The sequence below is a fragment of the Peromyscus leucopus genome, chromosome 3, assembly GCF_004664715.2.
Source record: "Peromyscus leucopus breed LL Stock chromosome 3, UCI_PerLeu_2.1, whole genome shotgun sequence".
In the NCBI taxonomy this organism is placed as follows: Eukaryota; Metazoa; Chordata; class Mammalia; order Rodentia; family Cricetidae; genus Peromyscus; species Peromyscus leucopus.
The window spans coordinates 22981695-23116000 of NC_051065.1; the positions used below are offsets into that span (position 1 = coordinate 22981695).

At 42.4% G+C, this 134306-nt stretch overlaps 1 pseudogene; it reads left to right on the forward strand.

Annotated features, from left to right (window-relative positions):
• The first annotated feature begins 32723 nt into the window (after positions 1–32723).
• On the forward strand, positions 32724–110347 carry LOC114693481 (annotated as a pseudogene).
• Positions 110348–134306: the final 23959 nt, after the last annotated feature.

The following is a 134306-nucleotide window of genomic DNA, read 5'->3' on the forward strand; positions in this document are numbered from 1 at the left end:
ACTCTGATCAACCATTCAAAAGGAGGTTTCTTATGCCTGGCACTGGGGACTGTTAAACTCTCATTCTTGTGGGGAGTACTTTCAGCCCAAGTAGCTTAACTTCCTTTTATATATGTTATATTATATCAATAATATTGTATATTAATTAATGATATGTTAATATAATATATTCATGTGTAAATGTGTGTACATATATGTGTGTGTTGTGTATAATTTTAGATAAATATAAAATAGTAAGATTCCTTGAGGCTTCATAAAACAACCTTGATGTTGCCTGTCCCTCATCAGTCTATCCTCATCTGTACTGACTGCCTTCCCTCTCTCCTCCCCAGTTTTAACTGTATTTTTTAAATGAAAGCATCTTTTAAACTCTTTGCCCTTAGTCATAGTATAGAAATAGTTTAAAAGAGAGAGGGAAATGATCCTTGATGGCATGAGGAAACACTTTATATATAAACTTTGTTGGATGCATTAAGGTATGGGTGATCACTTGGAAACCTGGACCATTAGAAATGACTTCTAACAGTGAAAGGAAAGAGAAAAAGCCCATTGACTGTTCTAGGTTCCTCACTCTGTCTTTCACTCCAGGTTTACAATGCCATGGAGAGTCAGGAGGAGCTTACTCCAAGTGCCAAATTCTTCCACATGTGCCATCCTGCTGCACTCAAAGGGCCAGAGATGTCTTCAGCAAATCAAGATGCAAAAAGGCTGATGGAAGGGCCGGGCGTGGTGGCGCACGCCTTTAATCCCAGCACTCGGGAGGCAGAGCCAGGCGGATCTCTGTGAGTTTGAGGCCAGCCGGGGCTACCAAGTGAGCGCCAGGAAAGGCGCAAAGCTACACAGAGAAACCCTGTCTCGAAAAAAAAACCAAAAAAAAAAAAAAAAAAAGGCTGATGGAACAGTTTAGAGAAATGAGCAACACAAGCCTCAAAGATGAGCCTGTTTCTTGCACCACCCACACCCGCTCCACCACCGGAAACATTTTGCAGTTCTTACAAACCTCCTCACCCTAACTTCATTCTTAATTCCAGTCTACCCACCCTTACACACACACACACACACACACACACACACACACACACACACACACACACACACATTTGCACAACTACTCATTCACAGAACCACAAGTGTTCTGGATTGCAATCTGTTCTGCGATGTCTCATGAATAGAATGTACAGCTAAATTCCCTAAATCCTTTATCTGAGAGACAAATAAATCTCTTCCTGGAGATTTGATCTCTGAAGTCTGTTTCAAGTGGTTACTTCCCACCAACCCCAGCGTTCCCTTGCCCACACAGAAAAAAAACATCATCTCTTACCATGAGATTATTGTTAGAAAGCATTCAATCTATACACACCCTTAAACTTTCTAGCCTAAATTACAGAAGAAATTGTTTCTCCTCGAGCTCATGAACAAGGCATATGTTATATTAGTAAGTTCACTGATATTCATTGAAGGGTTATTTGTGCTCTAACAACAAACATGTACCAGATACTATGTGTGAATGGTCTACAAGGAATATCACATTTCACCCACACTACAGGCCCAGATTGTGCTAGTACCCCCAACTTAGCATATCCTCACTTAACTAGCCACGGACTTTAGTGGTTAAGTAAATCGCTCAGGCTCCCAAGGTCGACACTGGCAAAGCTGGAACTCAGTCCCAGATATCTGACTAGAATGCATGATCAAACCACATATTCAGTTACTCTCTGGCATGCTTGCATCCCTACTATCACAAAAATATTTCTCTCACCCTCAAAGATCACCTCAACAAAGCAGAGGAAAAAGTAGACTCGTTGTAGAAAAGCAGTCACCTTCACATTCCGCATCCCAGACCTGAAACACATATCAAGGTAAGAAGGATATGCTCCTTTGGTTTCTGCCTAAGATGGAAAATAGAAATGAACAGATTATTGTCCATGTGCATTCACAAAGCAGATGCCCATATCCTGCTATCATCCAAACTATGGCATCATGTAGCTGTTCCAGTCTGTGTATGAGTCTAAAATCAAAGCACTAAATGTCAGCATCTGTTGTGGTGACCCTAACTTCCACGCCCACTCTCACCAGTATAAACGGTCCTGATGTTTACTGTCCAACGTGGTGCCCAGCCTAGAAACATGCGGGCCCTTCGGGAGCCCTCGTAAGGGAACACAAGTCTTGCTGGGCTTACAGGACCTTCCTTTCACTCATCTGGGAACTTCTCATTCCCTCCTTCCTTCAAGACCCTTGACCCTTGCCCTTTGCTTACCTTACCATTCTTTTTAACCCTTGCAACCCAGGAAAAGGTTATGTGATTCAAAATGTAGTTTCATCTCACAAAGGTGATCCAAAGTCCCTTCAAGCCCCCAAGGCCAGGCCAATGGCCTCTGAGGAATGATTTAATCCCCATCCTTTTTTTAGAATCTGAGACAGAGTAAACCAAAAGCCATTTTCTAGAAAAGAGAAATCCAAGCCTCCAGTATGTCATTCATGGAGATCCATGTGCCATCATTTGGTCTAGTCCAGAAAGCTCTAGTCTAGAAGCTCAACTTCTGGCTATTCCCAATTAGCAGAGGACTTTGAGCCCTCCTCTTAAACTCTAATCCCTAGTATCCTGTTAATAAAATGAGTGGGAACCCACTTCACAGACTGCATTGAGTCGTTCTTAGAAATGCCCCTTCCATGATGCCACCTTGTCATCATAGGGACTGGGCTGTTAGTGTTTATGACTTCTGACTCTGAAACCATGACCAGCTTTGGAGAATAAATTGCAAATTACATAAGATTTAGTAGCCATTCAAAAGTTTTGAAAATATCTTTTTCAGCATACTTCTTTTCAGGTGATGTGGGTGGGTGGTGTAGTTGAAAGTTTTTCTGTGTCCCACCTGGCCCATGGTCAGGACAAATTTCTCTCACCTACTGGTCCTACAGCCACTCAGGCCCAAGTAAACACACAGAGGCTTATTTTAGTTAAAACTGCTCTGCCATTAGCTCAGGCTTACTACTGACTAGCTCTTACACTTAAACTCAGCCTTTCTGTTAATCTATATGTTGCCACATACTCCATGGCTTTACCTGTGTGCCACCACATGCTACTCCCTGGATGGTGGGCTGGTGTCGCCTCATTCAGCCTTCCTCTTCCCAGAATTCTCCTTGTCCGCTTATCCTGCCAATACTTCCTGCCTGGCTACTGGCCAATCAGCATTTTATTAAACCAGTGTACAAAAGCATTATTCCACAGCATTTCCCCTTTTCTTTCTATTTAAAAGAAAGGTTTTTAACTTCAACATAGTAAAATTACATATAACAAAACTGTTAGCAAGCAAGAAATACAGTTATAATATCTAGTCTATTGGTATTTGGCAAAATTAAAGAAAATATTTTGTCATCTATCCCATATTTGTGCGTCTAAAGCTTTATATCTATCTTTTCTCTTATCATAACCAAGGAAAACCATAATTATAACTATCTAATCTTCAGCTACATCGAAGACCTCAGAAGAATATAGTATTACCTAAGTAAACAGGAAGAGCATTGTAAGCAGCTTCCAAAAATCTAGAATGACAGAGATAGCTGCCTGCCTGGACAGTTATCCAAAGTTCCTCTGTAATGGTGGGGCATCCATCTTCAGCCCATAGGCCTAGTCTCTTAGCCATTTTTTCTCAGTGTCCTGTAGAATATCTGGCAATTTCTTTTGTGAAACAGGAACCTAAAGGACCATCTCACCTTGCAAAGTTCAGTGGTCATCTTCCTATGGGTCTTGCATGTCCAGTTTATATAACATTTTGTCAAGCAGTCCAGGCAAGAACAGTTTCTTGCCCAATGGCTATTTTTGCCAAGAAGATAAACTCCATATGGAGTATCTTTGATGTTCATCTTTCTCTCTGAAGTAAATCAATGCTGTCAGGAGCAGACATATCTCATTGTCCAGAAAGTCTAAGTTTTTAAAACATTTTAAATGCCTTATTTTGTAGGTCTTTGAAGTGTTTGAAGATACCTACCTAATTGAATTATATCTATGTACACCTAATTGAATTATAACTATGTGTATCTAGAAAACTCAACATGGCTATAAGTTTGACTATCATAGAAGACTAATTATTGATCTGTATTTCTTAATTATCCATTACAATTTAAATGAGTTACATAAACATGATACCTTAAATAATAGAAATATACATATAGTATAGCAAAATTAACTTTACCTTTGTATCAATAAACTAAAATCTATACCAATGTAAAACATTTTAAACAAGTTGCTCTTTAAAAGTAGATTCAACAATCCATCCTTTTATCCTATCATATCTACATCCTATATTTCCATATCATATCCCCTTTCTTCTTTTAGAAAGATACTGACTATGACCAATAACAATTTGTAACCAACAACCTAAACAAAGGCAAACATCCATAATGCATTTTTTTGGAATGTGGGCATAGTGTTCTAGGCTACTTCTTGCTGATAAAGGGTGGTGTATTATTATGGGGATCCTGAGAAAATTAAGAATTTTGGTCAAGTCCAGACTGAAATAGTTTGTGAGGCTGCATTGTCTGAGCCAGTTGCCTTGAAACTGTTCTGGATGTTGGATTATCTGGGCCATGGTGTCATCAGAGACCTTTCAGGGGGTCTTGGCTGGTCAAACCATATTAGCCTGAAAGTAATCCACAGGTTCTCATCTTTTGTGGAAACAAAAGCAGAACCTCTTTCCCAAAGCAACACATTCTTAGACATAGATTTTGAAATCAAGATATCTTTAAAACATATATATTGATTTAATTCAGCAGCCTTTGCAATCAAATGTCTTTCTGTGTAGTTAAAAATCCCAAAGACAACACAAACCAGATTCTCTGTGTAATATCCATCTTTATGTGGCTTATTTTTTATATTACCTTTACTGTCTCTTTAAAGACTTTATTTTTTAAAACTATTCCTTTATATAACTGTCTATATTCTTTTTCCTCTTTCTTCCAAGCCTATGTACATTTTTACACATACCATAAACCATTTCATCTGAATCTGACTTATTATGAATTTATTGCTTTAAACTGTAGAATGACTAGGACTGAAATGGCAGCTTTGGCTGCTGGCTCTGCCCACCTCAGCTTCCCAACATGGCAGAACTACATTTACCACCAGCTCTGGAAACCATGCTCACCACCAACTCTGGGAAGCAGTGGGTCTATGTTTCCATCTAGCAGCATACAGCCCAGAAACCTCTTTTTTTTTTTTTTTTTAGCAGCAGCAAAAGCTATATCTACCACACACCATGGTGCATGGCTTGCAGAAACCTCTATGTAACTCAGCGGGAATCCACCATGCTGTAGCTCCAACAGACATGCCGTGAACCTGCCACAGTCAGGGGATACATCATTGTAATTAGGCCTGCCATGAGCAACATGAATTAGAAAGGTGCTCTTAGCTACATTTATAATTTCTTCTTAAGTTCTCTCAGGTTTTAGGTGGAAACTCTTGCCCCACATTAGGCACCATTTGTAGCTGAAAGTTTTTCCTGTGTCCTGCCTGGCCCGCGATCAGGACAAATCTCTCTTACCTACCAGTCCCGCAGCCACTGGGACCCAAATAAACACACACACAGGCTAATATTATTTTTAAACTATGGCCATGACAAGCTTCTTGTTATCTAGCTCCTATATCTTAAATTAACCCTTTTCTATAAATCTATACTTTGCCACGTGACCGTGGCTTACAGTCTGCTGGCATGTTGCTCCTTTGGTGGTGGCTGGCATCTCCTGACTCAGCCCTTCCTCTTCCCAGAATTCTCCTCATCTGCTTGCTCTGCCTGTACTTCCTGCCTGGCTACTGGTCAATCAGCATTTTATTAAACCAGTGTACAAGGGCATTATCCCACAGCAGGGTGGTTTCATGAAAAGTAACTATTGAAGGACAATTGTGCAACTTTTTAGTAATTATATTGTTTTGTGTATTTCAGTTTATTAACAGAATAAATATGAAGCATCTTGTTTTGGTTACTAAAAGAAATTCTTAAAATTGCCAATTTCCATTTTTCCAAGATATCCGTTTTTATAGATTAATTCCAAGCCATGCCATAAACATAGGTTTTGCTGAATTTGGGTCCCAGCTCCTTCAGAGAACTGTAGTATTGAACCTCAGGCAAAAGATCATGTGAAAGTAGGGCTGCTTGACCACTCACTGCAGCCTCCCCCATCCTATCTCCAGTAGATCACATGGATCTTCCCTTCCAAATTCTCTTCCCCCAACTCATCCCATTATCCCAGCCCTCAACTACAGCAGCCCTTCCCTGGGAACCCACAGGGCTCTCCTGCCAAGGAAACAAGTAACCTAACTGCAGATCTTCACCTCTGCCTCTGACCCTCCGAATCCAAGCCCACCCCCACCCTCCCCACCTGGTCATGTGCCCAGCTCTGTAGCAGACCACCTGCCTCGTCCTCTCCTTCCTTGCCTGCCTGCATCTCCAAAGGATCACACAGAACTTCCCCTCCAGCCTTTCTGAACCCTACTCATCAATTTACCCCAGTCCCCAACTAAACAGGCATTATCTAGGACTCTCCAGGCCACTTGGGCCAGGGAAACAAGCAGCATAACTGCTGAGCTACACTTCTCCTCCAGATCCCAACCCCCAGTCTCACCCCCATCTCGGTAGCAGATCACCTGCTGTAGCTGCCCCTTCTCACTGCCCCACGTCCAGCAGCTCACTCAGATCCTCTTTCTCCCCACTGCCATCATCTCAGCCCCTGACTGCAGCAGGCTGTCTCTGGTAACTCGGAGAAGAAAGTAGGACAGGGAAGCAGGCAGGCAAGCTTCAGGTCTTCATTCTCCCTCTTCTCCTCCAGATCCAATGGCCCAGTCTTTTCCTATCTGCAGCAGACTACCTGTTGGGACCTCTCCTCACTCTCTGCCCCCATTCCCAGGGAACTAAGCAGATCCAGGAAGAACGCCCTACTTTCCTCCCTCCTGTGGACACCCGAAGGACCCTGTCCCAAGTCTACCCCTGTTCCTAATACTCCAATACCTGGAAACACATTTTACCAAGAACCCTCAATCTCCAATGACCACACTTATCAAGATCCCAGAAGAATTTCTTACCAGGCAACTCACAGCCACCACACTCTTCTAGGAACAGAGAGGGCAACAGACACTAAGGAACAAAACATCCACCCAACAAAGACAAGACCAGATACCAGCACCTAGAATTACAACCTTCCCAAATCCAGGTGCCTAGATACCAGCTTAAAAACACAGTCAGTAACAACGAGAACAATATGCCTTCACTAGAGCCAGCAACCCTACCACAGTAATCCCTGAGGATTACAACACAGCTAAATCACAAGACAAAGACCTTAAAGTGGCCTTTATGAATATGATGGAGGAGAAAGTGAATAACCCCCTTAAAGAAATCTATGAAAACACAACAAACCAGTTGCAGGAAATGAATAAAATCGTTTAAGACCTGAAAATGGGAATAGAACCAATAAAGAAAACCCAAACCAAGGGAAATTTGGAAATGAAAATTTTAGAAACTGAAGCAAGAACCTCCGAGGTTAGCCTCACAAACAGAATATCAGAGATGAAAGAGAGAATTTTGGACATGGAAGGCACGATAGAAGAAAGGAATACCTTGGTCAAAGAAAATGTTAAATCTTGAAAAAAAAATCCTGGCACAAAACATCCAAGAAATCTGGGACACTATAAAAAGATCAAACCTAAGAATAATAGGAACAGAGAAAGGAGAAAAATACCAGCTCAAATGACCGGAAAATATTTTCTTTTTCTTTTTTTTTTTGGTTTTTTGAGACAGGGTTTCTCTGTGTAGCTTTGCGCCTTTCCTGGAACTCACTTGGTAGCCCAGGCTGGCCTCGAACTCACAGAGATCCGCCTGCCTCTGCCTCCCGAGTGCTGGGATTAAAGGCATGCGCCACCACTGCCCGGCTTCCGGAAAATATTTTCAACAAAGTCATAGAAGAAAATTTCCCTAACCATGAGAAGAAGATGTCTATAAAGTTGCAAGAAGCATACAGAAGACCAAATAGATTGGACTAGAAAAGAAATTCTCCTTAGGATATAATAATATAATAATCAAAACACTGGATGTACAGAACAAAGAAAGAATATTAAAAAGTTACAAGGGAAAAAGACCAAGTAACATATAAAGGCAAACCTATTAGAATTTGTGGTGGTTTGAAGACAATGCCCCCATAAAGGGAGTGGCATATTAGGAGGTATGGTTTTGTTGAACTATGTATGGCCTTGTTGAAGGAAGTGGGTCACAAAGAGGCAAACTGTGAGGTCTCATATATGCTCAAGATACCACCTAGCATCACAGTTCACTTCTTGTTGCTTGCAAGATGTAGAGTTCTCAGTCTACTTCCTGTTGCCTGCGTATCAACATGTAGCAGCTCCTTCTCCAGCACCATGTCTACCTGCACACTTCTATGCTCTCTGCCATGATAATAATGGACCAAACCTCTGAAACCATAAGCCGTCACCTCAATTAAATGTTTTCCTTTATAGGAGTTGCCATGGTCATGGTCTCTTCACAGCAACAAAAACCCTAACGGAGACAGAATTACATACGACTGCTCAATGAAGACTCTAAAAGCTAGAAGGGCCTGGACAGACTCTAAGGAACCATGGGTGCCAGGCCAGACTTCTATGTCCAGCAAAAATTACAATAAAAAAGATGGAAAACATAAGACATTCCATGACAAAACCAAATTTAATCAGTATCTATCTAAAAATCCAGAAACCCTACAGAAAGCACTAGAAGGAAAACTCTAACCTAAAAAGATTAATTATGCCCAAGAAAACATAGGGAATAAATAATCCCAGACTAGCAAACCAAAGGAGGGGAAATACACACCACCACCAACAACAACAACAACAACAACATAACAGGAATTAATAAACACTGCTCATTGACATATCTCAACATTAGTGAACTCAGTTCCCAATAAAAAGATACAAACTAATAGAATAAATTCAAAATAGGATTCATCATTCTGCTGCATCCAAGAAACACACCTTAACATCAAAGATAGACATCATCTCAGGATAAAGGATGGAAAAAGATATTCCAAGCAAATGGACATAAGAAGCAAGTTGGTGTAACCCTTTTAATATCTGACAAAATAGACTTCAAACCAAATCTAACTGGAAAAGATTGTGAAAGATACTACATGCCAAAGTAAAGTCCACCAAGAGGACACTGAAATTCTTAATGTCTATGACCCAAATACAAGGGCAGCTAAGTTCATAACAGAAACACAGCTAAAATCACATATTGACCCTCACACACTGATAGTGGATAACTGTAATATCCCATTCTCACCAATAGGCAGGTCATCCAGACAAAAACTAAACTTAGAAATGCTGGATGTAACAGACATCATAAACCAAATGTACATAATAGATGTTTACCGAAAATTTCACCCAACAAAAGATTACATCTTCTTCTCAGCAGCCCATGGAAATTTCTCCAAAATTCACCACATATTCAGACACAAACAAGTCTCAAAAAATACAGGAAAATTGAAATAATTCCCTACCTCCTATCTGACCACCACATTTTAAAGCTGGATATCAACAACAGAAAGCTTAAAAAGTCATGAAAACCGAACAACTCTCTACTGAACAAAAAATGGTAAAGAAAGAAATTAAAGACTTTCTAAAATTGGATGAATGTGAATATGTATCCTATCCAAACTTATGAACACAATGAAGGCAGTTCTAAGAGGGAATTCATAGCAAGCACTAAGTGCCTACATAAAAGAATTGGAGAGATCTCATACTAGCAACTTAACAACACACCTGAACTCTCTAGAACAAAAGAAGAAATCACACACAAAAAAAGAGTAGATGGCAAGAAATAATCAAGTTCAGGGCTGAAATCAATAAAAAAAGAAACAACCAAATAAACCAACAATTCCCTCCCCCATCAAAAAAAAAAAAAAAAAACCAAAGACTCACAGAAACAACAAGGAGTTGGTTCTTAGAGAAAATCAATAAGATTGACAAACTCTTATCCAAACTACCTAAAGACAGAGACGATCTAAACTAACAAAATTAGAATTGAAAACTGGGACATAACAACAGACACCAAGGAAATCCAGAGAATCATAAGGACATGCTTTAAAGACCTGTTCTCCACCAAATTGGAAAATCTAAAAGAAATGGATCATGTTCTTGAGACATATCACTTACTAAAGCTAAGTCAAAATCAAATAAGCAATTTAAACAGAGCTATAACTTCTAGTGAAATAGAAGCCTAATTTAAAATTAAATTAAACTTAATAAAAATTTTAACAAAAGAAATTAAAGCCTGTCCCCCCCCACACAAAAAAAAAAGCCCAGGGACAGATGGTTTTAGCACAGAATTCCACTGGACTTTCAAAGAAGAGTTAATACTCCTTAAATTATTCCCACACAATGGAAACAAACGGAACATGGCCCAATTTGTTTTATGAGGCCACAGTTATCCTGATATCCAAACCACACAAAGACCTAACAAAGAAAGAGAATTAAATACCTATTTCCCTTATGAACAGAGATGCAAAAAATACTCAATAAAATGCTTGCAAGACAAATCCAAGAACACATAAAAATATCATCCACCATGATCAAGTAGGCTTCATACCAGAAATGTAGGGATGGTACAATATACATAAATCAATAAATGTAGTTTACCATATAAACAAACTGAAAAAAATCTAATCTAAATAGATGCAGAAAAGGGCCTTGGCAAAATCCAATACTACTTCATGATAAAAGTCCTGGAGAGATTAGGGTTAAAAGAGACATATCTCAACATAAAGGCAGTGTAGAGCAAGCCTATAACTAACATCAAGTTAAATAGAGAGAAACTAAAAGCAATTCCACTGAAATCATGAAGATTGTCTAATCTCTTCTTATCTATTCAATATAGTACTTGAAGTCTTAAGAAGAGCAATAAGACAACTATAGGCGGTCAAGGGGATAACAATTGAAAAGGAAGAAGTCAGAGTATTGTCATTTGCAGGTGATATGATAGTATACATAAGTGAACCTAAAACTTCCACCCAAGAACTCCTACAGCTCATAAACACTTTTAGCAAAATAGCTGGATACAATATTACCTCAGAAAAATCAGGAGCACTCCTATAAACAGATGACAGACTGAGAAATAAATCACAGAAACAATACATTTCATAATATCTTCAAGTAATATAAAATATCTTGTAGTAACTACCAAGCAAGTGAAAAGACTGAAGAAGGTATCAGAAGATGAAAGACATCCCACACTCATAGGTCAGTAGGATTAACAGTAAAAAAAGGCCATCCTACCAAATGCAATCTACAGATGCAATGCAATCCTCACCAAAATTCCAACACAATTCTTTTCAGATCTTGAAAGAACAATTTTTTAGCTTCATATGGAAAAACAAAAAAAACCTAGTTTAGTTAAAATAATTCTGAATAATAAAAGAATTGCGTGAGGTGTCACTATCCCTGATTTCAAGTTGTATCATTCTGTAGAATGATAATTTAAAAAAGAGAAAGAATGGTATTGGCACACAGACATGTTGATCAACAGACTCAAACTAAAGTCACAGACATAAATCCACATGCTTATGAACACCTGATTTTTTTTTTATAAACAAGCCAGAAATACACACTGGAAAAAAGACAGCATCTTCGTTAAATGGTGCTGGTCAAACTGGATGACTCCTAATGACATTCGGCTATAATTATAGATTAGGGTCTTGCTCAGCCGTCATCAGAGAAGCTTCTTCCTGCAGCAGATGGGAACAAACACAGAGACCTACAGCCAGACTTTAGAGTGAGAGACCTTGGAACACACAGCTCTAAATGGGATGTCTCCTTCAAATCTCTCCCCTCAGGGCTCAGGGAACCCTATGGAAAAGGAGGCAGAAAGAGTGTAAGAGCCAGAGGGGATGGAGGACACAAAGAGAACAAATCCTTCTAAATTAACATGACCAAAGCACACATGAACTCACAGAGACCGAGGCAGCACACACAGAGCCTGCTCAGGTCTGTACCAGATGGGGTCCTAGAGCTGAAAGAAGTGGACACATCCCTAACCTAGAGTAATCTCCAGTTGACAACCATCTGCAAATGAAAATTTACATTCCTTCATGGGAGTCTCACTGGGGAAGCAAACTGCATGCCGTGCAGTAGATGGCCAACAGAAGACAAACTCAGTGTCTTTGGACATTCCTTGTCTCATAATGTCATGGCAGGGCTTTTCCTTTTTCTTTTAAATTTTATCTTATTACTTTTTATTTTATTAATGTAGTCTTCTCTCTTTTTACCCTATAGGTCCTTTACATATTTATTATGGCTTCTAGTTTAGTGATTTTATGGGATTGCTGTGTGTGCCTTTTATAGGGCTCCTTTTTCTCTGTTGGTTTTGTCTAATTCCAATGTGTTAGTTTTAGTTTTATCTTATTTTAATGTGTTATTTTCCCTTAGAAGCCGGTTTGTTTCCTAATGAAAAACAGAAAGGGAATAGATCCAGATGGGAGGAGAGCTGGGGAGGTGCTGGGAGAATTAGAGGGAAGGGGAAACATAATCAGGATATATTATGTGGGGGGAAAATCTATTTCCAGAAAAAAAAAAAAAAGGAAATAAGAGAGAAAAGAAATTGGAGCTGCTTGGATGTGCAGATTTTCGATCCTTCGGGGTGAATTTTGACCTGGAAACTAAACCCTTTCATTACTTCCTCTTGTCACTATCATCGTTTCTCATCTCTTCACCCCCTGAAGTCCTCTTCCCTATGAATCACTATGACAGGGCACGAATGCGTGAGCCAAGTTGCCTGACGCAGGCCGTCTGTCTTCTACAGTATGTCGACGTCCACCACTACCAGTGCAGGTTGGTCAGATGCAAAGTCACTCGAAGTTCACTCAAGTCTATAAGCCTCAGTTTCCTTGTTTGTCAAATGGAAATAAGCAGAGTGCTGATATGAAGGCCGTCTTAGATATAAGACATCTAGTTAGAACTCAGCAGTGATAGTTGTTATTATCATTTCTGGTTTTCTTTTCTTTGAAGACTTCCTGAGTGTGCACACATTCCTTGTCCTCCCCCTATCAGAAAAGCATAAGAAAGACAAATTCCAGCATTGCTGCTACCAGTGCCATGGAGAGAGGTCTAACATTCTGTCAATGAACAAACCCATTTAAAGTCTTGGAGTCAGTTGAAGAGTTGGAGCTGGGAAACTGCTACTGAAGGTATTTGCTTTATTAAACCATAGTCCGAATGCTAAAGGGTTCTGGTTTATTTATCAGATTTTTGTTTCATAACAACTATGTCAGGCACTGTGGTTAACATTCCCTATAAACTCAGTAGAGTTAGATGCTGACCTTGTCTCGGCTTTCCCGTGACTTTGCATCTCACCAACCTCCACCAGTAATGGTGGTCCTAGCACTTCACTGCCGCTATGTGGAGAAAGAAAGGAAGTGAAGAAACCAAACAACCTTTCTGTGGTAATATATTGTGCACCCCAGTAAAACTTATCTGGAGAGCAGAGGACAGAGCCAGTCACTAGATTAGACATAGAGGCCAGGCAGTGGTGGCGCACACCTTTAATCCCAGCATTTGAGATCTCCTGTCTTTACTTGGAAAGCATACACACCTTTAATCCCAGGAAGTGACATGGCTGGGTGGAGAATGGAATATAAGGCGCGAGGAGACAGGAACTAAGCAGCAGTTCAACTGAGACCCTCAGGGGTAAGAACTCAGAGGCTTTCAGTCTGAGGATTCTTGGAAACAAGATTTATTGAGGAGTTGGCGAGGTGAGGTAGCTGTGGCTTGTTCTGTTTCTCTGTTCTTTCAGCTTTCACCCCAGTATCTGGCTTCGGTTTTGTTTTGTTTTCTTTTCTTTTCTTTTCTTTTTATTAATAAGACAGTTTAGGAATTCATGTTACACCTTTCCAGGGGAGATTTGTGAGCCAGATGGGCCATACTGCTTGGCACTGTGAGACTAAGCCAACGTCAGCTAGGTAGAAGAATTTCCCAATGGCAGTGGAATACACACAGCAGCATTCTTACCTTCAAAGCTCTGGCTGATGCTCTCTATCCTGGCACTCTGAGTTCAAGCAGGTTGAAGGGTATCAGGGGATCACCTTCCTGGGCAAAGTGATTCCTTCAGTGCTTTCAGGCATCTGAAGTTGATGGAGAGGCTGGAGCAAGATTGTTCAAGGATATTGAGATGTGTAGCCATTAGGTCTCCCCAAGGACTTCTAGGAATATGCAAACAACATCCCCAAGTTGCAATAGATCTTTATTGGATAGTTAAAAGAACTATATGCCTTGAACAACTGCTCAAAATGTGACCCACAAGGGCTTGTATTGTCAGGGATATAGGCTTTGTGTTACCAAATGAATTTGAAGAATCCCAGGTATGTTCATAGCAAGTGACTTAGACACTGATGCATCTCACATGTTTCTGTTTTCATCAGGCCCTGCCGCTTCCTACCACCCCAGCCTTTCTCTTTCTCCCAAGCCCCGACTGCTGTGGGATGGTCTGTATGTCAAATTGCTGTGATTGGTCAATAAATAAACACTGATTGGCCAGTGGCCAGGCAGGAAGTAGGTGGGACAAGGAGAGAGGAGAATTCTGGGAAGTGGAAGGCTGAGGCGGAGAGATACTGCCAGGCGACACCATGACCAGCAGCATGTGAAGACACCGGTAAGCTACCAGCCACGTGGCAAGGTATAGATTTATGGAAATGGATTAATTTAAGCTATAAGAACAGTTAGCAAGAAGCCTGCCACAGCCATACAGTTTGTAAGCAATATAAGTCTCTGTGTTTACCTGGTTGGGTCTGAGCGGCTGTGGGAATGGCGGGTGAGAGAGATTTGTCCTGACTGTGGTCAAGGCAGGAAAACTCTAGCTACACCCGACTCTCCAAATCCTGATGATGATGTGTTGGGCTTTTCAGGCTTGGCCTTCCTAATCATTGAACATTTATTACTATAGGTTTGTCCACTCACTCTCCACCCAGCTTTGTCCCGTTTCTCAAAAATGGAGTCCAACATAGAGAAAACAGCACATAGGCTTAGTGAGAGCAGAGGGTTAAAAAATCTGTTGTTTACACGATACATGTTTCTAGGTGAAAAGACAGTATATTACAAACATAAATGTCACTTTTAGAGCATACCATTGTATATATTATCATTCCATACATTGTCAAACAATGTTGGAAAGTCCCCTAAAGAGGGAATAGACCATCTGTGGGATGTGACGTAAAACAGCTGTGAGCACATAAGAGGAGCCACAAGGGTTCCTTCCCCAGCATGAGTTCAGTCATCAGTGAGTCATCCCAGCAGTGAAGAGCATGTCCCATGCTTAGGTGACAGAGTCAGCTACCACAGACATGGTGGGGTCCATCAGAACGGCTGCACACCACTAAGGCCCTCCGAAGCAGGCAAGCACTGTGGCTGTAAGAACCAGCTACACCTTCCTAGTTGGGTTTATATGATGTTGTTCACACTATTTCCGTGTGGAACTGTTTTAAAATGTTTGTGTAGTCTTCGAGTTGAAATAATTAAATAAAGGAAGCAGATAATCTCACTCATTCATCAGAAAGAGACTTTATTTCTAACTACCGGCTAGGGCATGAGTGCCCAGAATGATATCCTGGAAGGGCTGGCCTGTCTTTGAACACACTTCACAGTGGTTATTGTGCATAATGAAACTTGAGGATTGACCAGGAATATTGCAGTTTCCTATAAAAATAGGAGGAAATGCTCTATGAACAGTATGTATTTTGTTCCTCGCAGTAATCTAGAAGATTGAAATTAATAACTAGGGATATTTCTTGTTTTGCTTGTGGAGTTTTGATCTCTTACTTTGCTTTCTGAAAAGGAGGGTAAAGTGGGCAAATAATTTAAGAGGAAATCATATATGATAAAGATCTAAAGAAGCCAGTTACACATTTCCTCTAGGGGGATGTTACCATGGTAGGATTTACACATATTTATTTGCAACCTGGTTAAGCCTGTTGTGTGGTACCATCCAATCGAAATCTTAGAGGGAAGGATTACTTTGTTGGGAAATTAAAGCGAAATGGCTTCCAAAATATCGTATGTCCTTTCCCACACACACACAATGCACAAAAAACTGTTTAGGTAAGTTCACTTGATGGACACCGTGTTCCCCAACCTGTTTTCCTGAAAGCTTCTTCAGACTCAATTAACTCCTAATAGCGTTGGCTGCAATACCAAACACTGAGACAGCGGCAGTCCAATAGAATACATGTTGAACGGTCATTTATTCAGACTGTTTTATCACACTGCCATGCAAATGTACCAAGTCCAGTAAATTCTTGAGACTTCATGAAACCTCAAAACCAGGAATACACACACTGTTCTGAAAACATTAGACATTTGATAACAAATCACTTCCCAATGCTTCTGCTCAAGTCTGCAAACTAACAACTCATTTTTATTCTTTCTTTTCTAAGGTTGGGTTATATTAACAATTTGAAGCTCCTGTGAAGGCCTGTCCTGACCTTGACGATTTTGGATCCTACCAATGGTGGACCTCTGATGTCTCCTATGGTCACACCAAGGCCAAATCCAAAGGAGTTGGCGTCTTCTAGAAGTCAGTGAGTCCCTTGGGAAAAAGATCCCAAAGGTAAAGACTACTACTAGCCAAGCTAGATATAGTCCCTTCTTTTCTGTCTTTTAGGGTAACTATAACCCAGTACAGCTCAACTTCACTGAGACTGGGTGAAGCCACCAAATGTGGGCACACATGCATAGCTCCCTAAAGAGATGGCCCTTCCTCAAAAGACATGTATGTGCTATTAAAATTGCTATGGTCTCAGGTTAAGGATGTAGCTCAATGCTAAATAACTTACTTACCATGTGCAAAGCCTTGGGTTTGATGGGGGATGAATCTCAAAGCTCAAAGGCATCCTCTTATGAAAGGTGGATGTGGCTATGCAGACTGACAGTTCCCATCAACCCTGGTACTTATTGGCTTGTTTTGTACTCTGAGGATTCATGTTTGTGTGCTACCTATAGAATAGTTTCTGTATCAGTCAGGGACTGGCTTCACCTGCTAATAACAGACATTGTCACCATGGCTTAACCAAGTTAGGGGTTATTCTTTCTTGGGGAAAAAACAACTGGGAAAAGGCCCTCAAGACTTTGCCAACAAGATGCCATTGGAGACATAGGCTTCTGCTGTCTGCCCACACTGCCGTCCCTGGCACCTTGCTTTATAGCTTATGGTGGAGAGCTGCCATTCACTTGTCCTTTAAGAACTTGCCTAAATGCTTCACCATAATTTTATTTTCCATCCTATTAGTAAGAACTCAGCAGTAAGGGAAAAATCAGACATAAAAATTTTATATAAACAGTTTATTTTCCCCTGTTCTATTAAGGAGGAGGAGACGAAGGAGGAGGAGGAGGAGGAGGAGAAGAAGAAAAGAAGAAGAAGGAGAAGAAGAAGAAGAAGAAGAAGAAGAAGAAGAAGAAGAAGAAGAAGAAGAAGAAGAAGAAGAAAAGGAAAGGAAGAAAGAAAGGGAGGGAGAGAGAGAGAGAGAGAGAGAGAGAGAGAGAGAGAGAGAGAAGGAAGGAAGGAAGGAAGGAAGGAAGGAAGGAAGGAAAGAAGGAAGGAAGGAAAGAAAGAAGGAAAGAAAAGGAGGAAAAGAAAAAGCCTGCCTTTGATTATGAAGGAAGAAATAAAACATATTTGGTCAGCAACCGGACATCTCCTTAGTCTTTTTCTGAAAGCGTGTGCTGGTTCAGTTATCTCCTGCTTCGAGTTCCTGGGACACTCCACCTGCCTCTCTGCACCCCCATTTCCCTCTACTCCTTCTCTGGGTTCTTGAAGAATTCCTTAGTGTCTCCTCCACTGCCATGGCGACGCCGGTCAGCCCCTGCTAGGATCCCCCAGAGCTGAGTTCACTTTATGAGTTCGGGTCAGCCTCAGCGTGTGGCTGGGGCAGGAATCCGGCCCTCTGCCTTTCTGCCTCACTTACTGTGATTTACAGCGCAGACCAGATGGGCTGTTTTCCTGTCCTTTGTATGAAAAACGCCCAGAACCCCATTTGCCTTTCTTCCCCTGGACGGAGTCTGATTTATGACCCAGAATGAGTTCTCAAGATGACATCAGTCCATCCATGAGAGGAATACATGCGTCCACCGGCGGTCTGAGGCCACACACTGCTGTGCTCTTACGCAAAGCCCTTCTGTTCACTCAGCCTCTATTTTCCCATAAGCGAAACAGCGGTGATCGAATCTGCTTCACACAGGAGAAAGCAAAGTTCTTACTTTGATGTGTTTTTCTCCTCCTAGCTGCGTCTTTCTGACTCCTGTGGCAAGAAGGGAGCATCTCCCCTGCCCGACAGGCAGCTCACTGCAAAGAGAGCTTGGAGTGCAATTTCTGCAATAAAGAAAGGCTTTGGGTCTCAGGACAAGGGACTAGGCCCCAACCTACTAGATAGAGGACAGACAGCAGCATTCGCATCTCCGCGCAGCTGGGGGTCCTCTCAGACAAGAGTTCGGTGGCTTCGGGATGGTCCCTGAGCTTCACTGAGAGGTGTAGTCAGGGGAGGAACAAGTATCCCTGGGGGCGGACTGGTCTGGACAGACTGGGAACATCCTGCCTCCTGAGCCGTTTCTCTGCCTTCAGTAATCTATGCACCACAAGACTGCTTGGAAAGGGGTCTCCCTAAAAACAGACTGAAAATCCCAGGGCTGCAGGCTGAGCACACCCTCTCTCTCCTTGGCCTGCCAGCGAATCCCAGCCCGTGGACTTCCTCTGAAGCTAGACAGAGCAGAACATCTCTCTCCTCTGGGTCCTCTTCTCAGCAAAGTCGCTGCAGTCAGTCTTCAGAGAGGGCTCATTAGGCAAGCTCCATTCTGAACTCCCTCCACCCTGCAGATCTTCCGCAGCCGCTTCTGCCTTCTACTGAGTCGCTATTTTCCCCTCCTAGACTGCATTTTCCTCAGACCCAGGCAGGCCTCCCTAGCCTGCTCCCACTTTCCTTAGCGGACTCTTTATCTGGACCCACTCCAAAGGGTGTGTTCGTGCAATCAAAAACGTCCTTTTTGTTTTATCACAACTCCAACAGGCCAGATGAGAGCAGGTGGAGGGAGGGGACAGGCGGAGGGGGCAGAGGAAGAGGTCCTCTGGGTTCAGCTGCTGTGGGAACAGGTAAAGGGAGCGCAGGGAGGAAGCTGGAGCGATCTTCCCACAGCATTTGGGACCACTTATGCGCAGGGGGCACAGACCACGGGGCCGTCATCCCTCTTAGCCCCTTCTTAGGAAACTTCTGGACACTTATCCCGGTGGAAATGACTGTGGTTGACTTGAAAAGAGTGGGTAGACTTAATCAGACACAAAATCCAGTAGGACACAGACACTGAGACATTAAATAGTTAATTTTTAGCAAACCCAAATTGCATTTCCATCATGTGCGAGCAGTCGGCTGCTATTGTAGGTCACCGAGACACAAGGCATTATTTCTACAGTTTGTGGAAAACATTAGGCAGCTGTAATAAAGTCAGTGGCATTTCCTTCCTTACTGAAACATGACTTCACTAAATCCCCGCTGAAAGTTTTACCCCTTCCTAAACATTTCTCTCCATCTGCATAGTAAGTCGATAAAAGAAATTAAAAGTAAAATGCCTAGTGAAACTTTATCAGGCATGAAACGATATTTAAACCAGAGCTGCCACCATGACTTAGATGGGTGAAAACTGACCCAAACTTGGTGAGGAGAGGGACAGCAGATTTCAGTGGCCTTTCTATCTTGCAGCTACTGAGGGTTCCCGTCATTCTAAAGAGGCATTCCATGAAACCCAGGCTCTGTGAGCAGTTGGGATTCTTGGAGGAGGCAGATCATTTCAGGAAACCTCCACATTCCTGGAGGCCACTATCCCATTCTCTTTCTACTCTGGCATGTTGCCCTGAAGCCAGCCTTCATTTGTGCAGTGTGCCTCAAGCCTGTGAGACGCTGCAGAGAGCTACCCGAGAACTCTGTGAGCAACGTTGCAGATGGAGAAAGCAAAGAGACTTGGTTCTCATCTGTCCTAGAAAAGGGCTGTGGGTATTACACGTAGGCCCAGAAAGGCCTTTGTAAATGTTTTGAGACAGTTTTGCTACATAGCCCAAGTTGATCTCCAACTCAAGATCCTCCAGCCTCAGCCTTCTGAATACTAGGATTACAGGCATGCACCAGCCTGCTAGGGCTCCAGAAAAACTTAAATAAGTGTGTATGGGGTGGTTCTGTGTGTCACTATGACACAGCTAGAGTCATCAGAAGAAGGAGCCTCAGTTGAGGAAATGCCTTCATGAGATCCAGCTATAAGGCATTTTCTCATTTAGTGATCAATGGAGGAGGGCCCAGCCCATGGTGGGTGGCGCCATCCCTGGGCTGGTGGTCCTGGGTTCTGTAAGAAAGCAGGCTGAGCAAGCTGTGGGAAACAAGCCAGCAAGCAGCACTACTCCATGGCCTGTACATCAGCTCCTGCCTCCGGGATGATCCCGCCCTGTTTGAGTTCCTGTCCTGACTTCCTTCAGTGACGAACAGCAATGCTGAAGCGTAAGCCAAATAAACCCTTTTCTCCCCATAAAACTTGCTCTGTGGTCATGGTGTTTCGATGCAGCAATAGAAACTAACTAAGACAGAATGAATGCAAATGGAAAAAGCTCATTCTTCTTCAAATAGTTTTAACAAATTACTAACTGCACCCTCCTTGGGTCACTGACATCTTGTTTTCATAGGAACTAGAATAGAAAGGAAGCCATTCAATGTTTGTGGATATTTCCTTAATGATGTAAAATATTGCACTTCTTAAAAAAAAAAAAAAAAAGGCTGCTGACAATACCCTTACTCAGGGCATCACTGTAATCAGAGCACACACAAAAGGCAGACACTGGCTGCAAAGCATGTTCACGACTTCCAAGACATTTTCTCCAGTTTACTGATTAGAGCAGGACATGTCAGCCCTCAGCCTGCCTCACTGAGCAGAAAGCAGCCACCCAGCCTGCAGAGCGGGAAGTGGGACTTGGCTGTATAAAGTATTCACCCCGTATCCACATCTTTGTTTCCTGTGCTCTTCATTACCCACAGTCATCCATGGTCAGAAAATATTAAATGGAAAATTCCAGAAACAAATAATTCATGAATTTTAAATAAGTTTTATGATAACAGAGTGCTACATTTGTTTAGTTTATTCTTAGTCACCGTGGCTAGTATCTAGTGCCTAATTTATATATATATATATATATATATATATATATATATATATATATATATACATATATATATATATATATATATAATTTTATCATAGGTATGTATGCAGAGGACACACATAATGTAGTTCGTAGCTGGATAAGCCATGGCTTCAGAACTCCAGAACTGGGAAAGAGGCATTGGAGGTCTAGAAATACATGGGGGTCTCGACGTTGATCAGTCTGTCCACCAGACCCAAATCAAGAAACAGTCAGATAATGCTGGCATTGGGGAAGTCAGAAATATGGGAGGAAAAGCCCTTTGGATAGATTGATTCATCATTGAAACGGTGAGGCCACACGGTAAAGACAGGAACCGAGCTGGTTAAGCTGTGACAGCAAAGGATAACAGTTAGTGGCTTGTCTCTTGGAAGACTATTGCTACTCCCTGTGGTGGTTTGAACAGGTATGGCCCCCACAGACTCTTATGTTTGAATGCTTGGCCCATGGGGAGTGGCACTAACAGGAGGTGTGGCCTTGTTGGAGGAAGTGTGTCATGGTGGGGCCTCAGAAGGACTCAGACGCTCAGGTCAGTTCTCTGCCTGCGGATCCAGATGTAGAACTCTCAGCTCCTTCTCCAGCACCATGTCGGCCTGCACGCTGCCATGCTTCTCACCATGACCTAGTGACTCAGGGACTGGAGCGTTGATCTCATGTCTAACACAACTGTTCAATAATCCTTTTATCTCACTGAGAAACAAAAGGCATTCCTACCACAGGGGAGGTGTTGAACGTAAAACACTGAACACGCGAGACCTAGGCACAAACAGCACCACAGTCGCTGAGTCACTAGAGGAGACTGCATTATGTCCCGCATGTTCTGTTAGGAAGACAAGGAAGTGTACAATTCAGTGGAGAAAAAAGCTTACTTTTCAAGTTGGCATTTTGTGACCTTCCTTCAATAATACTGGTAACAATGAGTTATTATTATGAAAAGATACACGTTACCTACCACTAAACTCCTCCTTATCAAATTCTATGATTCCCTAGTTTTGAAAGAAGACTGTGAATAAGAGCTGGAGAGAGGGCTCAGTGGGTAAGAGAGCTTGCTGCACAAGCGTGGGGACTCAGTTCAGATCCCCGTCACCTCAATAAAAGCCACTCACAATGACACATGTCTGTCAACTGCTAAGGAGCAGAAACAAGTGGGCCCCAGGGTCCTGCAGGCCAGAAAGTCCCTCAGAACAGTGAGCTCTTGGTTCAGTAAGAGTCCTCGTGGAGCCTGACAGAGGAAGACCCCCATCATCCACCTCTGACCTCTTGACACATACACACAGGTGTGGAAACTAGCACACAGGCATGCATATACCACACATTCACACACACAAAGAAAGTTATAAATTAGATGGTAATGGTAGAATAAAGTGTAATATAATACATATTTAATCTGATGTAAAAATACCCTAGCAAATAAAGTGGGTTTTGTTCTAGAAACAATCCCTCTGGTGACAGAGGAGAGGGCCCTTCATTCAGAAACAAAGGGTGGGTTCTGTTTTCTGCACAGATTTCTGAGTTGTAATACAAATATCCATATGGCCTTTTAATTCTTCATCTCCGACAACAATGTTGATGGAGTAACTGCTTTTCATGAAGTTCTGAAGACTTAAAAGTAGCTTGTTGCCATTTGAAATGCTACCTGCTCACCCCACGTATAAAGTAACCAAAGTGAGGAGACTCCCAAGAATCAAGAAACCACAGGAAAACCAGACACTCTCAAAAGCAGAGCTGTCCTGTAATTCCACCGGCTCACCTCCATGGTGCTGGGGACTCCGGATGATGATCACTCGGAGAGATTGCACACATCATAGACACAGAACAATACATTTCATGGGTTCATTTCCAAGACAATGTTGAAAGGGAGAATTTATAATGAGATTCTTAGACTCCTTCAGACTTGGTAGCAACTCTTGTAAGTTACTGTAGGAAGCAAAGGGAGGTTTTGAGAATATGTACACGTGTTCAAAGTAGCTACGGGTAAAAAACACAAACCCTTCCCAACATTTCCACATTTAGATGATCTATCGACAGTGAAGTGGAAGATGGTGTCTCCCATTGTCTGACTTCCAGCATTACTATAAAGTTATAGTAATTAACTCAATGTGGAATTCACATAAACACAAACACGAAGACTGAGAAGTAGATCTCCAATCAATGGAGAGCATTGTCATTATAAATGGTGCTAGTGGGTTAAAGAAATAGATATTGGTTAAAAAAAAAAATACCTGCCACGCAAGCGTGACAACATCAAGTTCAACTCTCTGAATTGTAGCTGGATAAATCTTCTCCACCCAGCCGTACCTGAATAACCAGTCAGAGGTTTAATATTAATTACAAACTGTGTGGTCTATGGCTCAGGTTCTCGCTAACTAGCTTTTTCATCCTAAATTAACCCATTTCTATTAATCTATGTATTGCCACATGGCCATGGTGTTACCAGTCTGCTGGCATGTTGCCTTGGGTGGCAGGCTGGCGTCTGCTCTGACTCCACCCTTCTTCATCTCTGTCTTCAGTTTGAATGTACTGCCTAACCTTATTCTGCCTCCCCATTGGCCAAACAGCTTTATTTATCAACCAATGAGAACAACACATATTCACAGTGTACAGAAAGACCATCCCACAGCACTGAACCAACAGGAGAAAGAGAAAACTCAAAAATTGTCCTCTGACGTCTACATGCATACTGTGATGCATGTGGGCATCATCATCATCACCACCCTCAATTAAATAAATTCAGTGGCACATGGAAAATGGGATTTTATATGCAAAAAGAACTAATCTGAGTCCACAATGCATGCTCACCGAATCCTAATTGAGAAAGTCTCTTTTTTTGTACAAAGAGTTACTTGTAGAAGCAGAAAGACTTCAAGCTAGACCTTCCAATATTTTAACTTTATAAATGAGAAACCCGGGTTCGAAAGAGGAAGTGGGGTCTGAAGCTCACTGCATCAGACATCTGACTTATAGTCTACACAAATCTTTTTCCTAGAGCACCTGCTTCCAAAGGAGATATCTCTAGCAACTGAGCACGAGGGTGAACTTAGGTATCTTAGACTCTTGCTTCTGGCCCCGTGACTACTTTAGCTCCTTTCAAGCTACCAGTTGGCAGTAGCTCTAAGGGCTTAGGGGCGGGACTCTGTGCCTACCTCCACTCTCCGCGCTGGTTTGGCGTGAGCCTTCTCAAGACTTGTGCCTTCTATCACAACTGCTGTGATTTCTCGATTCAGTTGCCCTGCTGTGTAAGGGCTGCCAGATGCAGTCATCATGGAGTATAAGCCTAAGTCATTAAGCAACAGTTTAATAGGAAGGAAATCACAGGTCTGCCTGATGCCACAGGGTTCAGGCGGGAAAAAGACACCCACAGGGCTGGCTGAAGGCATCCACAGGACCACCTGGCACCTTGCCTGACCAGGTGTGTGAGTGCCATCATGATGAGCAAGTATATGGTGGAGAAATGGGAGAGAGGGAGAGGCCGAGCAGTTCATTTGCTGTGGTAGAAGGTGGAACTGAAGAGGCAAGGGCGGCGAGGAATGGGTTAATGCTGGCAGCCTGCTTGCCACCTGGGACCATGGTGGCATCCAGGCCTGGGCTGTTGCCTAGGACCATATCAGGGTCCAAGGTCCTACCACAGCCAGAGTCTGTGCTAATGTCCATGGCCTGCACTGTTGCCACCAAGACCACGGAGATGCCTGGGGTCTGGGCCACCTCCTGTGGCCATTTTGGTATCTGAGGGCAGTACAGGCACAAGGGCCATATAGATATTGGTGAACTGTGCTGCCACCTGGGGACATGATAGAATCCAAGTCCAAGCTGCTGCCAGGGGCTATGTCTGGGTCTGTGGCCCTGCAGCAGCCAGGGTTGGTGTTGATGTCCATGGCCTCATTAACCACCGAAGGCCATGCAGATGACTGAGTTCATGTTGATGTCCAAGGGCCACACCACTGCTCAGGCCATGCTAATCTAGATGGCATGTACTGCTACCAGGAGCCATGGTGACATCAGAGCCTGGACTGTGGTCTAGGGCCATGTCTGGGTCATTGGCCCTCCCACAACCAGGGTCTGGGTTAATATCAGTGGCTCCTGATACCACCAAAGGCTGTGCAAATACCCATCACCTGGAGATCTGAGTAGCCTACAACTGCCACCTGAGGCCATTGTGACATCCCAGTCCAGCCACTGATGAGGACAATGTCTGGGTCTGTAGTCCTACCACAGCTTGGATCTGTGTTGCTGTTCATGGCCCGTGGTGCCACCAAAGACCACATGGATGCCCAGGGTCTAGGCCACAACTTGTAGCCATGTTGGCACCCAAAAGCCATGCCACTGCCAGGACCACTCCAATCTCAGTGGTCTGTGTTGTCATCTGGGACCATGGTGTCATCCAGACCAGGGCTGCTGCCTAAGGTCATGTCTGAATCTGTGGCACAGTAGCAGCCAAGGTCTGAGTTGATGTTCGTGGTTCCTGTTAACACTGGAGGCTGTGGGAATGCCCAGGGTCTGGATGGCCACCTGAGACCTTGCTGTCGCTGGGGCCATACTGATCTGGATGGCCTGTGCTGCCACCAGGGCTGTGGTGACATCCAGGCCCTAGCTGATGCTGAGAGCCATGTCTGGGTCTGTGTTCCTGCTGCAGCCGGGGTCTGTGATGATATCCTTGGCCTGTGTTACCGCGGGGGGTCATAGGAAGCATGCATGTTGAAATCTGAGGGCTGTGCCTGTCACTGGCCCTGGGATGGCTGGCCCTGCCCCTTGCTGAACACTACAGCAGAAGACCTGGTCGTCACTCCACCCCACCATGGGAGAGCTGGCCTGGCACTTGGGAGGGATGGCCCCAACTCTCACAGTGGGCCTAGAAGAGCTGGCTCTGTCCCTTATCTGAGAGGGGCAGTCCCAGTGGTCCAGACCAACCAGGTCAATACCACCCAGACCCACATCCTGGGTCTTGGCTTGGCCCACCCTAACATCTACCACAACTATGACCTCCCGAACTTCATGTAGGGACTAGAACAATAGCCCCAGGATCTCTATGACTCGGGGCAACAGCAGGATATCAAAGAGGAGGTCAGGTAAGTGTCCAGTGATGATAGTGTGCCAGAGGCCTTGACCCAGACCAACGACTCACTGCAATGGACATTTTATGAGCAGGGCTGATTGGACAAAACAGTATACTGTGTGACACATCACAGCTCCCAATGCCACTAGAATGAATGAAGAGGTGTTGGAAAGACAGAGGAGTGAGGTGGGTTTGTTTGTTTTGTTTTACATTAATTTGTTTTGGGCAATGCTGCAGGGGTGAGGGGTAGATACAGAGAGACTGGGAGGTGAATGGGATTCAGGTGGATGATGTGAAATTCCCAAAGAATCAATAAAGAATTATGTTATATATAAAAAAGAATTAGTTTAATAGATGTCCATTTAGCTAAGTAATAGTAATAGGTTCTCCAGTAGAGCCCATAATCTGTTTAGCCACAAGCTCTTGGTCCCCCAAAATGGTGCCAGATATGAGTTTCAACTTTTAGAATGAGTCTAAATCCAATCAGAAAATGATCGGTTACTCCTATGGTATTCATGCCACTACTACACCAATGGACATGTCTTGCCAGGCATGTAGCTTGCAGGGGTCATAGCTGAGTAAGACTAGTGATTCCTTGTAGCCTCTGGTAGCATGCATAGCTCCTTTTAGCACTATGAAATCTAGCCAGAATAAAGCTCCCAGCTTGATTTCTCTGTGTCTTATGATTCAAGTGTGGTGTCTTCAGTGATAGGGCCTTACCACAATGTTCTGGAGAGTAACCAAGAGCAATGGCAACAGCCTGTAGTGTTTGGGGGTCTGTGGGACCTTACTGGGCAATTACATTTTAATTTTAGATCAACAGAACATGATTTTTTAGTCTCATGAAATATTTGGAACATAATTAGAATAGCAAATCCTCTGTGAACCCTATTATATACCAAATACATACATATTTCTCACCTATGACAGTCAACCCCCTGCAAGTAATCAATGAACAAAATGATCACCTCTGCCATAAATCAACATTAACTTGTTGGCCATTTGTCCACTGACACCATTGTTCCCCACCTGGGATCTGAGGAACTGTGATCAATGGCTTTCTGATCAACATGGTGTCGATAAGCCTGGTGATGATCAGGAGGAATTTGATCACATTCTAAAGAGTTGTAGAAAAATACACTTTCCAGAAAGGAAGTGCACAGTCCCATGTCAGAGGGCCAGAAATTAATATCCTTCTCCTACCAGCCTGTCACTTGAAACACATTGTCTAAATCCCTTCCTTCAGGTTCTTATGTTACCTCCATAAAATAAGGGTATGTTAAGTTTTGTGAATATCAAACGCAATAAGGAAGAAAACCATGATCACTTCCTAGAATGTAGTGAACGTTTTACAGATTTTAAATGTTTTTTCTACATTTGCTGTAATTCCAAATACAGATTGCTTAAATATGTGAGCAAGGGGAGACTGATGAGGGTCGTGAATGCCGAAATGAAGAGACTATTATGCCATCTACACAATGTTTAAGGCCAAGTCAGGCAACCTCCTCCTGAGTTCTCACTAACTTTCTGAGAAACTGTATGGCATGTCATTTCCTGTAAGGTCAAGCACGCACTCACCACTGCAGGTCAAATTACCTCCTTTCTATACACTTCTTCTTCAGATCAACCTTGATGAAGTGGACAATGAGCAGGGAAGCCCTTGCCATAGATTTGTGGAGTATGAGAAATGGACAAACCCCGGAAGTGACCAAATCAAAATCCTGGCTCAAGCACAAACCCTTCTCCAAAAGAACCTAAACAATAGACATGATGGCAAGCAGATGCCTAGAAACGAACAAGTCCACCATGATGCCTGCGTGGAGGAACTACTCCTTATCTATGTTTTTTTTCTTCTTTAGAGCACTTCCCTGAAGTTCTATGACTCACAGGTCCTTGGCATGCTTGCTCTCATGCCAATCAGAGAAGTCCTGAGTCAATAGTCAGTTGTTCAGAACAACCATGTTTAGAAAATGTTTGGGTTTTGTTTGGTTGACACCTGTGACTCAGTCCTTCCTCCGCCTTCACACTGCAGGCTGCGAGGTCAGTCCACCAGCCCCCAGCTCACACCTTTGGAACCTGCAGATGGGTGTTATCTGCTCTTACCGTTTGGTGAGCTTCAAATGCTTCTAATCTTTTTATAGCCAGTTCTGGCTGTTATCTGGGTTTCTTCTAGTCCTTGTCTATTGTACAGGCAGAACAAGTTTCACTTTCTTCCCTGGTGATTAGAAGGGCAATATAATTATTCAACAATGGCTTAGATTCTCCTGCCAGAGAAGCTTCTTAATTAGACCTTTTCACACTTGGTGGTGGTGGTGGTGGTGGTGGTGGTGTGGTGGTGTGTGTGTGTGTGTGTGTGTGATTGTGTATTGTGTATGTATGTGACTGTGTATGTGAATGCAATTGTGTGTATGAGTGCGTTAGTATATGACCATGCACGAGTGTGTGTGTGTGAGTGTGTGTGTGAATGTGATTGTGTGTATAAGTGTGTGTGTGAGTGTGTATGTGAATGTAATTGTGCATATGAGTGTGTGTATGAGTGTGTGAGTGTTGCATTATGTGAGTGTGTATGTGTGTATAAATGTGATTGTGATTGTGATTGTGTGTGTGTGTGTGTGTGTGTGTGTGTGTGTGTGTGTGTGTGTGTAGGTCAGAGAACAACTTGCAGGAGCTGGTTTTCTTCTTTCTTTGCATGGATCATGTTGCCAGGCTTGGAAACAAGGCCCTTAGCCCCGAGCCATCAGACCAACCCCTAAAGCTTTTTCTTAAAACCACATTTTTTTTCAATACTGGAAATTGAACACTGGGCCCATGCATGCTGGTCAAACACTCGAACACTAAGCTACATCCCTAGCCTCTCTTCTTTCCTTCTTATTTTTAGACGGAGTCCTGCAAGTTTCCCAAGCTAGCCTTGAACTCTTTCTGTAGCCCAGGAAGGCCTTGAATTTGCAAGCCTCTTGTTTTAGCCTCCTGAGCAACTGGGATTACAGGTCAGGATACCAGACCTAAATTAAAGCTGAATTCTTATCCCATGACCTGATACTTAATCCCACTTAGGACCTGAAGAAAATGATACTATTGCCTTCAGAACTAATATTTTAGTTGTTTTTGTCTTTTCAACATTCTCTCTTATAATTTTGCCACCCTTATTATTCTGGCCCTAATTGGTGTAGCTCTTGAGTACCTGAAGTCACCAAGCCCATATTTAATTACAGGAGACCATGGAATGTAAACAGACATTTCCTGTCCCAACTGCCTATTCCCAAATAACCACTCTGAGGCTTATATTAATTGTAAATGTTCTGACAATAGCTCAGGCTTATTAATAATCAGCTCTTATATTTTAAGCTAACCCATATTCGTTATGTACACTCTGCCACACGGCAGTACCTCTATTAGCATGGCACGTTCATGTCCTGCTCCCTCTGCATCTGCTGGCAACTCCTGACTCTGCTCTTCTCCTTCCCATCATCTTTAGTTTGGTCACCCTGCCTATACTTCCTGCCTGGCTACTGGCAAATCAGTGTTTTATTAAACCAATTTGAGTGACAAATCTTTACAGTGTACAAGAGGATTATTCCACAGCATTTCCCCTTTTTGTCTAATTAAAAAGGAAGATTTTAACTTTAACATAATAAGATTATATACAACAAAAATAGTTATCAAGAAAGAATTACAGTTACAATATCCAGTCTATTTGTATTTGGCAAAATTGGAGAAAATACTCTATTATCTATGTTATCTTTGTGAGTTCAAAGTTTTGCACTTAATTTATCTTTTATCATAACTAAAGAACACTATAACTATCTAGTCTTCAGCTCCATCAAAGACTCCAGAAGGGTGAAATGTTACCTAATGACAGGGACATCAGGCTGCCTGGACAGTCCCCCAAAGTTCCTCTGCAACACTGTAGCATCTAACTCTGGCCTACAGGTCTAGTATATCTGACACACTTTCCTGTGAAGCAGGGAATTCTGAAGGACTGTCCGACCTTGTCTTGGCAAAGTTCAGCAGTCACCTTTCTTGTGTCCTGCTGGTTCAGTTTGGACAGTAACTGTCAGCGATTGAGGCAAGGTCAGTTTCTTTGCCCACATTGTTACCTTTTACCATAAAGAAAATAAACCCCATATGGAGTTTCTTTGATGCCCATAACACTCTTTGAAGTAATTGATGCTTCCAGGAACAGGTGTATCTTGCTGTCTAGAAAAGGCTAAGTTCTTAAAATATTTTAAATGCCATATTCTTCAGGTCTTTAATATGTTTGAAGATTGCCTATCTATCTGAAATATATCTCTGTATGACCTTAAAAACTTAACTAACATGACTATAAATTTGCTATTATAGATGACTATTAATCTGTATTTCTTAATTATGCATTACATTTTTAAATGAGTAGCATAAACATAATACCCTAAACAAGAGTAGAAATATACATACAATATAACAAAATTAACTTTAAATTTGTATCAATAAACCAAAATCCATTCAAATATAAAATATGTAAGATTAATAGTTGTTTTTTGGATTAAAGTAGATTCAATAATCTACCCTTTTATCCTGTCATTTCTATATCATATCCCCCTTTCTTCTTTTAGAAAGAGATCTCTGAATTTAACTCTTTTGTTTAGCCTTTTTTTGCTATGATCAATAACAATTTTTAACCAACTCCACCTAAATGATAATAAATATCCATAACTCATCTTTTTGGAATATGGGTGTAATTCTATAGACTACTTCCTGTTGATTGGGTTGCTTGTAATTTTTAGACCTTGAGAAAATTTAAGATAATTGTTAAGATGGGTGTAATATTCTGTGATGTTGGATCATCTCAGTCAGCAGTCTGGAAGTTGTTCTGGATGTTGGATCACGTGGGTCATCATTTTCATTGGTGTCTGCCCTCCTTGTTCTGAAAATATATAAACTTTAAAGATAATATACATATTTGTATTAGTATAAGTATAGATTGTGCATTGTACACAAGTCAACCAAAGATAATTTTTTTTGTTTTATGTTTGAGCAGGTAAAATATGCATCATGTGTCATATAGTTCTTTTAGGTTTGTTTATGTTTAGCCAGATTTTTCAGGGGATCTTCCTTGATCAAACCTGATTTTTCTTAACCCAGAAGGAATCTAGAGCCACTCATTTTCTGTGGAAATAAGAGCATAACCTCTCCCCCAAAGGAACATGTATTTTGACTTAAATTTTGAGGTGAAGATAATTTTAAAATATATAAGTTGGTTTAATATAGCAGTTTTCATAATACAAGGTCTCTTAGCAGCCAAAGATTTTAAAGACAACACAATAATATACATAATCCAAGCTCTCTGTGTATTTTCCATCTTTATGTGGCTATTATATTTTTTTATTACTCTATTCCTTTTTGAAAGGCTTTCTCTACCCTTTTTCTTCTCTCTCCCAAGCCTACATATATTTTTAAATACACTGTAATCTGTTTAGAGGTTTTTTTGTTTCTGTTTTTGTTTTTTGTCTGAATCTGTCCTTACTGCACACCTGTAACCTTTTCTGTCTGCATGAACAAAATAACTACTGGGTAACCTAGGTCATGGTGTGCTGGTGCTGGCTCCTCCCGCTTGGTTCCCTGAAGTCTAGTCTCATGGTGAAGACACGTTTATGGCCAGCTTTAAAAGCCATGTTTACTGCCCCAAGTCTGAGCAGTTTCTAGGTCCACACTGCCTCCACGTAGCCTGCCACTGCTGCTCATAAACTCCATGTACATGTTTGGCAGCAGGGCCTCTGAAAAGAGCTGTCCAATTTTTGACACTAGCATTGATCCAGAAAGCCATCTCTTAAAGGAGCCACACCTCTGCTCACCAGCTAACAGAGCCCACTGGAGAAAAGGCAGCTACCAAGAATCTGTGCTTGACTCTGTTTTTGTGTGTTAGAATCCTTTTTTAAGCTTTTTCAGGTTTTATGTGGAAATTCTGGTCACATGTTAGAATGCCATATGTAAAAGGACGTTTCATGTCCTTGACCACCTGTTCCCAAATGACCCCTCTGAGACTTATATTAATTATAAATGCTCTGACAATAGTTCAGGTTTATTACTAGCTAGCTCTTACATTTTAAGTTAGCCCATGTTCCTGTGGTGATATTTTATTTGTATGTTAATAAATAAAGTTTGCCTGGAGATCAGAGGACATAGCCAGCCATAAACAGAAGTCAGGCAGTGGCAGCACACGCCCTTATTCTGATCACATGGCAGGCAGAGTCTCTGTGTGTTCAAGGACACAACCAAGCATGGTGACACACGCCTTTAATCCCAGTACCAACCATAGAGACCTGGAGGTCTGTACAGACAAGCAGTGATGAGAAAGTGAGGTGGCTGGGCTAAGAGCCAATGAGAAGGCAGAACAGCAAGGCAATAAAGGCTCAGGTTAGAAAGGAAGAAGTTGGTTCTTTTGGAAAGCTACAATGGCGTGGTCAGCTAAGGTTAGTTGGTGGCTATTCATATTTCTCTGATCTCTAAGGCTTTCACCCTTGTATTTGGCTCTGTGTTTCTTATTTAATAAGACTATTTGGAAATTCGTCTACATGTTTCTTATGTATGCCCTGCCACATGGTGATACCTTTATTAGCATGACACATTCATTACCTTCTCCCTCTGCATCTGCTGGCAACTCCTGACTCTGCCCTTCTCTTTCCCATCATCCTTAGTTTGGTCACCCCACCTATATTTCCTGCCTGGCTACCAACCAGTGTTTTATTAAACCAATTCAAGTGACAAATCTTTGCAGTGTACAAGAGAATTATTCCACAACAATGTATTACTATATGAAAGCAATGCACTTTGAGACAAGTGAAGTAGTTTCCATCCAGTATTTGCAATTAACTGGCTGTGTGATCTTGATAAGTCATTGAACTGCTCTAAACTTAAGAGTCCTCTGGGGAACATTAGAAAATGCAAGCTCTCCATCACTTTATGAAGTTAACACCTCCACTTCAGTAATGTCCATCCTCATATCTATGCCTTCCTGGACATTCCTGCCCACCTAGGGGAGAACAGCTTTCACCTTGTTTCAACATTTCTTAGTTTTCGCCAAATGACTACTTAAACCCTTTCTTACCAGCTCCATGTAACTCAGCTTAAATACAGAGAAAGGATTTCTAAACATAACTATAATTAGAACTTCTTTCTATGTACTTAAAACATTATTTACGTAAATTTTCCCTAAGTCATACAAATATAACATATGACATAAAAGTTAAATTGTATAGTTTTTGGATACCTTATAAAATTATCTAGTGGGGCTGGACGTAGCAACACGTGACGTTAATCCCAGCACTCAGGAGGGCAGAGGCAGGAGGATCTCTGTGAGTTTGAGGCCAGTCAGAGTTCCAGAGCAAGCAAGAGCTACATAGAAAGACCCTGTCACAATAGAAATAAAATAATAATAATAATCTAGAATGGTTTTGTTTTCTTAGAAAGCAAGGACAAGGGATGACAGACAGTATTAACTGTAAGCCACATTTTTATCCTCATTCTCTGCAGAGCGACTTCCTGGTTTTGTGTATGTGTGTGTTTATGTATGTGCACATATACAGGCAATATACACACTATTTGCATATATGCACACTATATACTTTAGATCAACAACCTGATGTATTATGCTTGTGAAAAGGCAAAAATAATTTCCAAATGAGACTTTGAGGAGCCACTTAGTGACCCCTAAGACTGTAAGGTTCTTTTCTCCACTGAGCTGGAGTCTCTTCCTCCTGGCCATTTAGAGCAGAGCTGGTTCCCTATAACAACAGGGTTCACCATTTCCAGACAACTCCCGAGGGTCTGGGCAGGAGCTGTAAGATACAAGTTATCTTCAGTTTGGGTCCAAATCCTTGCATTATCAGATGCCTACAGCCAGGGTGAGAGCCAGCTAATAGCCATAACAAGCAGAAAAGATTATAATTGTTAGTGACCACAAGCCACGCCCAGCTGTGGACCAACAGCCTCTTCCCAGCCCACCACCATACGGGTGAAAATAGAAGATGAACTTCTTTCAACAAGGAGGAGGCTGTCCATGGCTTTGGTCCTACTAATATGAATATGTCACAAGCTAAACTGCTGCTGACGAGGAGTGACACTTGTATGTTTTCTCCAGCGCCACTTACTACACTATGTCCCAGCTCCCTGTCGCACTGGACCACTCTGCAGCGCTCAGGCAGTCATCCCATCCCCAGCCTCATTCTGAGGCAGCCGCCTTCCCCATCACTCTTTATGGAGAGTTCCCTACCCATCCCTGATCACCCCCAGGAAAAGGTCCAGGCTTCAGTGTTATCTGTCCAATATTCTCATCATCTTGCCTCATTTCACTCTTGTGTTAGGAACTGAACCGGGACTTAGCTTTTCACAATTCTCTGCACAGGAAGTGCCCTGCAAGCTGTCAGACTACTCCCAGTTCTTCACCTACTTGTCCACTCGGTTAGTTCAAATTCAACCTAGTTAGTAGATGGACAGATAAAACCTTACTAAATCTTCAAAATACAATTCATAAAATGTTAGGGGAAAAAAATAATGTTTGATCATCTGCAACATTTTTACTATAATAACATCTAACTTTTTAACACTGGAGTAATTTAATCTTTAACTTTTACCTGTTTTTCATCTTTATAGTTTTTGAAATAATGCACATTTGATTTAAGAAGAAGGATTTATTTGTTATATATGGGTTAATACTTTTCTTTCTTTTACATTGCCTCCTTTTTGTTTTTTGTTTGTTTGTTTGTTTATTATGAAAGAGGGACTTTCAGCATAGACCAGGCCAACCTTGAACTCTCAGAGATCCACCTGCCTCTGCCTCTGCCTCTGGAGTGCTGAGATTAAAAGTATGTGCTACCCTACTCAGCTTCTTAAGACACGGTGTCAGTAGATAGAGCTTTAATTTACTGTAAAGAGCCTGCCACTAGTTAAATTTTACAGAAACCTTATTATGATAGGGAGTATATTCAATTACTAGGTTGTACTGGTCATTAGGAATTATTTGCTAATTTTCCTATTCATAAGAGCTGAGATACAGAGTCACCTGGGTATCCATCAATATTTAAATGAATAAGGAAAACATTGTCTATATGCATAGTTGAAAATTATTCATCCACAAAAAGAAATGATATATCTATAACAGAATAGAGGGCACTGGGGACATTGTTTAAAATGAAATAAAACAGACACAGAGAGACAAATACCACAGGTGCTCTCTGATAAGTAGAAGAAGAAGAAGAAGAGATCTCAAAGTAGAAGAAACTGGAACAGGCATAACTAGGCTAGGAAGGAAAGGGAGGGGAGATCTAGAAGGAGGTAGATATAGCACACCACACAGTTGGATGGAAGGAAGGAACTGCAAAAAAAAACTCTCCTGCAAAAGCTCCCAACAACCTAGTCTATATTTATGGAGAGCCAGATAGGTGTAATTTAAAGACTTGCTTTAAATATCAGCTTGCTTCCTCCATGCCCTGTGTCCAAAGTGTATGTTCCCTTCAAGATATTCCCATGAGTGCAACAGTGGTACTTAAGTCTTGGAGTAAACCAACAGCTGCCTAAATAGATTTCAGGCGCTGAATAAGAGGGAATTTGTGCCTGGTACTGTAAACCAGTTGTGCTGGTTAATTTGTTGGCTACTTGACACAAACTGGGTCATCAGTAAAGAAACAACTTTAATTAAGAAAATACCCTCAGAAGATTGACCTGATAGCATTCCTATGTAGCATTTTCTTGGTTAATGATTGATGTGGGAAGACCTAGCCACAGGAGCAGTGCCACTCCTGGGCTGCATAAAAAAGCAGGCTGAGAAACCAGGGTGAGCAAGCCATTAAGCAGCATTCTTCCACAGTCTCTGTGTTCCTGCTTCAAATTCCTGCCCAGACTTCTCTTCATAATGGACTGATGGTGACTGAGATGTGTAAGCCAAATAAACCCTCTTATCCTCAAGTTGCTTTTGGTCATGTTGCTTATTACATCAATAAAAAGAAATTAATCCACCAGCTAGCTATCATTGTAGCCAGTGAGGTCATGGACTCTAGAGTAGAACCTACTCCCACTTCCTTAAGCTAACATGATTTCTAGCTGAATTTTAAATTCTCATCCTTACATCGGAAGATAAGTGTAGCTCTCACCCCTCATCAAAGAAGCCAATCTTTTTCAACATATGGAGATGACTATAGAGATCCATAACTAACTGGTCAAAATGATGAGGACAGCCAACAGTGGGTGTCCAACCCACACTGATACATCTACAACATAATGTTATCACCTCAGGCTCAGAGAACATCACTGACCAGGAGGCAGCAGTATTTTAACAGCTAGAGGGCCGAGACATCTGTTATGAGACAGTGTCTTCTGTATATGACAGGGAAACACAAAATTATAATAGCAACAGTGGTTTGAGAGAAAATGGCCCCCAAAGGGAGTGGCACTATTAGGAGGTGTGGTTTGTTGGTATAGGTGTTGTTTTGTTGGAGGAAGTGTGTCACTGTGGGTGTGGGCTTTGAGGTCTCTTTTCTCAAGCTTCACTCAGTGTGGCAGTCAGTCCACTTCCTGTCGCCTGCAAGTTGTAGCACTCTCAGCTCCAGCACCATGTCTGCCTGCTTCTCATCAGGATGATAATGGACTAAACTGCTGAAACAGTAATCAAGCCACCTCAATTAAATGTTTCCTTTATATAAGTTACCATGGTATGGAATCTCTTTGTGGGAGTCCAGCTCCAACCTGCTCCCATGTTTCGAAGGGTTCTTAGGTTGAGGAGAGAGGAATGAGAGACTACTAGGTAGAAAGATAGAAAGAGATGACAAGGAAGATAGAGACACAGGATAGCTTTGGGAAGGCCCTGAATCAATACCCAGCCACCCAGAGGTTTATTCAAAGGGGCTTTTTATAATATGCCAAGGGAGGAGCAAAAGATCTCCCCATTGCTAGATCAAAGCACACCATACAGCCAAGCTTCAGCCCTGCAGACATATCGGGGTTCATCCTGGAACTTACTGGACTTCACGGAAGGGAAAATCACCTTTGGAGAGTTCAAAAGACAAAGAGAAGAGAGAAAAGTCCAGAAGAAAAAAAAGTCTTCAGGAAAAAGGAAAATCATCACACAAAGAAAACCCAGATATTTCCAAAGTTCCATCATCAACAGGAAGTGACCCAGCAAATTCCAGGACAAAGATGCCAGTGAAGGAGAAACATCAGATGGAGTAAGTCAGTTCACAAAGTCTTGGCGTCCATGCTCAGAGAGACTGACGATGATGAAGAGAAAGAAGAGGAGGAAACATCTGAGCAACCCACTGCAGAGGTCATATTTGTGTTGGAGATGGTTCTCAACCTTAAAACAAAAAAACAAAAGATGACAGAGTAAACTTCCTAGAGTCCTGAGAGGTCTTGTGGGTGTAGCCAATAGTCGCTTTGCTCAAGGAGAACATGAAGAAGCAATATTGATGTACATGGAAATCATAAGACAAGCTCATTGACTTTTGAACCATTTTCTGCACTTGCTGTGGTATATGAGAATGAAGGTGACATGGAAAAATCATTGCAGTTCGAGGTGATTGCTGCATATTTAAACCCTAGTGATACAGAAGAATAGGTTAGGCTGGCAGAAATGTCTCTGGAACAAGCTAATACTATGCTGGATATTTTTTGCTATACAAAAGGTCTTAAATATGAACCTACTGACACCTGTGGGGGAGATCAAGCCTTTATGAGAAGATGGATGATCAAAAAATGGCCATGGAAAGTTATAGGTACATTTTAGATCTGTTGTCTCCACCTGATGGAGAACGTTTCATGCAGTTGCCTAGAGATACAGCAAAGTGTTACTATAAAGCCAATGGCAGTACTTCAGCTATAAACATAATTGAAGAAGCTTTCTCAAGACACAAGGGCGTAGTTTCCAAGGAAGATGTTAGCATAGCCCCTGAAATATATATTTCCAACAAACAGGTAATAACAGATTTTTTTGAAATTATCCTAGAAAGAGAAACTTTTGAAGAACGCACCTCAGAATTGAATAAAGATTGTATTTAACTTTTAAAAAAAGAAGTCAGGGAGAGAGACTGCAAGCTTTCTTCTCTTTAGCTGCACAGGTGCAGAGGAGAAAGAGAAACAGAAGAAGAAACTGGACCAATTAGCAACGTCTTATTTCTATATAATTTTATTGCTTATTTTACAGTTGATTTTATTGCTTCTTTTTATGCTTTGTGTGGTTACCTGGCATCTGTTGAAAGGGTCTACAGATTAGGGAAACTACGGCATAGTTGACAACACCAAACACAAGTGTTAACTACAGTTAGCAGTTAGTCTTTTCATGCTTTTGTTAGAAAGGTAAAGCAAAAATATGAATCAATGTCGTTTTAATCCCCAGAGACTCTGACGCTCATGTCTTCTCTTTTCCCATTTAGTGCATCGAGACATGCACGTGTTTTCAGAGAAAGCATCAGGAGAAAATTTTCCCACTGCAAGGAAGAAAGCCTATTCTTCAGTTCAGAAATTCAAAAGGCATTTGGAATCTAAGAGGAAATAAATTTTTGGGAGGAAAACTCAGAGTTGAGGTTTTCAGGACCCCACCACGTTAGTGGGACGGCATGTTTTTTTTTTTTACTGTAGGAGGCTGGGTAAGTCCAGATATGGGACAGAGGATCAGCACTTCGGCAAGTCGGTGGCTTCGTGGGATGGGGGACAAATGGTGGGGGAGCCTGTTTCCTGCGGGAGGAGTTTGGAGAGGTCTGTGGATGTGGCAAAGCGGATCAAAAGCAGAAGCAGGAATGACTAAGCTAGTAACCGATCCTCTCACAGCAGGACCCTTAGCTATCCTGCACTGAGCTACATAAAAGACACAGGATAGCAGAGGCCAATCGTACGCGCACACACACACTCACTCAGACACACACATTATCACATGCATACACATAAACAATCACTATAACACACACATATACACGCTAACACCTATCAATATGCTCTCACAAATACACTCTCACACGTTCACACACACATTAGCACATGTTCACACTCAAATACTCTCACACTCACTGTCACTCACATGCTGGCACACACTTGCACTCAAACACAATCATAAGCACCCATACTCACATTCAAACAGTCTCACATCCACACATACTACAGGCACACACTCATACACACTATACACTATACATACTCACTTTCAACAAACACACTCACACATTCTCACTTATACAACCTCTCACACACACACTTAGACACACGCATGCACTTAGAGAACTCATAAAACACTTGCACATACATTTACATAGGACACACATGCACCTTCACCCATACACATTTTTACACATGCCCACATACTCACACAAACTTAGACATTGCACACATGTGTATGCATTCTATTCCCAATCTATTTGGTCTTTGCTGCCATTCACCTTCCACATAAGCTGCTACCTCGGCCCCCCTTCCCTCACTCCACTCACTGGACCCCCTTCTCCCACCCGTCTGGGTTCTCTCTCTTTCCTTCCCCCTTCAGGTCTCCGCTCCAACAACAGCTCATCAGAGTCAGTCTTCCTTACCATCTTTGACTAACATCCCAGGCTTCCCTTGCCCTCACCCTCCTTGTCCCCTCCTCTCGTTTCCAAACATTTGCCCGATACTGTTATTTAGAACTGACTGAATTCACAGAGTCGAGGACAGACTGCTCCACATAGCAAGGTCCCAGCCAGCCAGGGCTACCCGGCATATTGTTTAACACACACACACACACACACACACACACACACACTCACCCCTCACTAGCTGAGAAATTCTGTTTTTGTGTGAGCCAAGATGTTTGCTGAGATATTTTTGGGCATAGTTAATAAACAAACAGAAATAATCTAAACTCAATTGGTGTTTGATTCATACAAACAAAATGTTATAGATCTAGTACAAATAGAAGATTAATGTCTACATATTGTCCTGGATATATACAAAGATATACTGTTTAGAAAAAAGAAGCTGGTTGATTACACACACACACACACACACACACACACACACACACACACACACATATACATACATATATGCTATGGGATGGTCTGTATGTCTGTATGTCAAATGTGTTGCTCTGATTGGTCAATAAATAAAACACTGATTGGCCGGTAGCCAGGCAGGAAGTATAGTCAGGACTAACAGAGAGGAGAATTGAGAGAACAGGAAGGCAGAGGGAGACACTGCCAGCCACCACCATGACAAGCAGCATGTGAAGATGCTGGTAAGCCACGAGCCACGTGGCAAGGTATAGATTTATGGAAATGGATTAATTTAAGATGTAAGAAATAGATAGCTAGAAGCCTGAGCCATTAGGCCAAACAGTTTAAATAATATAAGCGTCTGTGTGTTTATTTTATAAGCGGGCTGTTGGACCGCTGGGGCTTGGTGGGACCCGGAGAGAAAACTCTTCAACTCTCCAGCCATATATATATATCATGAGGGAAAACATGATAAAAATATTTTGTGGCCGGGCGGTGGTGGCGCACGCCTTTAATCCCAGCACTCGGGAGGCAGAGCCAGGCGGATCTCTGTGAGTTCGAGGCCAGCCTGGGCTACGAAGTGAGTCCCAGGAAAGGCACAAAGCTACATTGAGAAACCCTGTCTCGAAAAACCAAAAAAAAAAAAAAAAAAAAAATATTTTGTACAAAAACTTTTAAAAAATTATGAAAGTAATTTAAATATATATATTAAATGTTAAATAAATAACTGATAGTGGGTAGATCTCTAATGTCCCCCAACTTAGGTATAGTAATTTTTAAAATTATTTTTGTGGTCAAACTTAATTTCTCCAGTCTCTTTTCTGCAAACTGGTGCAGGCTAGTTCGGACTCAAATCAGAGTGAAGGCAACAGGTGCTGTTCTCATTTACCTCGGTGTTCTTTCTCTTCTTTGCTCTCTCTGCAAGAGAAGGACTGTTTCCACATAGGCTTACAGAGCTGCCGAGAAGGAGACTTCAGGACCTACCCACCCAAGCACCCATTCACCTACTCACATTTCAGCCACCTCCTCATTTGTTGTAGGTCGGAGTCCAGCTCCAGCTCTGACTCTAGGGGTACAGCAGTGAAGAAGCCACTAGAAAAGACTCAAAATGCACAAAACAGACAAATCCCCTGACGGCTTCTTTTCTCTTGGGAGATGTGTCCAGGCTGTGATTTCAATGATGACTTTTGAAAACTTTTCTCACTATTGGGGTGTGTACTGGCTGGTTTTGTGTGTCAACTTGACACAAACTAGAGTCATCAGAGGAAGGAGCCTCAGCTGAGGAATTGTCTCCATGAGATTCATGATCAATGTGAGAGGGCCCAGAACATGGTGGGTGGTGCCATCCCTGGGCTGGTGGTCCTGGGTTTTATAAGAAAGCAGGCTGAGCAAGCCAGGGGAAGCAAGCCAGTAAGCAGCACTCCTCCCTGATCTCTGCATCAGCTCCCGCCTCCAGGACCCTGCCCTGTTTGAGTTCCTATCCTGACTCCCTTGAGTAATGAACAGCAATGTCGCTGAATAAACCCTTTCATCCCCAACTTGCTTTTTTGGTCACAGTATTCCATCACAGCAGTAGTACCATAACTAAGTCTCTCTCTCTCTCTCTCTCTCTCTCTCTCTCTCTCTCTCTCTCTCTCTCTCTCTCTCTGTGTGTGTGTGTGTGTGTGTGTGTGTGTGTGTGTGTGTGTGTAAGCCTGTGAGTGTGGCTGTACACGTACATGTCACAGCCTGTGTGTGGAGGTCAGAGAAGAACGTTTTGGAGATGCTTCTTCTCCTTCTCATGTCAGGCATTGAACTCAGGTGAAGTGCCTTCAGACCTAAAGAAAGAGTTTCTGTTGTGTTTCTTGCAGAAGCATTTATGTGAGTGGATAGAAAGGAGTGGCCAGTTGGTTGGATTTCTGGGAGGCTGAGTACTAACAAGCAGCCAGAGCAAACCACCATGAGAATGAAGTCAACAAGCAGGATGAGACTGGGCTGAATTATGCTGCCTTGAAAGGCACACAGGATCTCAGAGCAGCAAAGCAGTGGGAGCATAACCTGGTGGGACATGTCTCGGTTCAGCACTTGGGAGGCTAAGGAAGGAAGGCCACAAGTCTGAGGCCAGAGCAAGCTTGAGCGAGACCCTGTTGGAAAGGAGGTTAGGGCCTAGAAGAGAGAGCTCAGTCTGCAAAAGAAAAAAAGAGAAAGTGAGTCTGGAGAGATAGGTCAGTGATTGCTTTGGATGCATGAAGACCTAAGTTCAAATACCCAGAATCCATGGGTTTAAAAAAAAAAAAAAAGCCAAGCCTGTGTGTGTGTGTGTGTGTGTGTGTGTGTGTGTGTGTGTGTGTGTGTGTCAGAGAGAGAAAGAGGAGAGGGGAGACCCCAGCACTGTGGAAGGCAAGGCGAGGAGGCTCTCTGGAGTTTGTTGGCTGCCTGTATAGACCTAGGTTTAGCGAGAGACCCTGTCTTAAAGGAATATAGTAGAGTGTGATAAAGAAGGACACCTAGTGTCATCCACTGGCCTCTGCTCTAGGTCTCTCTCCCTCTCTGTGTCTCTCTGTCTGTGCCTCTCTCTGTCTGTCTATCTCTCTCTCTCTCTCTCAATGAAGAAAATACTGGATGGAGAAAGTGGGAGAGCTGGGCAAAAGGAGTGTTGTAGCTTTCCAATGAACAATGGCCTCAAGACAAGGTCGTTTTCAGCGTGGGCATTGCTGTACCTAGTGTGCAGGCTCCTCCTACTTTCTAGAAACCTCTGAGCCCTCTCTCACACTGGAGTTGAAGTCTTCTTTGGATAATGCTGAGCAAGAAGATCCATCCCTTCCAATAGATGTCAGATAGTATAGGGAAGCTGGCCCTCTGTCTCTAAAACAAAACCAGAAATGCCAGTCCAACATTGCTGTGTTCCTCAGGCTCCACGCAGGGAGGATTGAAATGCACACTGCTCCCACAGCTTTATGGAACTGTGAAGTTCCGGCAGACCTCCTCTGCCCAAATGGACTCCTAAAGGCCTTTCCACCATCGTGCCCTCAAAGCAGAACCTCTGTTTTATATGCTCTTCTTTCTGCATTTTCATTCCCCAGCTTCAATAAACAATGGTTTAAAGGTTGGCTGGCACATGCCCATTAAAGTACACACACACTCACACACACACACACACACACACACACACACACACACACACACGAGAGAGGGGGGGGCAAACTTTCTGTAAAGGATGAGAGTCTAATCCATGGGCCATATATGTCCCTTGTGAAAGGCTTGTCTCTGCTATGAGAGTGCAAAGCCACCTCAGGCAACACACAATGAGTGAGCAGGACTAGATACCACCGAACTTTAGCTGGGGACACTAAATTAGAATTTCATGTAGTTTTCATTGTCACAAAATAACCTCCTTTGATTCTTTTTAAAGTATTCAATGTTCTGCCTGCATGTATGCTTACACTCCTTTTGATTTTTTTTAACCCATTAAAAACTGTAATGTTTGGCTAGCTTGCAGGTTGTCCAAAGATAGGTATTAGGCCAAGTGATGTCACCCACACTGTTTCCAATCCCTGGTTTAAATTTACACCCAGAAAGCAAAAGCATTTCAGCCTAAGGAAACGTTTTCTGTAGAGACACAACTCTTCCCACCATAGAGAACATTTTCACATGGGGCCTTGTTCCAATTCCCTGAGCCAAGCCCAACTGTATTAAACTCCATCTTTAAAGATGGCCTTTGCTCTAGTCAAGAGTGGTTCTTCCAGAATAAAGTGGCTCTGTGCTTAAAGATAAACCCGAGACTTGAGATACATCTTAAGGCAGGAACACTGTTTGTAACTTATATAACGGACACTCCCCACCTCACATACCTCTTCTCACAAGGACTTTAAAAATATTGGCATCTGGTCTTAGTCAAGGCCACTAAACTTCGTATTATGGGAGCATCAGAGGCATGGGCTAGCCCTTGAGAAACTGAGACTTCATTATGTGTTCTCTCTGGGAGAGCTGTTTAGCCCTTCTTAGGCAAGAAGTCAGGCTTAGATGGGGAGAATCTAGAGCAGTGATTCTCAACCTTCCTAATGCTGTGACCCTTTAATATAGCTCCTCATGCTGTGGTAACCCCCAACCATAAAATTATTTTGTTGCTACTTAACTGTAGTTTTGCTGGTGTTATGAACTGTAATCTAAATATATGATATGCAAGGTATCTGATATGCAACCCCAATAGGTCTTGACCCACAGATTGAGAACCACTGATCTAGAGGCTCTTATGGTGCCATAGTGGACAGGGCTTCTACTTTCAAAACCCAGCAAGTTTACATAGTTCATGCCACTGACTTCCTTTATTAATAATGCATTGATTCTAAGGAATAATTAAATCTTTTTTTTTTTTTTTTTTTTTTTGGTTTTTTTTTCGAGACAGGGTTTCTCTTGTGTAGCTTTGCGCCTTTCCTGGAACTCACTTGGTAGCCCAGGCTGGCCTCGAACTCACGGAGATCCACCTGGCTCTGCCTCCCGAGTGCTGGGATTAAAGGCGTGCGCCACCACCGCCCGGCTGGAATAATTAAATCTTTACAATCAAAGAGAATTCATAGATTACTTTGTCTAATGGACATGCATCAATGTTCTAGAATACTGTAGATCCCTGGGCCCAATCCAAAACTCAGGGATTTTTGTTCTAGGGAACTTCTATTACCTGGTATCTTAATCCATCCTGGCTCCTGAACCAAATAAGCATAGATTGGGTGACTTAAAAAGAACATCAAATTACTAGCACAGCCTGTTTTCTCAAACAAGATACCGTCTCACTCTGTCCTGTAATGATGGAAGGGAAGGCCCTTAGATCTACTTGATAAAGGCACTAATTCCATTCATGAGGGCCCCCACCCTCATGACCTATTCACCTACCAAAGCTCCCACTTCCTTATATCATCACCTTGAAGATTAGGATTTCGTCATAATAATTTGGAGATGAGAACAAAGGTTTAAATCACAGTGGCTTAAATTTCCAATCAGAAACCTGGAAAACACATCAAGCATTTCATCAGAGAAAATGTACCACTGGGAACCGGTGATGTAGGTGTTGGAGGACAGAAAGATGGTGAGAACATGAAGGAACCTAGAGATGACACTTGCAGGGAGCAGCTATGTCCCCCATAATGAAGAACAAAGTGGGAAGGAAGGGCTGGGATTCCGGGACCGGAGAGCTCAGAGGAGGGGTGCAGAGAGTCCCTGCTCAGCCCTCTGAGAAAGAGGTGCTGTCTAGCAGCTGCAGAGAAAGTGCAATGGGACTTGTTCTAGAGGTCCCTGAGAAAGGCAGAGACCAAAATCAGCATTGTTGCCGGGGTGACCCCAACAGGAAGAGGCAAAAGGAAGGCTATTTCTGTGGTGGAGTCTAATGGGAAGTCAACTGAGGAAGAAGCCTGAGAAACTGTCTGCAGGACAAGTCTGAAGCTGAGGGGCTGATAGGGTTCTGAAACAGCTGGGATTTCTGTTTGGGTCATTTTCACATCATCCAGCTCCCCAGAATCTACGTCTTAAAAAACCAGGTGCAGTAGCATGTGCTTGTAATCCCAGTAGCAGGAAGCGCTCTGGGACTTGCTTACTGGACAGCAGTCCTGCAGAATCAGTAAGCCCAGGTCATTGAGAAACTCTGCCTCAAAGAAAACATGGTGAGGAGAAACTGAGGAAGACACAGAAAGTTAAGTGTACATGTGCACATATACCCTCAACATTTACATTCCCCCGTGTAAACATGCACACACACATACACACACGCGCGCGTATGCCTTAAGCTTCAGAAAAATTCTCATGGACAAGTGTATCACTCAGATGAAATAAGGTACTCATCCCAGGTTCCCAGGATCACCTTTCCCTCAGTTCTTATCAGAGAGCATGGATTAAGCTATTTACATCACAGCTCATCTCCTAAACTAACATAGATCTTTCCAAAGGTGGGGAGGAAAATACATCCCCCACACAAAAGAGTGTAAACTTCACCAAGTATTCCATTTTTTTTTTTTTTTTTTTTTTTTTTGGTTTTTTCGAGACAGGGTTTCTCTGTGTAGCTTTGCCTTTCCTGGAGCTCACTTGGTAGCCCAGGCTGGCCTCGAACTCACAGAGATCCGCCTGCCTCTGCCTCCCAAGTGCTGGGATTAAAGGCGTGCGCCACCAACGCCCGGCCAAGTATTCCATTTTTTAAAGTACTTACCAAAATTATGTTCCTACACCTAGAGACAACCTCAGGTTCCACTTTCCTGTTCTTTGTGTTCTGGGGAATAACTAGCCCTTGCTCTGTAATTTCAGGTCTGAGGCTGCTGGAGAATTTTGTTTTCCTTTCTTTCCATTACCTCCACCTTGCCCCCTTCCTTCTCTTTCTCCTTCTTATCCATTTGTTTATGTTTCTCTCCTTGTTTTTAATCAAAATCAAAGTACATATGTGTTAAGAAAGGGGGGTGCCATTGGGGGGAATGGTGTTCCAATATTTAGTTTATGAAAAAAGTCTTTATCTTTTAGTAAAAGCCAAATGTTGGAATTATAATTAAAATGCTTACATTGAAGTGGGTTGCTGGATCTGCAGTGTAGCCAAGCTTGGCAGCTTTGGATAAATCAGAATGAGCCACACGACTAATTCATTTTCTCTTGGGGAAATGCTACAGTGTCCAGAATGCAAATCCACTCCACATACCACTTTTACTTTAGATCAGACAGGCAAATAAACTGAGAGTGCCCAACACAACCAAATGCCCACAGTACCACAGAAGAATGGAGGAGAACGTAAAAGTCAGTGTTTCTATTCATCATTCTGGTCCTTCACTTGGAGAAGGGTCCCTCTATGTCATGCAGGCGACCATCATCACACCTTGATCAATCCCAGGCATCAACCAAAGCATTTCAGATGATTAAACTGGAAGAAGCCTGTGTGGCTCATTCTCTCTAAGTGGCCTTGTATATAAAGTCTTTTGAACCTCCCCACCAAAATCACTTGTTCATATTGTTCTGAGTGAATCAATCTTCTCTCATGAGGAAGGGTATCATTGTCGAAAGTTTTCATAGCCTTTGGTGCCAAAATTGGCAATATATCTTTGTCACCCTTGTTCAATCGCCCACATAGTAGCATAGAGAAATGTCTTCTAAGTACAGTCTGGTGCTAGTTTTTGTCAACTTGATAAAGCTAGAGTCCTCTGAGAATAGGGAACCTCAACTGAGAAAATGCCCCCAATCAAATTGGCCTCTGAGGCATTTTCTTGATTGATGATTAATGTGGATGGGCCCAGCCCACTGTAGGCAGGGTGGCCCCTGGGCAGATGGTCCTGTGTAGCTAAAGTTTTTCTCTCCCGGTCCCTCCAAGCCCCTGCCAAACCCCGGCAGTCCTGTAGCCCACCTATAAAATAAACACACAGACGCTTATATTATTTAAACTGCTCGGCCATTAGCTCAGACCTACCATTGTCTAGCTCTTACTCTTATATTCAGCCCATTTTTGTTAATCTATATGTTGTCACATGTTCCGTGGCTTTACCTGCTGCCTTTACATGATGCTCTCTGGACAGCAGGCTGGTGTCTCTCCCTCTCTGTCTTCCTGTTCTCTCAATTCTCCTCTCTGCTAGTCCCGCCTATACTTCCTGCTTGGCTACTTGCCAATCTGTTTTATTTATCAATCAATCATCCACAGCAGTCCTGGGGTCTACAAGAAAGCTAACTGATCAAGCCAGTGGGAGCAAGCCAGTAAGCAGTGTTCATCTGAGGTCTTTGCCTTAGTTTCTGCCTCCAGGTTCCTGCCTCCAGGTTTCTGCCCTGTTTGCCTCAGTGAGTGATTACTTGGCTGGAATCAAAAGATGAAATAATTTTTCCTTCCCAAGTTGATTTTGGCCATGATGTTTTATCTCAGCAATACAAAAGAAGACAGCCAGTGAACAGACCTGCCTGTGGCCACTCATCTTTAAATGAGACCCCCGACCAAGAAGTAAATAATCTACATCTCCTCAGAGTATGCAACCTTCTTGGGTATTATGGACACCAGAACACATAAAGGTCATCTGGGAAGCTTTAAAAACTCTGATGCCTCTAGTCACCACCTGTTGACCTGGGGGAGTCTGGATACTGTGTCTGCTCATGCATTCACTTATACTCCCTTCAGGTAATTCTGATGGACAGCCAAGCTAAGAACCATGGCCCGTGGATGCCTGGATTTCCCAGCCTGTGTTGTCATTGTTCGATTTCCTTTGTTGTAGCCTCACTAACTTAACCAAATCACTTTTGCTCTGTGTGAAAGAGTCGGTCACCTTAGACTTTTCCTTTTAAGTGATCTTTAGGGCCATACATCACTGCTGAGTCTATACAGTGTTCTGAGTTCCTCTGATAGTAGTCAGCTTCTTCAAAAGAAAAATGTTTAGGGCTGGGGTGTGACTTGATAAGGGAAGGGAAGGAAAGGAAAGGAAAGGAGAGAGAGAGAGGGTAGGATATGGGGGCTGGGAGCAAGTTTAACTTGATTATTTTTGGAAGTGTTCAGGAGGTCTAGTACTTAAGAAACAGTTCCCAGAATCATCGTAAGTACCTTATGTGGTGATGTACCCCAATAAAGCTCGTCTGGGGGTGGAGGACAGAGCCAGCCACTAGATTAGACATAGAGGTCAGGCAGTGGTGGCACACACCCTTAATCCTATCACTCAGGAGGCAGAGAACAGTCTGGATCTCTGTGAGTTCAAGGCCACACTGGAAACAGAGCCAGGCAGTGGTGGCACACACCTTTAATCCCAGTAATGGGAAGCACACACCTTTAATCCCAGGAAGCAATATGGCAGTACGCAGAAAGGTGTATAAGGCATGAGGAAACAGGAACTCTCTCTCTAGACTGAGGATGTTTGTAGAGGTGAGCTAGTGGCAGCAGCAGTTCAGCCAAGACTCTTTCGGATGAGGACCAGAGGCTTTCAGTCTGAGCAAACAGGATCGGCTGAGGAGTTGGCCAGGTGCGGTTGGCTGTGATTTCCTCTGCTTCTCTGATATTTCAGCTTTCACCCTGACATCTGATTCTGGGTTTTTTATTAATAAGACCTTTTAAGATTGGTGTTACAACATTAAAAATCTATTATTAGTTGTATGTTAAAAAAAAAAAACATAGTCAAGGTTCATTTCCAAATATTAAAGAATTAAGGGACATTTTTCTTCTGAAAAAAATAAAAAATATCTCAGATTTTGGAATGATGAAAGTGTGTGTATGTGTGTGAAAAATACTTGTAATATCTACACTTTCATAAACATTAATGAAAAAATAATCTTATGAAGATAATGTACATACAAAATCATTTTAGTTTAATTTATTTAACTCAAACTGTATATAAATAATTATACTAACTCAAATAAGTATTATTTATTTAACCCAAATTGAACACTGGATTCATGGCAGATTATTTTAAAAAGAAAATCTGACAGTGTGTAGTGCTTGAAGAATCCAGGAAATAATCCCTCTATATACATTGGTCTTTTCCAATCACATTTGGATTTTAACAGAGAAAGATGGTGGGAAATTAAACCAGAAGGGAGTTGTAAGACTGCTGCTGAACAGACGTGGTCAACCTCTTTCTGCCTGACGACGTCATACATGTATCAATGTTCTGTGATCATATTCACCCCGCCACCCTTTCTTGTCCCCCTCTACTCCTGCTGACCCACTCTTCAGCTAGTCTCCTACGATAGTGTTGACTGTTAGTTTAACAGGCTCTGGAGTCCCCTAGGAGACATGCCTCCAAGCACACCTGTGAGAATTATTTAGCCTACGTTAGCACTGGGCATGGCTTTGAGGGATTATGTTGATGAGATTAAATGAGCTGGGAAGACCCCCCCCCCAGGATGGTAGAACCATCCCTAGGCTTGAGTTCTGGGCTGGGTAAAAATGAGGAAAATGGCTGAGCACAAACATTGGTCGTTCTCTGCTTTCTGACTACAGATGTCATGTGACCAGCTGCCTCCTGCTACCAGGACTCGTTGCCATGACGGACTGACTGTACCTTTGAACTGTCAGCCATCTCCCAAAGTTGCTTCTGTTGAAGTATTTTATCAAATCAAAGCAACAGGAAAGGTAACTAAAGTTAGCTTTAATGGTGTGTGTGTGTGTGTGTGTGTGTGTGTGTGTGTGTGTGTGTGTCTGTGTCTGTGTCTGTGTCTGTGTCTGTGTCTGTGTCTGTGTCTCTGTGTGTGTGCAGGTAAATAGATATGTGCAGGAGCATGTGCACATGTGCATGCATGTGGAGGCCAGTGTGTTGCTGCTCAGAAGTTTTTGAGACAGGCTTTCACTGGTACCTAGGGCTTTCCAGGAAGATCTAGAGATCTGCCTATCTCTGCCTCCAAGCACTGGGATTCCAGGAATATCCCACCATGCATGTGTTTTCACATGGATGCTGGGATTCAGACTCAGCTCTTCATGCTCACATAATTATCAGATGAGCTAGTGTCCTGGCCTCCAAAGATTTTTAATCTTCAAATATGATCCCAGCTGTTTGCCAGAACAACTCTGTTTTATGCATGACAAGGACAGCTAACCCCAAAACAACGAATCTTACACCTCACACTGATTCTCAAGTCCCATGTTCTATTTCACTATGGGGTTAGGGTAGAAAATGATGTTTCAATTATGTAATGAAAACTGCAATGTTGTAGATAGATAATTAATGGATCTCCCATGGTAAGAAAAAAATAAATCTAGAGAGCAGGAGTTCAACTTAGTTTTCACAGGTAACTAAGTGACTTTAAGAAAGTGATTTCAGAATCTCATTTTCTGAAAAGTCGGGATAATGCTATTGAGGTTGTAGAACCCCATGTCCTTCTTGGGGTTAAGGATGAGTGTGTAAGAACTGCCCAGCTCATCGAAGGTGTTCAATGCCTGGGTGAAGGCAGTACTCAATACAAAATCAGTTGTTTCCTAAGTACCTGTATCTAAAATATTTCATTCAGATCTAACCCAAACTTATAATTAGCTAAGATAGTAAACCAGAGTAAAGGAAGTATAAAATCAGATGAATATACAAAATTATATGCAATAAAAAGTTCTTTAGACAAGATAAGCTTGGATGAAACTGAATTTATCTAGCAGAACTCAAACCCCAGCCAATGGAGCAGATCCTTCTTCCTCCCCTTTCTCTTCCTGGCCATGCCCTCTGGAGCTCCTGTCTTTTGGCACCTGGGTCTGAGGACTCTGATTCCACACCTTTGGCATCTGCACAGGTGGTGATCTGTTCTCTCACCTGGAGCCATGTAGGGAGCTTCTTGGCTGGCAGGCTTTGATGTCCATGCTGAGAACTACTAGTCAATTAGCAACTGCGAACAATTATACTCCCATTCCATCATCTTACATTCATTGGCTAGAACACCTTTCAAGGTAATTCCTCTGTCTACTTTAGCTCACCTAACAGTAAGTCTACAGAGTGACTTGGACAAACAGAACGGAGTAGCTCAAGTCCTCCAGCATGGTATGTAAAGATCTCTCTCTTTCATATTGCTACAAACTGATGAATTTGAGTAAATTTTTGATGATTCTGGCTGCCATTAAAATCAGATTCCTCCCATGTTCCAGGACCTACATCTACAGTGTTTTCACACCAGCAACTGATTCCTGATAACTGTTTTATTCATATCTCACATCACTAATTGGTGCTGGCTAGCATTGCTAATCCTTAATAACAGCACCTCAATAAAACACTTATGAACCTAACCTTTATTTTTGCTTAAGAAAATGGTAAGTCTTACAGACACTGGAAAACACAATATCAAAAGCTTTTTCTAAGTTGCTTCAGAAAAATCTAAACACGCCCCATGTTTTCTTCCTTTACGAAAGTAAGTAAACAGACCTGAAGGAGTAGGAGTCATGAAAAAAGAAACACAAGCCAGCCAGCCAGCAGAGGGAGTACAAGTTACCTAGCAAAGCCAACCTCCTAAGGTCTGTTGCTACTGGTGAAATCACTGATAATATTTGGAGCCGGAAGATACCTGGAACAAGACAGGGCAGATCTGTGCTATGCTGTTGTCTGTCAGATGTGAAGAGCTGCTTGATTCTTAAGGAAGGAGGGCACAGCACAAGCGAAGGAGTGAGCGCCTGCTTTCTTCTGTGCCTTGCTTGCTCAACTCCAGACACATCACTGTTCACACCCCCGTCGGTAGCTGCCTTGGATGATTGAGAAAGGACGATATAACTGCTCACTTTTTTTGGCCACGATTTTTTGTTTTGTTTTGTTCAACTTTTATTGATTCTTTGTGGATTTCACATCATGCATCCTACTTATCTCCCTGTCTCCTCACATCTGCCCTCTACCCTTGCAACCTCCTCCATCCCCATCCCCAATCAAAACCAAACTGTTTTATTTCTTTAAGATATTTTTTAAAAATATTCTTCTCTCATATAATACATCCCAACTGCAGACTCCCCTCCCTCCACTCCTCCCAGCCCCCCCCAACACACACATCTCTCCTCTCCCCCAGATCCACTGCTCCTACACGTCCTTTCAGAAGGAGCAGGTCTCCCATGGATATCAACCAAACATGGCATATCAAGTTGCAGTTAAGACTAAGCACCTCCCTTCATGTCAAGGCTGGATAAGGCAAACCAGTATGAGGAATAGGGTCCCAAGAGCAGGCAAAAGAGTCAGAGAAACCCCCTACTCCTACTGCTTAAGAGTCCCACAAGAACACCAAGCTACACAACCATAAGGTATATGCAGAGGACCTAGCACAGACCATACAAGGTCTGTGCTTGTTGCTTCAGTCTCTGTGAGCCCCATGAGCCCTGCTTAGTTGATTCTGTGGGCTGTGATCTCCTGGTGTCCTCAACCCCTCTGGCTACTACAGTCCTTCCTCACTCTTCCCTGGGGTTTCCAGAGCTCTGCCTAATATTTGGCTGTGGGTCTCTGCATCTGCTCCCATTTAGCTGTTCACTTTTTACAAATTAATAAAATAGAGTTGTCTATTGATTAATAGACAAATTAATAAAACAGAGCTGACAGGACTTCCCCCAAAGTCATATGAATTTAAAGATCGAGGTAAAACCTAACATTCATCTCCCAAGTCTCATCCTGGCTTCTCTCATAGACCTCAGTCAATGCCAAACTTTAGTGAAGAGAGAAGACAAAAAGCATTTGATAGTTTGTCTACTTCTCCTTACTAATAATGACTCAGTGAGATTGCGAATACAGAGCATCCAAGCACGGCCCGCGCGCTTTGCAGGATTTCCTCTGGGGTTGGTGCTTTAATTTCCAATCAGTCTGAGTCAATAACGTATGGTTGTCAGTGCCATTGTTGGATCTCACGGTTCTTGTCTCAACCTCACAGCTCACAGAGCTTGGGGCTCTGGGTCAGTGGCAAGGGTTTTGGTTTGGGGCTTTCTATGTTTGCACAATGGGCAAGTCAATATCTCTCCTGTATCGGTGAACTCTGGACTAAGCTGATCTATCAAGTGTGGACAAATGAAAACTCTCAAGGCTGCAAGGCGGGCTCTCGGGAAAGCTCGACCGCTTTTCCATCTCATTGCACCCTCAGACTCTCCTCTCACTTGCTCCCCACAGGGATCCAAGTGCAGCTGAAAAGGGAAGAAAGAAAAGTCACATGAGAAAAATGGTAAGCTCTGACAATATTTTTAGGCTGTGATGTGTACTGAATTCCATTCACACAGTCCTGCAGGAGGCTTGGCCCATCCTCACCACACACGCTGCAGCCCCTGCTTATTGCGATAGACATGTGCATTTCTCAGGTCAGGGCTCACAACAGCTACAAGAGAAAGCCAGCTGGGGCTCTTTCCTGGGGACTTTTGAGACAGGCTCTCTCTTTTCCTTTTGTCTGTATCTCTTTTAGGAAAAGGAAGACGATGCAGGACTGGAAAGTTAAGACTGCTCTGTGGTCACTGGACTCAGGGATGTGCACCAGATTCAAGACAATTTTGGGGGATACAGGACAACATCTAGCTTCCCAAAGGCTGAGAACAATGGGAAAAAAGTTTATGAATATCCTATCATCATTTCCACAGGATATGGATTAATGTGGAGAAGAACTGTTTTTGTTAAAAGGGTGAAAACATTTCCCCTGAAGACACAGGTTGAATAATAAGGACTTCTTGGCGGTTCCCATAAACGAACAAGCTCCGCTCTCCCTTTCACTGAGCTTAACGGGCACAGGTTGTCACTTGCATGTTCTTGGCCTTTATTCTGTGACTCTGCTCCATCCCACACCAAGAGAAGGGCCTCCTAATGCCTCTTATTTCCCAGGCCAACAAACAGCTTTAACTCAGAGTCAAGGCTTTCATCATTCCTGAGTGTTCTGAGACACCAAGTCTGAGAGGCTCATTTACCCAGCAGAGCACAGAGTCAATGCAGTCAAGGCCATTGACTCAGCCTTTATTTGATCCTGCTGCCCTGTCCGCCCATGTGTTAACTGAATGCATCCCCGTTGAACATATCCCCACTGGCACTGTAAATCCATTAGTCACTAGAACAAAAGGGTAGGTGGATGTGGATGGAGACAGGCTGACTGTCCTAAAATCCTGTCTCTGTCATTCTGTGAACTTGGGTGGATTACTTAATTTCCTTGGTACTTCCATTTCCTCATCATAAAGTGGGACTTAGTATAGCAACTACCTCATAGAGTTTTTATATAAGATTTAATGAGATTATTCATGTAAAGTGTTTCCAATGGTAGCCATATAGATAAGTCTTAATAAATGTCAATTTTATTATAAGTTATTGCTGTAGGTATTGTTGCCTTTTATTATTGTTGCCAGTAAGTAAAATCTAAAGCCACATGACTTATGCAGTGGTAATTGTACATAGTGTGTGTTTGTTGTACCTTGGATTCCTTGGGAGTTGGTACATGCTGGCTATAAAACACAGATCTGTAAGAGCATCGGCACATGTGAAATCAACACACTGTTACGGAAAACAGCAAAGCTTTTTTCTTTCTCAAGGCCATTTCACATACCACACAGTTAAATAGTCAACACAACTGGCACTAAGCAGGGGACCCATGAGTGCTTACTGTGTTCTTTAGTGGCTGAAGATGTTGCCTCTATTTTCAAAGCCAAAACAGATGTTTAATAGTAACAGAAGAATGTCGTGCAATTCAAGATGTGAAAACAATGGTCATTTTCTTAATCAGCTGTGGCTGTTTGCCTGTCTTTTCCTGCCAGGAGAAAATGAGGGCTAGGTTAAAACTGTTTCTATTTTCTTTTTTTCTCACAATAAAACCTACTTCCAGCTTTATATTGCAGAAATCAAACCAAGGGTTGAATAATTTCTCAGTGGTTAAGAGGAATACCAATGTCCATTTCAGATTGTTGCATTCTGAATTTCAAGTGCCCATTTTCACAGTCTAAATACAACCCACAGTTATTTAGCTCTTTTTAACCTGAGTGTGGGACCTCACCAAGTACAGCTTAATGTGGGTGGAAGAAAGAAGATTCCAACTACGTCTTTATATTTTAGTGAAAGAAATAACTGAAGCCAAATAGTCTTTAGTTTGACTTAAAATATAGTTTTCTAAAAACTCCATGGTGATTTTCCTTTTATAGGTGTGTGATAGAGCCCAGGAATCTGTTTTAAATATTCATCCTGGTAAACCTTATAATCTGACACAGTGTGACACTGGTCATTGAATGAGTTACTCTTCTGGTTGTTGTGACAAAATATACAGAGCGACTTAAGGAAGGAGGGGCTTATTCCAGCCCACAGTCTTCATGGTACGGAAGTTCTAGTGACCAGAGCTGGAGGCAGCTGATCACACTGCGTCTTCAGTCAGGACAGATGCCGAGAAGAACATTTGTGCTCAGCTCTCTTTCTCCTCCTTATTCAGCTGGGATCACAGGCTGTGGGAGAGGACCACTCACATTCAGGGTGATTCTTCTCTACTGACCCATCTCAAAATGCCTTCACTGACATGCTCAGATGTGTGTTTCCATTGGTAAGTCTCTAATTCCCATGATTAACCATGGCATCTTGCTTTTGCTGGCATGGGTCTTCTGATTTCTGATAAGAGTCCCTTAGAATTCTTTTGAGGAAAGACTCACCCTTGACTGTTGATACGCCCTGGTAGTTGCGGCTGATTCTATCACTAACTCTGTCGTGTTGCTGTAATCTGGATTATTTGGGTCTCATAATATTTATATTATGGCACCTAATCCCTAAAGCATTAAGAGATAAGGCATTCCAGAAGTGATGAGGTTTAGGACAACAAAGGCCTCATTAAAGAAATCCACAGCCTCAAAAGAGAGGCAGTGGGTTGTTCACTTCATGCTCCAAGATGTTCACTGTGTGTTCCATGTTAAGAACACCGCAAGAAGACGATGTCCTGATCGTGATCTTCTCAACACCTCAAACTGTGAGCAGCAGAACTATGTCATTCACAAGCTGCTGAGTCTGAGGAATTCTCGTGCAGGAGCTCAGACAGCGGGGCTTCACGCCACTCTGCCAGTCACTGCTTTCTTTGCAGTCAAATCTCTGATCACGTGGGCGGATTCAGAGACAGACGTGAACTCAGTCTTGAGACGTTGTTGAAAACACTGGAGGAAACTCTGGGTTTGGGAAAATGTGTCTGCCTAAGGAAGAAGCCATGCGAAGATGGAATAAATTAAGAAACGACAAAGAGAAAAGGGAAGCAATACAGGTAGGTGACCTTATTTCAATTCTTAGATGTAGATTTTTTTTTGTCCTGTTTTCAGTAAAACCACAGTTCCAAAATGAAAGTAGACAAAGAAATAAAATGGAAACATAACTGAATGTTCATAAATTCCTATGGAAATAGAGATTTGAAGAACTATAACCCATTAATAAGTATTTTTTTTTAGTTTATTAAGTAAGGCACAGAAAACTGTGGTGCTCAGATACACAGCGTAAGAATGAGGCCTGTTGTGGTTTTTACAAAGTTAACCAAACAAGACAAGTGCATTGAAAACAAAGTGACTTAGTTCTAAAGTACCATATTTCAATTATGACCATTGAGAGAAGAATATAAAGCATCCAAATTTTAAATAAAGCTGACTTTGGATTAATTTAGTCTGTCCCACTATATTAATTATGATTTTCCTATTTCCATTTTTAAAAAATAAAAATTCTGCTTGTAAGTCATAGGGTGGCATATAATGCCAAACAAAATTAGAAAAGCAGGATATTCTTTTTAGATAATTGAAAGGCATTTAAAGAGTCACAAATGTAATAAGAACTTGAGAGATCAAGAATATGAAAAAAAAAGAATCAGAAAGAAATGAGGCAACATTCTGGTTGCTTTTCCATTGGGGCTGTCTATGGTTCTTCCATACAGGAGCCACGCAGGCACAGGACTAGCAAACTGAGAGGCCAGTGGGATTATGGGAAAATCTTGGAAGTACACAGCACTTAGGGCTCCTAAGGCAATTAGAAGTGTAGGAATTGAGGCTTTGATGAAAAGAAGAGCCTGTTAACTAAGCTAAGCAAATTTCTGGCCAGATTAGCTGGATTCTAGACCTGGGTTATAAGGCCGGGGGAGGGCCTTGGAAAAGTCAGAGGTGGGTTGCAGTTTGCAGCGGTCTTGGGGTCCTGAGGGGACAACTGAGGTTCAATGCATGCCAACCCAATATCAAGTGGGACCTCAACAAAGCAACAATTTAGGAATGAAGGTAAAATAAAGGAAGATAAGGTAGCATTAAGAAAAATGGAAGGAAGTTTTGAGCCAACTCGGTCCCTAAATTGAGGCAATAATCACTCTGACTTCTCTCTGTAGGAAAATAGCATTGTCTAGAGCCTGTACAATTTTCCACAAATAGTGTTACTATCGAATCAATACTAACTAGTCACAAAAAGGTAGACATCTCACCTATTAGAATGAACAGACTTGAACTTTAAAGTTACTGTAGTGTATATGTTGGGAAAAATAAATAAGATGAAGAGTTTTACCACTGAACTAGAAACAGCAAAAATAAGTGTATGGAAATTATAACATTGAAAATGTAAAAATTGGGATAAAGAACACAGCAATGAATAGGCTTGATTCAGTGAGCTGGAAAATGTTAGTAAAAATGTCTGGGCAGAATCATAGGAATCTAAAATCTAAAAGGGAAAATGCAAAAACTAGTGTATGACGTCCGATGGAAATGTGTAACACATATGTTATGTGATGATCACAAACGAGAAAGGGGATAAAATGAAGCAGAAGCAATAAACAAGGAATAGTGACCTGAACTGCTGAAGGCAGCACTTACATATATCATTGAACATGGGGAATTGAGCAGGTACCTAACTAGAAGCTTCATCCCTACTGACTAGCATTCATGGTAAAGAAAAACAACTCTGCATGCTACCAGAAGAGAAAGGTAATCATCAATATCATTCATCGGCAAACTCTGCCGCCTACAACAGGGACTTGCCTACAAAATACACTGGGGCAAGAGTGGCACAAAGATTGTGGGAGCAACCAACCACTTTCCGAGTGGGTTTAACACCCACGCCATGAGAGAGAACCCATCCCCAACACTGCTAAAGTGGCCAAGAACCTGAGATTAAATAGGTCATGAGCCTAGGGCAAACCGACCACTGTTATTCTGCTAAAGGAGCCCAACAATAACATGACTCCTAATGACATAGATCAGTGCAAAACTCAGCCCTCATCAGAGAAGCTTCTTCTTACAGTAGATGGGAACTAACACAGAGACCCACAACTGGACAACGTGCAGGGAGTGAGAGACTTTGGATGACTCCTCCCTAAACGAGATGTCTTCATCAAACCACTCCCTAAAGGCTTAGAGATCTGTGTGGAAGAGGAGGCAGAAAGACCATAAGGACCATAAGTGATGGATGATTCCAACAAATAGTGTCTTCCAGACACAACAGGACAAATGCACATATGAAATCACAGACGTTGTAACAGCATGCACAAGACCTGCTCAGGTGCAAGCCAGATGGAGTACAAACAATAAGGGGGAAGTGGACACAGGGTCCTGTTCCCAACTATGGTCAGGAGGCAGGCCAGCAACTAGTTGACAGAAAGTAATCATAGAGAATCAGAGGGAGTTTGGAAGACAGACAGAGAGACACACAGGAAGTAGTAGGGAGGGACTTGGAGTGTGGCATCTTTTTTGGTTTGGCAGAGTGAAAGGACACACTCTCTCTGTGACACCAGCAAAGAGGAAAGGTCAGCTAGCTGCTCCTCAACCTCTCTGAGCTAGCAGGTTTTCACACCAGCCTCTGACTCCCAAGTCTTAATGATAAATAAAATGATAGAGATTTAGTTAAAAACTGCATTTGGTGGCAGCGGCGGGAGGCTGATCCAGCAGGATGTAAAAGTCCCACCGGCCACCGCCTGAGAAGTGGGCAGTAACTGCAGAGCAGCAATTACTGACTGCAACAGCAGTAGATTCAGGTGCAGCCACTGTGCTGATGGAAAAACAACAGTCCAAGGCAGGGTCCATGCCCAGGAGTAGTTGGACAACACAAAATGAACGTGTGTGTGTGTGTGTGTGTGTGTGTGTGTGTGTGTGTGTGTGTGCTTTTTGTCTTAACATTTTTGTCTTATTGGCTTTTATTTGTTTTGTGGATTTTTAATCTATGTATTTTTTTAAATATATACTTTTAATAGAATACAGACAGACAGACAGATAGAATATAAAGTTGAGTGGGTAGGTAGGATCTAGGAGGAGTTGGAGAAGGGGGAAATACGATCAAAATATATTATATGAAAAAAAATTTAAATAGTGGCTAAAGATTTTCCAAATCTCTCAATAGACACAATGGTTTGATTATGGTTTATTTCTGCCAAAATCATGCTAAGGCTTGGTCCCCAATGCAGTGGTGTTGAGAGATAAGGTCTAGTGAAATCTATTTGAATGAAGGACTGGAAACTCAATGAACGAGTTAGTGCTTTTGTGAAAGCAGATCACAGAAGCTTAGTCTCCATTTCTCTTTGACATACTTTCACTGATCTCCTACTTTCTATCATGAGCTGAAGCAGCATGACACGCTTCCTCCTCCTAGAAACTAAGAAGATACAAGTAACTAATTTTGAATTTCTAACCTTCAAACCATGAGCTAAATAAAATTCCTTTTAAAAATAAATTTCTCGCCGGGCGGTGGTGGCGCACGCCTTTAATCCCAGCACTCGGGAGGCAGAGGCAGGCAGATCTCTGTGAGTTCGAGGCCAGCCTGGGCTACCAAGTGAGTTCCAGGAAAGGCGCAAAGCTACACAGAGAAACCCTGTCTCGAAAAAAAAAAAAAAAAAAAAAAAAAAAAAAAAAAAAAAAAAAAAAAAAATTCTCAGACTCAGATATTCTGTTTTAACAACAACAGAAACCTTAAGTCACATAGTCATGAAGCTCTAAAAAGCCTAAACAGGGTAAATACATAGAAATCACATCAGACATGTGAATGTAATTGGCCCCCATAATCTCAGGGAATGGCACTATTAGGAGGTGTGGTCTTGTTGGAGGAAATGTGTCACTGTGGAGGCGGGCTTTGAGGTCTCATATGTGCTCAGGATACCACCCAGGGTCTCAGACCACTTCCTGTTGCCTGCAAATCAAGGAGTAGGACACTCAGCTACTTCTCCAGCACCGTGACACAACCATGATAATGAACTAAACCTCTGAAAAGGTAAGCCACCCCAATCAAATGTCCTCCTTTATAAGAGTTATAGTGGTCATGATGTCTCTTCATATCAATAGAATCCTAACTAAGACAGACACCTAATAGGTAGAAATGATGAAAATGATGGAAAATTAGAAAGTATCAGATTGGTTTTGTTTTTGTTTTAGTGTGTAGTTTGTGTGTGTTTGACACAGGGAAGAGGGGTGTGTTTTCTGGGGGTAAAATCCAGATCATCTGGCTTTCGTAGCAAGTACTTTTACATCCTGAGCCACCTCACTAACCTAAAGAACAAAACATGAAAGCCACTGGAGGAAAAGGACATGTTGCCTTCAAAGGAACGTTGCTTTCACGGAGACAATGGGGTGATACCTTTAATTCGCTCTCCCAGTGAACTGCTTACAGTGGAAGTAACCTCAGGGAGTGAAGACTGAAGAAAGTCATCCCAGACGATGAATTAACTTGTTCTTATCAAGGAACATATTAAGAGAAATATCAAGTAAATACAGAAATGATAAACTTACATTTGATGTGAACACATAAGGTGTGTCATTGGGAGTGATAAGGCCCAAAAGCTGCTTATTCAAAAGAGAAGTGCAAATAAATTGGCAAAAAGCATCTAAATCGACACTTAAAGGATTCTGGAAATTAAGTCTTCCAAGAATTGAAAGAGGGTTTAACCAAGAAATATCGCCTGACAGCCAAGGGTGGCAGCAGAACAGTCTAGAACTTCCCCAGCCTGACAGCCAAGGGTGGCAGCAGAACAGTCTAGAACTTACCCAGCCTGACAGCCATGGATGGCAGCAGAACAGTCTAGAACTTCCCCAGCCTGACAGCCAAAGATGGCAACAGAAGGGTCCAGAGTTTTCCCAAGTCACCAAACTTGCTGTCGTTATCTGAACTGGTTTGGCAATTTCCTACAGACCTCACTGGATTGGTCTCTCTCCCCCTCCCTTCCTCCCTCCTTTCTTTTTCTTTCTTCCTTCCTTCCTTTCTTTCTTTTGCATTTATTGCGAACATTTTTTCCAGCAATGAATTTGTCAAAAGGTTAAATAAAATAATTTCTTAGTATTGCCTACAATAGCAACAAGAAATGCAATAAACAAGGACCATCAAGTCAAAACTTTCCCTAAAGGACCCTTCATCTTGGACATAGACTTCAAACCTGGCATTTAAAAGGACAGTCCGGGGAGTAAAGAATCAATTATGGAAATCAGTTTGGAGGAGCCTCAAAAATTAATAATAGAGCTATTATATGACCTAGTTACCCCACTCTTGGGTATATATCAATACCATTCCATGGATATCTGTGCACCTCTATTTATTGCTGTTCTATTTACTATAGCAAGGAAATGGAACCAGTCTAGATGTCTATCAACAGACAAACAGATAATGAACATGTGCTATACAATAAAACAGAATACTCTTCAGCTCTAAATAGAATTGAAATCAGCCAGGCACGGTGGTGCATGCCTTTAATCTCAGCACCCAGGAGGCAGAGACAGGCAGATCTCTGAGTTCCAGATCAGCCTGGTCTATAAAGCAATTTCCAGGACAGCAAGGGCTACACAGAGAAACCCTGTCTTGAAAAAAAAGAAAGGAAAAGAAAATTGAAATCACAAAATTAGTGAGAAAATGGATGGACTTAGCATACCCAAATTCACAATGAAAAAACATGCTTGTTCTACCTCACATGTGGATCACAGCATATAATAAATACATGTATATGTATATATGTAACTATGGGAGTAGAATAACATTTATAAAGGATACCAAGAAAGCTGATGACAAACAACAGAAAACAGGTCAAAAGAAAGGCACATAAGTCATGATAAAAGGACATAAAACTAATCATTTTTCTAATTCAAGTCTGTTAAAGTTTTGTTTTTCTTTCTTGTGGTGAGTAAATGCATTAAAATGTAGTTGGCAGTGAAAACGTAAAACTCTAAGCAAAGCTCCATGGTTTCAGAAAGACTATTGCAGCAAGATAGAGAAGTTCACCAATGTGTAGAGTTTGGGACTGGGCAAGTGTTTGTTTGAGTGGCTACTTTAATCTAGTGTGAGATGTTTTTATTTGTGAATTAATTACAATAAAGTCATTTTATCCAAAATTAGACAACTGAAAAATTCCAAAAATGAAATGAAATCATGCCTGAAGAGCTAGAGGAGGGCCGGGCAGTGGTGGCTCCCGCCTTTAATCCCAGCACTCGAGGCAGAGGCAGGCAGACCTCTGAGTTCAAGGCAGGTCTCGTCTACATAGTGAATTCCAGGACAGCCAGGGATACACAGAGAAACTGTCTTGAAAAACAAACGAAAACAAAACAAAAGAATTAGAGGAAAGGGTGAGAATGATGTGACGTCAGAAAGGGAGCATCAGTCAACATCATCGTCTGCACAGTGGGGTATGCAGAAGGAGGAGGACGAGTGGACAGAAAGAATGTCTGAGGAACAATGGCAGCAGACTTCCCAAAGTTCATGAAAATCATTAATTGAGACATCCAAGAAACACAATGAAGTCCAAGTAAGATAGAGACAGCCACAGGCAGACACAGAGACTGGGGAAGCCGGAGGGAGATGACATCACACACAAGAAGTCCTCCAAGTTATTTATTGCTAATTTCTCAATGGAAGCCATGAAAGCCATAATTCCTGATGTGAGGGATTCAAAGCACTGAAAAGATAAATCCAAGCAGAATTCACAGCTAGCAGACCCACTTTAAAAAATTTTCAGAGTCTTTTAGGCTGTAATTAAAGGATGCAAAACAATAACTCAAATCACATGGAGAAATAAACAGCATTGTCAAAAAATAGCTGTATCAATAGTATTATAATGCTGTGTCTCTCTGAAACTCATATATTAGAATCTTCAGTACACTTCAGAATGTGACCATATTTGGAGAAAGGCATTTTAAAGAGGTAATTAAGTCAGAGAAAACGACATACACAACAAATCCTAACATCAGAAAGATATTAAATTTAATGAATTAAACATTTTCATCAAAAGGCAAACATTTCCAGGCTTCAATTCTTTTTAAAAAGTGCCTGATCCAACTACATATCTTTACAACTCTACAAAAGTCATGCTCTGGATTTGAAGTCACATGTAAGCTGAAAAGCAAAAGGATAGGGAAAGATATATTATAAACAATACACACACACACACACACACACACACACACACACACACACACACCACATTCTATCCAGCACACTAGATGGCTATACTAATACCTGACCAATCAGACATTTGTTTTGTTTCTGTTGCTGTAAGAAAGCACCCTGACCAAAGCAACTTCAGGGAGAAAGAGCTGATTCAGGTTCACAGTTTGAAATTCAGTCTGCCATGGAGGGGAAATCAAGACAGCAGGATTTAGAGCCGTGGGCACACTGCATTTACAGTCAGGCAGCAGGATTTAGAGCCGTGGGCACACTGCATACAGTCAGGCAGCAGGATTTAGAGCTGTGGGCACTGCATGCACAGTCAGGCAGCAGGATTTAGAGCCCTGGGCACTGCATGCACAGTCAGGCAGCAGGATTTAGAGCTGTGAGCACACTGCATACAGTCAGGCAGCAGGATTTACAGCCGTGGGCACACTGCATACACAGTCAGGCAGCAGGATTTAGAGCCATGGACACACTCCATGCACAGTCAGGCAGCAGGATTTACAGCCGTGGGCACACTGCATACACAGTCAGGCAGCAGGATTTACAGCCGTGGGCACACTGCATGCACAGTCAGGCAGCAGGATTTACAGCTGTGGGCACACTGCATGCACAGTCAGGCAGCAGGATTTAGAGCCATGGACACACTCCATGCACAGTCAGGCAGCAGGATTTACAGCCGTGGGCACACTGCATACACAGTCAGGCAGCAGGATTTAGAGCCGTGGACACACTGCATCTACAGTCAGGCAGCAGGATTTAGAGCGGTGGGCACACTGCATGCACAGTCAGGCAGCAGGATTTACAGCCGTGGGCACACTGCATACACAGTCAGGCAGCAGGATTTAGAGCCATGGACACACTCCATGCACAGTCAGGCAGCAGGATTTACAGCCGTGGGCACACTGCATACACAGTCAGGCAGCAGGATTTACAGCCGTGGGCACACTGCATGCACAGTCAGGCAGCAGGATTTACAGCCGTGGGCACACTGCATACACAGTCAGGCAGCAGGATTTAGAGCCATGGACACACTGCATACACAGTCAGGCAGCAGGATTTAGAGCCGTGGACACACTGCTTCTACAGTCAGGCAGCAGGATTTAGAGCTGTGGGCACACTCCATGCACAGTCAGGCAGCAGGATTTAGATCTGTGGGCACACTGCATACACAGTCAGGCAGCAGAATTTAGAGGCACGGGCACACTGCATCTACAGTCAGGCAGCAGGATTTAGAGGCATGGACACACTGCATGCACAGTCAGGCAACAGGATTTAGAGGCATGGGCATACTGCATGCACAGTTATGCAGCAGGATTTAGAGCCATGGGCACACTGCATCTACAGTCAGGCAGCAGGATTTAGAGCGGTGGGCACACTGCATGCACAGTCAGGCAGCAGGATTTAGAGCGGTGGGCACTGCATGCACAGTCAGGCACCAGGATTTAGAGCTGTGGGCACACTGCATGCACAGTCAAGAAACAGCAACAAATACTTCCTAGTACCCAGCTCAATTTCTGTGTACAATCTGGATTGTGTACAACCCAACATCCTTCACCTAGGGAATAGTTCCAACCATGGTCAAGATGGGTCTCCACACCAAGACAATCCTCCACAGACATGCCCAGAGGCCCAGACTCTAGAGTCTATCAAGTGGACATGGACCATGACAGACTGTTGTGGATATCACTCTGTATAAATAAAACACTGATGGCCAGTGACCAGACAGGAGCATAGGCAGGACAAGGAGAGAGGAGAATTGGGGAAACAGGAAGAAGGAGGGAGAGACACTGCAGCCACCGCCAGGACAAGCAGCATGTAAAGATGCCGGTAAGCCACCAGCCACATGGCAAGGTATAGATTTATAGAAATGGGTTAATTTAAGATATAAGAACAGTTAGCAAGAAGCCTGCCACGGCCATACAGTTTATAAGTATTATAAGGGTCTGAGTGATTATTTTATACGTGGATTGTGGGACTGCAGGGCATGGGGAACCTGGAGAGAAGCCCTCCAGCAACAAATGGCGCCCAACAGCTCGAGTTTCCACCTTAAACCTGAGAATATTTAATAACCAATTCTAAACAGAGCCAAAACCAGGTTCCTGCTTCTTGTCTCATACGAGCAGCTAGATGCCGCAAAACACAGGTTTGAACACTGGAGGGTTCCTGGCGTTTGCGTTTGACCAGCAGTATGGTGGGAATGAGGCAACTGCCAGCAGCACATTACGCTGTGTACCACCGCCATGTTGAAAAGCTGAAGGGGGCGGAGCCAGCAGCCACAGCACCATTTCAGGCTTAGAAGGCTACAGTTTAAAACAATAGGCTTGCAATAAGACTGATTCAGATAAAATAATTTACAATGCATGTAAAAATGTACGTAGGCTTAAAAGACAAAAAGAATATACCGTTATATAAACAAATAGTATCTAAAATTAAAATGTTTAAAAAAAACAGTAAAGGTAATAAGCCACATAAAGATGGCTATCACACATAAAATCTGGATTATGTTGTCTTTGATATTCGTAACTAAAGAAAAACATTTGATTGTAAAAGCTGTTCAGTTATGCCAAAATGTATATTTTAAAGGTACCTTGACTTCAAAATTTCGATATAAGGATATGTTACTTTGGAAAAGAGGTTCTGCTTTTGTTTCCACAGAAAGCCAGGGGCTATGGATTTGTTCCAGATTAAGATACATCAGGTTTGACCAGCCAAGACCCCCTGAAAGATCTCCAATGACACCATGGCCCAGATGACCCAACATCCAGAATGGTTTCAAGGCAACTGGCTCCCACAATACATCTTCAAGGACTACCCCATAGGCCTAAAATTTTCTTTGCATTCCTATAAGATACAGTTCCCCCTCCCCTCCAGCAGGAAGTAGTAAGAGATGCTACGCCCAAATTCCCAAATATACCAAGCTGGCTTTAGAGGTAGAATTGGCTCACTCCCCATCTAAACCCAGACATATTGCTTAAAGAAAATAGTTAAGAGATTCTTATGTCCCAAATCAAAAGAACCCTCTGGTGTGGGACAAAGAAAAACCAATATTTTTATTTAAAACAGGTTGATTATAAATGCGATCTCTTTCTAAAAAAGAAAAGGGGGTATGATATAGATATATAGGATATAGAGATGATAAGAAAAAGGGTAGATTAATGGACCTACTTTTAAAGAACAACAACTTGTTTAAAATGTTTTACATTGGTATAAATTTTAGTTTATTGATACAAACTTAAAGTTATTTTTGTTATCCTGTATATATATATTTCTATTCTTGTTTTAGGTATTATGTTTATATAACTCATTTAAAATTGTAATGGATAATTAAGAAATAGAGTAATAATTAGTCATCTATGATAATCATATTTATAGCCATGTTAGATAAGTCTTCTAGGTATACAAAGATCTATTTCAGATAGATAGGTAGTCTTCAAACACTTCAAAGACCTACAGAATATGGCATTTAAAATGTTTTAAAAATTTAGATGTTCTGAACAGTGAGACATGTCTGCTCCTGGTAGCACTGGATTTACTTCAGAGAGGCATATGGGCATCAAAGACACTCCATATGGAGTTTATCTTCACCTTGGCAAAGATAGCCATTTGGGCAAGAAACTGTTCTTGCCTGGACTGCTTGATCGACTGGACATGCAAGACCCATGAAAGGATGACCACTAAACTTTGCTTGACAAGATGGTCCTTCAGGTTCCTGCTTCGCAGAGAAAACTGCCAGACATTCTACAGGACACTAAAAAAAAAAAAAAAAAAAAAAAAAAAAAATGACGGAGAGACTCTAGGCATATGAGCTAAAGTCAGATGCCCCAACTTTACAAAGGAACATTAGGTGACTGTCCAGGCTGTCAGCTGTCTCTATCTACCCTACAAGACTCCTGAAAGTTGCTTATATCCTTCTCCCATTTCTCAGGTAATATTATATCCTTCTGAGGTCTTTGATGTGGTTAAAGACTAGATAGTTGTAATTTCCTCAGTTATGATAAAAAATAAGTTATATATAAAACCTTAAACTCACAAATATAAGATAGATAGGACATCTTCTTTAATATTGTAACTGTAATTCTTGCTCGATAATTGTTTTGTTATATGTAATTTTACCATGTTAAAGTTAAAACCTTCCTTTTTAAAAAAAGAAGAAAATGGGAAGTGCTGTGGATATCGCTCTATATAAATAAAACACTGATGGCCAGTGACCAGACAGGAAGTATAGGCAGGACGAGGAGAGAGGAGAATTGGGGAAACAGGAAGAAGGAGGGAGAGACACTGCAGCCACCGCCAGGACAAGCTACATGTAAAGACACCAGTAAGCCACCAGCCACATGGCAAGGTATAGATTTATAGAAATGGGTTAATTTAAGATATAAGAACAGTTAGCAAGAAGCCTGCCACGGCCATACAGTTTATAAGTGATATAAACGTCTGAGTGATTATTTTATAAGTGGATTGTGGGACTGCGGGGCTTGGTGGAACCTGGAGAGAAGCCCTCCAACAACAACAGACCTTAAAGCCAAACTGGTTATTAGAGAGAAAGATACAATGATAGATTGGTTGGTCTGTTAAGAGGTGACAATAATAGGCACATCTGTATATAACTGCCCTAATAGGAGGATTTCAATATTAGACAAAACTGAGGGAAAATGGGCAATTCCACCACAGTACTCAGCATCTTTAATAGCTGATTGCCGTGCATAGCAACCACAGGACAGATCAACTGGAGAAAGAGAAGTCAGCACCATGAGCTAAGCAGACCTCTACAGAACTTTCCACAAGCAAGAGTGCATGCTTTCCTCAAGTGAGCTTGACAGTTCCAGAAGAGAACTGTGATAAAACATCAAAATGCCTGACCACGACTAAAACGAGAGTAGTAATACAAAATATGACCTCTAATTGCAACAGATGGAAATTAGAAACCGGAGACAAGAAGGTATTTGGGACTTCCACAGATAGATGAAAATTAAACACAATTCCAAATAACTAATGAGTCAAAGAAGAAACAGGAATAATAATTACATAATACTTTGAGGTTAATTCAAGTGGGAGCAAAACATATCAAAATTTAATGAAAAGAAGCTAAAGCAAAGCTATTTCTGAGTGAATAAATGTCTGTAGTTTAGAAAGAGTAAGAACTTCAAATCAACAACCTAACTTTCTATCTTCATGAGCTGGAAAAAAAGAGGAGGAAAATAACTAAATGAAAAGGAAGCAAAATTAAAGATGCATATATATTTATATATATATATTACATTTATATATAAGGTATATATCTTCTATCATGTATGTTATATATATCATGTATATTATACATATTGAGATGTATATGTCATATACATGAAATCAATGGAAATTGGTTCTTCAACATCACCACTGAAACTGGCAAACCTTTAGTTAAATAGGATATGAGAAAAGAAAGGAGACTCGGATTCCAAAAAAAAGAACTGGAAGAAAGAACCTCACTGTACTACATTTGTCCTCTGCAAATAAAGACATGTGGGAATCCTGGGAATACAATAAACCAAATGAGCTGGCTTAGTTCAACAGGTGCCCAAACACAGAAAAACTACAAAAATTGACTCAAAAAGAAGTAGACCACCTGAACAGACTTAGAAGAATTAAGAAATTTAATTACTGGGGGAAATGTCCCACAAGGAAAGGCCAGCACCAGTCAGCTTCACTGGTGAATTCCACCCAATATAAAATAATAATAATAATAATAATAATAACAACAACAACACCAAGTCTTTAAAATACAATATTCTGAAAGAAATAGACCAAGGAGGGAACATTTCCCTCTTATTCTGTAAGGCCAGTATTATGCTGCTACCCAAACCAAAGAAAGGCACACTAAAACCGAACAAAACTCCTCCATAAAACCAGCAAACTAAACCCAACAAATCTTACACCAGGAGTTAGTGGACTTTGCTCAAGAATGCAAGGCTGGTCGAATCAGGCCATGAGCTAGGACACACTTGTTCTGGTGGAAGCGCCACCTCAGCCCCTGGCCCCCATATACCCAGAGTCTGGAATGTTCTGGTGGAAGGTCCACCTCAACTCCCCTCTCCCATCTCTCTCCCCAAACCCACTCCCTCAAAGCCGGCCAAACAGCTCCTCGCCTAGAGCTGCCCTCCCATTCCAGACCCCTGCCTCCTCAAAGTCCTCCAAAAGCCAGTCCCTCCCTCAGGCTGCTCAAGACCATGCCTCCAAGGTATGTAAGGCCTGGTAGCCATATTTGCCATGTGACCCTTCCTCTGTGACCCTTCCTCTGTGACTCTTGCCCTTATGACTCTTCCCCTGCTTTCCCAAGGGTCACCCAGGATTGCTTTGCTCATTGAACCAGGATTTATTAATTCTGTTCAATTGGGTTATTACATCAGTGGTGGCAGGAACCCAGCAACCAGGGATTTAAAACTTATCAATATTAAGAGAATAAATGACAAAATCCAGAAGAGCAGCTCAAGTAGTACAGACACAGTATTTGGCAAAACCCAAAGCCATCCATAAAAAGCACCCAACAAGCGGCCTCAATACAGTACAGAACTGACTTTGGCAGCTAAAACAAGGCTTAATAGAGACGTGAACTTGTGGAGCCTAATCCTCACTGTGAACATTGAAAAGGCAGCAGGCTCACATATTTAGGGTCTTAGTTGTAGATTTTATTCTGATCATGGGGGCGGGGCATTGGAGAAAACCTTAAAGGGTTAGAGAGAGGGTCATGATTGATCCATCCACTTTTCTAAAATGTGTTCCAGGTGCTGCAAGATAGTCTGTTAGGATCCACATGGGCTGCGGCTGAGGGCCAAGGGGTTCTGCTATAGATGTAAGGTTTGGGGCAGGAGGAGATTCAGGCATCCTGACTAAATCAGCAGTTATGTGAGCTGAAAGACGGTGTTCTAATACCTTCACGTGGGACAACAAATGTAGAAAGGAATGAAGTCAAGGCGAAGTCTCAGCTTTTGAGCTGAGCAACTGTCGCTGTAACAGAGTCATACTGAACAAAATATCTCATCGGGGCCACTAAAATTGAGATCCTTACTTGGTATTCATGTGCAGCTTTCAAATACAGACTTTAGAGGAACAGTCTGCAGCTCAAGGGTAAGGTCAGAGTTGAACATGAAGATTTCTTTTTTGTTTTTTGTTTTTATTTTTTCGAGACAGGGTTTCTCTCTGTGTAGCTTTGGAGCCTGTCCTGGAACTTGATCTGTAGACCAGGCTGGCCTCGAACTCACAGAGATCCGCCTGCCTCTGCCTCCCGAGTGCTGGGATTAAAGGCATGTGCCACCACTGCCCGGCTGAAGTTTTTTTTTTTTTTTTTTTTAAATGTCAACATTACAAAGAGCATGTGAAAACCACGTGGCAAAAGAGGATTGACATGGAAAGCCACGTAAATAGTGACAGGATGGTAGCCCAGGGGAGAACCCGGGAATGTTCACCCTTTTAGCGTTTAGGTTGAAAAGGCATCCACAGTGTGGATGCATGAAGCATTAGAAAGAGAAAGAGAAGGAAACTGAAAGATTTGGCTCTGATGGCCTCCAAGAAGATCACCTCAAGAAGGAAATGATGATGGACTGTATTGAATGTTGTCAGGATGGCGAGCATAAGAGGCCATTAGCATTTGGAATACAGAAGTTGTTTGAAATCTTGACCAGTGAAAAGTCAAAAAAATGGTAGCATCAGACATTGAACTGAAGCAGGTCAAGGGAGAACGTGAGTTGAAAAGGTAATAATAGCAGTGTATTAGTGTGTTCAGGGTGCCGTACATGTTCATGCTGGGTGACTTGAACAACAGAAGTGTTATTGTCTCAGTTCTGGAAGCTGGGAACCCAAGCTCAAGGCAGCATCAGAGTTGGCTTTTGTAGGCCTCTTTTCTGGGCTGTAAATGGCTGTCCTCTTGCTGTGTACATGTGGTTCCATGCAGGAATCCAGCCAGGTACTGAACCTGGGCCCTTGCATGTGTTAGAAAAGCAGTGTACCAAGCCGGAATGTGATGGCTCATGCTTTTAACCCCAGCACTTGGGAGGCAGAGGCAGGGAGATCTCAGTGACTTCAAGGCCAGCCTGGTCTACAGAGGGAGATCCAGGACAGGCCTCAAAACTACACAGAGAAACCCTGTCTCAAAACAACAACAACAAAAAAAGACCTCCACCCTTGTAACCTCACTAAATATCCTAGAGGCTAGTCTCCAAATACAGTCACAGTGGTGTTGGGGTTTAGGATCTCAATAAATGTGGTTGGGGTGAGGGCTAAAATCAAGTCTGTGTATTAGCTATTTGTGTATCACTGTGACAACAATACATGACCCAAACAGCTTCGAAAGATCTATTTTGACTCCTGACTTCAGAGGGTTCAGTCATTGTGATGGGGGAAGGTATGAATGAGATTTTTCCAATCATGGTGGCAGGTATTTACAGTGGAGACTGTTCATATCACTGTGGATCAGCAAACAGAAACCAGAGGCCAGATAGACTAGCAAAGCCCAGGCCCAGTGACCACTTCTAGCAGCTGTGCCCCACCTCCTGAAGATTTCACAGCCTCCAAAGATAGCGCCATGGTGGGGACAGCAAGTGTTCCAATCACGAGCCTGTGAGGGGGCATTTCATAGTCAAACCATAACAGCCCAGAGTATCAGGAAACTCCATACCTCCCTAAAGACAAGTTCCGTAAAAGGGAGAGAAATGAGATGGCAAAAGAAGTGTGGCTGTGGGAGGGGGTGAGTGGAGAAATGAACTTCCTGGAAAGCATCTGTGTACAATGGAGGCCTTTGGGGAGCTTGCCTTTGACCTGGATCGAGACACATCTTCCATAGGAATAGGAAGGAAGTCAACAAGGAAGAACAGGACTGCAGGGCGGTGGTTTTCCTGGGAAAATGGGTTGGTTCCTGACGAGTACCCTATTTTCCTGATAACTAGAAGGTCATTTTTTTCAGTTATTTCAACTGTTCAGATGCATGCACAGGATAAGCAGTCAAGTATGTGTGGCCCGTTGTACCCTAAGTCTAGCCAAGAAACATAGATGAAGAATAAATATATCTCTAAGATCAAGCACACTGAAATATCAACTTTTCAAAATTTGTTTTTCTGGGTCACTGCGTGGGTAAAGGTGCTTGACTCCAAACCTTAAAATCTGAGTTCAAACCTTGGATCCACATGGTTGAGGGAGAGAACTGACTTCTGGAAGTTGTCCTCTGACTTCCACACATGTGCTGTGTGTGGAACATACATAACATACACCCAGTAAGTAAATTAATGTCCCGAAAAACTTTAGTTTATTGGTGATCTGGAGAAATGGCTCAGGATATAAAGTACTTGTTACCCAAGCATGAAGACCCAAGTTATGATCCTCAGGACCCATGTTAAAAGGTAGTCATGGCAGCACATGGCTATAACCCCATGTGGTGGGGAGGCAGAGATGAGGATCCAGGGGCTTGACGCTGCCATTTGAGACAATTAGTGTCATCTGCATGCAACAAAAGACCACATCTCAAAAATAAGATGACTCCACATGTTTTCTTCCATATATGGATTTTGATTTGAATCTTTAGATTTGTTTGCCATTTGAGACAATTAGTGTCATCTGCATGCAACAAAAGACCACATCTCAAAAATAAGATGACTCCACATGTTTTCTCCCATATATGGATTTTGATTTGAATCTTTAGATTTGTTTGCTTAACTTGGAGTACCTATGGGAGCCAAGAAACTAGGAGGTGGCCATTTTGAGTGAAGGGAGTGTGAGCTTAAGAGAGGGAGATAATAGATACTCATGGCAAGGGAGGAAAGCAGAATAAAAGGAGGAGAAGGTTTAAATGGGGAGAAGGATGGGAACATAGAGCAGAGGGGTGAAGGGGAAGGATAACCACTAAGGACGCTTGAAAATCCACATGGAACCCACTACTTACAAGTTTTAAGCATATATGTGTATATGCTTATATACATGTTTAAGCATAATGTATAAGCTTATGTACATGCTTGAAACTTACAAGTATATACACATGCACATATATATACACATACATATATACATAGAGAGAGAAAGAGTTTAATTAGTCACCATACATGGGTAGGAGATAAAGCTCCTCCAAGAAGCTATAGTTATCAAACAAAAAGACCAGCTCTGGGATAACTCCTTTGAGTTACTAGTAAGGGGGTACTCAGAGCATCCCCCCCAAATATAGGCCATTACCACTGATCTTGTTTACCCACCAGAACTTAACAGTAAGATCCTATTGCTAAATATATCAGACACTTCCATCACACACATAGAGATAAATCTCAAGCTGACACTGACCTGGAAGCTTTTTCCCACTGGCTAGCTTGCATGGTGTCAGAAGGTGCTTGCATGCTACTGGGGAGGAAAAGCCATCAACATCCTTACCCCACTTTGAACCATGTGAGCTACCGTAATAGCTTGCCAGGAAACATATGCCATTAGTGCAATAATGGCATGAGTATTATACGCATAACCAACGGATTTCTGGTTGGGTTAAGGCTCACTCAGCAGAAGACTACTCATGTTCCTACTGTAAACCTAGCTAAGAACCAGTAGCTGAAGAAGCCATAGGCCCTAGAAATAAACTCACTGCAATTACTTTGCTAAAGGTAAACAGTATTAAACTGCCTTCCAAATACTTGACCTCAAACCCATAGACTAGTGCAGCTCCCATCCCTCATCAGAAAAGCTTCATTTATAGAGCATGGCAGTTAATACAACGACTCACAACTGGTCAAAGTACAGAATATAATTGACTATGGAGTGCTCAGCCTTAAATCATAATCTGTTTCATACTCCTGCCTCTCAAGACTGGGGGGACATGATGTGGGGGGGATTATTGCAAGAGTCAGCTCTAAGACAGACTGCTAGAAATAATGTCCTCTGGACATAACAGAGCCGTTTGCACCCATGAACTTGTACAACTTGTGGTTGCCTGCAAATATCTGCAGAAGTTCAAGCCAGTTAACATTCCAGTATGGATGGGGGAGGGACCCGTGAGACCCCACCCCTAGCCACCAGCTGTTGTTAGTTAATGGCTGCTGGGGAAGGGTTAGTTTTTTGTTGTTCTGTTTTTCAGGAGTATGGCTCCTCATAGGTCACCAATGCTCCTTGCTGTGGATATCGATCACTCTGTATGCTGGGAACGTGTTGCTCGGGTTTGGTTGATAAATAAAATGCTGATTGGCAGTAGCCAGGCAGGAAGTATAGTATAGGCGGGACAAGCAGAGAGGTGAATTCTGGGAACAGGAAGGCTGAGTCAGGAGACACTGCCAGCTGCCGCCACCATGAGAAATAAGATGTAAAGTACCAGTGAGCCACAAGCCATATGGCAACTTATAGATTAATAGAAATGGGTTAATTTAATATATAAGAACTAGATAACAAGAAGCCTGAGCCATTAGGCCAAACAGTTTAAATAATATAAGCATCTGTGTGTTTATTTGGGCCTGGGTGGCTCCTCCAGTGGATGGCCCTGTATCTATGTGCACATGGCTAGCACTGATTGAACTGGGCAGGTCATAAAGAAGAAGAGGAGAAAGGAGAGTAGGACATGAAGGGGTGGGAGTTTCCAGGAGGAGTTAGAGGAAATGAGTTGGGATGTATACAATCAAAATACATAGTATAAATGTATGAAATTCTAAGAGGGTAAATAAATGAAATAACCGTTTAAAGGTAAAGAATAATAGAGGAAGGAAGATACCCAATCCTTATCTCTCACCTGCGTGTGCTCAAGCATGTGGCATATGCACACACATCAATTTCTCTGTCTGAGCTCTCATACAAAGATGTAAGTTCTTATAAGAAAGATGAGTCTTATAAGTTCTCAAGAAAGATGTGGGGCTGGAGAGATGGCTCACTGGTTAAGAAAACATACTGTTCTTCCTGAAGACCTGGGTTCAATTCCCAGCACTCATATTGAGTAGCTTACAACTACCTGTAACTTAAGTTCCAGGGCATCCAATGTTATCTTCTCATCTCCACAGCCTGCACCTGGTGCACATACAGACATGTAGGCACATACCTACAAGTAAATAAAAAATAAATCTTTTCTTTTTTAGAGAAAGATGGCTAGATACTCTTTGACTGTATGTGTAGTAGAGCATATACAACCATGATGTCCTTACCATATTAAAATCAAATGGGAGTATACAACTTCCAGTCAACCACTGATGTGTTCCATGTGCATTTTGCACTGGAAATTTCCAAAGGAACTAGAGGCCCCAGTTGAAAGAATCAGGTGAATGCTTGTTTAAGAAACTCACAGAATAGAATTTATGGTGATCCTTTTCCTTCTCTCATTCACTGTTTTTCATTTCTAGAACTATTTTCTCTTCAGAGCTTAATGTGTTTGATACCAGACTGGTATCAATATGTACACGAGGAAGTGAGATTTGACAAATGAAACTTTGTTTTGGAAATTAAACTGTGCTCAGGCTTCCTTCCTGTCCAAAATTTGAACTAAAACCCTGGAAATGAAAACAATTTCTAGAGTCTATAACTGCCCTGATCCTAAATTCTTCCTGAGTTGGGAAGTGGAAAATTAAATGGTTTTTGTTGGAAAACTCCCTGTTCAGTGACTCCAAGTCAGTATTCAGATGACGTCAGAAATGATACATTTTTTCCCAATTATGAAATGAGTTATGGGGAGCTAGCTAACCACACTCAGCCATTAAATAAAACTATTTTGGCTGATACATTGTTGTCCTGCCAGAAAACACAGGTGTTTTGTTCTTAAAGAATTTTTTAAAGCAGTTGCTTTAATGAAAGCTTGTATTGACAATGCCTCGGTGTCAGCAATGGAGGAGAGCAAGCAAGAAGGTGTGACTTGTGGAGAATTTGTGTGACAAGGCAGAGCCTGTTTCCACATATTAAATAAAGACTCACTTTATGTACAAAGAACTGAAATGTGAGGTTATACAGTGTAGACGGTGACATGTCACAATCAGTGAAACACATCTACACATGAAGTCGTAAGAGCTGAATGAAAGCCTCTATAATATGAAATGTTATTATTATCAAGTTCATGGACTGGGATTTGGCAAAGAATTTTGGGTCATTCTTCTCATAATGATTGCCAAAGACTTCATTTGCATACTCTATGATTTAAATCTATCAACAACCGCCAAGGTCTGATGGTATTTCCTCTGACAGTAGTTTCTTGAAATGCAACGAGAAGAAAACTTCTGAATTGATGCAGCCATCACACGATTTTCGCATTTTCAGTAACAACTCCACATCCATCATTTTTCCAGTCTACCGTCTTCCACTCAAACATCTCTGACTGGGCTCTGAGGGAAGCAGCCGCTGTCAGCTGACTCATTTGAGGAATTTGGTTATCTCATCCAAACTGTGACATCTTGAATCATGCATTAATGGCATGCTTATTAGACGAAGCAGGTTTCTGTTTCAAAATGACTTTTTCCTGTGTGTGTGCAAAGGAGCATAAACCACAATTGAACACAATCCTCAGAACTCAGACTATAATGCAGTTCAGAGGGCCACCCTAGGATAGCTGAGACCCTAGATGCAATCCACAGTACTGAAAAAATGAAAAAGAAAATATACATTAGGGTTTCAATGTTGAAAACATTGTTTTAAAATATTCTAAATTTGATTACTAACACCTGGGTTGCACACATTTTATTTCTGAGTTCCTAAAAGCTTTTATTGAAGGCTACACATGGCAGTCTACTTCATTAGGAAATCCTCTCCACCCCAAAATTATTTTAGATATCTCATTTTCTGAATGCTAGTGTATAGCAGGATCACACCTCAGATTCTCAAGAATGCCTAAAAACTACATTCTAACCAGTGACATGATTAGAATTGTAGCCACTATTTGTTCACACATGTGGAATCCACCTGGGTACAAAAAAAAAAAAAAAAAACCTCTAGCTCTGAAAGAATTTTATGAAACAACTCATGCCCTGATAAAATTAAATACTTCTGTAATAGTCTGGAAGACTGAGCTATGAATTAGTTATAGTCTAACAACATGTTACGGGTTATTTATGTAGAATGAAAGAACTCAGATCAGCGACCAGATGTCATGCTACGCTGGAAGAAAACTAAACACAGAAGAATATTTCTATAGAGAGGAAATTACGTCTGTGAACACATGGCTGTTGTAGGTCATCTTATTCTTTCACATTTGGATATAGCTGCTCCTATCATCAAACATAATTGAGGAACGTATTGTTAAAAAGTTCACTTAAATAAAATATTAGTTTAAAAAATTATATAATTGTATGCATATACATGCATTCTATATAATAGTTTTGTTTTTAAAACAAGGTGGCTGTCCTGGAACTCTCTTCATAGATGAGGCTGGCCTTGAGTTAGAGATTCACCTACGTTTGACTCCTGAATGCTGGGATTAAGATGTGTACCACCATGCCAGATCTAATTATATAACAAATACATATCATGAATATACACATAAATGTAACACCTTCCAAAGACTTTCGAAGCCCATGTGGGCTCAGTGAAACTTCTTTACCCTCAAATGCACTGAGTCCCACTATCATAGCATCCTAGAAGTTAATCTGCACATAAGAAATTGTTCATAATTTAGGATTTCCTGGAATTCTCACCTATGATACCTACAAGTTTGTTTCCGGATAGAGGACTCTTCTACTCCACAGTCTATGCACCATAAACAACAGGGACTAGAATTCCATTTCTTCTGCCCAGTAATGATAGTCTCTGTGCCCTGATGCTCCTGCTGAGGAGGCAGAAAGAGGCTGAAGGAGAGTTCCAGAAGGCTGAGGAACTATGGTGGAGTGACCAAATGTCCTTCTAAGGAAGCTAGGGAAATCTGAAGGAGAAAAAGCATGATCTGATTTGAAACTAAAACCAAACATAGGATTCTTGATAGCTCCCTCCGAGCCTCGCTTTTAAATTTTGTTCACTCACAGGAGTCCTAGCTATTAATTCACTAAGCACTATCCTTTGAACTTATAATACCAAAGGCATTATATATTTGCTTACACACTCTGTAAACATAAAGAATAAACAATAGGCTGAGGATTCATTTGGTAGAGTGCTTTCCTAACACGCATGAAGCCTTGGGTTCTAGAGTATTTGAAGAAACATATTTTTAAGGATTTACATATAAGTCATTAAATAATTTACAGAGGGAATTTAAAAGTTAAAACACGGGCCTAGGTGTGGTAGAATATTATTTTAAGGTGTGTTGTAACTGAAGTTTTTCCTGTATCCCCCCAGGTCTGCAACTGCTCAGACCCAAGTAAACACACAGAGGCTTATATTAATTAAAACTGCTCAGTCATTAGCTCAGGCCTACCACTGACTAGCTCTTACATTTAAACTCAGCCCATTTCTGTTAATCTATATGTCACCACATGTTCTATGGCTTTACCTGTATGCTATTACATGCTGCTCCCTGGACGGTGGACTGGCATCTCCTGACTCAGCCTTCCTCTTCCCAGAATTCTCCTTGTCTTCTTATCCCACCTATGCTTCCTGCCTGGTTACTGGTCAATCAGCATTTTATTTATCAACAAATGGGAACAACACATTCATAGCATGCAGAGCACCATCACCCATCAGTGTATTACTTTTGTTTATGTTGCATTTGTTTAACTCTGTGAAGCTGTGTTACCATGCCTGTGTAAAACTCCTGACTGTCAAATAAAGAGCTGAATGGTCAATAGCAAGGCAGGAGAAAGGATAGGTGGGGCTGGCAGGCAGAGAGAGAATATACAGAAGGAGAAATCTGAGAGAAGAAAGGAGAAAAGAGATAGAGGAATGAAGGAAGAAGTAGAGAAGGAAGAGGACTCCAGGGGCCAGCCACCCAGCCAGCCACGGAGTAAGAGTAAGATTTACAGAAGAGAATGGGAAAAGCCCACAGGCAAAAGGTAGACAGGTAATTTAAGAAAAGCTGTCTAGAAACTAAGCCAAGCTAAGGCCGGGCATTCATAAGTAGTAATAAGCCTATGTGTGTGAACTTACTTGGGAGCTGGGTGGCAGGCCCCCAAAAGAGCAAAAACAAATAACAACACCTAAGGAGATAATTAAGTTGGTAAAGAGCTTGCTGAACAAGCATATGGACTTGAGTTCAGCTCTCGAGGACCCATGCACATAAACCAACATGATAGCTAGGGTCTGTAATCACAGTGCTGGGCAGGCAGAGACAGGAACATCCCTGGAGCTCACCGTCACTAGTGTAGCCCCATCAGTGAGCCCCAAGTTCAGTAAGAGACCCTGTCTCCAAACCTGATGTGAAGAGCTACTGAAGAAGACACTTAATGATAACTTCTGGCACACACACACACACACACACACACACACACACACACACACACACATTAAAATGTGGCAAGCCACCCAATGCTTTTCAAAAGAAGTTTACAATCTATTTTAATTTGAATGTCTGTTACTGGAATAGGCTATAAAACTCAGTCTCAAAATCCTGGCAAAGCAGAATGTTAAGGGTTCCCTGGGGTCTCACCAACGTCTCTCTTTATGCACTCTCTTGTCAATTATGCTTCTCTTCGGTTGACACCCAGTCATTGTCTGTCCTCACACCACAGGAATCAAGACAAATGTTTCTCAGCATCTTGAGGATTGTCCTGAAGGCACATCTTTGGGAGCATCATTTACGTGTGAGCACACTTCTCCCTTGAAATCCCACATTGACAAGCGAGGGCATTCCCACTTCTGTAACCCTACTGGCCTACCTCCACATATATTTTCTTTTCTTTTTTCTTTTGCTTCTTCTTCTTTTTTATCTTTTTTTTTTTTTCAAGAAAAAAAATGCGTAAGGCTCAGCATGAATCAGAGAGAAGCCTGGAGAAATACCTACATTTCACAGGAAGTCCTTTTCTGATCAGAAAATCTTTGATGAACATTTCCTGACAGAATTTGTCAGGGAGTCCCAGGAAATTTTCCGTGCCTGCCTTTGGTCTTGTTATATCAAGACAGTGCCAGAAGGGAGGTGGGGACAGAACTCCTGAGGTGTGCTTGTAAGTAGGCGTTTCTGGGCTCTGTGTCACATGGTGGCAGGCAGAGACTGCTGGGACAGCCTCTCTCCAGCCACTTCGATCATTCCACGCTCAGATTCATGAAAATCACTTCGGGACACGTTAGTGTGCACAAACCACAGGAAGAGAGGTTTGGTGCCTTCATTAGACTGACATATTTTCTAAAAATATTTTCATCATTGAATTCCCTTAAGTAGGCAAGTGTTTATTAAAAGAGCACTTACTGGGTTTTTGTCTGGTTTTGGAAGTAATGGTTGCTTAATTTTAGAGCAAAGCTCTAAAAGCTCAAGAAAGAAAATGAAAATCATGTGTCATTCTGCTGAACAGACACAACCAATATTAACATTTTTGATTATTTCCTTTCAACCATGAAACAGAAAAGAGAAAGTTACCACAATTGGGATCACATTGTATTACATATGTATTTTTTCTGTCTTTTTCATTTAACATGCTGTTATTCTCCGATCATTTGTCTTCTCCTGGGTTCTGTTGCTATATCAGAATACCCAAGACCAGGTAGCTTGTTAATAGAGGTTTGTTAGTTCACAGTTCTCGAAGTGGGGACATCTAAGAGCACAGGGCTAGCATCTGTTTAGCATCTGGTGAGATCCCTTGCTGCACTATGACAGAGAAGGGAGCATCCGCATTAGTTACTTTTCTCGTCCTTTTGACAAATTCCTAATGGAATCAACTTAAGACTCATAGTTCAAAGAACAACGTCCATCGTCCATCGTGGCAAGGAAGGCATGTGGTGGGAGGAGCTCACAACTAAGCTTTCAGGGACTGGAGAGGAGGGAGCGGGAGGGGGCCGGCAGTTCTGAAGTGACTTTCTCCATTTTTCCTTTTATTCAGTCCAAGACCTCAGCCCACAGAATGGTGCCACCCACACTCAGGGCAGCAAGGAAAGCCCCGACCAAAGTCAGATCTGAACCCAGGCAGAGAAACCACTCAAGCCCGCACCATGCCCTCCATCTGGAGCCTTGGAGACCTCATCTACAGCCCCGCCTCTCCAGCTGTGCGGCCGGCTTGTGTGTGCAGCCTCCCTCCCCGACGGCCCCCCTCTGGGCCCGCAGCTTTCCTTGGTGGATGTGCCACAGGCGTGGGCATCTCAAACATCCTGGGGTCTCTACTCAAACTAACACTTCCCCTTCACTGCTTCATCAAGTGGCTTCGGATGGCTGGCTTCCTTGCAACGAATCCAACCCTGACACACATTCGGGTGACCTCAGCAGCTTTCTCAAGCCTAGATATAAATCTCTATGAGTCTTGAACTCGCATTTTTTTTTTTTCGTGCCTGCAAAGTGACCACTGCATGAATGCTGCTGCTAAGTTCTGTTGCCAGTTCAAAATGTAGCCTGGCTACTTCTACTATAGCCATAGTTCAACTCTCAAATGATCTTCTAAACTTGCAGCACCAAATTGGCATTTCTAAGACACCCAGCACTTTAGAATGAGCAATTTCCAGGTTCGTTCCAACATGCAAGTGGCCAATGCTGAATTTCCTGACCCCCTATTGTGTAAGCCAATCTAACATATTATTTTTTATTATATAATATATAATATATATCCCCTTTTAATATATATACATATATGTGTATACACACATATCTATAATAAAAGGTAATATACAATACATATATAACACTATATATGTTACACTATGTAATGCCAAACAATAATACTATATAATGTCATATAATAATAGATACATAACTTACCATATATAATACAAATATATGTATAATAGGAAGGGATATATGATAGTGGGATACACACACACACACACACACACACACACACACACACGTGCGCTTTGGTTCTGTTTTTCTAGAGAACACTGCCTAATACAATGTTGCATGTTGAGACAGAGCAGGCATGCCAGCTGAAATCTCTCTTTCTCTTCTTGTGAGACTGTTAAGGCTGTAATAGTAGCCCTACCCTCCTGACCTTATATAATACTAATTACTTCCCAAAGGCTCTGATCCAAATATCATTAACATGCAAATGTAGACTTTTAATTTTCCAACAGATGAAGATGAACTTTACAGAAAGGACACATTCAAATCATAACAATATTCACCAGATACTTATTACTGAATGTTTACAAATCAGAATCGCATGACTCTTGAATAGTACGAACATTTTCTGATGATACAAAAACTCTTTAAGTGTTCTTTTTAAAGCAATATGTTTTAACATGTGACTGTAGCTATAAAGCCATCATCACTAACATGCATCACCTGTGAGAGTTGGTTTTGTTGTTGTTGGTGGTGGTGGTGGTGGTGGTGGTGATGGTGGTGTGTGTGTGTGTCTGTCTGTCTGTCTGTGTGTGTGTGTGTGTGTGTCTGTGTCTGTGTGTGTGTGTGTGTGTGTGTGTGTGTGTGTCTGTGTGTGTGTCTGTGTTGATGATTGAATCTGGAGCCTTGTGCCTTTTTTCATGTCTCCCCATTTCCAGGAATCCCCTGATCTGCTTCCTGTCACCATAGATTAGTGTACGAGTTAATTTTCTTGTGTCATGAAGAAAAATACTTGACAAGAAGCAATTTAAGGGAAGCTTTGCTTGGGATCAGACACAGCTAAAAGGAATACAGTACATCCTGGTAGAGAAAGACTGCCAGCGGGAGCCAAGGGACCTTGGGACACTGCACCTGCAATCAGGAAGCAGACAGCACACAGGAAGTGGAGTTTGGCTGTAAAACCTGAAGACACAACTTCAGCAACCCACTTCCTCAAATGAGGCTCCACCTCCTAAAAGTTCCTCCATGTTCTGGAACAGCACCCCTGTTCAAACACCTGAGCCTATAGGGAATATTTCACACCCAAACCACAATGATTCTTTTCTGTTTTCTAGATTATTTTACAGATGGAATAATACACCAGCTATACAATGTGTCCAGGTTGTTTTCACCATTGTTTTTTTGTGATTCATTCATATTGCTGCTCAACCGATAGATAGTTATTGTTATTCCTGACTATTACTCCATTATACAAATATACTGATTTGCTTTCCATTCATTTGCTGGTGAATAGTTTGTTGTCTCTACGCTTCTGATATTAAAAATAAAATTGCATGCATCTTTGGGTACCATATATTTCTTTTTATCTATGGCATGCACACATGCACACTCACGTGAATGCACAGATGCATGTCTAACTAATTTGACAAACTTTTCCAAAGTGGTTAAACCATTTTCGTTCCCACAAGCTGTATATGAGAGTTTTATTTGCCTCCCAGTCATTACCAATACCTGCTATGTTTCAGACTTTTTCACCTTAGAATTCTCAATCTTCACTAATGTTCATGACAGTCTCTCAAACTTCATATGGGTTTTTATTGGATCTATCTGCCTATAGGCACCACAGCAAGTGCTTAAACTTCCATTAAAAACTCATCAATGTTTTCCATTTTCAATTGCTCCCCCACCACCCACCCATTCAAATTTGCTTTCCTTCCCACACAACTGGAGTCAAGACTAAGCTGGTGCACTGGTAATCTCTGTTTCCTCTACTCCTATCCAATGGTGGTGTTTGACTTCAGAAGGACCAGTTGATTCTGAGCATCCTTTCTGTCCTCGCTACCCCTCTTCAGGCCTTCCCCATCACCACAGATGATGACAGACCTGCTATGTGCTTGGCAACTATTCTAGTCTCCAATGTGAGCCTGCTTGTAACTTTGTACTGGAATTAAATGAGTAAGATGGTAAGGTATGGTGACTCCATTTGGCTAGAATGGTTCTGGTAGGTGCGGCTTGGTTCTGACTCTGCTTAAAAGTGCCCAGATAAATAGCTAAAGTCTGTGATCTTGAGGCCAAGTGGCAAACAAGTTCTTAGGAATAATCCCCAACGGACAGGCATACAAAAGGCTACTGTTTGAATCTTTCCCATGCATTTGGAAGCATCTCGTGCTTCTACCAAATCTCTTTGCGTTTTAAACTGCTAAAGTGCTTTTTGTTCTCTGCACCTGAGCTGAATGGTTTTAGCCCTTCTTCATCTTATACCAGAGGATTAAAGGCACCGCCGCCTCTTGCACTGCATCCCCAGGCCTCGCTGTGTCCAGTCCCTCTGCTCTCTGCTGAGGTGTGACTTCTTAGAAGGTTTTTCCTTCCCTTTCATGCCTGCGACTTCACTGGAGCAGGCAGCTTCATTCACAATGAGGAAGTGCTCGGGAAACTACAGTTTGTAAATGTCAATCCCTGAACTTGAAAAGTTCATTCTTTGATAACATTTCCCCCATACTTTTCTCCTGCTCTCATCAACCTTTCCTACTGACAACGTATCATCATCTGAGATCATGAGGTCACTATACACCCTAAAAATCGTGGCTGGATTCTAGTAGCTAACTAACTCTCACAACTACCTCCTCTTGTTAAGAATGTTACAGTTCAGAATTCTGTTTTGATGAAGAAAAAAAAACACACAAAGATAGCCAGGCATTGTGTGTGTGCCTTTAATCCCAGCACTCAGGAGGCAGAGGCAGGTGGTTCTCTGTGAATTTGAAGCCAGCCCGGTATACAAAGGGAGTTCCAGGACAGCCAGAGTTGTTACAAAGAAACCCTGTTAAAAAAGGAGAAAGAGGAGGCAGGGAGAGGGGAAGAGGAGGAGGAGGAGAAGGAGGAGGAGAGGAAGAGGAAGGAGGAGGAGAGGAAGAGGAAGGAGGAGGAGGAAGAGGAGGAGGAGGAGAAGGAGAAGGAGGAGGAGGAGAAGAAGGAGAAGAAGGAGGAGGAGGAGGAGGAGGAGGAAGAGGAGAAGAAGAAGAAGAAGAAGAAGAAGAAGAAGAAGAAGAAGAAGAAGAAGAAGAAGAAGAAGAAGAAGAAGAAGAAGAAGAAGAAGAAGAAGAAATGCATCCACTCCTTTATCTTCAGGAATCAACTTTCTATGGTATTCATAGGAACCTACATAGCATAAGGAGAAAAAACTGTGACCAGAAACTTTTTTATTCTTTTGTCTGATTACTTGTGTATAAACTTGCAAGTTTTCTTCCTATGAAAAACTAGATCTCTCAAGTTCCTGCCCCACCCTTTGCTGTACGTGAAGTAAATGTTTTCCCCCATTGGAAAGTATAATATTAGTGGCAAGAGTAGTATCAGCAATCACTCTCTACCCCTTATAGACAAGGACACGGAACACAGAAGGAAAAATGGTATTCCTCTAATGGGCTAACACCAAGAGTCTTAAGCTGTGGTTGGCAACTCCAACAGGATCACAACTGAAATGTGGTATCTCCAAAAATCTGACAAGAGCAAAAGGTTTCTAAATGTACCACAACCAAAAATTAATTCAAAATCAAATGTGTAATTTCTCCAAGATATTTCTGGAAGTGCTTGACTGTTGCATTATATACTTAGATTGCAGCCTTGGTTATGAACTCTCAATATACACCCTTCATACTGCACATGCCACACCATGCAAGCCAACAGACATGGCCTGAAACACAGTGGCTCAGATGTGAGATGATTGTATATTCTGAAATTTTCCCATGCATACAGGGTTTTCTACTCTTATAAAAAAAATACAATGATTTAATTACAGAAAACAAAGACCTTTACTATTTTTCTACCATCATTTCTCACATTAAGTATCAAATGAATTTTTTTATTATATTGGATTAGAATGTTTGATTTTAAAAAATGCTATTTGATTTGCTTACTTGAATTTCATAAAAAAAATTGTTAAATGAATTTTGGCTTTGAATTAGGACATGATTTCCAGCAATTTGTGACATGGCCACTTCTTCTATATTCTAGTACATATTTATACAAAGCAACATTATCAGCTCTGACATCATAAAATGAATATCTCAGTCATCTCTGAAACATGTTAAAGACATTCTGCCTCCTGCAGTATAAAATACTCAGCCAAGAGCCGGGCGGTGGTGGCGCACGCCTTTAATCCCAGCACTCGGGAGGCAGAGGCAGGCGAATCTCTGTGAGTTCGAGGCCAGCCTGGGCTACCAAGTGAGTTCCAGGAAAGGCGCAAAGCTACACAGAGAAACCCTGTCTCGAAAAACCAAAAAAAAAAAAAAAAAAAATACTCAGCCAAGATTTAATTCTTTATCTGAAAATAAACAAATGTGTCTATCTGATTAGCATGCAATTTTGATTTTAATATATGGTAGTAAAAGTATATGTATACCAAAGAATTGTTTTAAATGAATTTGTGATGTATTATAAGTAAGGTTTTGTTTGTATACCTGTTTTATACACCTGTATACCTGGGGTCAAATAGGAAACTTCTCAGATGAAAAGGGGTCATGAGTAGAAATCTCAGTGCAACATTATGATTGAATCATGTTCTCTACTGCCATGAAAAGTATCACTTTGACTAATTCTCAGTGCCCACCCCACTCTCCAGGACTGGTTAATGGTCTGCAACACTTAGTTTTTAATTTCTTAGCTTTGGAACAACTAAGAAATGGAGACTATAATACCACACAAGAATACAGAAGCTTTTGTCAAACCTGGAAGCCAGATTAATCTTTTGAATAATCACTATCCTTGGTTAAAAGGGACCAGCACTAGAAAATTAGGATACACTGCATAATTAATTCAGTTTACTCTTCTCTGCTGATGAAGAAAAACACACACTGCCTGGCGTCTGTTTGCATCCTAAGCTGGCCTTCACATACACTAAAATGTAAACTCTATCATTTCTATTTCACATGTTATTTGGGGGGTTTCCACAAGAATTTACAAACATATACTTCTTAACAGAGTTTACATATTCATCTGCATATGAGGTTTCTTCTTTTACCAAGTAAAAGCATTTCAACCAGATCTGACTTCCTGACTTTGCAGTGTGAGTGTGTGTGTGTGTGTGTGTGTGTGTGTGTGTGAGAGAGAGAGAGAGAGAGAGAGAGAGAGAGAGAGAGAGAGAGAGAGAGAGAGAGAGAAGGTGTGGGAGTGTGAGGGTGGGAGTGTGAATGTGTGTGTGAGTGTGTGTGTGTGTGTGTGTGTGTGTGTGTGTGTGTGTTTCCCACTGGCTTCTTTTGGAACTTCCTACCTCCCCAGCCATAAAGACATAATCCATAATAAACTTAGGCGTTTCTACAAATAAGAAACTGATGGAACAGGAGGATCATTCTTGTGATGGAGCAGGAGGGTCATCTTGTTATGGAGCAGGAAGGTCATTCTTGTGATAGAGCAGGAGGGTCATTCTTGTGATGGAGCGGAAGGGTCATTCTTGTGGTACTGTCCTGGACACTCTTGTGCAATCTCTGAGTCACCAGTCCCTCAAAGATCTGTCCGTTATCATCATCCCAAGGTCATCCTCAGATTTCAATTCAGATAGAGGGTTTTACATATCTAACTACTGTTGTTCAACTGGGTGTCCATGGAGACTGAGAAACTGGTTTGTTGCCTAGAGAAGAAGAAATAAAAACCAAATCACTTGGTGTCTGTGTGGTTTCTATGAAGCTAGGGAAATTTTTTGGCAAGTGATAAAAATATGGATAGCTAAAACTACCAATTCCTTTGGTTAATTCTAGATCTTATCAGAAAATAAAGTCCATATATGCTACTTTTAAAACATGAAAATATTCTGTCCAAGGGGTGTTGGATTCTCAAGTTATTTGGGTCTTAGTTATATTGGAAACCACTCTGTTAAAAAGCAACCAATATATGCCACAAAATCTAATAGGCTAAAGACTTTGGATGTATTACATATGGAAAATGTTTCTCATCCACAAATTCAACCGAGTTCCAAGTATGAAAGAAAAAGCTAGTATTTAATAAGGGTGGAGGAGGCTGGAACACCTAGCCATTAATCCTATGGAAATATTTGTCATGCATCTGTGGTTTAGGGAATTGGATAAAAATAGAACCTTCCTAAGAATCTGTTAGTCTGGGCATGGGTCTCTATCTATCAGAACAAGTAAATATGACCTCGCAGTAGACAGGGGACTTGTACAATGAGTCCCCCGATGAACAGAGGTATAGATGTGACAGCTTGGCATATGTCAACATGATCTCACAGAATCTATTGGCCTACCATCAGACTGAGAACAACTCCTGGCAGACCTCCTTTCACAGTTAATACACAAAATTAGCCAGCCCAAGAAAGGTGTCACACATGAGTTACAACCAAGAAAGGGTTGGCCTGACTTCAGCTCTTCAGCATGTAGGATAAGTAATGCTATTTGTTTCAGGATAGTTAGGGGAAATGCCTATAAACATTCAACTTCAGACAGGAAAAATTGAAATTGGTTGTATGCATGACTCAGAAATGAAAATGCTCACAGAGGCCAAGTAGGTAACGAAAATGAACGTAAGGCCCTGAGTGAAACAAGAGACTAGTGTGATGCTGAATGCCGTGGTACCCAGGCCAGCAAAGGGAAAAGCAGAGCTCTGGCTGTAGCTGCGTGGACATTTCCTGAAAAGCAGTTTCACTGCTCCAGTTACCCATTTGATGCCATGTGCCCCAATAGTTCAAAGAGGCTGCAACTTAGTAGAGTCTCTACAATGATCTATTTATTCAAGGAAAAGAATACCTAAACTTATACAAATACAACTGACTACAACAAATACACAAATCATCAAAGCGGCTTTTGTATAAAATGCAAATTTATTTAAAAATGTGATTTTGTAGCTGGGCAGTGGTGGCACACTCCTTTAACCCCAGCACTTGGGAGGCAGAGGCAGGCAGATCTCTAAGTTCAATGCCAGCCTAGTCTACAGAGTGAGTTCCAGGACAGCCAGGGCTAACACAGAGAAACCCCATCTTGAAAAACCAAAAAAAAAAAAAAAGAAGAAGAAGAAGAAAAGTGATTTTTGTGCCAATTTATACACTGCTAAATATATATGTATATATATACATATATATATGTATGTGAGTATACACACACACACACACACACACACACACACACACACACACAGTCCAGAGAAAAGAAAAAGGAAAGCTGAAATATAGGATGTGAATAGCGGAAGAGCAGGGAGAAAATATTGCTTCTTTTGCTCTGTCTATGTGTGCATGTGCATGTGTGTGGTGTGTGTGTACATGTACATATATATACATGCGTGCTAATAGAGGCCAGAGGGCACCCTTGGGCATCATTCTTCAGGAGTCATCCATCTTGTTTTTCTGAGATAGGAACTCAGACTAGACCTCAGGCTCACTAAGTAGGCTAGACTGGCTGACGCTAAAAGGATAGGCCACCATACCTGGCATTTCATATAGGTCCTAGGGAACTGAACTCAGGTCCTCTTGATTGTGTGGTAGCAGTTTACTGACTGTGCTATCTAGCCAGCTCCTGGCCTGCCTTTTTCTTCATTCTCCTTGAAGACTTCCTGTTAAGGCTAATCTTGGTTGTCAACTTCATTACATCTGGAATGGCTAAAACCCAACCCGTTGGGCACAGTCGTGAAGGATTTTTTCTTGATTAAATCATTTGCTGTGGGAAGACTCACCTTAACCCTGGATCATTTGACCTGGATCAGAAGACCCACTCTAAATCTGGGCCACTCCTTCTGGTGGCAGTCTTTCTATAAGAACACAGAAGAAGAGAGCTCTTGCTTCTTGCCTGCCTGCCTGCCTTCACCCTCGCTGGGGAGTTCACTGTCCTGTTGCTAAGGCATCCCCTCACTGGTACAAAAGCCCACTTCTTTGGGATTCCAATGTATACCAGACACCAGCTGAAACATCCAGCCTTGTGGATTGATCAGCTACTGGATTCTTGAACTTTCCATCAGAAGACAGCCAATGTTGGATTAGGTAGACATAGACTTGTAAACTGCTTTAATAAATCATGTGCACATATGTGTGTGGTTACATATATATATATATATATATATATATATATATATATATATATATTATATCATATGCATCCATATATTCATTCTACCAGTTCTGTTCCTCTAGAAAACCATTATTAATATACCTCATCTGTATGTTTGAATTTGTTTAAAATTTAAGTAATCAAGAGATTGAGGTAAAAGAGTACTTGAGTAATTCTCCTTTGGTTTATGGAAAAATTTTCCTCATAAATATTTTGACTTCAATCACATAATTTTCCAATCCCAAATCTTCTGTTTTCCTGATACCTGCTAAATAAAGTCCAGCAAACAACAGCAGTAGCAAAGCAGGGTGTGAGAATTTTTAAATAATTTCTCTCCCTTTTCAACGATGGATTACATAACATCTAATTGGTAAGGCTATCTAATCCCTTAGACTTTGACTAATTGAGGACTCACTTTGCATAGACTGTTACCTTGATAAGGGATTGATAGGTCTCACTGTGGCATAAAAAGAGGAGGTGAATCATTTGGGCCTATGTGAAAATCAACCAGAAAGTTTACATTGGATTTTACACATGTCTACTGAATTATTATTACAGACAAGAATTTGGAGAAGAAATGAAAATAGACATATACAGGAGAATGAGATACTATGACTAAGGTAGTATTAGCAACCTGTTAGACTTGTACAGCTAACAAGAACAGAAGCCATGGTCCTGCTGCAGCACAGAGGACCCACCATCAGGACGCTGATCAATGCCAATGGTGACAATATGGGGATGCTTGGCATTCCAGTCACCTCCTCAGGGGTGGTGGCAACTCTGTCTACTAAGAAGTAATCTCACAAACTCACCTCACTCATAGACTGATGTCAAGGGAGGGGACAGTCCCTACCTGAGTCCCACACACTGTGAGCAGAGCTCTGTCCTGCTCACACTGTCTTGACAAATGAGAATCAATGGATAGTTTGCATATTTGTCCAATTTTCAGTTAAAGGCAAGCCAGAAAGGCCAGTTGAAACGTTTAACTGAATTTATTGAGAATTACAAGGGGGAAAATATAAGTTCCTGGCCTATACAAAAAACACTACAAATACAGGATGGGAGAGGCTCTGTGTGAGTGTGTAGTGTTTTAAAGAATCAGTCTTGAATTGACTTAAACTGATAGCCATAAAAAGAAGAAATGTAAAGTATTAATAAACAACATTTTCTCATACCAACTGAAGACTTTAGTCCTTATTTCCCCCAATCTACCACACTGATAGCATCAGGAAGCTGAGTATGTCTCAGTGCTGACAGAAGTTCACAGAAACAAGGATTCGAATATACTTCATGTGAAAGTGTGGTCTGACAGATCCTCCTGGAGCGATTGGTAGTGTGTAGTGAAAATTGTGAAAGATCAACATGGTTATGTGAGTCTATTATTCTATCATCGACCTTTTAGGAATTTCTTAGTTTAAATACTGAAGGATACACATAGTTACTTATTCCTAGTCAATAACAACACTGTTAGTAACCACAACACACACAAACATGTATGCACAAAATGCTCCCCAGGGGGAAGGGTTATAATGACTGAAAAAACTGTGCTTCACACTATACATCAATTCAAAATGATATGAATGGAAGTTTATTAAGACCACCACAATATTTATGAAACCTACAGTCTACTCAACAGTATACAAATGTCAAATTCCTGATAATGTACTAACTGTAGTGATGTCAGGGTACTGTCATAATGAGAAAAATAACTGAAGGACACATGGACCTTCTTGCAATATTTTTCAAAACCTATAAAAACTTCAAAAGAAAAAGAAGAATTAACTTGTTGAAACAAAGTTGTTTTGCCTGCAAAAAGGATATCAATTCATAAAGTATAACATGATTCTTTTAGAAAATATACATAAAATTCATGTGATAATTGTCCCGATGGTAAGTGGCTTTTTCTGGAGTCTGGTTTATAAGCATCTTCTCATCTAAATACAGCAACAAAGGAGGATTGTTATTGTTCCCACTTTACCAGTGCAGAATGGAATTAGGAAGACTGTACACCTTTGTTGGGGTTTTTTTTTTTGATATTGTAATTTAATTGCAATATTTCTCTATTCCCTTTCCTCACTCTAAACCTTCCCATCTACCCTTCCCCACTGTCCATCAAATTAATGGCCTCTTTTCTCATTAATTGCTATTGCATGCATATATGTATGTGTAGACATACATATATTTCCAACCTGTTCTGTCCACATAATGTTACTCACATGCATGTTTTCAGGGCTGACCACTTTCACTGGAGAAGCCACTGGAGTGCTCTTCCCTGGAGAGGCCTGCCTGCTCCTCTCCCAGCTTTTCTCAGTTGTCTGTCATTCTTTGTATAGGGTTAAGGATGGTGCACATTTCTCAATGTCACACAGCAGCGAGATTATGAATAAAGAAAGCCCTCAGCTGTGCTTTTGGCTGCTTCAAAACATTCAACACCCAATAGCATTTTTTTTTTTTTTTTTGCTATTTAAAAAGTTACATCCCAACTTTTGGTGATGTTTTTATGTTTGCTTATTAAACATGTATCATTTATGTAATTAAAATAACAGGTATTCTTAAAGCCATTGGTGATTTGGTTAAAAACAGAGCCAGTGTCAGTCCATTGGGTGAAATAACTGTCAAAATAGCAAAGCTGGCCTCACTGAAAGAAGAATGATTTAAGCTATACCACTCTTGGACATATACCCCAAATATTCTATAGCCTAATACAGAGATACTTGCTCATCCATGCTCATTGCTGCTCTATTCACAATTGACAGGAAATAGCCTAGATATCCATCAATGGAGAACTAAATAATGAAAATGTGCTTTATTTACACAGTGGAATATTATTTGGCTGTTAAGAAAAATGAAATCATAAAACTTAAAGGTAAATTGATGGGGCTGGAAACAATCATTCTAAGTTGCACCCAAACCCAGAACCACAAGCAGTGCATATTTTCTTTCATTTGTGGATATTATCTTTGGATCTTTAGATGTGTATATTTTATTTAAAATACCCATAGATGTCAGGGTAAGGGAAGAACACAGTGATACAAAAGGGAAAGGAGACTAGTGGAAGATCAAAAGTTAAATGGGATTGAGGTTTGGAGGACCAGGTGGAGGAGGGAGTACTAAAGACCCTTTGAAAAAGTCTGAAAACCTACTACCGCAGGAGCTTCCTAACACACACACACACACACACACACACACACACACACACACACACACTATAGACACGTTTAATACTATTATTGTGATTACTCTCAGTTACTGTGATTGCTCTCAGTTACCCTCCAGAACTTGACGGTAAGAGCCTATTGCTGAAGACACCACATACATAGGACACAGAGAAATAAGTTGGTACTCACCTAGAAGTTTCATCCCTACCAGTCTGACCCAACTGTGAACTGCCCAAGTTCTAGTAACAACCATTCTGGCAATACTTGCCCACTGATGCGACAGTGGCATGAATGTCATGGTGATGACCAACCACTTTCTGCTTGGACGTAAAGCCTGCTCCACAAGAGGGAACCCATACCTGGCACCATTACTAAGGCCCCAAATGTGTGTCTAGGCATGCCACAGGCTCTAGAGAAGAAACTACTATTATCATGCTCAATGGACATAGGTAGCAGTAAACTGATTCCTAATGGCCTATCATTATACTCTTACATTAGTGCATCTATCAACCTCATCGGGGAAACTTCTTTTTGAAGTAGATAACAACTAACGTGAAAACCCAGCATTTGCTACTAAGTTAAACTTGAGGGATAGGGAAATTTTTTTTATCGGAAATCTGTCTATATTTCTACTAAGAAAAAAAAAAGAATGGATGAAAGAAAACCAACTTAAGTTATAACATAAAAGACTCGTAAATCTAGCCGGGCGGTGGTGGCACACGCCTTTAATCCCAGCACTCGGGAGGCAGAGCCAGGCAGATCTCTGTGAGTTCGAGGCCAGCCTGGGCTACCAAGTGAGTTCCAGGAAAAGGCGCAAAGCTACACAGAGAAACCCTGTCTCAAAAAACCAAAAAAAAAAAAAAAAAAGACTCGTAAATCTTAGTGTGGTCAGGTTAGTAGAGAGGAAATGCGGGTTTCCAATGATCTACTCCTCAGCTGTCAGCTCAGTTTGGAATGGGAAGGGACAATGCCATTGTTTGCCAGGAGTCGAATCAGGACGGTGGCCATATGCTAGAGCACCGGTTTGTTAGTTCCCACGGTGGCAAACCGAGTGACAATGTTGTTCTTCCAGAACGCCCAAATTCTATGTTTACCTTAGAGGCAGCTTTATTTGCTTTTCCCTCACTTTTTAACAAGATAAAAATTGTCAAGCACCTTTGGAGTGGGAAGACATACTCCAAAATCAAAAGCTAAAGAGGAAACAAAAGCTCCTTTGGGACTGTGCAAGTGGCCCTCGGATACAGTGACCACAGCTGCTCCTTGGTGTTGAAGATGATTGCCTGCCAACCTGAACAGCCGACATCCTCCATGAGAACCACAAGTGGCTTTTAAGATGATAAGATAAAGCCTAGCTGCTGTATTTTATGACATAATTTGGCCGGGACCTCTTTGTAGAGTGCCACTGGCTGGCTTACTTTAAACAGCCATAAACATTTGATTATGGGGTCATTTGATTTAATGATTTATTTAGTTTTCAAATCACGAGGCTGTTTTCAAAACACTTTGTTGCCATGTTAAGCCTCTTTTACCCTATAGGGTTAATTATTGACATTGAAGTACAGTCGAGAGGGGGAAAAAAAAAACCTGACAATGAGTCTTTTTCTAAAGGAAAACCACCTGGATGGAATATCATGTTCACTGCACTGTGCCACACAGCAGAGGCTTTTAAGTGGCCAGCCCTTTAAAATAACAAGCGTTCTGTATCGCAACCCTCCTAAGATGTAGTACTTGCTTCCTTGCCATAATCAAACACACTTTAGTGCCTTTCAATGAATCACAAGCACTTTATAAATAAGTATGGTCCTGCGGTAGAGAGAGAGAATGTGCGGAGAGAACTGTTGAGATCGGTGAACCATCTGCCTTTAGATCCACCAGCCTCCCATGTGAGTTCTCCCATGGGAGTTTTACAACTGTATACTTTCCCTTTTCACTTAACCTACCATCCCTAATTTTCCTTCTTTTAACTCACTGTTAAATTTATTGTGTGCCAGAAGTCTGGGTCATTAATCTTACTAAAAGTGTATATATAAATGAAAGGGTGCCTGATTATGTAAGGGGTGAGAGATCTTGGAACACTTAGCCCTAAATAAGGTGTCTCCATCAAATTCTTCCCCTCAGAGTTCAAGGAAACCTCTGGAAGAAGAGGCAGAAAGTCTAAAAGCCAGAGGCGATGGAAGACACCAAGAAAACAAGGCCATCTAAATCAACAAGAGCAAAGCTCATATGAGCCACGGAGACAGAGGCAGCATGAACAGGGCCTGCACGGGTCTGCAGCAAGTCCTCTACATATATTTTATGGCTTCCAGCTTAGAGGGGTTTTTTTGAGATTCCTGTGTGTGAAGGAGTGGGTCTCTGATTCTTGTGCCTTCTCTTGGGCTCTTTTCTTTCTGTTTGTTTGTTGGTTTGTTTGTTTTTTCCAATTCCAATGTGTTAGTTGTTTTATCTTATTTTATTTGGTTCTGTCATATTTTATTTTATTATCCCTTAGAAGCCTGTTTGTTTTCTAAGGAGAGACCGAAAGGGGGTGGATCTGGATGAGAGAGGAGGTAGAGAGGAACTAGGGAGGAGTAGAGGGAGAGGAAACCATAATCAGGATATATTACATGAGAAAAAAATCTATTTTCAACTATAAAGAAGAGGTGGTCTGTTTCTGCAACTTGTTTATAGGTCTTGAGTGTGTATACAGTCTATGCCATAGCTTCTGGATCTAGACTGGAGGGGGTGGATTGGGTGATATTAATGCAAAACCAAGATGATTTGGTGGGGGGTGGGAGGACCAATAATAATTAGGGAGGGGTGAGGGGAGGTAGTTGGGAGGTGAACGTGAGCAAGATGCTACATATAAGTATAAAAATAAATTGTTAGCAAGGCATGGTAGGCCCCCACCTTTAATCCCAGCATGAGCAAGGTGGACAGAGGCAAAGTACAAGTTCACAGCCACCCTCAGCTACATACTGATTTGGGGGCCAGCCTCGGCTACATGAGACTTTGTCGAAGGGAGTGTGGTGGAAACAGGAAGAAGATAATGAAACTCACTATTTGGTATGCTAACTTAAAAAATATTATTAACAAAATCAACCAATCTGTGCATACTTCAACAAACCTGGTTGCCAAGGATATGACCTCTGGTTAAGAAAAGCGCAGCTGTGATTATATGGTGACAGTTCGTTTGTTTGTTTGTTTGTTTGTTTGTTTGTTTGTTTGTGTTTTTAGAGACAGGGTTTCTCTGTGTAGCTCTGGCTATCCTGGACTCACTCTGTAGACCAGGCTGGCCTCGAACCCACAGAGATCTGCCTGCCTCTACCTCCCGAGTGCCGGAATTAAAGTCATGTACCACCACCCACCACCTGGCTGGTGACAATTCTTGATGCTCACATTATTCCCACACTTGTGTGGCCTTGTCAATTCTGTGCATTCAAATCTTGAGTAGAATGCCAACAGCACAAATGAAATTCATGCAACTTATCTAAGCCTGGGTATTTCCACATCCTGTATCCCGTAGACTTTACAAGTGAAACCTGATTCAGAGAAGAAACAACTTCAGTTATGAATTTTACAGGTCAACCCTTCATCCTTTATAAACAAAAGAAAGAAAGATACTGAATTGAAGGTTTTCATTCCCTGTGGTCTACGAGATTAAAGATGGGACAGAAATAGGAAAGTGAGAAAAGGGCATGCCATGTACCCTCCTGAGCATTCTGATTCTTCCAAACTCTCTTCCAGTTGTGAGCACAAACACTGCTTGCTGTGTGCGTGTGCAAACCGCCTTCAGGGAGGGAACGCCTGCAATCTGACCCCCAGCACTCGCCTCAAGCCACAGCCAATCAGAGGTCCATCTTCCACTGTCCTCTCTGTGCCAATTGAAATCCTTCCCTGTGTTGACGTTTCTTCCATTTACCTGACTCTGAGTCTCTCTTAGTTGCTGGTCAGAGCCCCTTGAGGTGAGCGTTGCACGATCCAAAGAATTTGGCAGTATAAAACACATTTCCTTTCTTAACAACCTTAGCGTTCATTTAAATCTCCAAAAGTGAACATAGTCTAGAATCAGGGTAACCATCCATTCCATTCTGCCTGGGACAGTCTCACTTCGCACCTGTTGTCATGACATAAAAAGTTTCTTCAGCATTGAAAAATGCCTGGAATCGAAGCCCCACGTGGCTTTCCTGAACACAGCACTTTTTAAGTTAAATTGACTGCAATTCCTCTTTTGCACAGAATGCCTGAGTGCTGTAAAACACTGTTTGAGAGCATGATCTTCATCCCAACATCAGCAGACATCAGTGTCTACCCAGCTCTCCAACCCCGCCCTGAGGTGTTTCCTCATCGTCCACCCTATGATGAAGAGTGTCATTGTCATTATTACCATTCCTCCTCGAAAGTTACAAGTTCTTTCTTCCACCATGGGAGGTCTCAATGCCTGTTCCACATCCTTCTCTTGTGACATGAAGCATTCACGGTCATTAGGAACGAGTTCAAGTCTGCACTCCTCCGTAGAGCCCTTCCTAGTCAAGGCAAGCAGTTTGCTCCCCTTTAATTCCCCCACAGTGCCCAGCCCGGCAATATCTCCACATGTGTGCTGAATTAAACTCGAGGCTGTCCTTTCAGAGTATCGAAGGTAGATCTTCAATGCAAGTCTCCCGACTTCCTGGAGACCTCACTCTGACATTGGTCCCCTCTCCCTTGTCCATGTTACAGCAGCATTTAAACATGTTCAAGATTCCCTTCATCTTAAACACCCTTTCCTTTCCTCACCCACGTCCCCTCTCAGCCTCCACTTGGAGCTAACAAATGCCACGCTAGGTGCTCATCTCTGCTTCACCTGCCACTCTCCTCCAATGTGATTGATTGCCTCCTCCTCCTCCACTCCAGTGTTCCTGAGGCTCACTGACCCATCTGGCACTCTTCATCTGGGGTTGGAAATAACTCATACTCTTTAAAAGCAGCCACGCTTTGGAAACTCTGAAGACGGCTCCATGGGTAAAGCACTCGTGAGAAGGGGAGCTCAGATTCACAGAACCCAGGTAAACGCCAGACAGACACGTTAGGACACTTGCAGTCCTAGCACTCCAGAGGCAGAGACAGGCGATCTCTGGGAAGAGCGCTCTCCTCACTCACCTCCAGCCTTACCGGTTACAGGCGCCTCGTCCTGTCAGCACCAATGTTTCTGTAAGGGTGTAAGAAAATTCACCACCACCACCACCCCAAACTCTGATTACGGAGGCAGAGGGGTTTTATCTAACGTAGAATCTCTCTTCAGGTGGCATGTGCCAAAACTTCTCCCTTCTTGTTTCTGCAACCCATCCTACCCCCCACAACATCTCTCTTTACAAAGAGGATGGTGGGTTCTAAACCAACAGATCGGAAGAGGAGACCCATTGCGATCAAGTAGAAAACTCCCATCCGATGTGAAGGGCGTGGCTACAAGGAGGGAAGCAGTTCCCTCCTTTCAGCTTACACCAACTCTGCTGTTGAGCCTTAAGTGGCCAGTACTCCAGTGTTCTGCCTGCTGATGGATGTGTGTCCTTGGAGGTGGGAGGTGACTGTCTTCTCTTTATGCCTGGGTCCTCTGTGATGGTAGAGTCAAACCAGGAAAAGGCACTTCTCCACCTTTTCAAAAGGGACTTGTTCCTTGTTAGTAATGCTTGGCAGTACACCCATGGCCTGATAAGCAAGCCCTTACAATTCCCAGAGCACAGTTCAGTGCTAAATGAAGTATCTTGTTCCCTGCAAGTGTGTGCTATGGCCTTACAACTGGAGAAAGCCCCCAGAGTTTCAAACGTGCCAGCTTTTGCATGGCTTGGTAGCACTTGGCAGCTCCTTGTAAAATTCTCACTCGAAGGATTAGATGTTCAAAACCCCACCTGGGCTGCTCTTACTGTTGTGAATTTGGTGGGTTTGAGGTTCCCGTAGGTCAGCAATGAGGTTTTCAGTTTATCACATTACTAAGGTCTGAACATGGGCTGTGGTAGTGGAAAAGGAATGATTCCAAAACCGTTGCGGCCATGAGAAAGGGGACACTGGCATCGGATAATCTGTCACTTCATCTCTGCCTTGGCTTCTCTGGTTTGCCTGATGTCCCAGAAAAAAGTCCGCCCTCAGAAAAGAGTACCAGAAAGCCTCTTTCTCACTCCATTTTTTTTTCCTCCTTAAAAATTCTTTGCCGTGAGAGCTTTTCACTCCCCATGAAGATTCAAAGTGATCCCATAAAACTGTGCTCAAATTGTGCCTTCTCCCAAGACACTCCCTCCTGCAGACGACGTTGGCCCCGATTTTGTAACTATGTTTATGACTGATTTATGGAACTTCTACTTGGCAGACCCTGCTGTTACTGTTAGCTGGTTACTATGGATCTTTCAACATGCCACTTTGGCACGTCGCGTTAAAAATAACTTCCCAAGGCTGTACAGAATGTATAGAGCAAGAAGAGTACAGTCAGCTGCGGAGTCCGTGGTCTGTTCTGGGGCCTGTTGTTCACATGTGCTACTCCATGAAGAAGAAAAAAAAAAGCCAAATGCCTTAGAAAACATCCAGACGCGACATATATTTTCAAAGCTTTCTCAAGGCAGAAGTTTCCAGAGAGCAATGATATTTGTAAAAAGAAAACAAATGTGTGGAGGACCAGAATGACAAAGTACAAATTACAAGTGTCTGTAAGGGCACAGACCCAGTCATTTTGACGGGGCCTTAATCCTACTTTGAGCAATAACTAGCCCCGGGAAATCAGGTACAGTTATCACAGCTATGTGATGGTAACACCCATCTCAGGGGCTCGTTCTGAGAAAGAAAGAGATAGAAGCCAAAGTTCGTGGTCCAGTATTCACACATGGAAGTGCCCAACAAATAGATCATTATCACAGGCATGTGTCACCACATCTAGCCAGCTGATCCCCTTTGACGGAGTGCTTGTTTAATAGATATTTCTTGGCTGAGAGAGAAATGCTCCATCATATATGAACCAGGCCAATACTCTTCTCTACATTATTTGTTTATATTTAATTCATCTTTGTTATTCTATGTAGTGTTGTAGCACACAGGAAATGAATGCTACTGAGTTAAATCGGAAGAGGAAGTCTGTAACAAGTGGCAAAAGTTAATACATGAATTGGTAGCAAACAAAATCACAGGCTTCAAGTGCAAATAGAATCCGATGCCAAGAAAACACTGATGCTTCCTGAAACGAAATGACTATATCAAGCTATAAATGAATATAGTTGTAATTCTAGGCCTGCTCCAGTGAATCGAGTTCTCACCGATTCATAGATGCCATAGAAAGAGAGGGGCTTTTATATCTGTCACCCCCCTGGCCTCAGCCCATGAGCTAGCCTTGCCCATAACTCAGACTTGTTCTCCCAAAGCCAGATGCCATGGTCACCACAAGCAAAGCAGTTTCCTTACACCACTTGGGTATCACTGGGCCTGGCTGCAGCACAAACACAAAGTATACTGAGACACAGAAAAACACAGATGCTGCCACGGATTCCACATTCATGCTCACACTAGCACGGAGAGAAGCCATGCAGCCATGGGTTGAGGGATCATTAGCTGATTCTTCTTCCTACTGGGAAAGCCAAGAGCTAGCCTGAATCCTTAGTGAAGAAAATATAAAGGGTATGTGATGTGGGCTCCCATCTGACTACCATGTGAAAATAAATGTGTGTGTGTGTCTGTCTGTCTGTCTGTGTCTATGTCTGTGTGTGTGTCTGTGTGTGTCTGTGACACTGTCTCCTTTTCTCACAGAATGTCAATGCCTTTGAGCCAAGACCACTAGGATTGTATTACTTGCTGCAGTTCCAAATAACATTAACTATGGGGAAACTATGGAGCACATCAATAAGAAGGTGCTAGGAGGAGGCTGATAATGGGCTTGTGCCTTGGCTGTTTGATCTGGGGACACTCTGAGTAGATTGAGTAATGTCAGAAGAACAAATCTGTGATACGGCTTCTTAATAAACCCAGTATATGGGACGCTCAGATTAGAGCATGGATAAAGCTCTAATGCCAGGAAGCTGTAGTCTGTTACAGTGGTGGCATTTCATACTTTGCTCATATATGATTACAGGGTCTTCATCCAACATAGAGTGGGCTTGTCAAAGAGGGATGTTCTGTGAGATAGTTTATATCCAACAGTAGAAAACCAACACCCAGCTGTGAGTACCAGGACAGCTGGCAGCAAGGACGCTGTGCTGATTATGTGTGACGTGAAGGAGGTGCTAGGCTCTGCTTTTCTTCCCAAGTGTCCCTAAAGTGATGGAGAAATGATGAGCCAAATGGAATCAATTCAGTAATGCTTGTGATAAAAACAAAACCAAACCAACCAAACAACCAAACAAACAAACAAACAAAATCACTCCAGGGCAGGAGTCCTCAACCTTTGGGTCCCGACCCCCACAGGAGTCACATATCAGATATCCTATAAATCAGATATTTACATTACAATTCATAACAGTAGCAAAATGACAGTTATGAGGTAGCAATGAAATAATTGTATGGTTGGAGCCCCTACAACATGAAGAACTGTATTAAAGAGTCACAGCATTAGGAAGGGTGGGAACCACTGGCTTAGTACAACCACAGGAAATTTTAACAAACTCATGACAGTGCCCCATGGTTGACTATCTAGTTGAAGTCAATCCACATTAACTGATGATAATGCACGAGGTACCAACTTTGGTCCTGTCTTGTCAGTTTGCTTACTATTGAAAGCATGGGGCCAAAATCTAAGCAGATCTTGGCAAGGGATGTCATTTCCATCAATAGCATAGACGCTGCACAAGTCGTACACCCACAGTAACTCCCACCCCATGCTCATGCAAGCAACCCTAATTAAACTCGATGGGACATGGAGAGAAGGGAGGAGAGAAGGAAGAGAAACAGAGAATCGAGGGCTCACAGAGGATAACGGAGAATGAGATGAACAAAACTCAATATATACAAGTATGAAATTGCCAAAGAATTACAAATTCTTAACAGATCATAAAACATTAGGTGGCGAATTCAGAAATGTAAAACCTCAGGCATTAATGGTGGCCTGATTCAGATGGGAAGACTTCTGGTAATAGTTAATAGAGGGCCTCAATCTGGATTTCAAAGACATGGCCATACAAGAAAAGGATGGAAAAACCTGTTTGAGAAGTTGGAATGAACAAGCAGACAGGTAGAGAGAGGCTGAGATCCTGAAGGACAGTTTACAGGGAAACAAGTTGTGATGTCCTACAGGTCAGTAGTGATGGAGGCTCACAATGCTTCATCGTCTAGTTCATCGAGGTCCCGAAGAGAGGAGTTCTAAGTTTCCCAGCACAAAGAAACTTTACATGTTTGAGGACACAGAACCAATACCTTGCTTTGATCTTTACACTTTACATACTTGTATTGAACGGTCATTCTGTGCCCCTGAAATATGTACATTTCTATGTCAATAAACATTGGTTTAAAAATGTGCATGTTAGATGGGGTTGGGATTTTAGCTCAGTGGTAGAGCAGATTGCCTAGCACAAGGCCCTGGGTTCGGTCCTCAGCTCTGAAAAAAAATAAAAAAGAAAAGAAAAGAAAAAAAGGTATTCAACAATGGGGCAGTGATGGCCCACACCTTTAATCCCAGCACTCAGGAGGCAGAGGCAGGCAGATCTCTGTGAGTTTGAGGCCAGCCTCATCTACAAAGTGAGTCCCAGGACAGCTCCAAAGCTACACAGAGAAACCCTGTGTCAAAAAAACAGAAAAAAAAAAAAGTTCATGTTGGTTATCTAGATCTGAATACACTGTTTTATGTAATGTTAGACTATTGCAAAAAATTAGTATTGCTCATTTCCTTATTAAAAATTCTGTATTTCCATTATTATACTCCACAATTATATTACCTTTTCAATGGCTACTACTAACTGTAACGAAACCAGCAACTGATCTGCCCCTTCTGTCCCCCAGTTTTACTCTACATCTACGAAGGTAAGGTTTTTGTGAGAATGTGGTGCTTGTCCTCTTGTGTCTGGCTTATTTTGCATGGTTTATTAACCTGACGTGGAATTACAACATGGAAGGAATTAAATACCTTGACCAAAGAAAGTGACCGAGATTCTCCTTCCTCACTTTATAAACCCCAAGTGGCTTGTGCCAAAACACAAACAAAATCATGGAGAAGGCAACTAATGAAGAGGTGGACATCTACTCAGGCAAAGGCCATGCTGGGAAAATGTAAAATCTACCTTCAAGTATTTTAGCATAGGTATATGGAAGAACAATTTTAACCCATTTTTTGTGTGATTAAAGAGCCAATGGCAAAGATGGCACATATTGCTTTCATTTACTCCCTTATTACGGGCAGAGATTCGTGTATTCCAGGCAGGTCTCTCACTTGTTATGTAGCAATGGACAACCTTACATTTAGGGTCCTCCTGCTCCTACCTCCCAAGTTCTTGGGTTACAGGTATACAACATCTAACCCAGTGTATGTGGTACTGGGGATGGAATCCAGGGTGTTAGGCATGCAGGGCAAGTACTCTACCAACTGAGCTATATTCCTAACCTCACAGATTGCTTTTCACAGAGAGAGAGAGAGAGAGAGAGAGAGAGAGAGAGAGAGAGAGAGAGAGAGAGAGGGAGGGAGGGAGGGAGGGAGGGAGGGAGGGAGGGAGGGAGGGAGGGAGGGAGGGAGGGAGGGAAGGAGGGAGAGAGAGTCACAGTCACAGTCACACTCAATTTTCAGTTGAGAGAGCAAATATTCCTTGACTGAAATTATTCAGGAAGAAGCCGAGAGGCCACTTCTAAGAACATCGTAGCAGAGATTAGATAATGAGAGAACACCTTCATTACAGCTTTCAGATAGTAAAGGTCTACATTATGATATTCTCTTGATAGCTTCCAGATTCTGAGTCAGCTTGATGTTTCCAGTTGAATCTTTTTTCTAGATTCCATAGAACAGCAAGATTTGTGAACTTGAAGCTTGTTCTCAAACAATTCAATTGCTTTAGACTTGACACATTGACTTAACTCTGTGTCAACTGCCTATTTGTACCTATTTGAATCTTACATTATTTTCTTGTATATACATATTAAATTTTCAACAGTATAAATTCTATGTTGTTTCAATAGCTATACTGGTCTGTGCCAACCTCCAATTTTGTGTCACGACTGTGTGTACCTTTCCAACATACTTCTAGTTTCATAGTTACAAACATGTGGGGCGGGTGGGAGGAGAGAGAGGGAATTTGTGGTATGTGTCTCTAATATACATGCATGTGTGTGCAGATGCATGCCCCCATGTGCATGCACGGGAGCTGGGGAGGATATTAGATATCTTGTTTATCGTTCTCCACCTCATGCGATCCAGACAGGCTGTCTCACTGAACCAAGTCCCAGGGACCCTCCTGAAAGTGACCCCGTGCCCCACAGCACTTGGGTTAGTGGCTATGGCCAGCTTCTTTACCTGGTGCTCAGGACTAGTCTTCATGCTTAGACAGCAAGTGTCTTTTTCTGCTGAGCCCTCCCAGGCTCCAGCTCATGCCATTTTACTTCGATCTCAAAACTCTTAAAATTCTCTGTCCTCCTCTGGCTTGACAGGGCAAGGCGGGCTGGCAAAGCATCCTTTCTGACAATACATGATTATTTCCTAGTTCTAAGCATTTTAACTTCCATTCTTCTGTTTCCTTAATGTAAATCTGGAAGGCAACTGGTGTTTTTAGACCTCAAGTAAACATATGTAATATTATTTGGCACACAGCTTTCTTTTTCGTCTGGCTTCCCTGAAAAGCAGTCCCTAGGACATGGATTAAGTGTGGGTGCTTTATTTGGAAACACAATCCTAAGATAGCAAGAAGGAAGGACAAAGACAATGAAATAGTAAAAATGAGATGTTTCCAGCCAGGTGGTGGTGCATACCTTTAATCCCAGCATTAGGGAGGCAGGGGCAGGGGGATCTCTGTGATTTTCACCAGCCTGGTCTACAGAGTGAGATCCATGACAGCCAGGGCTACACAGAGAGACCCTGTCTCGGAAACAAACAAACAAACAAAGGATGCTTCCTAAGATGAAAGACACACAGGCCATGGATGAGGAAGCCCTGTAGAGATACAGCAGACATCATGAACATCATGGAGAAAGTACCCCAAGGGGAAGCAGGAGAGGGAACCTATCTGCGTAGTTGGATCCTGATTCTACCTTTCCATTAGTCAAGGGTTGACTGCAGTTTGTTACCCCACCCTTCTAAGTAGCTGCATCAGTCTCTTCGGCACCCACTTGGAAAGCTGAATTCCACACAACACCACGCAGTGTTTATTCAATCCCAATAGAGGTAGAAGAAGCCGCACGCCCACACCTTCCTGGTCTGTAAGGCAGCACCAAGTACTGGAAAGCTCTGGCTCTGTAGCTGAGACATGGTTCAGGAAAACTTGGTACACCACATCGAAGCTGCTTCTGACGCATCTGCTTCTCTCTCCACTCTTCCTCCTCTTTTTTCTCTCCCTCTTGTTCTGGTTAATACGGGATCTCATTATGTACTTGGGCTGATTTTGAACTTCTAGCCTCAACTCGCCTTCCCATCTCAGCCCCCAGAGTTGCTGGCACCACACAAGCTCCATCATGCTGGCTGCTCTGACAGCCATCTTTATATCTTTTTCCCTTTGGGGAACCTTTAGTCCTCTCGCTATGCTGTTCATGGCACAGAAGTCTGGTGTCCACCTGCATGTGAGTGTGCTCTGTCTCCTAGACCCACAGGAATATAAGCTCTGCCTCCTTGCAATCAAGTGGGTCTGTGTGACTGGCTCAACCAACAGTCAGAGACGAAGTTCTGTATGTGCTCTGTATAAGCATTTAGGAGAGGGAGCAAGCTGCCACATCCGTCCCTTGCAGCAAACTCTAGAAGCCAGGCTGTAACAGCAGAGGCCCAAGATGAAGGTGGGTAAGTTCCTGAGGCAGGAGGAAAGGGAAACAGTGTTTACAGTTCCTCAGACTGTCTTCCCAGCTGACAAACAGCACAGAAGAAGCAAGGCATCAAGGAGAGGCTGGGGAACCCCCTGAGGGACAGGGAGGGGAGAAGCAAGGGACTCAACAATAAGACACAGGAGTCCAGAGTAAGTCCTAGGAGCTGTGTTCTGATGGCTATTCTGCCCCGTCCTGTACATCACTGCCTCTAGACTTCCCTATTGCGAGAAAGGATACTTCAGGGTGGCTGTGGGCTACTGTTGGCGGGATATCATTTCTCTCTCTGATGGTAACCTTGACCTCTATCCACCTCATACACACATTCTGTACTTACAAGAAAGGTAAGAAAAATGGTGTCTGTCCGTTCTACTTTTATCTTATCAGACCCATACACTAGGACCTTTCCTCAAATAGGATGGACCTGGAATGCTGCACAGGAAGTAAATCCAAGTATCCCTGTGGTCCTACGCCAGTTTTATGCTGCCAGTTAGCCTTGCTCGTTCCTGTAGTAGTCAGAGAATAAATATTTGTGATCCGTGAAGAACTGGGTAGTTTGCACTTCATTTTGCAGGGCCTACAGGAGAATTACAGAAGTTTTGACAGGTTTTTCCTACCAAACATAAATCAGGATAGATAAAAGGGCTGGAAATTAGAAGCAGACAGCTGTGTATGGATGTTGCCAGCCATTCTTTTTTTTAATATTTTTATTTTATAATTAACTCAATTTCACATATCAGCCAAGGATTCCGAGGTCCTCCCTCCTCCCATCCCCCAGCCCTCCCCCCAGTCCACCCTCCATTCCCACCTCCTCCAAGGCAAGGTCTCCCCTGGGAAGTCAGTCCAGCCTGGTAGACTCAGCAGAGGCAGGTCCAGTCCCCTCCTCCCTACACCAAGGCTAAGCAAAGTGTTCCAGCATAGGCCCCAGGCTCCAAAAAGCCAACTCATGCCTTAAGATCAGGTCCTGGTCTCACTGCCTAGGGGCCTCCCAAAAAGTTCAAGCTAAACAGCTGTCTCACTTATCCAGCGGGCCTGGTCCAGTTCCATGGGGGCTCCTCAGCCATTGGTTCACAGCTCATGTGTTTCCACCAGTTTGTCTATTTGTCCATGTGCTTTTTCCAATCATGGTCTCAATATCTCTTGCTCATACAATCCCTCCTTTCTCTCACCGATTGGATTCTCGGAGCTCCACCTGGGCTCGGCCGTGGATCTTGGCATCCGCTTCCAATAGGTTTCCTATGCTGAGACTGCTTTTCTTCCATCTGATGCTCCTTTTCCGGGAGGATAGAGCCATTCCTTCCCACTTGCGTGTTGAAACAAACACATGATTCGGTTATCACTCTTCCTCAAACCCCTCCAGCCTGCATGCTCTGGGTAACTGATTTTTATCTCTGCAAAGAGCTTGAGATTAAACTGGAAAAAAACTTTCATTTCATCTTTTAGGGGCTCTCTTTCCCTTACAGTGTATCCTGATCTGTCTCAAGAAACAAAGGAAGACCTTCTAGGTACGGAAGTTACAGGTCGTCAGGTAGTTGCTGGAGGTAAGTGGTAGCTTCTTGTTCAAATACCCTTTGGTGCAGAAACAAAATATTCGTATGGATGGACCCACACTCTGATTACAGTCTTAAAATTGGAAACTCAGAATTTGAGGAAGATTGTTGTGGCCATTTAGAAGGAGCTGAGACAAGGTGACTGATAAAAACCCACACACAGGCTGTAGAGAGCACAAAGGAAAAAACAGAAATCTTGAGAAATGTCTTGTATCTGCTTCCACAGGATAATAGATGCCAGGAGATGGCTTCAGGTAGGCAGAAATTCCAGCTCCCCTATTGTAACATGGGTGTCACCCTCAGGTGAGTGCTAATGGCAATGATTGCTTTGGCCATAATCAGCAGAGCAACAGACAAGAGTAGCATGCCCCTAGGAATGAGAAGAAAGGCATTCACACTCAACACTTAAAACTGGAATGGTTTTAAGTGTCTAATTAAGGCACCCAGGGAGGACTGGCTTTTTTTTTTTCTTTTGCCTTTGAAAAGCATCACTGTAGGTTCCCTACATCAGCCACTAGGTGTTTGACTTATACTGTCTCATACACTGTTTATAGAATTTTTACAGCTGAGACACTGAAGCTCGGGGAGGCTCTATAGATTTTCCAGGATTGTACAGCAAATAAATAGTAGATCTAGAAACAAACTAAGGATGCCTGATTTCAAGATGCATCCTCTGCTTACTGGAGGACAGTTTCTGCAAATAAATATGCTGTCATTCACACAACCAAGATTCAAAATCAGCCTAGTTTCCACCAACGGAAGAACAGATCTTGAAATGAAGACATGCTATGTACAGACAGTGGAATACTTTCAGACTTTTAAAAGGAGGAAATTCATGCACCAACATGGATGAAACTAAAGGACAACATATTGATTAAAATACACCAGACACAGAAATACAAATTTCATCATTTTTTACTTATCTATGAAATCTTAAAAGGACAATGCACGGGGGTAGAGGATTGAATGCTGGTTATGAGAGGCTAGAGAGAGAAGCGTGGATACAAGGAGAAGTGCATGATATTCCAGTCAGGAAGGACATTCTTTCAAGACTTTCTATTCCATGAGATGACCCAAGTGAGTTATAGTGCAACACTGCTGTATATTTCATAACTATTAAGGTTATAAGTATTCTCACCATAAAAAACAATGAGTATATATGAGTTGCTGGGTATGCCAACTAGCTTGAAATAATCATTCCATGGTATATACATACGTCAAAACACCATATTGTTGACTATAAATATACAGAATTATTTGTTAATTAAAAACACAAAAGTGGCTGAGCACAAAGCACAGTCCTGTAATCCCCACACTCAGGAGGCAGAAGCCAGAGCACAGCTTCAGGAGTTCAAGGTCATCCTCAGCTGTGCAGCACTTTGAAGCCAGCCTGCCTCAACAAACACCAAAATGTAAAATCTAAAACTGAAAATTTTAATTAAAATATCAATATACTGAGAGGTTACTTGGAGTGTCACTTTTAAAATACAATTGAGAATTACATGGATAGATTATTAGAGTGACATTTCCTTTGGCGGAGGGCTAATGTACCACCAACAAAGCAAAGACAAGTACATGGATATTTTGTCAAGGATACCAGGAAAAGCTGATTATAGACCAGATCGTTTCTAACCCTCCCATTGGTTCCTCATTTTTTAGCATTAGGTTTACCTTGAAGGAAAATAGTAAAACGAGTAACTGTGGAGTCAAATCTGCCTTTGAATTCATGTCTATCCACTTAGTGGCTCTGCCACCTTAGACACAGCGGCTAACTTATCTGAACCTGTTTCCATGCAGGTGAAGAGATGATGCAGGAATCTGACTTTGGGAACCACAAGGAGAGTAGCACAGTTTCCCCCGTGGCACCATTGCCTGACGTGTGGTGCCTTCAACGCTTCAGTTGCGCCTGCAGGACTAACGCATCTGCCTTTACTGTTTTCCCCAACCCCGTCTTCCTTTCGAAGGTGTTGAACTAAGGAGACAACCCGTTTGCTTTAGAGGGTTTCCTTAAGAATCTTTCATTCCCTCTCTGTCCCCTCCACACCTTATTTTCCCTGGTTGGCAGCTTTCCTCCCCTCAGCCCCTCCTTCCCGACCAACTCTTCCCCAGGATCCTTCCCACTCTCTGTGTATGTCTGCATCAGAACCTAAGCTCCCCAGGGCGGGAAACTTGTCCTTCTACATATTTGTCGGGTGCCGGGTGCATTTAGGGAGCTAAATAAAAAGCAAACACTCCACAGTCGGAATGAGCCTGTCCCATAAAATACCTCAGATATTATCTCTGGGCTCTAATTATTCCAGATCTACAGACAGGAGAAACATAAACATATGACTGTCTTCGGGACATTTTTGGCTTCTCTATTTCAGAAACAGGCTGTCAAGGTGGATGGAGAGCAGAGATGTTTCCCGTCTTCAGCGTCTTGACAGCTGAGTCCCAGCTCATGCCATGATCAAACCTGAAGGGCCAGCTCTGTGCTTAAACACTAATGCCACTTTGTCTTTGCCTAGCAACATCAACCACAGCCAACCTGCTGAAACCTCTCAGGGGAAATTCCTCCCGAGTATGGAGATTGACTGTCACAGTCCCTTATCTGTGCCATGTGGGTGTCTGGCTGTGCATACTTCACTAAACTCTAGGCTCCTGTAAAGTGCCTGGAAGAACAAGAGCAGGAGAAGGAAGAGGAAGGATCTTGTTGGATCCAGTGACCAACAAAAATGAAAGAATTAGCGAGAGACTTGGAAATGTAGAAGAAATGGAATGTTTTTCTTTTCCTAGCTTTTCTGAGACATGATCTACAACTGACATGTCCTACACATTAGAATATGCAATGTAATGTTTATATACATGTGCATTGTGTAATGACTGCCACAGCCAATGACTGACAACTTGCTGCCTTGGTACTACCATTTTTGTGTGGGGGGTGATTTCTAAGAACACTTAAAATCATCTGGCTTAGGAAATTTCAAGTGCTCAATGTATTTTTTAATATTTATTTTTATGTGTATGGGTGTTTGCCGCAATGCATTTTTGTGCAACATGCATGCAGTGCTCTCAGAGGCCAAAAGAGGGTGTCAGGTCCCCCGGAACTGTAGTTACAGACAGTTGTGAGCTTCCATATGGTTGCTGGGAATTGAACCCCATCCTCTGCAAGAGCAGTCAGTGATCTTAACCTCTGTGCTATCTCACGGCCCTTAAGTGCATTTTTAACACTACTGACCTAGCCCAGAAGTTAATCATCTTAAACTTTATAACATCCCTCTATTTTGTCCTCCTGCACCTTGAGAACTGTTCTACACCCTGCCTTGCAGGTTTAACTTTGTTAGACTCTTTTTCAGATCACATGGCGCTTGATTTTCTGTACCTGTTACATCTCGTGGAGCATAGGACCTGCAAGGTCCATTCATGCTGTTGCAAGTGTGATTTCCCCCTTCCTCCCTTACACTTCCTTCCTTCCTTACACTTCCTTCCTGTTTCTTTCTCTCTTTTTTCCCTTTCTTTGTGTGTGTGTCAGTAGTGTGCATGAGTATTTGTTTATTTGTGTACATGTAGAAGCCACATTCAACGTAAGGCGTCTTACTGATTTTCCAACTTGTTTTTGAGTCTCTTGCTGAGCCTGAAGCTCACCAATTCAGCTATGCTGGCTGGCTAGCAAGGCCCCAGGATCCTCCTGTCTCACCTCCCCAGTGCTGGGATCACTGGCCTACACAGTTGTATTTGGCTTTTTAAATAGGTACCAGGGAACTCAGGCCTTCATGCTTGTCCAACATGCATTTTACTGCCTGAGCCACTCCCTAACCCCAGATTCCCTCCTTTCTAAAGGCTGACTAGTATTCAACTATGCACATCTGTCAACGTCACATTTTTCTCTGTCCACTGTTAGTCTAACAAACAATTGGTTTTCTGTATTAGTTACTTTTCTATTGCCGTACACCATGACCAAGGCAACTTATAGGGTGTATTTGGGACTTTCGTTGCCAGAAGAATAAGAGTTCATCACCACCGAGGCAGTGAACATGGCAGGCAGGCAGGCAGGCTCAGAACTGGAGCGACCACTGAGAGCTCACATCTTAACCTACAAACGGAAAACACAGGTGCTAACTTGAAATGGAGCAAGTCTTTTGAAACCTCAAAGCCTGCCCCTGGTGATGTGTTTCCTCCAGAAGGCCACACCTCCTAACCCTCCCTAAACAGCTACCAACTAGGAATCAAGTATTAAAACGCCCAAGACATACGAAGAACATCTCTTTGAAACTGCCACAGCATCCTTCTTGGCTATTGTGAATACTGTTGCAGTGAACGCAATGTAGCTGCCTACTCAATACATGGATTTAATTTCTTTTGTGTATATGGATGGCTTCATTTCTTTTGAAAGTAAGTACTATATCCATAAACATAGTAATTCTGGATTATATGATAGCTCCATTTTTTTTTTATTTCTGTAGGACTTTCCATAATGCTTTCCATTATGAAGGGAAATTTCCATTCCCATCCACAGAGAATAATGACTCCCTTAGTTCACATCCTTGCCAACACTTACTTTCTTTTGACTTGATACTAACCATCCTAAGAGATGTGAGATAATTAATATCTTGTCATGGTTTTAATTTACATTTCTATGAATATTAGTAACGTTGAGACTCTTTTCAAACACCCGTTGAACATTGGATGTCTTCTTTGTGGAATTTTTTCTGTTGTCAGTTTTGAATTGATTCTCTGTGCCTGGGTTGCATGAGCTCGTCATGTGTTTTGGATGCAAACCCCCCTGGAGGAATGCTCTATAAATATAGCCTCCTGCCCTAGAGATTGTCTCCTCGTCTTGAAGATGCTCTCAGCGCTGTGCAGAAGCTGTTTGACTTTGCACTCCTCACAGCTCCTTTGTCTTCTGCTGTCAGGGTTTTGGTATTGTATCCAAAGACTTATCGCCAAGATCCATGTCATGGAGTTTCTCTCATGTTTTCTTCTTAGAATTTTATGGTTTAAAATCTATTAAAGTCCTTTACCTCTTTGGGGTTATTGTGTAGATATAAGAGGGATTCAGTTGCATTGCCTTCCTCCTCCTTCTCATTTTCTCTACACTGAATTGAAGGTGTCCTTTTCCCATGGCTCAGTATTGTGTTCTTTCTTTGTGCCGGTGTCAAAGATTTGTTGAGTATACATGTAAGTTTGTCTCTGGGCTTGCTACTGTATTCTGCAGGTCTAAATACCTGTTTTTACACCCATTCAGTATGATTTTAATTGCTATGGTTTTGGAATGGAGTTTGAAATCAGAAAGTATGACACCACCAACTTTTATCTTTTGCTCAGGATTGTTTTAATTATTCAGGGTCTCTTGAAATTCTGCACAACTTTTTCCTATTTTTTCTATTTCTGCTTTTTAAAAAAGTGCATTGCATCAAATCTATGGATCACAGTTTAACAATGACACCTACTTGAATCTTTGAACACAGCCTATTCATCCATTAGTGTTTGTTAGTTTTTTCGGTCTTTTCATCACTACACAATCTTTTCCAATTGAACAATCTTTAACATGCTTAGTTAAACTTATTTTGAAGCATTTTCTTCTTTTTGATTTTATTATAAACTGAGCTATTTTATTGTGTATGTGGGGGAAGGGGCATGCATAAAAGCCAAGACTCGAGTGTGGAGCTGAGAGAGAACTTTCTGAAATCAGTTGTCTCTCTCCACCCTGTTGAGTCAGGGTCTCTGCTGTTGTTTCTGTGGCTCTGTGTCACTGAGGACAGCTGGCCTGTGGCTTCCAGGCAGTTCTATTTTTACAGGAGTTTCAGGGACTGAAGTCAGATTGTTGCAGCAAGTGCTTTTATACACTGAGCCACCTCACTGCCCCCAACAGGGACCTTTTAAATTTCTTTTTTGAATAGTGTCTAAGATTGCTTTTTGTACGCTGATTTTTCTGTGTGGGAGGAGGTATGGATTCATGTGAATGTGCATGTTAGTGCATGTGTGTGTGTGTATATATGTGTGTATAAATGTATAAATGTGTGTGTGTGTGTGTGTGTGTGTGTGTGTGTGTGTGTGTGTATCACAGGCCAACCTCGGGTGTACTTCTCAGGAGCCATTCACATTGTCTTCAGAGATAAGAGTCTTTCATTAGCTAGAGCTCACCAAGTAGACGGAGCTGGCTGACCAAAAGTCCCCTAGGAACCACATGTACTTCAAGTACACAGGATGCTCAGCTTTTGTTTGTGGATTTTGCTGTTCTTTAAATTTGTTGAAAGTGTTTTTCAGTTCTAACATGTACTAGTGAAGTCTTTAAGGGGTGTGTGTGTGTGTTTATCTGTGTTAGCTTTCCATTATTGTGACAAAATAATGTTTTGAAAACAAGCCAGCTGAAAGGGATAAAGCTCTACTTGGGCTCCCCCTTTGGGGCATTCAATCTGGAGTCAGTGGCCTGTGGTGAGGACATCACAGCCAGGACAGGATGACAGGGAAAGCTGCTCTGCTCATGGTATTCAGAAGGCAGAAAGTAAGAGGGTGGCGGCGTGGCCTGAGCAAGACACACAGCACCCAAGGACACATCCCTGAGTACTCCCTCCCTGTGGCTGGGGCTCGCCTCAGAAGTTCTTACAGCCTCCCAATAGTCCACCAAGTTTCCAGTGATAAGGTCAGAGTCTTTAATATACAATCATTTCCCCAAAGTCCCACATCTGAACACTGCTGCATGGAGGAATCAAACCTTCAATACAGGAGTCCTTAGAGACATTCCAGATCAAAACCATGAGAATATTTACATCTGAAAGCAAAATATTTGTTTAAAATCTATTTAATTATGTGTCTGTGTGAGTGCATATCACTGGGGTGGACAAAAAGTTTGGAGCTGGAGTTAGAGACATTTGTGACCTTCCTGATGTGGATACTGAACCAAATCAAATCCGAGTCCTCTGGAAGAGAAGTATGTATGCACTCTTAACCACTGAGCCATCTCTCCAGCCCCTGGAAACAAAATGTTTGTTTCTTCTTTTCTGATTTACATACCTTTTGTTCTTCTGTAGTTGCTTTAGCTAAAACTTACAGCCAACCTCATACTAAATGTAGAAAACAAATAAACAAAACTCTCAAGCATTACCATCACTCTGTTGTCCTAAGACTCTCGAGAATTCTTTTGACATTGGAGCCAACAGAGGCCCTACAGAAAACAAGAGTCACACCACTCTGAAATGCTGTCAAGAGAAGGGCACATCAGGGGAGCGGACATAAGACAGCACAGGCTTCTGGGAGCAGAGGCTCTCAGCCTTCCGAAGACCACGACCCTTCAATACAGTTCCTCATGTCCTGTTACGAATCACAATGCAAATAGCTGTGTTTTCTGGTGGTCCTAGGCGACCCCTGTGTTAGGCCGGTCAACCCTCAAGGGGGTCATGACCCACAGGTGGAGAACTGCTGCCTCCAAGGGCATTTCCTTGGGTTGTGTAAGAACAAGAACTGTTCTTTTAGCTGAGCATGGTGGTACACGCCTTTACTCCCAGCCCTGGGAAGGCTGAGGTAAGTGGATCTCTGTGAGTTCAAGGCCAGCATAATCTACAAAAGGAGTCCCAGGATAGTCGAGAAAACCCTGTCTGGAAAAACCAAAAAAGGGGGAAACAAAACCAAACAAAAAAACAAAACCAAAAACTGTTCTTTTCCAAAAGTGACACAGTAAAAGAGAAACAGCAGTATATGGTGTTTTATAGTGAGGCTGAGGTAAGGACTTTAAGTTTCAGAGAAAGACATCAGCATTTTTCTAGCCCAAGCCCAACAATCACCAATACGATGCTATGATAGCCTCTTGACATCTCTGTGGTTCGTTTCTCACAGTCATTTTCTGCAACCATTACACACACACACATACAAAACACACACACACACTCACACCCCACACTATCCCCCCACATATACACACACTCACACACACCTCACACACTCACCCCACACTACCCCTCCACATACACACACACACACACACTCACACACACCCACACTACCCCCCACATACACACACACACACACATTCACACACAACCCCACACTACCCACACATACACACACACACACACATTCACACATACCCCACACTACCCCCACATATACACACACTCACACACTCACCCCACACTACCCCTCCACATACACACACACACACTCACACACACTCACACACACTCACACACACCCACACTACCCCCCACATACACAGACACTCACACACACACACACACACACATTCACACACACCCCACACTACCTACACATACACACACACACACCCCACACTACCCCCCACAGACACAGACACTCACACACACACACACACACATTCACACACACCCCACACTACCCACACATACACACACACACACACACACACACACACACACACACACACACACACACTCATTCCCACAACAGGACAACACTAGTGGCTTCATGGTGCTCGAGGTCTGAGAAGATCGTTACCCTCATTTAATGAACATGAGAACTAAGGCTCTGAAAGACTCAGGGTCCCACATCCTGAAAATGGCACAAAGAAGACTGGACCCAGGTTTTCTGGTTTCAGATCCAGGGCTCTTAAAAAAAAAAAAAGTGATAATTATTTTACAATGTTTCCTTCTTGACTCAAAACCTGAATTAGGCCAGGTACAATTCCTGTTTGACTTTTTGGACTCTCATTGTTTGGGCACTCATTTATACCCCCACCCACCATGGGTTTTCTGTAGCCTGATGATAGTAAGAAAACTTACTATTAAGACTGAGCCAGATCAAGCCGAAAATGAAAAAGTAAAAAGAACAGGTTTGTTTGAGCAAAGCAAACTCCCTGGTGGGTCCTCCAGCCCCAGAGATGAGGTGGGAGAAGTCACAGGCCTGAACTAAAGCAGGGAGCTTATACACCCTATAGGCAAGGGGTGATGACGTGTCTGCCACAATCAGAGTTTGTGCCCAAGTATAGTCAAAAACTGAGACTTCAGGGGAGGAGCTGCCACAGGAATTGGATTTTTGGATGCCTTTTCTTTGTTGAGAGGACAGCTTGAGAGAGAGAGAGATGGGTCTTCTCAAACTGTGCAGGAGCAAGCTAGAAGTCCCAACCAAACATCCCAATCTTTTTGGGTACATGGTTTCAAATCTGGCTACTTTCTGTTGGCATGGGACAATGTGAGTGGAGAGGCTGTCGGGAGTCGGTGGGCTCATGCTCAATGGAGGTATGAGTGAAGAGCATTTTGGTTAACCACCGTCCGGAGACCTGACAAATCCATTCCTGGAGGAAGCAGAGAAGACAAGTTGCTACGAGAAAATAGATTATTACCAGCCATATGAATGGGTTAGTCATGGGAAGAGTGAAGATTGCTGGACAGAATGGAATGGAGATGTGCCCTGGTTGTAATGGCAAAGTCTTCAGACAATCTTTGGAATGACTTGCTATTAGTTTCCACCAGGCCAGATTCCACTGATACAGTAGCAACGCTCTTTCCCAGGAACATGCAGGTGTCTGTAAAACAGCTGGAACAGATTTACACCTTGGTGTCATAGCAAAAGCTATGACTTTGGGTTAAAAGACTTGAACATTTTGAGGGGGAAAATATAGCCCAGAAGACAAAGGAGACAAATGTGAATGAACAAGAGCAGATGATGGCCCCTCATTGGGACAGCCTGGAAAACTGGAGGGTCCCAGTTGCTGGACAGATCATTCATCGTGGGTAGGTGACTGCTTTGAGCCTGGAGAAGGTGGTACCAGCACTGATGTCCCAGGAGCTTGGCAGCTGAAGGTGGTGGTGAGGATCACAGTGTAAGGCCCTGTCCATCGGGGCTCTAGAGACTTGGGAGATAGTTGCTTGAGGAGCACTCTGTCCTCTGGGGAGATGCGGATGGGCTCAGGAGCAGTTGGGTTTGTTGCCATGGGTCAGGGAGATAACTGTCAGCATATGAATGGAGAAGGACTGTAGGAGGGAGAGGTAGGGTAGGTACCCAGCCAGTGGAGAGAGGTCTGGGCCAGGAAGTGGTGGTTGAAGAGGAATGACTTTCCATAAAGGAGCTCAAAAGGTCTTAGGCCCGTAGAAGAATGTTAGGTGTCCCAGAGGTGGGTCAGGGCAATGGGGAAGAGGAAGAGCCAGAACAACCTGAGTTCAATAGAGAGTTTGGTAAGTTGTTTTGTTTGATGAGTCCATTGGCCCTCTCAACTTTTCCCAAGGACTGTGGGCAGTAGGGGATGTGGAGTTTCCAGGAGATGTTGAGGGCATCAGACACAAGCTCAATGGCCCTGGAAGTGAAAGCTGGGCCATTGTCTGTCTGGGTGATCTGTAGCACATGAAAACCATGTTCAAGGAATAGCTGAGCCACACAGCTGATGTTTCCCTGGAGGTAGGGAATGCCTTTATCCATCCTATAAAGGTATCAACAAGAGTTAGGAGACAGTGCAGCTTTTTATGAGTGGAAATGTGGACGAAGTCAGCCTGCCAGTCATCACCCTGTTTGCTGTTCTCAGAGCTGGTACAAGGGCTGGCACATCTGGAGGCCCCTGTGGGTTGGCCTTGGCACATGTCAGGCAGGAGGAGTGTACCTGTAAAATACCGGCTCAAAAGATGGGTGGGATCAAAAGGGGCTCTAAGAAGCTGGAACAAAGCCTTGGGCCTAGATGTAAGGTTTGGTAGATGTTTGAAATGATAGAGGCATGCCTGATCCTGGGGGAGAATGAAAAGCCATCTGCCTTTTGTCTGTGTGCCTCTTTATTCAGGAGTTCGTCCCTCTCCTTTGGTTGATAACAGGACTGATACGAGGGTGTCAAATATAAAGTATGTCCTGTAGATCCAGTGGGGCTGGAGGCCAGTCCCCAGGCTACTGAGTCAGCCCTGGCATTGCCTAAGGCCACTGGGTCCTCAGAGGGCTGATGTCCTCAGCAGTGGATTATGGCTACCTCTGCAGGGAGCTGGAGGGCCTCCAAGAGCTTGGCTGTGAGGGGTCCCTTGACAATGGAGTGCCCTGGGTAAAGAAGAAGCCCTTTCCTTCCAAAGGACAGGTGAGTATGGGCTATTAAAAGTCATATTTAGAGTTGGTGTAGATACTAGTCCATTGACCCCTAGCTATTTAGAGCTCTCTAGTCAAGGGCAATTAATTCAGTCTTTTGTGACGAGGTCCCCACAGGCAGATGGGTTTAGTGGTGGTGACCACTGCATACGCTGCCTGGTGGTTCCTGATCTGTCTGGAAGAGAGCTTCCATCACAAAAGAGGGTGAGTTGGGGTCTGTCTAGGAGACCAGGCCATGGTGTGTGTAAGGCTCCACAGCCTGTGGCAGGAGAGGAAGGGTCAGGGAGGAGGGCTGCAGGGTTTGGGCGGAAAGGAGGGGGTCCCATCCACCCTTGTGACAGACGTTGGCAAGGGACCTGTGGGACCAAGTGAGCAGTCAAGACAGAAAAGGCAGCCCCTGTGTCCACAGGAAGGCGATGGACTGCCTGCTGGGACAATACCCTGGGCTTGGAGAGGGTGGTGGGAGTCTCTGAGTCTGGTGCCGTCAGTCCTCTGCCAGGCTAAGGGGCTCGAAGGCTGGCAGAGTCTCAGATGCCTGTGCTGATGGGACTGGACCTCCTGTGTCATGACACAGAGGAGGAGCCCACACAGGGGCATTCCGTCTTCCAGTGGCCAGGCTGTCGGCAGACAGGGCATGGCTTTGTTGGCTGCTGAGGGATGGGGCAACATTGGCATCAGTGGCCTTCCTGGTCACATCTGTAGCAGGCCCCTGGTGGAGTTGACTTTGGCTGGGCTGAAGTGGATGGAGCCTTGGGGACTTCCCTTGTTCCTCTGCAGGAGTGCCAATGGCCTCAGGGCGGCTGTCATGGTGTAAGCTTGGATCATTGCCTTCTGTTGCAAGCCAAGCCTGCTGGGAAGATCCAGTTGTCTCCTCTATGGTGGTAAAAACCTTAAAAGCCATTTTTACCCATTCCTGCATGGGGGTAGGGTGGGGGGGTGGGGGAGGACCATCCTCAGTCTTTTTTAGTTTTCTTTCTAATATCGGGTGATGACTGAGAAATGGAATGGGTAGTCAAGACAGTGGTTCCCATTGGGAAGGCTGGATCAAGGTGGGTAAAGCAGGTGGGTAGGATCCCAGCATGGTAGGGTGTAAGAGTAGTCAGAAACAATCAGGGAGATAGGTGTAGCTTGAGTTTTCCTGCCTTGCCCACAGTCAGGACAAATCTTTGTCACCCTCCAGTCCCACAGCCGCTCAGACCCAACCAAGTAAACACAGAGACTTATATTGCTTACAAACTGTATGGCCGTGGCAGGCTTCTTGCTAACTGTTCTTATAGCTTAAATTAATCCATTTCCATAAATCTATACCTTGCCACGTGGCTGGTGGCTTACCGGCGTCTTCACATGCTGCTGGTCATGGCGGCGGCTGCAGTGTCTCTCTGCGTCAGCCTTCCACTTCCCAGAATTCTCCTCTCTCCTTGTCCCACCTACTTCCTGCCTGGCCACTGGCCAACCCAGTGTTTTATTTATTGACCAATCAGAGCAATTTGACATACAGACCGTCCCACAGCAGATAGGATCTGTTGTGGGTGGAGCAGGTGGGTAGGATCCCAGCATGGCCAGACCAAACGCCAGGAGAGCCTAGTGAGTAAAAACAGCAAAGTGGGTACCCCTTTCGGTGGGCCCTGCCAAGGAATGCCACTAAGAGAACACACCATGAACAGCAGAGTTAGTGCAAGAGGATTATTGGGGAATGGGGAGAGTGAAAGAGAGAAAGGCCATCTCAGAGTGGAGACATGAGAGGCAGGTAGACAGACAAACAGAGCAGGGAAGAGACAAGAGGAAGAAGAGAGATGGGGGGTGCCAGTGACTCAGGCAGCCCAGTCAGGGTTCAGGGCTCAGGGTTAATCCCTGGGTGAAAAGTTACCTGGAGCCATCACAACCCCAGCCAACAGAACCTGGGCCATGAGCACTGATTACAGTGGGAGGGGCAGGCATGCAGAGCTCAAAAACCCTGGATAAGGGAGCACAAACCATTTGTTTTGGGGGTATAGTGTGAGACAGCACCTGCTGTGGGATGTCTTTCTGTATGCTGTGAATATGTGTTGCCATGATTGGTTAATAAAGAAGCTGCTCTGGCCTCTGGTGAGTCAGGATATAGCCAGGCAAAAAAATCCAAGAGAGATAGACAGGAAGAAAAACAAGAGGCAGAGAGACACCAACCTGCCACCAAGGAACAAGATGCCAGCAGACCGGTAAGCCATGGAAAATGTGGCAACATATAGGTTAATAGAAATGGGCTGAGTTTAGTTATAAGAGCTAGCTAGCAAGAAGCATGAACCATAGGCCATGGCCACACAGTTCATAATTAGTATAAGTCTCTGTGTGTTTATTTGGGTCTGAGTGGCTGTGGGACTGGGCAGGACACAAAGAAAATTCCAGCTACAAGCCCCAATTTGCAGCAGACACCCCAGGGGTGACTAAGGATCAGGTTTAGATCAGGTGTTGCCCATTTCAAGCCTGTGCTGAGGCAAGGCAGCCTACAGGATAGCCTGGGGTAAAGCAGGGTAGAGGGGGTGGGGAGGTGGGAGGCATAGAGGTGGGGGATAGCCTTTGGGAAGGACATCTAACACAAAGGTCCCCTGGAACAGAGAATGTCTCTGCTCCTGAATGGAAGGGCTTGCCGGTGTGGCCACGGCTTGGCAGGGGGTCCTGGGGGTCCTGGACCCATAGAGAAGCACCCAGAACCTCTGTAGGCCGACTGGGAAACGGGGGACTTACCCCGAGTCAAAAGTCGATTATGTCTGGTGGAGAGGAAGATGAAGGGAGAGGAGTACCCCCCACCACATGACCAGAGGACCCAGTCCACCTGGTGGGAACCTCCCAGGTTTCAGCACCAAGATAATAGTTTTCTGTTGGCACAGTAAGCCAGATCAAGCCGAAATGGAAAAGTAAAAGAAAAGGTTTATTTGAGCAAAGCAACTCCCTGGTGAGTTCTGCAGTCCCAGAGACGGAGGCCAGGGAAGTCACAGGCCTGAACTAAAGCAGGGAGCTTATACACCCTATAGGCAAGGGGTGATGGCGTGTCTGCCACAAACGGGGACTTGGCCGACGGCAGCTTCAGGGGAGGGGCTGCCACGGCCGCCAAGAATGCAGAACTGGACTTTTTGGTGCCTTTTCTTTGTTGGAGATTCTCTGAGAAGACCTGGTTTCAAGAGAAAAATGAGGCTTCTCAGATCCTGCAGGACTAAGTTGGAAGTTCCAACCAAATACCTCCCGCTGTATTATAGACACACTGTCGCTTCTCCACCTACAGTACGTCATACACAATCTGTGAGACTACCTACTCCATCCCTACCTCGGTGCCTTTTCCTCCCTTTGAGGACTTCCCTTCCCCATCTAGTTGTGCGGTCTGTGACTGCTGAGACAGCCTGAACTGATGGACTGTTCCTATAAAACAGTACCCTACTAGGACTCTCTTGAATAGCCCTCAAATCCTTAACCTACACAACAAGATACAACGTAAACCTCTGCTTTTTGTGTTTTGCCAATTATGTCTTGATCTATAGAGAATTTCCTGTTACTCTTGGGCTAGCTTTCAGGTACGTACATCAGGCCCTCCATGAAATCTTGATTACTGACAAAATACCAAAGAATCAGAATATAAAAATACAAAATATGAAGACTTGCAAGTTAAGAAAAAATTAGTCAAAATAAGTCTATCCAGTGAGACAGAAAATTTAAGCAACAAAGCTGCCAGGGAGATGGATTAAAAAGACAGAAAGGGCCCAAAAGCAGACAGAACCCACGACTTTGTCTGCCCTTCCTTCTCCTGAGGTTCTGACTCTCTAGAAAATGGAGAAATGACCTCTTAGGCCTTCTACATGGCCTCCTCGAGAAATCCTTGGTACTGTCTGCAAATAAAACTGTGCTTGGCATTTTGTGGAAGGATGTGTTAGGTTCTGTTTGTGTTCAGTTTTTCTACACATAATGCGCATCTCATCAGAGCAGAGGCTGTAGTAATCGTGACTGGGAAATAACAAGAGGCTATGATCTCCGCTCTTGGGGAGTTCCAGTGTGTGCAGCTGGGAGAAAGGCTTGCTTAAATGGGTCATTCCAGAGTGACAGGTAAAAACAGCACGTCCCAAAAACTGCGTCTATGCCAGAGGTGATGTGGATTTCAAAGAGAACAGAAGGGACTAGTAAAAGATTTCTGAACAAAGTTAGCAAAAAGAGATGGATTTAATTCCATGGGTAGGAAGGGTGCAAATGTTCCAGTGTGTAAAAGATGGAAGAAAAAAGAATGCCGTATCCTGGTGTACTAATGAGGATGTATCATTACAATGAGCAGTGTGAATATTCCTAGGCAGATAAAACATAGAACGTCATTATTGCCCCAAGCCAAATAATGAGTTATTGGTTGAGCAAAAGGGTAATATTTGAAAATTGTTTACTCCATGAAACAAAGAAAGCAGTATATTTTTCAGTGAATCCAATTACTCTTGAACAACAATTAGTAGAAATAAAAAATATTTGTCAATATTGTCAAAAACAGGCCAAGGAGTTTCCCTACTTCTCTAGTGAAGGAAATCAAAGAGTATCTAATTTTTTTTAAAAAAAGAAGAAAAGTCATTAAGTATTTTGGGAAAGACTATTAAGACTTCCATCCTGCACCATAGTTTCACATTGCTACTTAAATTCAAAGATTCAAGAGCGTGTATTGCTTGCATCCAAAATTTTGGGTATACAAACCTTGCAATTATTGAATAGTCAGTATACTTAGGAAGATCATAAGATTCTTCATGGATGAGCCCTGGGGCTAACATATATCTGCCTGTGTGTACATGTATTTGCTAAACATATAAAAACATGAATTATACCTTATCCAGTAGCTGAACTGACAGATTATCACCCCACTTACCACACATTATTTATTTCTACAAACCTCCAGCCTCTGAGGTCAGTCGCATTTACACAAGGCAGAAAAATAAAATAAATTATTGGAATCATCAGAATACTTGTTTCAGTAATCTACAGAGCCATAAAATGGAATGACCCAGAAGAGAGGGGTAAGTGTTTTCTAATAGTATTTAATTTTCCCTCAGACCGACGCTCGGAGTCTAGCACACTCCTCGATAGCACAGGCCTTTGTCAAGGCTTATGTTTCCCACCTGTATTTCTCTCTCTCTTTTTTTTTTTCTAGCAACAGTTGGCCTCTGTGCCAGCTCCTAAATAACCATAAATCTTGTTCTTATAAACCTTAATGAATGCTTGGCCAAGACGCTATAACTATTGGCTTCTACATGGGAGCGTAAATGGAAGGAGAAGGGGGAGGAAAAGTCTACACTGTGAAAAACTGGATAAAATGGAAAAAAGATCACAGCGAACCCAAAGTCGCAATTTGCCTTTAGTGTGAAGGAGGCCTTGTTTCCACGGTGTGGCAGCTTTCAGGGGGTTTAATCTCAAAGGGCTGATCAATTTAAGGTAAGTGGCAGGCGTTTGGCCTGGTTCCCAGGCTTGGCTTTGCCGCTCTTAAAAAAGAAAGGATTCCGTGAGACACACAGACAACAGACATCACCAGCGGCTCCACATTCCAAGCATTTTAACACAGATTAGGTTGGCATGATTCTACTGTTTGCTGAAATCTCCTAGGTGTTGCATTTTCCTCTTCCTTGTCCTGGTTACCCAAGATGGTTTCCTCAGGTCAGGACCTTCCTATGCCAAACAGCTTTCGGGGCTGAGTGGGGCAGAGAAGAGCAGGGGTCAGAAGAAAATACGCGTCTCCAGTCAGCAGGTAATTGAACAGTGAACTTCCCGCCTCCGGCACATGTCGTCCAGACAGGAACTGTTTTACATGCATGCCTGAAGCGGGGGAAGGAGATAATTTCTTTAGCAAGGACAAACTTAATTCAGCTAGGAATGCTCCAAGGACCAGCAGGGTGATTTGTAGCTATTTCACTTTCAATCATGAGCAGAAGTCTCACATATGTTAATTTCTTTATCCCGTGAGCTCCTTTTCATGAAGATTTTCACATAGCATACACAAGATAGTTGAAATTACATCTATTAGAATAGACTCCTTGTGGTCTTTGAAAAGTGAATTTTCTTAACCATTTCAAATATAACCTAAGTTAAATAAAATATGTATTCTATTGTTCACACACACATACAGTTTCTGCGCATTTGGGCTACATCACACCTTTATGGGAAGTTGTGCTTTAATTTACATTTTCACAAGTTTTTCAAGTACTTTGTCTTCGATATGTTCAAGAATGCCTCTTTTTGTAGTCGTGTACATAAAACATTTCTCCTCTAAGAGATTAATATAGATTTTAAGTAACCTTTTTTACCTATTAAACTTTTCAAAAGTGATTTAAAAAACACTGAACTCAAGTACACCCAGAAATCCCATTTTTAACATTCCATAGGCTGACACTGACACATTTCATTCAAAACTAGCACAGTGTTGAAAATTAAGTAATGTAGATTAAAGTACGTATTCTTGTTTGTCAGCATTGGCTTAGACTCTCAGGCAATCATATGTGGCCTTTAAAAATAATGTGTCGCTCTTTCATTGGCTAAAAAAAGGAATAGGTAAAGTGTAAGTGGATGAGGTGCAGCCAACCTTCTGCTGCTGCTGCCTACATCTTGTCAAGATGTGATATCTGAGGCTTCAGACGCTCCTTTTCCCCCTAAAGATTTCTTTAAAAAGATTTCTTTTAAAATCAAATGCATATGGGTGAGCCTGTATGAGTTTATATGCATCACATACATGTATGCATGACTCCACTGGGCATAGATCCGTGGAAATGTAATTTACAGGCAGTTGTGAGCTAGCACAGGAGCACTGGGAACTGAACCCTGGTCCTCTGCAAGCACGCAAGTGTTCTTTACTGTTTTACCCTCATTTTATGATTACAACAACCCTATGAGATATTCTTGTCATTTTACAGGTAACAAAACGGCCTCAAATGCAGAGAAGTGTTAGTACAGTTCTGGCCCAATATGTAGCTTAGTACTAGTCTTAGCTCCTGTTGTGGTGACCTTTGCTTCCCCTAACCAATTCAAATATTCGCTGCATTTTCCTGCCATCCTCTACTGGGTTACTTCTACACTGTCACAGCATCATCCCTGCACAAACACTTGTATTGTCAGCTTTCCATTCATTGTGATGAAAATCAATGTAAAAGAGAGAAATTTTATTCTGGCTCATACTTGTAGATGTTTTGGACCACTATGGGCTGACTCCCGTATTCCTGGGCTTGCAAGAGGCAGAACACCATGGTATGAGGGCAGAATGGAGTAAGCTGCTGCTGACTTCATGGTGGTCAGAAGAGAGAAGGAGGAAGAAGACCGTGGTGGAGGAAAATGCTAGAGCAGGGAAGGTACCCCCAACACGACCTTCAAGAGCATATCTAATAACCTGCTTCCTCCTCCTAGTCCCCACACCTAAAATTCTACCAGTTCTAATTGGTGCTGGGCAGCATATCGCTGGTGTCACAGGGAGAGAAAACTACTTCCCTGTCTGTGAAAATCCCTGAACTTCCCTTCTGTGGAAACCCATTGTTGGGATCAGAAAAGTGATAGTGATTGGCCTTGTTCTGGATTGTATTACACTTTTGCTTGTAAATATAAGTGGTTGAGCCATGGATCAGATTTCTCAGCTCTCAGTATCAATTTTTTTTAAAAAAAAATCTTCTTAAAACTATTAAGAATTATAGAAATTTCTCAGTGGTTAGAGCAAAGACCCAGCATCAGTTCCCAGCACCCATATGACAGCTCATATCATCTGTAATTCCAGTTCCAATGGATCCAGTGCCTTCTTCTGGCATTCATGGGGACCAGGCATGCATGTGGTACACATATATACATGCAGACAAAACACTGATACACATAAAAATAAATCAATAAATAAAAAAAACAAATTTTAAAACAAGGTCACATCAAGCTATAATTTGCTGAGAAAAAGCATTTCTCAAGACAATTATTGATTTTGAAAGCTTTTTGACCTCATACTAATGAGGTTTCCAGTTAAACACATTTGCTTCTTCTTAAGCTGTATTAGCTGTTTAGTATTATACTTTTAGCATATTTTCTACATACAGAGAAGAAATGAAGGCCCTCACACAAGACAGAGATACCAGAGACAGAGGAAAGTGAGAAAACCTAACCACTGGGACAAGGCTGCTGAGGAGCGTTTCTGGGTTGGCGCGGGCTTACATGGCCAGCACAGCTTTTGCAAAGCTACAGTGGAAACTAAGAAGCCGGCAAGCTAAGCAGAGGTTTCGACAGTCTGGTGCACTGAACAAAAACCCGGAATATCAGGGGTCACCAAAGAAAAGAGTCCTGGGAACGCTCGGGCTCTCAGTGAGACTCCGAAAAGGAACATAAAGAATTGGTGGTGGCGCACGCCTTAATCCCAGCACTCGGGAGGCAGAGGTAGGCGGATCTCTGTGAGTTCCAGGCCAGCCTGGGCTACCAAGTGAGTCCAGGAAAGGCACAAAAGCTACACAGAGAAACCCTGTCTCGAAAAAAAAAAAAAAAAAAGAATCAGGACAACCAGAAGGACAGTTTGCGGAGAGAGGTCACAGTGCTCTCTCTGCATGTTCAACATTCACCGTAGACAAGACGGCATCGTCCAGGAGACGCACCGCCTCTGGGTCTGTCTCTGTAGACTTGTCAAGTACACCGGAGACAAAGCCAAAGAAGCAAACGTTTGAAGAAGAGAGCGGACAATATTAGAACAGGAAGTATCTCCATGATGGAGCGATTAGACACTGACTCACAAATACCTGATTAATGTTTTTTTATTTATAAAATTCCACGAGTTTTTGTTCGTTTGTTTAGATTTTATCTCGTTTTACAGGAAAAGCAGCGTCAGTGTCAGAGAAACTGAGTGAGTTGTTTAATGTCGCAGCTCTATCAAGTAACTGAACTGGAATGAGGATTCGGGCGCCAGCTGGGGCATTCTGCGACACTGCTTCCCAGAACTGAGACTACCAAGCCAGTCACAGGGATGGACACTGCTCTGGATACTTTTGGTTCATTTTCTGGACACCCCTTCAGACATTCTACCCTTCCATACTTTGCTCCAGTCCTTGAGGGGCTTTGATAAACCAGATGAGATGATGAAGAACTTCAACATGAAATTGAAATCTGTTTTGGAAAAGGTCGAACATTGTGACTAAGCTTTAAGGAGCTGCCACTTTTGATTCCCTTATGGTATCACTGTTCCTGAAGACCGTTGGAGGACTCTTCCCTTCTGAATCATATTCATTCATACCATACTTTCTGTCTTGTACCTCAATCAAAACAGTGTGTCACAATAGACCAACCACAGTGTGCAGACCTGAAGATGTTCTGTTGAGCAACACAATAAAAAGATGTGTAAAAAATGCAAAACAAGCTTAAATTTCTTGCTACTTTGTTTTAGAAATATAGCTTTTTACTTAAACTATGTTATTTATATATTTTAGCATGCAATAGTTTTTATATTTCAATAGTTAATATTTATAATTTCATCAGTTTCAATTCCATTATGCTAAATCTCAATAGATGAGAGCCATACAAATAGAAACTTTCAATATTTTTCACGTCCTGTGACTACAAGTTTGAAAACATTGATCAACTAATTCAAATCATTCACCATCCTGTTTCTCAGAGGATTTTCTTTTATGCTTATTTGTACATATGGAAATTAGCAAAGATATTTATAAACATTGTGTGGACAATCAAAGATTATCAAGAATACTCAAAACTGTGGCTATCAGGTCCCAAGGTGACATCTGTTAGTTATTTGGCGGAGCTCTTACCCTGCGAGAAATGTCACGAAACACGACAGAATCCACTAACAAGAGTTTTATTAAGATAAGAGAGAAGAGAGGTGTGCTCAGGCCTGTTAAAGAGACACGTGCATAAAGAAGAAAGAGGAAGCTGGGAATATGGCACCGGCTTATAAAGGCTGGTCACACATGCATACACAGGTTTATGTGGCTACTCCACACATGCGTGTAGATCACATGGTTGCATTGCACGCTTTACGCAGCCATGCAAAGCCACGGGGGTCCTGGTCACGTGAGATGTTTTGACCCAGAAATGGCTATTTTGACCCGGAACTGGCTAGGCAGAAGTGTCTAGGTCTGCTGGGCTTGCACAATCATGCCACGACTGCGGGGGTGTGTTGTGAATCTATCGACATTCAAGCTGTAATAATGAAAAGTGGATGAAGAGGATAGAAGAGAGTCGAGAAATAGACCCAGGTTTGCTATGTTCAGACTGATTAACGCAACTGCAGTGAGAGCAGGCAGAACAGCCTTTGAGTCAGTTTTTGCTGGGCTGTTTTGCATCCTCACCATGTCTGGGGTAGTGGGTGTTTTTGGGTTTTTAGCCATTGCGCCAATATAAGGCTGTACTTAGAACTTCTCATCTAGCATCTGAGATTGGACATCTCATGTTTTATTTTCCATCTCCATATTTCTGCTGAGGCAGTGTCTGTTTGAGCTCCTTTATGACTTTGTAACTGGGCTATTTGTTTTCTTATTGAACTTTTTTGTATATTTTAGCTTCAGTTTTTCTCAGACATGTGTTTTACCAATATTTCTTCTCCCTAATATGCCTTGGCTTTGCAATTCTTTTAGGAAAAACTTTTTTTGAAGTCTTTTTAAGGGGGCTGGAAAGATGGCTAGATGGTTAGAGCACTTGACTGCTCTTCCAGAGGTCCTGAGTTCAATTCCCAGCAACTACATGATGGCTCACAACCATCTGTAACAGGATCAGATTCCTTTTTCTGGTGTGCATGAAGACAAGGCATTAATATACATAAAATACATGAATAATACATAAAATACAGAAAAAATTCAACCCTAGACATCTGTCTTAGTCACTGTTCTATTGCTAGGAAGAGACACCAGGACCACAGCATCTCTTTTAAGAGATTAGCATTGAATTGGAGTCTTGTTTACAGTTTCAGAGGCTTAGCCCATCATCATCACAGCACAGAGCTAGGAGGCAGGCATGGTACTGGGGAAGTAGTTGAGAGCTTCTTCCTAATCCACAGGCAGAGAGCCGGCTGGAGACTGGGTCAGGTGTAGGCTTTTGAAACCTCAAAGCCCACCCACAGTGACATTCCTCCTCAACAAGGCCACGACACCTAATCCTTCTAATCCTATGGAACAGTTCCACTCCCAGGTGACTAAGCATTCAAATATATGAGCCTGTGGGGCCATTCTTATTCAAACCACCACAATCTCTTTTTGCAAATTAATAGGAAGGACAGACTTCTTATTTGAAGAGGTTTCTCACAAAAGAAACCATCAAATCCAAATGGCCAAGGAACATGAAAAAAATGTTCAACATCATTAGTTATCAGAAAAGTGCTAATTCAAAACAAAATAGGCATCACTACACACACTCCAGAATGGTTGCCATGGAAGCATTGATAATGTCAAGTGTTGATGAAGAAACATAGCAACAGAAGCACATAATGCCAGTGGGAATACAAACTGATAAAGTCATTACGGTTATATAACTAGATATGAACAAATGTGTATTCAGCAAAGATAGGACACCACCAGCAGATCATAGAAATTATCCCACCCAAGTCTATCTCAGTGAAACAGTGAGTTTATTGAGGTTATTCATAGGCACATAGGTGAGTATATAATTAGGTTATTTACAGGAGCATGGGCAACTTGAAGGCAGCATTACCCAAAAGCCCAACATGAATGATAAATCCAAGAAAGCTGCATCCCTGGAGCTACATTGAAAAGTCTATCCTTGGCAAATGTTACTACTTCTATAACCTTGGGAAGGGGTATTGTGAATCTTGTAAATTTCATAAGCTTCCTGAGCCTTGTAAATTTCACTTACTTCCTGATTTGTATAAGTCTCTTTCCTCCCCCAAGGAAGAAGTATTTCAATTAGCTATACAATATCATTTTGGAAATCTTTGCTTGATCTGTGTCTAAGCAATTCAACCCATTTGTGTAAGTCCAATAGAAATGTATAAGTATGTATACAACAGTTAAATGAATAGTCTTAGCATATTTTTAATATCCACAAAGTAGAAACAACCCAGAAGTTCATTAGCAAAAGGATAAAGTGTGATATATATAAAATAGATCACCATACAGCAAAAATTTAAATGATTTCTGTATGTAACAAAGCAGGTGAATATCTCAAAGATACAGCATTTAGCAGGAAAAACACCAACTAATTTCATTTATACAAAATTCACAAAGAGTTAATGCTAATTTATGGCAAGAGAAAGAAATCAAGCATTGGGTTGTTTCATGTCTGAGGAAGGATGTATTCACTATTACCAGGAATCTGACAATCAACAAGAGGGCCCAGAGTGGCCGTCGTCCCTTAGCTTGTACAGTATGTGGCTAATCTAATCAGTGACAGGAATAACTCAGAAAGTTATAATCTTTGTTTTCAAGACTTACAGAATCTAGAAGAATACCACTGGTAACTAAGTCACAAGGATAGGATGTGCATCATCCATCCCTTTAGCTCCAAGGAAAACACCCCTGGATGTGGGCACCTATGAACACAAGCAAGCCACCCTAGATGGGCTCTCTAGCAAGAACTTTTGGACACAAAGTTTGCTTCCTTGTTTCAACACATTGTCTCTCAATGTGATTGGACCTATGTGAATTGAAAAGCCAACCTTAATTCCAGTAACAAAATCTATCGGGTGGGTCGGCTTAGGAAGAAGTAACAAGGCCAGAGGCATGAGCCGGACTCTGTGATGCTTACAATGTTTAACATGCTTCTCCTAATTAGCAGCAAACCTAAGATTGTATCCTTCCCCCATATATGTGGTTGGCTTAGTCTTACGTCAATTTGACAACAAACAAACTAGAATATCTGAAAGGGGGAACCTCAACTGATAACCTCTAAAAGATCTGCTTGTGAGGCATTTTTGTAATGAGTAATTGATGAGGGAAGGCCCAGCCCATTGTGGGTGGTGCCATTCCTGAGCTGATGTCCTGGTTTTTGTAAGAAAGCAGGCTGAGCAAGCCACTAAGAGCAAGCCAGTGAGCTGCATCCCTCCATCACTCTGCATCAGCTCCTGCCTCCAGAATCATCTCCTTGAGTTCCTGTCTGACCTCTCTCATGATAGACCATGATCTGGAAGTGTAGCCAAATAAAACCTCTTTCTCCCACTTGCTTTTTGTCAGTGTTTCATTAGAAACCCTAAGACAATACAGTTAAGTTCAAATGAAGTAAGACAGAAGGGTATATAGTGCTCTTAAACAAACAAGCAAAGAGCCATACAAATCTGTCACTCTTTAATTCTTTCCATGCTTAAACCACACTTTGAATATGGGGCTAAGAATGTGTGATCTCTAATTTCAAGACACCAAACTATCATTCCTAATCCCTGAATGAGAGGCCCTCGTATCAAGATTCACAAGGTTCAACATGCACAGGATCAGCTTCTAAGAAAAGTCATGCAACCCAAGTAAAAAACAGTGGAAGCTAGTGCAATATATACCCGGGAAGAAGTCAGGTTGGAAGACCTGGCAAGACAGCTCAAAAGGCAGAGCTCAGTGAGTCCCCAAGCAAGTTCAACAATACCTCAAGCTCCATGTTCCCTGTCAGAAGTTCAAGGTGCATCTAGAAGAGGAGTCATGTGGCAGACCTTGCATGCTGAGGTGTGTTAATGAGTCAGGCAAGACTTTCTGGGCACAGGCGAATAACCATTGGGCCATGTGGCATGGCTGCCTGCCTGACTCAGAGAGCAAGGGCACTTCTTCACACGACACATCCTGCCCTCCTCGGCTGTTCCCTTAGAAACTGTCTGTCATCTTCTGGGTGAGTCTCCATCTCAAGTGCAGGTATGCTCAGTGCAGCCAAGGCCTGGGAACCTAGGTCTATCCTCCAGGAACATCCAGTCCTATTTCTTTCAGTGGAACGTATATGTGAGGCTCACTGTGAGTAAGTGTGAAACAGATGTCTGTGCACACACTTGGGGCTGGATTGGGGGTATTTTTCACATTATGTTTTGCTGGGTACAAAACCAGTATCTATCTCCACTTAGACAAACTCTTAAAAGATGGCTTTAGCTGATTTAGGTCAGAAGGAAAATAGTTGAATGATACCAACCAGATAACAATTTGGGAGGAATGTGTTCTTTCTGAGAATTCTAAGACACATATTCATTACTGATGGAGTCTAAGAAAGCCTGTCACCTCCCTCTGACTCATCACAGAAAAATGTGTGGCAGCAACTCAAAATCCTCCCAGTCACCTTCAGATCCAGAAGAAGAGGAAAGGTCAGAACTTCTTTCTTGGTAAAAGGCAATTTCATAAAATTAGTAGTTGCTAAGGAGGGATTAGGATTTGAAATATTGGATACTTAGTACAGTATTTGGAAGAATTTGAAATTCAGACAAGCTTGAACATTTTTTTCAAAGGCCAGAAGTAATTTATAAAGGTTTTTATCTAATAAAATACTTCCAACTTTCAAAGGAAGAAGTGAGAGTAGACTTATATGGAGTGTGATAATATTTACAGAAAACCCTAAATATTCTGGGATAGACTAAAATTACTTTGGCTGCTTCAGGTATTTTAAATGAGATTTTTTTTTCTGTCTGGTGAAAAAAGTGCTTGGCATTTTGATAGGATCACCTTCTCTCAGGAGTTCTTGAACTGTGTGGGCCTCTGGAGCATGATATCTAATTCATGAAAACAGGTTAGCTTCAATTCCATTAACATGAGTGTGTTTCCATTGATTCGTATTTTTCTCTAATTCTTTTCCTCAGTGTTAGAGACCTTTCAACTTATACCTTTCACCTAAATGGCATTATGTTCCAAATATGTTTCTTTTTTGGATGGCTCACTGTTAATGTACACCAGTGCTAGTGATTTTCACATATTGATTTTCTGTTTTCCAATTTTTCTAATCTTGCTCATTTGTTCTAACAGTATTTTGGCAGAGTCCTGAGGATTTTTTTTTTTTTTTTTTGTAACTATAATT